Below are 120,829 nucleotides of genomic sequence, written 5' to 3' on the forward strand. Positions count from 1 at the left end.
ACTGCCAGGCCCAAAAAAGAAAGACACACCTAAGACTAACATTTCTTTGGAATTTTGCTTTGATTACGGCCGTGGCATGATTTTTATGCAATGTCACAACATTTATTTCTGTCCAGTGCCACATTAATTTCTCTTCAAGATCTTGTATTGATGATGAGAGAGTTGGACTACTGCGTAAAGTCTTATCCAGCACACCCCAAAGATTCTTAGCGGGGTTACGCTCTGGCCAATCCATGTGTGAAAATAATTCTTTTGAGCCCTGAAAGTTTTTTTCACAATTTGAGCCTGATGAATCCTGGCATCGTCATCTAGAAATATGACTGTGTCATCAGTAAAGAAAAAATTAATTGATGGAAAAACCTGGTCAGTATTACCAGGTCGTCTGGGTTGCTGCACCTGTACCTGACCAACAGAAGCTATCTCAGATCATAATACTGTCCCCACAGGCTTGCAAACAGTAGGCACTAATCATGATGGGTACATCACTTTCTCCACCTCCATGTAATTTTTTTTTTCAAGAGCTCCATAGTTCATTCTTTATGCTCCTTAGCAATGCCTTTTTTTTTCAGATTAGCCTCACTGAGGTTTTCTTAAGGCTACACAGCTGTTTAGTCCCAATCTCTTGAGTTATCTTCAAATTGTGTATATGGAAATAGTCTTACTTTCACTATTAAGTAAGTCTATAAAGAGGTCTGTTTTTATTAGGATTTAATTTCACTTAGCCTTTAAGTGATCTCTCACCAAGCCATCTTAGGATGTTTTCAGTGTAGATCTTTATGCCACATCCTCATCTTCATCTCCCTCAAGCTCACCCTCTTCTTCTGCATCCTGGTACTGCTGTTACTCAGACACAAGGTCATTCATGTTGCTCTCTGCTTCAGTGAATTCCATCTCATCCATTATTTCTCCTGTGTACCAATGCAGGAAGGTCTTTCTTCTGAACATGGCTGTGAACTGCTCAGAGATACGTTTGAACATCTCCTGGATGGCTGTGGTGTTACCAATAAATGGTGGCAGACATCTTAAGCCCTCTTGGTGGGATATCACACACAGCTGTTTTGACATTGTTGGGGATCCACTCCACAAAATAGCTGCTGTTTTTATTCTGCACATTGAGGATCTGCTCATCCACCTCTTTCATTTCCATGACAAGTGGTCACACCACTCATGGTGGCACAGACAAGATGGTTGAGATCACCAAAAGTGGGAGTTGTGAGCTTTAATGTGCGAGAACAAATGTCATAAAGTGCTTCATAATCGATGCTTCATAATGATTAAAAATCAAATTAAAAATATATACTTTCCCGCACCAAAGACAAAGTTATCTGGTCTGAACAGAAAGCACGGAGAGGCTTTTGACTTAAAATTAACTGAAGGATACTCCTTTAGTGGTAAGCCCAATGGCCAAACAAAGTCAATTAGCTTCGCCGCTAATTCAACACAAAGCTTGTGGCTTAATTGGTCAGTGTTAATTGGAGCGCACGTCTGTCATGAGCGAATCCTTGAAACTCTGCAGAGTTGTGCTATTAGAATCAGTCTGGTTAGTTAATGGATGAAACAAATGTGTGGCAGGACTTTTACTTTCTGAAGCTGGGGTGTCGAGCAAACATGGCTAAAATTAGGGAATTCTTGGGCCCGACACTGATCCCTCTTTCAGTGGTAGGGTCAAAGACGAATCTAAGCTATTGAGAGAATGAAGCATAGGAAGCATAGGAAGAGCAAATTGCTACTGATTTAAATATCAGAGGTTGGAGGACCTGGAAAAGAGTCAGTTGATGTGGTTCAGGCATCTAGGAAGAATGTCACCAAGACGCCTGCCTAGGAAGGTGTTCTTAGCACATCCAGCTGGAAGGAGGCCATGGGGCAGACCAAGAACTCTGTGGAAAGATATCTCCACACTGGCCTGGAAACTCCTCAGGAAGCCCCAGTCAGAGTTAGCTGAGGTGGCTGGGAAAACGGAAGCCTGAGGTTCCCTGCTGGAACTGCTACCCTCGCGACCTGATTTTGGATAAGCAGTTGAAGACGAATGGATGGAAGTCGATTCCACAGTCACACAATTACCCAGAGACGACAGGTGAAGGAATTCCAAACAAAGTCAAACTTCACCGCTAATCCAATGCAGAGCTTGTGGCTTACTTGGTCAGTGTTAAACAACAGGTAGAGTCATCAACATTGGAGAAACATTTGACCGCACGCCCGTCATGAGCGAATTTTTGACACTTAGCTCTGCAGAGTTGTGCTATTAAAATCAGCCTGGTTAGTTTCTGAAGCTGGAGTGTGCCACTTAAGTGAAACTTCCGTGGCAAACTTCAGTTTTTTTTTTTTACTTTTTTATGTTCTGTAAGATCTTCAGAAAGCAGAAACTGCAAATGTATTTTCTAATTTTGTCCTGGCAGATCCTGCAGGTTTTGCAGAATAAAGGACTTCATACTACAGCCATGGTCAAAAGTACTGTAGAAATGAAACAAATATTAATTAGTATTATGTCTGCTGCTTCAGATGTTACCATGCTGAAGTATAATTATTACAACTTCATAAGTTTAAAAAGCTTTTATTGACAATTAAAATAAGTTTGTGCAAAAAGTCAATTATCTTCAAATACTCTAATTAATTGGTCTAAGGATGATTTGCTGTTGGCAAGACACAGGACTGATGGTAGCACTCACCTTTTCAAAAATGGCAGGAAAGAAGCCACTTCTCTCCAAGGAAGACATCAGAGACAGACTAATATTCTCCAATAGGTACTGTACAGGGATTAGACTGCTCAGGAGTGGGGTAAAGTCATTTTCTTTGATTTATCCACTTTCATATTTTTTGGGACATCTAGAAAAAACCTTGTCTGGAGAAGCAAAGTTGAGCGCGCTTCCATCAGTCCTGCGTCATGCTAACAGAAAGCATCCTGAGACTATGTGTGGGGTTGCTTTTTTTGGATTACAAATTTATAAAATTTTAAATCTATGTTCTTACGTAATAGTATAAAACTAAAAAGTTATGTACATTAAGTTTTACATTTTGAGGTAAAGATGATGACATTCTAAGAGGATCAAGTCTGGTAGCCCAGGTGTCTGAGACATTAACCTTTTGTCTTTATGTACTTCCTGACCACTGGGTAGGGTCCCAACGTCTCCTGATGTCTGGTTCAACAAAGAAAAAAGTTTCCAACACTTTTCAGCCAAGCGAGTCGGCTAACTCACAATTTAGTCTAAAAACACAGTACAAAAATATCAAAGAGCAACTTTAGACTAACACAATAAAACCCACGGCACCCTCGACACCAGCAAAACTAACAAAGGGCAGATAAATCTACAATGTTTATTACATCATAATTGAAATTGCTGTCATGCAGATTTAACTGATTTATTAATCGCCGTCATGCGTATGGATTTAAACTAGTCAAAATAGTAGGGAAACACCTAACGCGAGATTGTCGAGCATGAACTAGGGAGAGAAAAATGCAATGTTAAGAGTCTTTTAGATGGGGAAGGAAGTACTTAACGTTTGAGTCGTGCTGAGACGAAATGTGTCAAGACGGAGTGTGTGGGAGTACCGCACAAAGCAAACAAAGAGTTCAAGACACAGAACAAGTTAAGACAAGATCATGCATCATGCATTTTGTAAGTAAGGTTGGACCAGGAAGATGAGGGAGAATGATATTAAACAACAAGGAAGAAGCAATGTTAAACATTTATTAGAATTTTTACAAAGGATAACAATATTTATAGATGCCAAAAAAACAGAAACACACAGGAATTGAGAAGTTGAACATGTGAATATGATTTATACACTGGCAGGCCAGTTTGATTATGGCCAAGGCGTAGTTTTGATAAGCTTATGCAATTTTACAATATTTATTTCTGTTCAGAGTCGCATTAATGTCTCTGCAAGATCTTCCTTGGGAAAGTCAGGCCAATGCGTAAAGCCTTCTTCTGCACATTCCAACGATTCTCAATGGAGTTAAGGTCTGGAAGCTGTGGTGGCCAATCTATCACATGTCAAAATGATGTCTCATGCGCCTTAAAACATACTCTTTTACAATTTAAGCCAATGAATCCTGGTGTCATTATGTTGGAAAATGCCCATGCCATCAGAGAAGCAATTAGAAATTTTTATTTTGGCACATAACATTGCTATCCAGTCAACCCAAGATCATAACACATACTGTATATGCCCCCCACATGCTGTTTAGTCCCAATCCCTTGAGTTTTCATCATATTGTATGTACGGAAATGCTTACGTTCACTATTAATCATAGTGCTCTGTTTTTTTGACAATTTGATTTTACTAAGCCTTTAAGTGATCTCTTGTCAAGCTCATTTAGGATGTTTTTCAATGCAACTCTTTATGCCGCATCCTCATCTTCATCTCCCTCAAGCTCACCCTCTTCTTCGGCTGTGGCATCCTGGTACTGCTGGTACTCAGACACAAGGTCATTCATGTTGCTCTCTGCTTCAGTGAATTCCATCTCATCCATTCCTTCTCCTGTGTACCAATGCAGGAAGGCCTTTCTTCTGAACATGGCTGTGAACTGCTCAGAGATACGTTTGAACATCTCTTGGATGGCTGTGGTGTTACCAATGAAGGTGGCAGACATCTTAAGCCCTCTTGGTGGGATATCACACACAGCTGTTTTGACATTGTTGGGGATCCACTCCACAAAATAGCTGCTGTTTTTATTCTGCACATTGAGGATCTGCTCATCCACCTCTTTCATTGACATGCGGCCCCGAAACACAGCAGCCACGGTCAAGTAGCGGCCATGGCGCGGGTCACATGCTGCCATCATATTCTTGGCGTCAAACATCTGTTGGATTAATTCCGGCACCGTGAGCGCACGGTACTGCTGGCTTCCTCTGCTGGTGAGAGGGGCAAAACCAGGAGTGAAGAAATGCAGACGAGGGAAGGGCACCATATTGACAGCTAGTTTGCGCAGGTCAGCATTGAGCTGTCCAGGAAAACGAAGACAAGTGGTCACACCACTCATGGTGGCACAGACAAGATGGTTGAGATCACCAAAAGTGGGAGTTGTGAGCTTTAAAGTGCGAAAACAGATGTCATAAAGTGCTTCATTGTCGATGCAGAATGTTTCATCTGTGTTCTCCACTAGTTGGTGCACAGACAGAGTGGCGTTGTAGGGCTCCACCACACTGTCTGAGACTTTAGGGGAAGGCACAATACTGAACGTGTTCATGATGCGGTCGGGATACTCCTCACGGATCTTGCTGATGAGCAGCGTGCCCATGCCGGAACCAGTGCCTCCGCCTAAGGAGTGAGTGAGCTGGAAGCCCTGTAGGCAGTCACAGCTCTCAGCCTCTTTACGTACAACATCCAGCACAGAGTCCACCAGTTCAGCACCTTCAGTATAATGGCCTTTGGCCCAGTTATTTCCAGCCCCACTCTGACCTGGGAAAAGAGAGGATAATACGGTTAATTCATGGTTTTTATGTAAATGAAACATATTACAAATAATTAAACCACTTAAAAAATCTCTGATTGGACGTTTGGAACTTTCTAGGCTTTAAGACATATTTTGGTTCTCCTAGAGAAAACATATATATATATATATATATATACACACACACACTACCGTTCAAAAGTTTAGGGTCACTTGCAAATTTCTTTGTTTTTGTTTAGTGATTTATTTACATTATACAACAATACTGGGGATTTTAAAACTATAAAATAACACATATGGAATTAGGTAATTATGTAACAACAACAAAAAAAAAACAGTTGTTATTTTAAGATTTAAGACACAGAGGTCAGCCTTTCTGTAATAGTTTTTGCAAGAACAGTATTGTTAAGTGTATTCGCAAAATCCGTCAAGCACCATAATGAAACTGGCTCTCAGAAGGACGAGACCAAAACCTACCTCTGCCGCAGACGAGAAGTTCATTTAGAGTTATCAGCCTAAAAAAACACCAATTAACAGCACCTCAGATTAGAGGCGTTATGAAGTCTTTACAGAGCAGAAGTAGCAGATACATCTTAATATCAACTGTTCAAAGCAGATTAATGCATTTTTGGACGCCTTCAGCCTTTACAATGTAGAAAGAAATAAAAATCAGAAACCATCATGAAGTTAGAAAGTGACCCCAAACTTTTGAACGGTAGTGTATGTTTTATCTAGGTATGCATTTTTTTGCATGAAACTGGACCTCTGTGCCTGCATTTATTCACACTTGACTTCCTTCATAAGAAAAGTCCCAATGTGGCCCTGTTACTAATCTAACTTTTAAAAAAACTATATGGCGAAATATTAATTTATGTTATTTTATGGCACCAATAATATTGCCACCAATAAAAAAGGATTTCTGTTCACCTTCAGGGAGAGATGAACATTTAGAGAATTTTTAAAATATTTTTAAATGTTTGTACAATTTTGATTTTTTTTGTGGTAAAGGATTTAAAGACAAAAAGTGGTTAGTACAGCTAAATAATGCATACTGAAACTACTGAAATGTGATAAAGATAAGAGGTTGGCTTTGGTTTCAGGCCATCATTACAAATTAAAATAATTAAAATGGAAAAATGTATACTTTCACGCACCAAAGACGAAGTTGTCTGGTCTGAACACTTGGCCAAAAGGACCTGATCTTACAGAGTCCATGGTCCCTGGCTCCAAGTCCACCAACACAGCCCGAGGAACATACTTGCCACCTGAGACACCAAAGTACACACTTTAATTACAGTCATTTTAATTGTTATACCATAACCTTGCTATGCTATGAATAGCTGGATTTACCAGTGGCTTCATTGTAATACACATTAATCCGCTCAAGTTGCATGTCGCTGTCACCGTGGTACGTCCCAGTCGGGTCGATTCCGTGTTCATCACTGATCACCTCCCAAAACTAAAACAGAATTTATTTATTTTTTAAAGTTTGAAGTTCTTTGTTAAAAAAGTAATTAATAACCAAGTGAGACCACATTCCTTTAAATTGTGTTGTGTTCAGACATTAAACTTACTTTTCCACCAATCTGATTCCCACACTGACCAGCTTGCAGATGAACGATTTCTCTCATTTTGTTCTAAATACAAATTGTCAATTTTAAAGTAATTCAATCACACTCGCGTCACTTTCGACACCAGCAGAACTAACAAGCAGCAACTTTCATGCAGATTTAATTTCTGATGTTTATTACATCATAATTTAAATCTTCGTTATGCAGATTGAAATTATTATGTTTATTAGGTCATAATTTAAAAAGCTGTCACACTGAATTAAACTCTGATGTTTATTACGTCATAATTTAAATGCAGATTTGAACTATGAAGTTTATTATGAGCTAATGTCATGTACTTTTATCTATATTGTTTAAATTCAATATGATTTTATTCTTTCAGCCATAACATTAAAAACTTTAACATTATGACCACTTAGGTTTTGGGTTCCACAAAAGGGGGGTCCACAACAGGGGGGGGGGTGTGCTGTGGTGGTGCCTGGCACCAGGACGTTGGCAGTGAATTCTTTGGGTGCGGTGGCTTGCGGGATATAGGCCTACTGTATATGCAGTATATATACTGCTTAAAAAATGAAGGAAAAACGTAGTAGATTGACTTGAACCATGCCTACACATATGAGAGGCCTTCAAGTCAAGCTGGCACTAAGTGTTCCCTTTATTTTTTTGAGCAGTATATATGGACTTATATATGAATTTATAATGTTTATATTTTATATAATTCTTAAATTCATATATAATTCCATTTGCAATTACATTTAGGTCGGCAGTCAACCTCATCCAGAGTGACTTTATGAAACGGTGACAGAGTGAGGTTTCCATCATTAGCTATATCCTTACACGTTGGGATGAGATGTTAACCCAAATACCTTAGAAACAGATTTTTTCACAGATTGCCAGTGACTTGGCCATATAGACATCTGGAGGAAATTTAGAAAGCATGTTTAAATGCATGTCTTCATTGATCCCTGAGAGATTGTGGAGCAGTGCTGGAGGATGGGAGGAATGTGGTGCAGTGCAGGATGTAATAAGATTAGAATGACATGCAGTCAATTATTAATATTATTTAAAGGCAGGGTCTTATTAATATTATTATCTATATAATAATAAAAGAAATGTTTTGTCTGTACATTAACTCACACTTTAAAGTATATCTTTATGTTCCATACATTGGAGGACGCGAAACCTCCAGTCTTTTTCTGTCCGAATTTGTCGAAGCATCACACAAAACTGTCTGGACAGAATTGACTGAATCTCCTGCAGTCCTTAGATCTCTGGCTGAAGTTTAATCTGCACCATCAGTGAATCTAAACGTGGAGTAAAAGTGATGTTATGAACAGTTATGTGTGGGATTTAATAATCTACTGTAAAATAATCTACTAATGCGCTACTGTCTCAATGTAAACAAACACCTGCACCAATAGATATTAATTAGAAAAGATAAAGTGAATATTTTGACTGGGATTAGTTCATATTTACACTTTGGCTGAAATAACAGCGCTGAAGTGGTATAAGTGAATTTTAACACGCTGGAGTGGTTTTAAGACAAAACTTCATCTTTATCCTTTGATCTACTTTTTCCATTTCTCATGTGTGGAAAGATCAGCGGATTATTTTTAGATTTAACCTTTTAATTATTTCTACAAACTCTTTAACCGACACCAACGCGTATTATTATTTTAAAAGAATGAATTACAGTTGAATGACCCTAAACAACGTGTATTTACTGCAAATCGCTTTGATCCCGTTCGTGGATGTTAAGCGCGCGGGTTTTATTCACCTGCTCTGATTGGATGAAGCCACTCGCCTTATTAAATTTCCACAAAACTCGTGTGCGCATGCGTGGTGTGCATCCGGCCGTGTTTTGCGTCTCTATGGCGACAGGCAGCTTGGAGAGGATTAACTTCTACTGTATACACACACACACACACACACAGGAAGTGGACTGCTAAATAGTCTACTCTAGGAGCAGAATCTCTTCTGCTCTCCATAACACACAGGACAACAGAGCAGGTGAGTTTCATTGCAGTGAGACAGAGTGTGTGTGTGTGTGTGTGTGTGTGCGCGCGCGCGCAGTGGTGCAGTGTTGAGACACATTTTGACTAAATGTAACAAAATAAAAAAATATATATTAAAGTGTTACAGACAATGTAAAACTTAACGAGTTGTGATTATAATAATAATAATAATTATTATTATTATTATTATTATTAATATATTAAATAGTATGAAATAGTGTAAACATACAGTATTATACAATCTGTATTATTTAAAAAAAACAAATTCTCAGCTGATAACACTTTGTACATGAAGAAGCTTTCCTTACACCCTAAGCATTTATTATGTATTGAATTAAATTTGTATCAAAATTATTTTGAGACATATTCATTGCACACTATATCTTTATGCCAATTTGTTGTTAAAATGAAAACATGCAGAGTCGACCTAGACGTCTTCTTACATCTGTTTAAACACTGACCTAATTCAGCTGTGATGGATTGGCACCTTGTCCAGGGAGTACCCTACCTTATGCTGGAAGTCTCCAGGGATAGGATCCAGGCCCCCCCCATGACCCTGTACAGAATAAGTATTGTAGAAGATGATGAAGATGATGATGGAGTGTTTTATCTTTTCATCCACAGCCGTGTGCCGAAAATGTGAATTTTTATATTATATTGTGGAACGTCCTCGAAACAGGTCTCTGAAATCACAGCTTGTCAAGTTGCTGAGAAAGTGAAAGATAGTGTAAACACTTCTGTCCTGAAGGCGTCAGAAAACTTTAATTTATAGCTTTACCTCCGACTATTACATAGCGCTGATACTGGAGACTCCTTCCATGCAATTTATACAGTATAAACATCTCTGTAAAAAACATATTTATGAATTCATTATTGGCTTTTATTTAGAGAGCGATGAGCGTGGCAGTGAGCAGTAACATTCAAGAGGAATATGAGGACGACTTTGAGAAAGATCTGGACTGGCTGATCAGCGAAGAAAGCAAGAACGAGGAGCAGGTAAGAGAGAGTGTGTGTGTGTGTTGAAAATGGAGACAGATACATAAAGAGGCTCCGTTTAATAATGTATTGCACTGAGACATAGTTTCTGCATTTCTGTGAAAGAGTGTTTGTGTGTGTGTGTGTGTGTGTGTGTAGGGGGGATGGATTTCATACTCTCAGTACATGCTCGTGCTTGTTTCTTATTTGTGTATTGCATACTGTACACTCGCTGTAAATTTATTGCACATGCTCTACACACGAACACACATGAAAAAAGATTCACTTTCTAACTTTAGGGGCTGTGGGAGCTGATCTTTCTGATCTCCTTTGACCTGTAACTCGACTTCTTGAATTTTTAACGCCTTAAATAAGAGTTAATAAATTAAACATGTTGGGTTTTTAAATCATTAGTGTCCATAATGAGGTCTAAGTAACTAACTAGAGCAAAAGGTTAAAAGGACGCAAAAATATGCAATTGTTAATAAAGAAAGCTGATGGCTGCTGATGCCAATAAATAAATATAAAATTTTGTATGTAGAATATACAGGAAAACAGAGGTTCATTGTTTTTCATCCAGCAACCAAAGAGGTTACAAACCTTTGCACTCACCCAAAGTGTTTTCATATAGCACTATATTTTAAATATCACAGTGTATTACATATATTCGATTACTGGAAAATACCCCACCATTTAAAATGTATGTATTCCATTCAGCACTTAGCCTCTCCTGCTTTTTCTGAAACAGGATGAAGATGACATTGAGTCCCAGATAGACCATGAGCTGAAGGAGGAGGAACTAGAAAAGGAACAGGAGGAAGAGCAGAGTAAAAGTGCCACAGATGACGATGGAGATAATGAAAGATGGCCAATGCCCATGGACCCTTTGAAGGATTTGTTAGATGTCAGCGCTGACTCTAAACATGAGCAGGATGACGAAGAGGTTAATGAAGAGAAGAAATCCATCCAGCAGAAGATTGAGCAGGCGAACAGGCAGCTGCAGGACGAGGAGGCGCCGGACGAGACGCGTCGCCGCCGTCTGCAATTTAAAGACACTCTCGTGGACCTGGTGGTCCCTGCTAGCGACCTAGAGGACAGCCCGGGAGACGTTTCGGAACACATGCTGAAGCTGAAGATCTCCTCTCAGGAGGAAAGTGATGGACACAGAGAGGGAGCAAGAGAAGGAAGAGTGCTTGTGGAGAAGGATGGAAAGTTTGACCTTGTAAGTCTAAAAGAGGTGGAGAGTCTGCTCCCGCCTCTACCTGAGACTCAACGAGAACCTGTTAAGAGTCCGTCCCCCTCCACGAAATTGTGTTTGTCATCTACCGCCGAGCCTCGCTATGCGCCCAGGCCTCCAGAACGACCGCGGGTGCGTCCTAATTCAGCAAGCAACACGCAAAAGGTTGTGTTTAGAAACGGCAGCAAGCGTAGGGTTCAGTCAGCTAGCGGGGTTTCATCACATGCCACCTTTTCCCTCTCGCCACAGCAGAAAGAGCAGCTGAACAAACAACAGCAGAGGAGAGAAAAACTTGCCAGAGAGGTGGGTCTAAAATCACTTTACATTACTTACAACAAATTTTCGTGATTTGAGATCCTGTGTTAAATGTAAAATCCAGGAGGAAGAGCGGCGGCGTGAGGAGGAAGAGCAGAAGCGTCAAGAGAACGAGATGGCGTTCAGGTCGTGGCTGATGAAGAAGAGGCAGCAGGTGCGAGAGGAGAGGAGAGTGCAGAGAGCTCAGGAGATTGAGAGGATGAATGGAAAGGTGCGCACCAGCAAAACATTCCTAACAAACAGATGTGTAACAGAAAGTTCTAGCACATTTAAACATAATAGCTATTGTATTGAATGTGCATGTGTATGTGTAAGATTGGTTTACAATGTGGCATATGTATCTGTGTCTCTGGATGTACACAGAAGGAGTGCTGCGATGCTGATGAGGCGTTTAACCTCTGGTTGCAGAGGAAAAAGCAGCAGCAGCTGAAGGAGCAACAGCTGGAGGAGATGAAGAGACTCGAGATGGAGAGCAGCAGCTATATGCACCAACCGGAGGAGAGTGCGAAAGCCTTCAGACTGTGAGTCAACAACACACATACTAACTAACACTAACACTCGTCTGATTCACTTCAGATTTTAGGATTCGGGAGTAAAATGTGTCACTATACAATTATAAATATTTATGTAGTATAATTGTTCAGGATCATCTGTAAGGAATTTAACAATCTGTCTTGAGCCCTTAGTGGAATTATAATCACCAGTGGCATGGTGGGATGAAGTGGAGTTTCTGATGCCACCCCAAAGCTATTTAGTTTATTAATAAAAGTTTCATAAATGTTCTTGATTTTGACATTTCTTGTGCTCCAAATGTAGTGCTGTCTACACATTCCTTACAGATGTCAAAATGCATTATAGGTAATCTGTGTTTAAATAGTGTTTAATCACTATTCTTCTTTGTATAAGGTACAGGTAGTAGAAAGGTGTACTGTACAGGTGTGTGTGTTTGTGCAGGTGGTTAAGGAGAAAGCGGATGGAAAAGCGGCAGGAGCAACAGGCTGCTCGCGAGCGCTCTCGCAGGCTGCTGATGGAAGAACGACGTGCTAGACGCATGAACGATCTCTGCTACCCTGTCGACGAGATCCAGTCTCTTCGATTCAATCAGCCCTACAGCTACTGCTTTTGACCTTCTCTCAGTTCCATAATCACCATCACTACTGCTTCTAAACTCCTCCCAATTCTTCAGTCACTATGACTGACACTTCTAAACTCCTCCCAATTCCATTATCACCACGAGTTACATTTCAAAACTCCTCCCAGTTCTCTAGCTACAACGGCTCCAGCTGCTAAACTCCTCCCAATCCCATTCTCACAATCTGCTAAACTTTTATCAATTCCATAATCACCAATCACAGACCTTGCAGGTCTATAACTGCTATTTCCCCTTAGGAATAATAAAGATTTATTTTATTTTTATTTTATATTATGATCACCAAGGTTGTCCTAACCAAGCTTCCACTGGTTCTGTCTCAATTTTGCAGCACTAAATGAATAAAAATTTAATCCTCTGTTAGCATTTGTGGATAGCAGTGCTTACTTTTTTTCAGTATTCCCAGTATGGTGATTGTGATGATTGTTTCCATCATTCAGCTTTACACACAAGAAAAAGTATTTGCGCCCCTTACTGATTATTTATTTATTTATTGCATATCTGTCTTACACACTTAAATGATTGAGATCCTTAAATTAATTTGAATATTACACATGGATAACTGAAGTAAATACAAAATGCTGTCCAAACCTGGTCCTAAGTGATAAACTAATTCCCCTCCTTACTAAATTATGGATGTACTGTGATTTTTTGGAAAGCTAGGTCAAATTTTACTCGCCACACAAAGCCATGATTACTGTCAGACTTGTTCAATTGAAAATCACTTCAATTGATTTTTCTGAAAAACAAAACAAAACCCTGATCTAGTACGGTGCTTGTGATGGTTTTCATCATTCAGCTTTAGACATAAAGCCCTGTAACAGTATATCTACTTACAATTTAGTCAGAATTTATGTTTTTATCATTGTACTACACATTATACTGTTAAATATTTATTATTTATGTGTGACAGATGTATTAATTATTTGTCAGATTATATTTCCTTTATAGAGTGAACTCTTTCTGGGGGCTGGAGGAAAATATATGTGTATTATTATTATTATTATTATTATTATTTTTATTGAACAAAATATTTAGCAATATTTTCGGACAAAAGCTGTTTGACTTCAGGTTTAAAGCTGAAAACTTGCTTGCACCACGCATGCCCACAAAAGATTTTTGTAGCCTCATTAGGTTTATTTTTGTGACTTTATTTGATTTATTTGTTGTGTTTATTTAACAATACAGACATTTTTACTGATTGTAGTCCTGACACGTTTTAAAAACTACACGTCCCATAAACACATTCCTCTCATCGGCTAAGTGGCTAATATACGCTAACTATTAGCCTAGTTCGAACACAGCAATTAATGGTCTGTTTTGGGGTTTTATTTGTATTTACGAAGTTATAACGTCTTATTCGTTTAATTAGACAAGACTTATTTATTTAATAAGTATATAGAGAAATAAAATGTAATAAAGCTTTTATTTAAAAAAATAATAAGAAAATAAGACTAGCTGGTTGAGCTAGCGGGTGGGCAGTCGGAAGTGCCCGGATGAGACATTTGTATGTAGTCGGAAGTGCCCGGATGAGACATTTGTATGTAGTCGGAAGTGCCCGGATGAGACATTTGTATGTGATTGGTTCAAACGTCGCCTGGCTTTAACGTCTGCGCAAATACAAAACTATCTTTTGAAGTTTGTTCTCTATTGGTTATTTTAATGTATTTTGTAAAAAAAAAAAAAAAACAGATATGCAAAAATATTTACTCTTACTCATTAATTAACTTAATAATTGAAACGTTTGTTTTGTTTTTTTAATCCAATAAAAAACATACTTCCGGTACCGGCGATGACGTAATGCCGCACCTCTGATCTCTGCGCTCTGTAACAGCATCATCAGTGCTGAAGCCGCTCCGCAGGCTCTGGGATACAAATAAATAAACAATTAAATCCTATTAAAGCACTCCTTGGACGCCGGAGTGACGGTGCTGCGACATGGACGAGCAAAAGGTGGGTGAGATAAGAGATTAAAAGCGTTTATGGTGTTTTGGAGATAACAAAGAGAGCAAGCAGAGTTGCTGCATGAGGCTCCCAGCTTTATTCTCACTGCAGCCTCCCATCAGGACAGGACACAGGGACACAGAGTAAAGTCTCTCTCTCTCTCTCTCTCTCTCTCTCTTTTAGTATATATATATATATATATATATATATATATATATATATATATATATACACACACACACAAATTCAAACTTAGAAAATGCATGTGCATTATCATTAATATTGTGGTATGAGCTCAAGCATATGCTCTGTATTAGTCTTATTAACAATTACTCTATTCTGTACTTTTTCTTTAATAATGTGCATGAACATTTTACATCATATAGTGTTTCTGCATTGATTATTAGTCTAAAGGTTCTGTATGTCAAAGCAGACCGGTGTATGGTCTCAGGATGCTCAGGGCGTGGAGGAGCATCATCATCATCCCTGCACATTTGCACCCTTATACAGGGTTTTTGTGCATGTATTTAAAAAAACAATACTTGGTGTGTATTTAAAGTATTCACATTTTTGTATTTTGTCTAACATTAAAATATGTTTGTTAAAAGGAGCACCTCGGATGATTATTGTGATAACCGGTCACTAATCAATTCAATTCAACAAGGTTTAATGGCTTGACCGTCTACAGTACAGCATGTATTGGGGACGCGAATCACCAGTCACCTCTCGATACAATAATATCAAGATATTATCTCGATGCCGATTCGATTACAATTGCGATTCTATAAGTACCGCAGTGTTATAATTATCTTGATTTAATATTACATTTTTATAATAGATCATAATAGATTGGTAATGGGGTGTCAGTGGTTTAACTGGTTCAGCAGTGTTGTATTGAGTTTAGCTGGGTAATAGTTGTTGCAAAGAAGCTGGACCTGAACCTGTTGATTCGTTTTGCTAAAGCTTTGACAAAAACGATTTTAACCCAGGTTGTGTCAAACACACACAAGATTTGCTTTGGTCAATTATAAGAAGTTTCATTCTTGTTTATATTGATACACATGGTATTATGTCTGTAAATGAGCTCTTCGTCTCTTTCATATGAAAAGATCAATTTTTAAATCAAAACTATTTTTAAAAAAGATCATTTGGGTGATTTATTTTCTATTCAGACAAAGACATCTCATTTTGTAGTTATTGATTAAATATAGCTGTATAATAGCTTATAACAGCCACAACATACTTTCACAAAAAAAGTTTAACACACCCTGCGGTCAGGTGACTTGTTGGGACCCGATTCTAACTAAACATATTTATTCATCCATCACAAGACTCTCACACACTTCTGCTTTGTGGGGACTCTGTATGAAAACTAGAAACAAACCAAGTTAAAACCAAAGGAAAGTGTTTTGGTATTTTAAGTGTCACTCGTATAAAAGTAAATTTGCTGTGAGGTTTACCGAAGATGAAATGAAACAATATTTAGTATTATTTGACACCGTTAACTGATGATAAAGATAAAATATAAACGATGCTCCAACAATCATGATGAATAAGGAGACTGGCCTGTTCAGTCATTGATGAACTGGTAGCAGTGTGATAATCTAGGACATGTGTAGACTAGTAACTGCTGCCGTTTCTCCTAAACACTATTTGGTGACACTATTATTTCTTTTTCATTATAGGAAAAGAGTTTAATATTTCACTGTTAGAAATTGAACATCTTGTCGTGACCCTGTTCTATATAAATATATCTACTCACCCATCACAAGACTCACATACAGACACCTGACTCTGTCCTGTGTCCTTACTGCATTTGACGTTTTGTAAACCTCCGTATCCTTTAATTCAGCTCTCTCACTTTTTTTCTCAGACTTAATCCAGTGCAACCAGACAGATCCCGTTTGGCCGAGTGACTGTATATGGGTTTTTATTCCATGCATGTGTGTTACAGGAGTCGCTCCAAAAGATCGTCAACACGTTGGCACTAAAGAATGAGGAGATCCAGAACTTCATCTGCTGTCTGAAGCAAAATCTACAGAATCTGGAGGTATGAGGGGGAAAAGACACCAAAATCCATGTACAAAGTCATGCCACTCACTGGGAATGTTTTTATCAGGATTGGGAGGATAATCTAATGAACTTTTAAAACTTAATTATGAAACATACTGTAATTTATGCTTTGTCAATTTGTGTTTATGCAGAAATCTTTTTTTTTAACCATAATTGCACATCCAGTTTAGTCAAATCACAAACAGGTTTTTCTCCCTTTTATAGCCATAAATAAAAATAATGTAAACATGAACACAAGCAGGAAACGCACAACAAAACACATTTACATGAAGACTTTGGAAAGGGCTTTCTGATAGGGGACTGAAATTAATAAATGCGTTTAATTATGGACATTTGGATGTTTATTCCCTATACCATATAGGGGTTAGTAAACATGATGACATAATATTAATATTATGATTAAATTGTCCTTTTTTTTATTGGCTTTGCACAAATAAATGCCTTTATACCGATCATTAAGTTACTGCAACATTCAGTTGCCTCTCTGTCTGTGGTTAATGATCTAGCTCTAAGCTGATGGGAAACTTGTGTGTGTGCAGGAGACACTGAGCAACAGCGACTAGCAAACTGTTAACATTCTTCCTCAAGGCTGTAGATCACTGAAACCTAGGCTGTTAACCATTAAGCAGGACTCGGATACTGAAAGGTTCTCTTACAGCCCGGTTAAGGATCTCGGCTATACTGGTGAGGATTAAATATGAGGGGCGTTCAAGTCAAACTGGTACTTGTGGTGATATTTTTGGATAATAAAGGAGTAAAATCGATTGACTTGACATAAAACCCAGTCCGGTAATGAGACTCTCAGCTGCAGTAAAACACCTGGACGGTGCCAACGTTTTAAAGAAGGCTGTACGTCCATGAATGGCGATCGCGGCCGCGGTGGCTCTGAGCCTAATGCAGTCCTTTACATTCAGCGAGTGGAAGCCTGATCCTTGAAAAGTATCCAAGCGCTAGTGAAATACCAGGATAAGTACGTTAGTGTAGCAGGGGATTATATAGAGAAATTAAGGGATTTTTTTTCCAGACTTTCTCCCTAATTTAGTTCTATACAATTTCTCTTTCGTCACTAGGGGGCTCCATATTAAGGCTACTACTACCACTACCACTTAGTCTGGAGGGCTAAAGACTATCACATGTTTCCTCCAATCCATATATTTTTGAACTGCTTGCTCACGCACCGATGGGGGTGGTGTAACGCACTCGGAGGGCAGCGCCATCCGCTCCTTTCGCTTGCGTGAGCTCACAGACGCCTCTGATCGGCTATAGAGCCGTAATTGATGTGTGAGCACTAAGTGCTTCTCATCCCACCCCTCTAAAAGACCTCGGCCAATCAGCTCTCTCTAGACCTTCGGCTTCGGGAGGCTACAACATCACCCGGGGATCGGACCAGCGATCTCTGGATGATAGCGCGAGCTCTTTACCACTGCGCCGCTCACTGAATACTGATTTTGTCCATTCTTATGGTTGTACTGTATGATGATAAATGTCAATCAGACATAATCACGGTAGTATGTTAACTTTTAGCCACGCCCACAAAACTTAACCATAAATGTAAAATATTTTAACACATGTTGTTTTTGCCACGATGGAAACAGTAAGTCTGCTTTATTACACCTGTCTGTTGTTGGTGATTTTCCTGTAAAAGGGTCTTTAATCTTTACACAAATCGCACTGCACAGTGTAGTACCTCTCTGATGTGATGAATGAGGTGCAGAAGCTGTCGAGTGCAGCGCTCTCACTACTGACGTTTCAGAACTAAAGACATCAGCTTGATGAACGCCAGGCACGAGCCAAAGCTCTACTCACTGGCCCTGTGTGTGTGTGTGTGTGTGTGTGTGTGTGTGTGTGTGTAGGCAAACTCCACCCGTGTTCAGGAGGATCTGGAGTCTGAGTTCAGCTCCCTGCATGCTGTTCTGGACGAGCTGAAGGAGGGGATGATGACCCGAATCAAACAGGAGCGCGCCGGTCGTACATATGAGCTGCAGGTCAGGGCTGAATTCTAATTTAAAAAAAAAACACGTTTGAAACATTTTTTTCCGCTCTGTTGAGTGTCACATTTCTCTGCTTGATGAGTCCACAAAAATGATCACGACTGCAGAAAAAGCCACTGGAGTCTCTGAACGTATCACCAGATCAATAACTCCAGACGTAATGAATACGCAACCTGGAAATGCGTCACACTCTATAAGCCCCGCCCATTTACTGTTACTGCATTTTCCTAGTTTACATAATCAGACCTAATAATGTGGTCAGCTGGGCTATTGTGTGTGGTTTCGAATGCAGATTTGACAGTCACACATTCCAGCCCTTCTTTATTGTGACTGACAGACGTAAAGGCCACACCCACTCTGTTGGGACGCGCATACTTTGAAGCAAGGATAACTGACCTTTAAGGAAAAATTGATTTGATTATCAAGCGAATATCAATTATCAACTTTAAAGAGGTCCTATTATGCTTTTTCAAATATTTTCTTTCATGCCGTGTGTCATGTAGCTGTGTGTGAACATAAACTATCTACACTATCTGTGACGCTGACAGTGCACGATAAATGGAGTTTTTGTCTATAAAAAAAAGAATCGGCTCACATTCGCCTAAACGAGTCGTTATCAAATCTGTTTTTACTCTGTTACGGATCCACGTCACTCCGTAACATATTTGCATAATGTTTGTTTGGACGAGAGAAGGAGAGATTGTTGTGGATCATTTTCTTTCGAAGACTTTTTAACCGGATTATCTTTGACTGGACATATTCCCCGGACTTCTCACCCTCCGTCATCGGCCTCCCGGACTTTATTAACCCCGGTGAGATCGAACCATACTCGGTATACTGGGATTACACACGTACAATAAACACGTGTGACTTCGGACATTTTCCACTCACTCGCGTTCACATACACACACCGTTTATTATATATAGTTTGTAAATATTGTTTATATCTTTGTTTGGTTGTTGTGCACCTTTTTCCGTTTACTTTATTTATATTTGTATAATACACGTTTGCTTCATCTACTTATTTGTGTTTGTCCTTTTTGCTCGCCGGCCTTTTAACGCAACACGACACAAAGATAAAAGACCTCTCGAGTTTTGTAGCCACAGTTAATATAAAATTAGCTGGTCGTTAAACGGTAAAACTGACGCCATCTTTTCTATGTATTGACGCGTCTCCAGAGCCGTCGTTCAGTTATGGTCATGGGCGTTTCGTTTTCCGACACACGCTGTAGCTGTAGACCAATCATAAATCACCGCGCCATCTGACCAATCACAGCAGTGAGGGCTCACGGAAAGGAGGGGTTTAGACAGACTGAATCTTCGAGCTGCTTCACACGAGTCGTTTACGAATCATTTAGATATGGGGTCAAATGAAATCTATTTTTAGAGAAAACTGAAGTGTTTTTTGACCTTACATACATGTTATCCTGTTTGAAGAGACTCATTAAGCAATATTAGCAACCTTTAAAATGGCATAACTGGACCTCATTAACCGAGTTTTGTGTGTGTGTATGTGTGTGTGTATGTGTGTGTGTATGTGTGTGTGCGCGTGCGCGTGCGTGTGCGCGTGCGTGTGCGCGTGCGTGTGCGCGTGCGTGCGTGCGCGTGCGTGCGTGTGTGCGCGTGTATGCGTGCGTGTGTGTGTGTGTGTGTATATGCATCCACCAGTGATAAAATTACAATAGCTATAAACATCACTAACACTTTACTCATACAGTTTACATTTACAGTTTTACATTTACTTTAACAGTAACACCAATGACAGGTGATGTAAACGAACCTTCAGCTTGATTGACAGCTCAATCAGCCAATCACAGCACATCACACAGCACCAAATCCAGTGCAGTGCAAGTTAGTTACTGTAGTACCTACTCCTTTGATAACAGACACATTTTTCAGTTCTGTTGATGCAGGTGTGTGTGTGTGTGTGTGTGTGTGTGTGTGTGTGTGTGTGTTTCCTTTGTGTGAGCAGCTTCAGGTTTGGAATTTTAAATGTAGTTCTGATAATGGTGGTAGCTAATGAATACGTCATGTATATGCATGAGTGTTTAGTATTCACTAGAAGAAATGCACACACCTGGAGAGTGTGTGAGACGACTGTGAGACACACACACAGTTAAGTTAACTGAACCTCAAGGATGTATGACCTGTCTCTGTATAATCCTTCTTATGACCTTCAGTCTGAGCTTCACACACAGATTAGACATTGGATTTTAGAAATAATCATCAAAAGAAATCATTTCATGTATTTGGATCCAGTTTGTTGTAAGATCATATGGAATTCATGTTGCTCTCACATGCAGCTTGTAAAATTATATTTTTAACCCCTGAAGTCTAAAAAAACACCCCTTTCAGCATTTACATGATTAAAGTCAAACGGATGCTGTTGCTAAGTAACGGAAGAAAAAAATGACACCTAGCAGAAGCGAGCTATCATGAATCTGTAAATGTTCAGCTTATTAATGTTTTTCCTCAAAAGTTGCGCAACTCTGGTTCTTGGAGCGATATGAAAATGTCCACACCACTAGGGTGCGCTGCTTGTCCAGGAACTTCCCGTGTTCCATAAGGTAGTGTATGTCAAATAAAAAACAGCTTCAGATAGTGTTTAAAAATACTGCAAAACAGTGCATTATTAAAAATTAGCTAAATTTTGAACAAAAAGGTTAATTAATTAATGTTCATTTAGATTTTACACAAAAGTAGTTTATTCGAAAAAAAAAATAATAATAAAGCTATAAATGTTACCAGAACAGCTAATCTCTGAATACTTGCAATGAGCCATTTCTGCAAAATCCTACAATTATATACATATTTGCAATCATCTTGCACCAAAGCATTTAACACTATGTTTGGTAAGTGTGTTTTTCTTCATCATGTTTCGTCAGAATCAGCTGAGCGCCTGTACAAAAGCCCTGGAGAGTTCGGAGGAGCTGCTCGAATTGGCCAATCAGACGCTCTGCTCATCTGAGACGGACGGCTTCACCCAGGTACACGCCCACTTGGAAATATTTCCTTCTGTGAATGAAGCCAGGGTCACCATCAGGGTTAGATTTCAGAGTATGCGCGGGAATTTCCCTGATTATGTACCTTCAGTGTCTACGTGCAACACGCGCACGTGAGGGAGTGAGTAAGTGAGTGAGTGCGTGCGGGAGTGCGTGAGGGAGTGAGGGAGTGAGTGCGTGAGGGAGTGAGTGCGTGAGGGAGTGAGTGCGTGAGGGAGTGAGGGAGTGAGCAGGTTGCGTTTTTTTTTGCACGTTCCCGATACAACACATAAAACTCTGATTCCACCGCGTGCATTTAAAGGCCAGATTCAGTGCTAAGTGTAGGTCATGTTTATTTGAAATAAAAGTGGGAAAACTTTTTATTTGTTTTTGTGGCACAGAAAAATGGTAAATTATGATGGATATTATGATAATAGATTATGTTCTTGTTTTGTAGCACAAAGACTTGAAATCACAAATTCATAATTTTGACCCAGTTACACACAGCCCATGCTAATTAAAATGCTAAATAATTATAGGTTATAAAATATATTTTTTATAGATTCTAAGTTGTTTTTCTTTATCATCGACATCTAGCAACTTTATTTCTATTGATTTATATCAGCGGTTCATTAGACACTAACAGCGGGGTCTAATTTACTTATCTGAGTTCTGTAAATTGGTTAATAATTTAACACCAGGTTCTGAAAGCCTTTATTTTTAGTTACTGTTTTAAAGCTTTAACCCTTTAAAAAGTCTTGTTTTGTTTTTTTCTTATTTTCTTATTAAATGGAAGAAATAATCAAATGAACATAAAGTACTCGGGTACTCAGTCCAAAAAAATGCAAATAATGTTAATTTTTACATTTAGAGTTTATTCCTATTTCATATGTAATGCATTTTTTTTTATATGACTCCATAGGAGAAATTTACATTAATGTTTAAAAATGTAGAAAATGAAAACACTTTCCTGATGAAGGACTTGCAATCCCTTTGTACCTTCTTTTTGAAATATATATTTTAATGTAACTCTCTCTCTCTCTCTCTCTCTCTCTCTCTCTCTGCTGTCGTGCCCTGCTGCAGTAACACGGCTATGACTTAAGCATGACATAATTACTGTAACAAAGTGGTGCTTGTTTCCCGTCAGCGGTCGTCTCTGCTGTCTCCGTGCTCGTAATAACTGATGTATTGTTTAATTCTTTCTCGCCCCCTGTCTCTCCACCTTTCTGTTTTTCTCTCTCCTTCTCTTTTCTCCTTTCTTCTCTGCTTTCAGGCGGCAAAAGACATAAAGGATAGGTACAGTACACCTGGAACACACCGCGTCTTTACTGAGTTGTATTCAGAGCCATGCACTATTTAGTCCTTACCCTTGTAAACTCCTAAAGGGGAACAGACATGGTTGAAATTTATCAAGGTGTTGATGAATTCTCTATAACAGCAGGACTGATAGTTGTGCAGGTTTATATTAATGCGCTCATTGCATTGTGTTATACAATGGCAACACAGGAACATTGGCAACATTTTTGCCAATTCAAAGTGTAATTTTTGAATCATGAATAATAGAAGGAGTCTCCAGTGTCAGTGCTTTGTAGCTGTAACTGTATGTTTTCAGACATCTTCAGGTCAAATTAGTTTAGGCTTTTTTGCAGTTCCTCAGTAACACAGCAAGCTTTGTATTTTTGTTTTATTAAATCCAAAAAGATAAAAATAAGAAGCTGGTGAGGAAGCGACATCTACATTATAGCTGCTGTAACGTACGTGGAACAGGAACTAACTGGTTTTATTAGAGCTACACTACATTAAATGAACCTATAAACAGATACAATGTGTCTTTTTTTAATGCATGATTGTTTTATGCAGAATAAATAAAATGTGCTGTTATAGGAAAATAATCAACTACAGCATTACAGTAACTTCACTTCATCGGTTACTTTACTGTAACAGCAGGACAGGTTTTTTTTGTTTGTTTGTTTGTTTTAATCTTAAGCCTGGTCTTGAGGCTATTTAACAGCATGACTGTTCCTCTTTCGGCTAAAAATAAACGTGTAAAACAAGGGGGGATGTAAGAACATGCCCTAAACTGCACAACAATTCACACATCATCATCATCATCATCATCATCATCCTCATCTAGCTAGCAAAGGCTTCTCGTTGTGTCTTGTTCCCTCCCTGTTTTTTTTCCCCCTCTCCCTACATCACCACTTTCTGTCTCTTCATTTATTTCCGCTCACCTTAGTATGTAGTGTAGTGGTTTTTACCTGATCATGTTGAAGCAGAGTGTATGAGAGGAGTTTAGAGCGAACACTTTAAATGTGAGACGATTTATATCTCGTAAACAGCAAAAAAAAAATCTGCATGCATATAAACTAAGACATTTATGAATTCAAATCAATCAATTCCAACATGAGTTCTGATTCGTGTGTACTGTTCATACAGTGCTGTGCAAAAGCCTTCCCATTTCTTCATATTAAATTACATTACGTACTTTAAATTAAGGAAACAGGAACAAATGTTTTACTGTGACAGGCGGCAAAGTGGGTAAAAATGAAATGTAAAAAACAGTCGTTTCTGTAGCAACCTCAGCAGCAACCTCATTTCCCCTCCTGTCTGTTCCAAACACTTTGCCTGATCATCTGTCATCATCCGCACCTGTTTCTCACTGGCTCATGCCTCATGCCGTGTTTTCTTTTAGGTTAAATGATTCATAGGTCACGGTGAGATTTAACAAACAACAAACATTCCACTGAACCTGCTCAGGTGAGATAAGAGACAAAAAATGACCTTCAGGAAGCCTGGAGAAATACAGTATCCCTCAAGACTTGCATTCAACAAAAAAAGAAAGTCGCCTGGGTCTTTAAAGGCAAAATAAGGATTAAATGGAGGGGTCAGGTCTTTTGCACAGTACTGTAACTCACAGAATTTGGACCTTTAATGAAAGACGCCATGCAGAGGTGTAGAGTTTTTCACCCTACTGTACCTCGGACAGAATACCCCACATCAAATAAACCACTTAGAGCCACTAAGAGACTTAACGTGTTGCCCAGCTGTTAAATTACTCAGGTCTTATGATCACGCCTGATCATTTGGCTGAAGTTTGATGATTATGGACTGATTACGGAAACGGATTCCGTGTTCTTCCTCTCACACACTCTGTGCTGTGAATCTTCAGGTTTTCTGTTCCTCATGATTATTTGTGCATGCTTACCAAACAAGTTCTTGAAATTCTTACTTTTTTAACTGGGTTTTCCCTGCGTGTGTGTGTGTGTGTGTGTGTGTGTGTGCACGCAGTGTTACCATGGCTCCAGCTTTTCGACTCTCTTTAAAAGCTAAAGCGAGTGACAGTATGAGTCACCTGATGGTGGACTTTACTCAAGAGCGCGAAATGCTCCAGGCCATCAAATTCCTCCCAGGTTCGTTTCACACATAACAGCCATTTTTCCAAAACACACTGACTTTTTTAGTTAAAAATGAACACACTTTTAAAAACAAACCAAAAAAACAAACAAACCAAAAAAAACGCTCAGTGCCACATATGACTTGGTTTGTGATGTCATAAAATAAGGCCTGCTACATGATCCAATCATACCATTATGCATTTTCTCATAAATAATAATACCTGGAGTTTTTTGAATAGTCAAGGCTTTTGGGATTTTTTTTTTTTCTGGGGGGGGTTAGGGTGTCAGCAGTAACACTGTTCCTTTCCGTAGTTCCTGCTACTCCAGAGATCCAGGAGTCTGAGTGTCAGGTGTGTGATAACTCTGTCACTGCGGTGTGGACGTTACCGGAACCAGACTCTAAAATCGACCACTACATTCTGGAGTACCGGCGAACCAACCACGAGGGGCCACCACGCGCTCGAGAGGAACATCCGTGGATGGTGGTGGAGGGGATTAAAGAAACAGAGTACACGCTTACAGGTCGAACCAGGGATATTATGGCACTCCCTTTTTATGTTTTTTTCACATGGTCTGTGTGTAACTCTGGTGTGTGTGTGTGTGTTTGCGCAGGCCTTCGCTTCGACACACGTTACATGACGTTCCGGGTGAAGGCGTGCAATAAAGCTGTAGCAGGAGAGTTCTCTGAGCTGGTTACTCTGGAGACCCATGGTGAGACACACACACACACACACACACACACAGCGTTAAAGATTAACGAGGCATACAGGTATTGACCGGAGCAAAACATTTAAGCTGATGTGCTGTGAACTTGCTGTACAACTAAAGACAGCAAACACACTCCCGCAACATTTCACCAACTTTTAAACCAACACTAGCTTTAGTTTTTAATCCCCCAATATCTTACCATACTCTAATGTGAAAACAATCACAATACATTTCTAACTATAAATATAATTCCTACATCCTGTACTTCTTAATTTGGTCAAAAGGGTGAACTAAAGTTTCTGTTTGAACTGTATCATCGTGAAGCATTTTTTTCTGTTTATTCACTATTTTAATGTTCATTATGTCTTTTCTCGTCTTCGCTCCAGCGTTTGTGTTTAAGCTGGACGCGGGGTCGGCCCATCAGAACCTGAAGGTGGAGGACCTGAGTGTGGAGTGGGACAGCAGTGGGGGGAAAACGCCGATCCAGGACATCCGCAAGGAAAAGAACCGAACCAGCTCTCCCATGCACTCTCCGGCCCGGTCCGTCCCATTTCTCCTGATCCAGTCACTTTTTTTTTCTGTGTGGGAGGTGTTGCACATGTGCTTTAGGCCTTTGTTTAGACTGCAGTTTCACAACTCTGATCTTTAGCACCAATTGTCTGTTATTTGAAAGTGATCAGGGCGGATTTGGCTCTGTTCAGACTGGCACCCCCCCCCACCACCACCACCCCAACCACCTTCATACATGATAGTAGACATTTCACTTAATCCCATTTTCAGGGACTATTTTTATTTTCCCTAGGGTTACGCCAGATGCTCTTCCTAAAAACACAGTTTACTGTATATACAGTAGCTGCACAGAAAATTCAAAGGCACAGCTTTTATATGCTTACAGGTAATATTGCAAATAAGTGAAAGAAGACCCTTGATGACCTCCTGAAGCATAGAGCAACTTAACTTTCTGCAAAATTCTTAACTGTTTATTTCCATCTTCAAATCGGATTCAAATTGGTCCAGCCCTCCTGATCATTTGGACCAGATCATCAGGTTGCAATTGAGACACATCTTTAAGAATTTTAATCTGATTTCAAAACCACTTCACAATTTTGTTCAGATCAGATTTGCAAAAATCAGATTCTGGTTTTTATTTATTTATTATTTAATTTATTTTTATTTACTGGTCAAGCTGATTCCAAATTAAACCGTATTCGGGCTGGCAGTCAGAAGAAGACCGTAGTTTACTCGGGGCCTTAAGACAACGTGGCATAATGTGATCTATTATATTCAAATCCTTCTGTGTTATTCAATTAAATTTTATTTTATTTATATAGATATTTATATAGGTTCAGTATAATGTGTTTAAGTTATTATGGATTCCAGTTCGTTATTGGAGGCTCAGGTAGACTGCAGGAATGTTATATGATGTGTGTTATGTTCAGTGTATTTGGTGCAGTAGGGAAATGTGTGCCTCTGTCTGTGTACACTGCTCAGTTGTGTTAATGTATGTTTGTCTCCACAGGACGGCCATGATGTCTCCAAAGAGAGCGCCGTCAGCCCGTGTGGGTCGAGACCGCTTCACGGCCGAGTCCTACACTGTTCTGGGTGAGTGCCAAGGAGAAATGATGTGGTTTAGAGAGTGTCAAGTGGCATATTTTATGATAATATGATCTTTATACGGTCTGTTCTGTTTGTATCTTTAGCCAAACTGTTTTCTTTATTTCTGTAAATATTTAGCATGACAAAAAGATGGGTGTGTGTATCTCACGGTGCTTTTTCACACACAGGTGACACCATGATCGACTCAGGACAGCACTACTGGGAAGTTCGGTTCGATAAAGAGAGCAAGACGTTTGCTGCGGGCGTGGCACTGCGCTCTCTTGGACGATTCGATCAGCTCGGGAAGACTAGCGCCTCCTGGTGCGTCCATCTGAACAACTGGCTCCAGCAGAACCTCAGTGCCAAGCACAACAACAAGGCGCGTGCGCTGGACTGCCCCATCCCTGAGCGCATGGGCATCTACTGCAACTACGATGAAGGTGAGGACACAGGTTGTAACATCTTTGACGGTATTATTATTATTATTATTATTATTATTTTTATTACTAATGTACTTCTAATATGTTGCTGGAGTACATTTTATTGAAAATTATATGGAAATAGTTTCCAGTGTCAGAGGTAGAACTCTAACTTTAAAGATTAGAATTTATGTTAAAAAGTTTAATTCACATGTCTGTTACATGTCTGTTAATGTTCTAGCTGAAATACAGCTCCGATCATGCATTTTTGGTTCCTTCTGTTTCACTCCTGTTCCAAACACGCTGGTTCAGTGTCTGTAGCTTTAACAATCTCATCTAATGTATTGTTAAAGGCAGTTATTTTTGGATCTTCGTGGATCGTGGTGCAACGGGAGCTAATAAAGCATATCTGAAAATTCCGTCTGAAGTCAGTAAAACTTTTAACTTTAAAGGATTGCTTTTTCCTCATATGCATCAGTGCATCAGTTTATATAGAAACAGTGGAAAGCCATGTGACTGTCCACAAATGGAATTTTGTTTAATAGGACATCGCATGTCAACATGACATGCCGCAGGGTGTTTTTGTGAAATTCAACAGAGGACAAGAAGGATGTGGTTGTTTTGCTTACAAAGTGCATACCTATAAACTAGTCATAAGTCATTATGTAATAATTTAATTGTAATCCTTGGCAGATTGTTGTACTAGATGTGGAACCCTTTGAGACGTGCTCTTATAGGAAAAAAGGCCAGATACAGTATGTGTACAATGGAATGTCTACCAGGAGTATTTGAAGTAGAAAATAAAAGGCATAAAATCAAAGATATACATTTAAAAGAAGAGCAGGGTGCAGGTAGAAAATGTTTGTTGTTGTAAAGGAAAGTGTTTAAAGTCTGTGTTTTGTTTATTTTTACACCCAAAAGATTACTTTATAAGTGTTAATTATACATGTTTGTATAGTATAACGACAGGTTTTATCATTTATCCTTCTGATCAGAACTCCTGCATTTAAACCAGCGTCAGGGGTAATTCCTCACATCAGTTACTGAAAATTCATTTTTTTTCTTTTTTTGTTTGTTTTTCATCCAGGAATGTTGTCTTTCTACAACGCCAAAACAAAAGCCCTCATGCATACTTTCCGGACCAAGTTTCAGCAGCCGGTTATTCCAGCTTTTATGGTAAGAGGCCATCCATCAACACTGCCTTGTAGAAAAGACATTTAAATATCCGTGTGTGACTGGCATGAAGCTCTGGGTGAAAAGTCAGGTAATGCCACGCGATGAAACTTGATGCTATAAAAAGCATAATAAGTGTGTCATGCATTGTTTATGACGGACTGAAACAAATGTTCTTGGGAAAACTGGTACAAATTCAACAAGAGATGTCACTTTAACGCAGCCAGCGGTGATTAAAAGATATGAATGCGAGCGCTCTCCTAACCTTAACATTCGTAAAATTCATTCTTTATGCTTTATTAATTAATGCTTTGTTATATAATACTTAATTAATGCTTTATTTACGAAACATCATCGTTTGCGTAAATGGAAATGAAGGAAATCAACCAACCTTCTGTCTTAAAAATTTGAAAATATATTTGTAGTTATTGTAGCAATCATAACGTCCTGTAAACTATTTCAGAAAAAAATAAATGCAAAGATTTTAGTCAACACCTATTTGTGGAAGGCAACCGAAACGTTCACACCAGCAAGAGACAATAAGACTAGTGACTATTAGTTTTTTTTTTTTTTTCTTACGTATGTAGACTGAATGATGGCAACAAGTGTCATTTAATTAAGATTTCTTTGAAAATGATTTCTGAGAATGATTCCCCTTATCATTCCTGTGGTGCTTGTGCCATTTCTTAAGTGTCTCACTCGGATCTTTAGTTCCTAGTTCTCAGAAAGTATTAAATAAACCTCTTAAACTTCATTTGAAAGAATTTGGAACCTGTGGGGTTGCATTCCAAGTAAAGCTCAGAAGGAAATAACGGGTATCCTTGGTTCCTCTCGTGAGTGTGTGCAGCAAAGCCGACTGCTCTGCTAGTCTAATTTGGGAACGTAGCTAGTATGAAGCTGTTACTTACTGTGTAATTTAATTTAACTTGCTAATGTAAGAAGCTGTATCAAATGTAAGTACTTCTGTTTCTCATTGGGAAAAATAAAACGAGAATAGTGGCCATCGCTACACTCTCAGAGACAATGTATGTGAAGTTGTTGCTTGCATGTGGTTTATAACAAGAAATTAATGTTAGCATCATATTCATACAACAAGGCAAGACCAACTTCAATCATTATGTACTGGTTCTAATAAAATCTGGAACATTTGTTCCTTAAAAGGTTTTTGAATCTCTGTGTAAATGGGTGTATATAATATTATGTAAGCCGGACATGTGATCTAATTTCTGCAACTGAATTTGCTTGAACCCATGTTTATATCTTAAAAATTTCGTAACTTGAATGTTCGTATATAGGGGACCTACTATATGTATTTAATTTTTTGTTTGTTTTTTGTTAACTTCAGAACTTTTCATGAAAGTTTCACATAACTGGAAGTCTAAATTCTAGTCTGATGCTTTTCCATTCACAGCTCATGGCACATGTGTTAAGATTGTTCCTAACCTTTTTGTAGGTGTGGAACGGGAGTTTCTCAGTTCAGACGGGTCTGCAGGTTCCTACCATAGTGCAGTGCGGCCAGAAAAGGAACAGCACCGCCAGCAGCTCCAACGCCAGTCTAACCTAGACCTCCACTCGCCCACATCCACACGTCTTCCTCCACTGCTTTGTAGAACTGACGCCTGTCACTCAGACTCTTAGCGGCAGCAGAAAGTACTCATGTATTTACCCCAAGGTGTGTGGAAATGGAGAGGGGGGGATTGAGAGAAGCACCAGCTCTCTGTGCCTTTCAGCTTTTCTCATTTCATCTATCAACATGTGCGAGTTACAGTAAGCACAGTCGAACCTGTGTGTGTGTGTAGCATGGTTTTGTCTTTTGACACAAATCGTTTGTGTAACTGATGACCGAAACGAGGTGACAATTAGGCTGTTTGAGTCGTGAAGATATTCTTACATATACATGTACAAAAAATGTGTGAGGGAAACTGGTGAAATTGAAAATGTTTGTGGGTAGATGTGAGCGTTTTGGTGTGAATGTGAAAGCACATCATAGGGGAATAGGTGTGGATGTGAGAGTATTGTGTGGGCATATGTATGGTAAAAGTGTGAGTGTTGTGCAGATTTCGTGGGTGTGCATCTCGTGAATGTGAGTGCTTTTTATAGTGTGTGTATGTGTGAGGTAAAATTCTGAATGCAAGTATTTTTGTGTGGATGTCTGATCGCATGGATGAGATAAAATTGTGAATGCAAGAGTTACATGGTACATGTTACAACCCATAGCAAAATTTTGTTGCTTAGGATAAGCTTTTTCTTGTCTCATGAGCCTGAAATGAGCTGTCTCATTACAAGCTCGACTTTGTCTTTTATTTCCCCTAAACCCCACTTAGGAGAAACAAATAGATATAACTGAGACACAAAGCAAAACAGTTTTGAGAAACATTTGAGAAATCTGAGATGTACATGAGAAACAGAACTGCATTAGAAGGAGAAGCAAATAAGCCATATATACGATCATAATGAGATGAAAATCAGATATAAATGAGATAGATGAAACAATTTAGAAATATTATAGTCATATTAAACATATCAAAAATCATCAGTTGACAGCATACAGTGTAATAAAGTTACAATTCACACAATATAACAGACACCAGCAAAATCTGACAAATCAAGATACTAATTTATACAAAATGTTATAAAACCTGACAATCTTCCAGTGGACAGAATCAGTCAAAAAGGAGATGGAAAATTGGTTGCTTGCTGTGTGTAAGGGCTACAGGAACAGGCCAATGCCGGGAAAAGTTCTCTCTCCCCAGCTACATCAGTCTTCTCTTGTAGTGGACGCCCAACAAGTTTATCCAAAGACTGCAACTCCTGGAGTTGCTTAGCATCTAATGGAACAAAAAATATATATATAAAAACATTTGAGATTTACCTAAACACCATTCAGCTACTCCATTCCCAACTTTCTGGAGGTTGAGAGGTGGGCTTGAGCTTGTTTATGGGCTGATGCTTACCTGACTGATGATGTGGCGCTGATGGAGACTCCGGAACATTCTCCTGCATTCTTGATCTCCTAAGGTGGCATGCTTCTAAAAAACAACCCAGTTAAAGTAAAATAAATATAATTACCAAGATAACCTTTCCTCAAACAAACATATCGGTCTTTATTTATAGAATGTAACTAACTGATGTCTATAAAGTTTTTTTTTTAAAACAACTTAATAATACTGAATCCAGCTGACTCGTTTTTACCATAAAAAAAAACAAAAAAATTTTAAACCACACAAATGTTAGTTACCTAGATACGCTAATCCACATGCTAAACCACCCACAGGTAGCATTTGAATTGCAGTTTAAGAACAAACATAAGCTGTGTAAATTTCAGCTAAGTTTCTTTTTTACCAAAGACTCTGTGGTTTAAACTTATTTTGACTCCCTGTCAACAATAGTTAATTTTAAATTTGGCGCCAAAAAGTAAAACCCACCTTCACCTCAGCGTTGTCTTCTTGGTCTTCTTCTTCATTTTCATCTGCGACAGGCAGATGATGGATAAAGTGTTTTTTTCCGACTTGACACCGAGGCCTGACAATGCCCTGCACATTTCTCTAACACAACTGGCCACTTAAACATTTTCAGGCTTGGAGCATGTGTGGGAGAAATTGTGGAAAATTATGTCTTTATGTACTGTAGGCTTAATTGGGGTGGCCATGAAAAAATGTTGAACATTCCAGTTTCTTTAGTGTAGATGGCACTGTTTGTCATTTTAGCCATTCTTTGCATTATGTTTTAATAAATATACTCTATATGAGTCAGGATTATGCAATATAAAGTGCCATTCTTTTAGCAGAATATATTCTTCAATATAAAGAACTCAGTTTTATTTAATTTTAACTGACTATACACGCATGACTAAGCATACATTTTAAAAAGGATCGTATCAGAACAAATCAGAAAACCCAAATGCAGTTCACAATTACTGTATACTTTATGTGTGGGAAACAAAAAAAAAAAAGGGAGTCGCACACAAGACAAATAGATTTAGAAGATTGAGAAAATGGCACAAATCTCATTTAAGTCTCAAAGATGGCTCATTTCTGCATATGTGAGTTGCACACAGGACAAATGTGAACTTTCTCTGAGATTTAAAGGTAATGAGCCACTTTTAAACCACCTTTGAAAAGATGCAGAAAACGCCTAAATCTCATTCAAGTCTCAAAGATGGCTCATTTCTGTTTGGAGACAAAGAAGAGATTAACATAAGATCTCATCTTGGAGGTTTTTTGCTATGGAAAAAATTAGGACTCTCACAATTTTCTATGTACATAAAGTATGTTTGTGGGTGTGTCTGAGGTAGAATTGTAAATGGGAGACTTTTTTCTGAATGCTGTGAGGAAAGAAATTGTAAATTTATGTTTTTGTATAAATGTGAGAGCCTTCTGTAGGTGTGTGTGTGTGTGTGTGTGTGTGTGTAAAATTGTAGATGTGAGTGTTTTTGTGTGGTAAAATTGCATATGCGAAAGCATTTTTTGGGTGTATGTGAGAGAAAATCGTTAATGTTAGATTTTCTTTTGTGTGTGGGATGTGTGTGAGGTAAATGCAAGTTCTTTTTGTGTGAATATCTGAACATGATTGTGTGGATGAGGTAAAATTGTGATGATTTTAAGAATTTATGGGGACACAATTTTATATGTACGTATGTTCGTGTGGGCAAAATTGTATATGGGAGTCTTTTTTTTTTGTGAATATGAGAGCATTTTGTTAGGTGTGTGTGTGGGGGGGGTTGTATATTTAAGTTTTTGTATAAGTGTATGAGCATTTTCTAGGTGTGTGAGGTAAAATTGTGAATGTTAGAAATTTTTTGTTTTGAGCGGGGGTAAATTTGGTGAATGCAAGTGTTCTTGTGCAACTGTGTGACAGTTGGGTTAATTGGCCAAATCCTAAGCATTTTAAGGGGACGAGTGAAGTAAAATAATTTTTGTGAAAAAGTATTTTCCTGCCATGTGCGAGGTAAACTTTTTAATTGTTTTTGTGTGAATGTGTTTTGTGGGTTTATTTGTTCTAAATTGATGAATGGAAATGCATGTGTGAGAGATAATTGTAGATGTGAGTGTTTTTTCGTGTATGTGAGAATGTGAGAACAATTTATAATTTTTTTTTTTAAATGAATGAGTACAAAAGCATTTAATTTTTAAAGAATTTTTTATGAGAGTGTGAGGGATACCACTCGACCAACAGCCTAAATGCCACCTCATAGCAAACCAAAATATACTTCTTTCCTTTTTGTCTTTCACAATTTCCAACTCTATGTAACCCATTTTAGCGGACTATCTTGTTGTATCTTGGTTTTAAAACATTTTCACACTGAATGTCTTTGATCAGAGGCGTCGCATTCTGCTTAGTGTCTCTCAATCTGCTCTGTATTCAGAACCAAATTAGCATATAGAATATATACAACATTGTTGTGCCAGCAGAAGTCCCCTCGGAGAGGTGGAAGATTACACAGGATGAAAAGTGTGTGTGTAAGAGTGAGTGTGATGGAGTACCATGGTGTATTGCTGCCTTCGAAATGGCAAAGATTTTTACGCTTTTAACGAGGTCATACTTGTTTTTGTTGCACACAGATGTGTAGGGAAAAAAATGAGAAAATTCCACTGACATCCAGAAATGTGTACAATATTTTAGCGTGTTTTTTGTTTATGTGCACAGTGACAGTGTTGCTAACTATCACATTCTAGCTGCCCGAATGGTGAGGCGTTTTATTCACTAACGCTGTACTGCAATTTGCTATATATCATTGTATATACACACCATTTAACGCTCTTATGCTGAAACTGTAGTATTACAACAGACCCAATGTAATCCTGTGTAAGATAATAAAACACTAAGAGAACCATTTGTTGCTGCAGTTTTATGTTAATAAAAACATTTAAAGATGTCATGCATGTTCCAATTTTGAGCTAGCTACAGTAGCAATCAGAGATATGTTCATCCACTGCAGTTTTGGTTTCCTTTAGGAACAGCTTAATTAATACCTTATACCTAGTGTGTTATACAGTACATATTATGGAGAACTAGTAATGAGGTATCATATTAGCTGTCTTGTTTTAGTGTTAATATTTAGCTAATACAATGACAATACATTTGTTTAATGTTAGCAGTCATTCTTTTATTTGCTTCTTTCTTCTTTTTTTTTTTCCTTTTGTGGTCATTGACAAAGTACAAAGAGTGAACTCCTCTGTCACCATCTGACCAATCACATTAAAGAATATCGTCAAAGGTTAATAAATAAGAAGAAAATTCCAACAAGTACATCTGTTAAAAAATATATATGTTTATTTATGTATGTACATTAATTCTGCTTCATTTCATAGGCATTGGTATACGAGCAAAGCCAGAAATTGTTTCAATATAAAGTATATTGTTATGCTTTATTGTGCTTAAAGCAACCAAATGATCAGTTGCTCTAATTGTTAATCACGGATAAGTAAGTAAAAGTTGAATTATTTACTCTAAAAGAATACTGTTAAAAATGAACTAGGTTATAAATACATACCAACTGCAAAGAAAAAAAATAGCAATAATGCTATACAGGAATTAATTTTGATTAGCAAAAAATGCTATACACTGATTTACTGTCAGAACAAATGTCAGAGACAGACGGTAATGTGGCAAGTACACGCTTTTACCTCCTGTTACTTCCTGATTTACACAGAGTAACTGTAAAGACCAAAGTGGAGGATCAATAAGCCATTCATCTACAAGGTACTTCGCGAGCATCCAGTCAGCTGGGCCACACACACACACACACTCACAGCTCATTATTCTCTTCCAAATGTATCTACAAGCCTGGCTGTGAATTAAAGTGTTTTTTGGGGGGCAGGTTTACACTGGAGAAGAAAAAACAGCTCACTTGTGCAGGTATTTCCACTGTTTTTAAATTCCTTCATTTCTTTGTTTGCAGACAAGCTGATCGGCCTGGGGTCAGAGGTCACTCTGCAGCAACTCTCATTTCTTTCATCTTCTGCTTCAGCTCTTTGTTAAAACCTGTGCAAAAGCAGAAACAAGGCAATTAGTAATGTTTCAATGTGCAAAACTGTGATCTTACTACATTTTCTGTTCTCAATCATTCAGCTTAAGACTTAAATAAGAGACTTTTTGAGACTTTTAAAAATTCTGTTGACTGTACACCACTGAGCCATAACATTAATACCCCCACTAGGTGAACTAAATAACATTGTCAATTATATATAATCTGATCCACAGTGGCTCAGCCCCAACCCACAGCACCAAAAGTATCCACTGCTAATGTACTGGTTCGAGACACCACAGCACAAACCCACTGGGCCCAGTAGAGCCAAGCCCCAAATCTATTTAATTTAATCTAATCTATTATAATTATAATTTTTTAAAACTTAATTTTAATGTCTTTGTAATTGTAATAAGCAAGCTTTTTCTAATCTAGTTGTTAATATTGCAAGTTTTCCATCTTGAAAAAAATGAGGTTTAAAAAAGAAGAAAAGAAAGAATACCCTAAGCTAGTTTTTAAAAAAATTAATAAATGTTTTTTTGTAGTTGCAATTCATCTGACAGACAGCAATGGGCCTTATATATACACATCCTGAACATTTTTAGTTCTTAAAGTCATGATCAGAGTTAAGCAAGTTGACCCTTACACTGAGATAAGGTTTCTCCAATAGGAACTGCTGGTATTGGCCGTCTTGGTTTTGTTTCAGCAACCACTGAGGCACTGCGTGGGCGCGAATTTGGTGGAAGCAAAGCCCCGCCTGCAACAAAGATTTCATTAACATGTGACAATTTCTTTCTCTAACTAGGATATGAATTAACTAGTAACTATAAGTACAATCTAGTTAAAACAACCCATTGGTCTGTTGCTAACTAGCTTGCAGCGTAAAGAAAATATTCTAATGCTTCATGGCTAAGCTCTGCTCGTAAGTTTACGCTTACGTCCTATTTGAAGGGACACCATTTTATTTTTCATAAATCTTTATTTATATATACAGTATAATGCAAGAATAATAAGAACAAAATAAACTAGGAGTCAGGTCACCTACCTGGACCTATCTGCAGATCAGGCACAGACGACTGATGCACCAAAGGTCGCGCTACAAACACACAACAATGATTCTCGATATCATACAGTATAAACCATTCGCTTTCCTGACACTTTTTCTGTTTTCCTTTGAATTTGTCTTAACTCGACTTTACAGAGTGTCCTGTGTGAACAAGCTAATTTCAAGCTACCTTTGTCCTTATGTTCAAGTATCCTCACAATTCCCTAATGTTAGCAACAAAAACAAGCTTAAGGTGCTATTGAAATGAGTGAAATGTTACATAACAGCATTCTTGTGATTCTTAGGTACAAAGTACAGGCTTGAGATATAATTTTGCAACCCAAACTGTTGGCTAACCAGCTACACAGCTATAAAGTTCATTTAGTTAATGTAATGTTTCCAGCAGTAAATGTTTGTAGTAGATAGTTATAAATAATCTAATTAGTAATCTAGTAGCATTGGTGAACCATAACACTGCTGCACTGCTGCACTAAACTGGTAGCTTGGTTTATAGTGAGCATTGGAATTTGACCCATTAACCAGGTTATGTAACCAGCCATCTAATTGGGCTAACCACTATGGAAATAATCACTATATATAATTCTGACAGCTACTGTACAGATACTCCCTGGACATTTCCATTTATTTCCCTTTTTTTAGTACCATTTAAATTTGCTATTTTGTCTTTTGTACTGATATTTTTTTATATTTCATAAATATTTTTTGGAAAAAGATATACATTTTGTTTAATTTTCTTATGTTTTGCTAAACTTACTCTTATTTTATTTCACTATTAATTTCTAATTATTATTATTTTTTATTATTTTAAGGTCACGAGTGGTCGTATAAGCAGTTCACTACATAACGTACTATGTATGACCGCATATGTGACAAATAAAATGTGAATTTAAATTTGCTACTTTACAAATCCCATGACTTTATTAGCAATGACTTTCTATAAGAACTATTTATTAATAATTCATAAACATTTGGTTAAAATTATTTCGTAAATAAATCTAGTAACGAGGCTTACTAGCAAGCTAGGTAACATTATACTATATAAAATATCTAACTTTAGAGTATTAAAACCTGGGTACTCGTGTTTTAGCTCAAAACAATAACTTGCCTAATATTATACAGTATATCTTTCTAGTAAACACTAACTTCCTTTAAATAGCAAAATAGCTAACATTCAAATTATATTGTGTAGAAGTTTTCTAATACTGTAAGTCCCAAGTATCTTGCTATCTAATTTTAGTTCAATTTTCTCAGTAGATTATTATTCCTATTTATGAATATTTACTTCTTTAATTTTTTTCCTATTTGATGCATTTTATTTATTTTAATTCAATTTATCTGTATGGCAATTTTAATAATGGTCACTGTCACAAAGCAGCTTTACAGAATCCAAATAAATTTGGGGAAATGAGAATGAAATGTATGAGGAAACATGTTTGAATCAAAATTAAATTTCTGCTTTTTATTACCTTGTGTTAGAATCGGTGTGCCAAGTGTACTCTCTATAAGCTAACATTTGCTTCTTGAATAGACAGAAGTGCTAAAGTAGTTTTCTTATTATTATTATTATTTTTGTATTTATTTATTACCTGGGGCCCGAGGCAAAACAGGCGGCGGAGCACATTCGTCTTCATCAACAAGGTCATTGTCCTCCTCTGGATAATACACACAGTCTTAGACTTTACACACATGAACACAATCAGATGAGAGCGAAACAATGAAGAGAGGAACTTACCGGAGGAGTTTTGGTAGATGCTCTCGTGTTGATCTCGTTTCTTTCTTGGAGCTGAAGGGTCATGGTAGCATTATGGTTATTGTTATAATGGTGGTGCATGTATTTCTGCTTTCTGTGTATTTGGAGGTTATAAGAACATTTGCAGTACCTGGTTTGGGGGCTAGGTTGGGGCGCACAGGGCTGCTGGATGCATGACGCATACTCTTCTCTCCGTTCTCCTCATCATAATCTACATACACTGAAAGAAGCAAGAGACACACTGTGGATTACACAAGATTTGAGGCATTACAGAGCATGTTCACACACATGCTTAACACACAACACAGACACACAACACACATTTAAATGGGATATCTACATGGAGATTAAGTAAGTTTGGAGAAATTATTACTGTTGAGTCAAAAGCTATTATATCATTTAATGAAGTTTACACGAGGTTGCAAGCTAGCATTTTCTGTGATATTTAGACAGCCCATGCATTACATTATATGTTAAAAATATCTAAGTACATCATTTTTTTTTTTATTGATTTACTGAGCACACATTCAAACACATCAATCACACTGATCTCTTATGTCGTAAACATATCAATCATACTGATCTCCTAAACACAGTTCTAGATAAGAGAAAAGAGATTGGTGGAACAAATGTTTATGTATGTACACATCCTATATTACGAGATTTTTTTATACAGGCTGCAAAAAAGGGTTAGCTAAAACATGTATGGGTGTGGTGTTTTGGAAGGAAAGGTGCATAGATATTCCCATAGGCTGGGAAATCGCAGTTTGCGTTTTTTTAAGGTGGTCTAGTAAAGATTAAAGAGTTGTAATAAAAAGATTACGAAATCTGTGTAGCTATAAAAGAGCGTTTGATTAAAAGCAGGATTTTTGCAGAATAACATAAAACAGTGATGAGAGTAAAACTATTTATTTCTCTATATAATCCACTGTTACACTAATGCACTGAACCTTTTTTTTCCCAAAAGCGTTTTCACTAGTGCTTTGATGCCATCAAGGTGGCATTTTTCTCAGTACGTCAGGGCCGTGATCATCTGTAACGCCCGGCCTCCCGGGAACTCCTTTAACGGCCCAAACATGTAGCCCAAAAATGGCTTGCCGTTCAAATGTTTTACTGCGACTAAGAGTCTCATCACCGTACAGCCGTCTTATCATCGTACTTCTCTAAATGTCAATCACTTTTACGTCTTCATTTTCCAGAAACTTCATCACAAGTCCCAATTTGACTTGAACACCCCTCGAAAAATGATTGCGTGAACGTTCTACAACTAAAAATAGACATGGCGGAAACATTCCTAAACATTATACAATGATGTTCCAGAACCTTTAATGTGACCCTATAACACAGGGACCTAAGCTCCGGGGTCCCTCATTTTAATTCAAATACACACTTGCTTTATATTCTTGTAATTTTATATGAGCGTCTTACCGATGTTTTCTTCATACGTGTGCTCCAGAACCAAAGGCTTATAAGTTCCTCCAGTAGTCTCAATCAGATAGTCAATCACATCATGGAGTGTTGTGCAAGGAATCTGGAACAAATAAGTGCAATGTTTAATGCTTTTCCCCCCACACTTAAACAAAAACACTGGTATTACACTGCATAAAATACTTTAGTTTATTATGTACAGAAAAATATACATGAGGTTAAAGTATAGAAAAACAATTACAGACAAATCAGAGCTCAATCTCTCTGTTACCGACTGTACATTTAGTTTGATGCCGAACTTTGCATGTTATGCAAACCCATATTATTATAAACAATAAAACAGTTGAAATCATGAGCTGTAATAAATTTTAACTGTAACAGCTTTATTAAAGCGGTAACCAGGCAATTACTCCCATACCAAACACACACACACAGGAATGCGTTATCTACATTCTTGACTGATCATTAACAACTTTATGATTTACCAGAGACACTCACACTCTAACACATTACTTCCTTGTTCTGGAAATTACCTTCCACATGAAATGTCTGGCAAACAAAAAAGATTTTAAAAAGCTGTGATAAGTTTACGGACAATACATATTGTACATAAAATGTGTACAGAGTCAATAAATCCTAGTTATGCAAGGGCACTATGTACTGTACACTACAGATCAGAGGTTTGGGACATGAGAATGATTTAAAGTGGCCATTCCTACTCACTGGATTGTCAACAGCAATGGCAAATCCTCCTTCAGGGATCCGTGTTACTCTGTAATGTCGGAAAACTGGCCTGTTAAAGGAGAGAGAAAAAGAAATGGAATGAAAGAGGTGACTCCTCAAAGTTTTTTCAAGTGTCACTCATTACACAGTAGAACAGCAATCACTCAACATGGAACACACAGGCATCCGCATGGTATTTCTGTGAAAGGATCATGTGCACGTGCATGCATCGAGGTCTAAACTGGTGGTTCTTCATTCTGATCCTGCACAGTTTAGTGCTCTCCCTGCGTGACTAAACGCTCTTTAATTCAGAAAAGGCTGTCAATCAGCTGATTATCTAAAAGGTCACATATTTTACTATGTCCTTACCAAGTTAACACAGGTCTCAGAGCTCAAAACGTTTGTGTGTATTCTCCTCTAGTGATGGGTCGTTAATGAACGATTTATTCTTTTTGAGCGAGTCTTTAACATGACCAAGAAGAACGAGTAGTCTCAGGGAGTGATTTGTTCATTTTCTACAGGGCGCGCATGTGTAAAATCATTTCAAAGCCTTCGTAGGTTATGTACAGGAACTAAATGACTCATTTTGATGAATTAGATTCAAAGAACTGAGTCACTAAAATGATTCAAACTTCCCATCACTATTCTACTCCAAATGTAAACGCGAATGAGCTAATGCTGAGCCACGCCCCTTCAGAGAACTGCAGGGCTAAGCAACAAACCACGGAAAGGGATAATCTCATATGATGTCACATTAGGGGGAAAATCTATTCAGCCATAGAAAAATGACAAAAAACAAATCAGGTTTTTTTGTTTGTAAACACAGACTGGAGACAAAAATGAAAGTCTTAAAATAATTAATAATTAAATTTGGCGTAATACGTGGCCTTTAACTCAGGTATGGTGGGAGCTGAGAAAAGCCCGTGGCCCTCCAGAACCGGGGTGGGGAAAGTGGTTTAAAAATACACAGACATGGTGTGTGTGTGTGTGTGTGTGTGTGTGTGTGGTGTGTGTGTGTGTGTGTGTGTGTGTGTGTGTGTGGTGTGTTACCCGTTAAACTCCTGCCGCGTAGTGACAGCGAAACAGGTTCCATCTCGGCTAGGTCTGAGCAGCAGGTTTCCTTTATCTTTGTGCTTTTCCAAAAGGTTTTCAGTTTCACTCCGGGCTAGTTTGCAAAAGCACCTACAGAACCACACAGTTTATATAGGAATTAAGCCAGGAATAGTTGCAAAAAACATATTAATGTCCATAGATATGTATGTGTATACTGTATGTATTGGAGTCTGCACTGATATTAACCAAGAGGTCTAAAAATTAGAATTTTAATGGTAAAGTCAGGGTGTCACTCTAAAGGCTGTAAAGGCAAGAGTCTGAACTTACACCAGCATATCATAAAATAACATCAGGAGTCGGGGTCTAGCTGTCCCATTAAATCTGTCCCCACTAGAATATTGGCCAATAAGGACGTTTTGTGTTCTGTGTGACATATGGGACTTAAGAACATGAGCCTGAGCATAAGGAAGATTATAAGGAGTCTAGACTAGTGCTGGTGTAATGACTAATACTTACAAGAGCCTCAATCTTGTCTATTGACCAGATTAGGGGATAAGGAGTCTGTACTTACGCTGGCATTTCGGACAGTACAGACATGTAATCGTTATGGTCTGGCGTAGCTGCTGCTTTAGAAGCTTGTTCAGCTGCAGCTTTTTCAGCGATCTCTTTGAGTCTCTCGTTCTCTTTCTCCACAGCTTCTCTCAGCATGTGAACCTGACCAGGCAGCAGGTTGAGGGAGGAGGGAACTTGCAGCTGTGAAGCACAAACATCTGCCATCAACTAATGAACACCAAACTGAAGTTGAAAATGCAGTTATTTTTAACATTTTTGATCTCATCTTGTTTGTCTAAAAGTTCCCCTTCTGGACCGTGGCAACAAGGTTTGCTTGTGCTTATTGTTTTAATAACAAACAAAGGGCCAGTAAATCATTTAGTTATGAAAGCAAGAACAAGACAACCAAATGTATTAAAAAGAATTAGAAGAATGAGGAAACTGGAGCAGAAGGAAGTACAAGTACAATCTACAGTCTGTCTGTACAGTTGCAGTCAAATGAAAATGAGACAGAGTTTTGGGCTTGTAAACAATTTCAAGTGGTGTTGCAATGTACAACACTGACCTGAAGAAGCATGGTGTTGGTAGTTCACACAGGAAAATGAATAATAATACAACTACTTTGTGTGCGACAGATGTGTGAATGAAAGGACTTTGTAGGAAATAGTCTGTTTAAATGGTGTTAGTGAATCTAATATGAACACCCAGTTGCAAATACTACAGTAATAATAACTAAAAACCTTTGAGAAATGTTCAGATTAAGGCTTTAAAATAAGGAAAGGTGTGCCCTTGCATGACGTCACACCAGGGGGGAATCTGATCTGCTTCTCCAGTACAAAACAGAAAAGGGAGTGTTCTTTTGTTTGTTTTTTTTCTGACGGGGGACATTTTAAGGCAGTTGCACAACAAGATAAAGTTCTATTAATAAATGAGCGTGCGACTCTTTGTGGACATTATGAAGTTACGTTCACAAATCTGTCATAAATCATGTTCCTTGATTACCGTGCCACGTGAGAGATTTGGTCTCGCTTCTAACTAGCTTTACATTAAAGTCCAAGAACACAACAGTATATAATACACTCAGGACATTATGAACCTGTGTCTGAATTCTGAAAATGTATTAGGCTGTTATTCAATAATGACCCGGCTCTGTACTTGCCTGCTACTGTATATCAGTCAGTAATATAGGAGATATGAACTCTGGAATATACTGTGGAATTAGAGGAAAAGACTGAACCCATGCTAGAATATCCCCAACAGTAGAAGAGTAGAACAAAAAACAAGCATGTAACCCTAAACCATGTGAGTGTCTATGAAAAGCCGGACTGACCTTCACCACGGACAAGATGAAGCCTTTCCATAGCTCACGGGCTTCTAGACTCGGAGCCTTAAAACATGACAATTAACAATGAAAAAAAAAGATTCATTACTAAATAGCACATGTTAACTGTGTAATCAAAAATGAACAGTGTGAGTTGGACAAGCGGGAGGAAAATCATTGTTAGATTATTATAATACAGCTTCCGTTTCAGGTTCTCAATAAATCACGGTGTCTGATTACAGCTGCTGTTTTTCAGAGAACTAAAAAATCTTCTGAACCAGATTTGTTTCAGCAGTTTATCAAAATGACGTAGAAATACAGATTTATTTTTACTTAACTGCGATAAAAATGATTAATTCCAAAGTTTAATGCAACACCCAAATCAGAGTGTTGCTTAGTATTTTTTCCCATTATTATTATTATTATTATTATTATTTTTTTTTTTTACATAATTCATTAGCTGATCTTTCTTCTGTAATGTGACATAGTGCAAAAGATCTTAGGTCCCCTGTGTTTTCAGTACAAACGTTTTTATTTAATTATTTATTTTTTATTTTTTATCAGAATGGAAGTTGCCGGGTTTTGCATGCAAAAAAGAAGCAGGTGCGACAGTCAAAGTCCTCAGAAGAACTGTGGAGGATCTGCAGGATGCTCAGTAAAACTTAGTATCTAATTTCCTTAAAAACCTGCACAAATTGTACCCAAGTCTTAAAGATCCTCAAAGATCCTCGTCACATCAAATACAGTACTAGTTAGTTATATACCTTTTTTTTGTCTTCTTTTAAAATTCTTTTTGCTCTACAGCATGTATTTGCATGTGCCTAAGGCTTTCGCAAAGTAATTTAATTGCAAGATTTTTTCCTTGTCAGATGATTATAGCTGATTTAGGCCCCACCCACTGACATGTGATCATAGCATTGCAAATATACTCTTTATTCAATTTTATACCAGACCACTGTCGATTTCCTATTGGTCAGAAGGTGTTGATTAATTCTCTGTAACAGCAGCTCATTCAGTAACACAGGTCTAATGTTATAATATTCTATAGTAGTTTTATAAGTTTTTTGTTGTTGTAAAGAGACATGTATTTAACATTCGTGAAGGGAGCTTTATCTTTTCTGTGATTTATATTAACAAATCAAGTACAGTACGAGTCCTGGAGCTATTTAAGAGGTTGAAAGTGATGTCATGTTGTCTCTATACTATACTATATGACTCTGCAAATACATTGAGATGGATCTTATTGGGATTGATATATTTTTTAGATTGTGCTACTTTGGCTTGGGGTACGATCACATATCGTCTCACCCGATCATCCAATTCACTTGGAATTCTAACTGTAATAATAACATAATAATAAAAATACATGGTTAATGATCATGGATCATATCTGAAGCTCTCACCGTGAGGTAGATATCGTCTTCCTTTAGACGCAGGTGGAGTCTAGCTGCGTCTAGTTTACGATCGAGACTGGGGTCGTCCGTCAGAGAGATGAAGTTTGACAGTTCTTGCTTTTCCACATACTAGTATCAGAAACAGACAAATGTCAATAAATCCCATTACAGTGGAAACAAAAGCTTAAGAATACAATTTTAACGAAACCAAAAACAAAAATGAACATACGTTACAGTCCTTGCTGTTGTTGTAGAAGAACAGAGCGTCCCCACACAGTGCAGCCCAGAGCTTCCGACTGGTCTGCACAAAGTAAACAGAAAAACATTAATGACCTTAACACTTGGGCATATTTAGTAGGAGCGTACAGTATGTGTGTGTGTGTGTGTGTATTTATTTATTTATTTATTTATTTATATTTAAATTATTGAAGCTCTACATAACATTCCTCTAAATAAATCACTGACACACTTTCTTTAAGGAGTAATTTTAAGCCCTAAACCTTCTCGTTGCTGTCAGTAAAGTAGGAATCAGTCTGTTTATCAAAATGATCAAACCAAAACAGTTCTCTATTTTAGTTAATTACTAATTTTAAATGTAAAGATTATGGTGATCTGGTAAAATTCTAATAATTTTTTTTTTTGCTCAAATATGCGTCACAACCGCTGATGTGCAATATTTGCGCAAATTATATAAATAATACTTTTTTTTAAAAGCTTAACCGCTGACTGCACACTAGCTAGTTTTGTCAGTACACGCGATAAAAGGAGGACTGGACACAGAAACAGGCGAATTTTTGGTTTGCTGCAGGTGGACAATTTAGGTTCAGCTTTTTATTTCATAAATACGAGGAGTGTTCATGAATGCAACACACTTTTTACACTATTTATAAGACCAGAGTTTCCACATGGCTCTTTGAGTGTTTGAGGTTGCCGACCCCCTGCCCTAGAACAAAATAACTAAATTACAACAACTAAACATTTTGAAACAGAAAATTTTGCAAAAATACAAAAAAGACAAAAAAACATGCAAATATACAAATCTAACTAAAGTTACCAAATGTGGTTCTTGACCTGATTAAGGGATCTCTGTGTGCTATAAGATAAAAAAATTGTAGAAAATGAGTTTTATTTAACATGAAGTTTGCCACTCTGCCAAGGTTCCTGAGTAAAGGGTGTGGTGTGTGTGTGAGTGTGTGTGTTGGCGAGGGGCGTCTGGTGGTTAAACCAGTTCTCATGCACCTCGTAACACGTGACGTTTTGTGCAATGGTTTCAGAGATATCATTTACTTTGGTAAGAGGAACTAAGAGACTCAAGTTTAAACAATGGCTCTAAAAAAAATTATAAGCAAGTGTGTTGCATGTTTGCTTTGTATATGGTGTGACTTAGTAGAAGCTCAGGGCACAACCCAGACATATTACATGTACCATGACCTTGTGTAGCGCAGATGTCAGGTGGAGTGGATATTGAAAGGTTTTTACTTATACAAGCTGGTTACTGTCAGGATAGTGTAGGTATGCACACCCCTTACCAAATGAGTTTTTCTTCAAAAATCAATTCAATGCTGATTGTTTTTGGGTAACAGTCTGGCAATTTTATTAAAAACCTTCAGCTCTATCTTGACTAGACCCCTAGGTCCCAGGTTTAGAGAAGCAGTGTGATGCTAAACCATGATGCTTTCACCACCATGCTTCACCCTGAGGCATGTTCTTTTTGTGATAAGCTGTCGTGGTTTTACACCAGATATCTTTGTTAGAATGATCTGAAGTTCTGCCCTGGTCTCATCAGCCAAAAATGGAGTTGAGCATGGTGGAGGCAGGGCGTCCATCTAGCCCTATTGTTGCCTTTTTCATGTGAAAAAGATTGAAGATTGAGAAACATTTCAAGGAAATCTCACGTTAAAGGTGGTGAGATCAGATGTGAATTCCTGGTTTAAATTTTTTTAATTACTTCACAAAAACAGGGATAAGAAGACATTTTATATCAACTGTGTATAACATAAGGCACAAGGAACACACAGCCTATTATGTTATTTAAAAAGTATGGTCACTTTTAGACATCTCAATGTCCAAAATGTGTGTGTACAAACAAAATACAAAAGAAAAAAAGAAAGAAAAAATAATTCCCTGCTTTTCCCTCTTTTTTCCATGTACTGTATATTTTGGGCAGATTTTCCCTATTGTGACTATGAGCCCATCTCCTGGCTAGTTTTGTTTGGATTTACACAGACACAGAAACGGCACATTTGGAGGAAGAGGAGTAAAATAAATGCAGAAAATGCATAATTTGTGGCTTATTATATAAATAAATAAAAAATACTTTAAGAGGAGAAAACACTTTAGGGGAGCTCAGACACTCGTGTTACTTGTTAAAGGGTTAATAAAATATGGGATTCTTAAGCAGGTAAACTGTGATGACAATCACAAACAAATATGTCGTCAAATTTAAATATTAAGTTCATGAAGCTGAGTTTTCAAAATGTAAATCTTTGCGAAGCTTTGAATTACAAGTTAAGAAAAAGAAATAAGGCTCGACTCCCATGAGATCTAAACTAATTCACTGGTTACCATGACCACAGTGTTAAAATCATATCACATCAGCAAGATCATAAATCCTCGTCATTGTGCTCCTGAGAGAAGAAAATAATGAGAGCAAAGTCCAGAGCAGCCACCTGATAAATACATGGAAATGGTATCATCATTATTATGAGTGTTAATGCAGGAAAATCCCTTTGTGTTTCTAATTTACAGTCACAACAAAAGATTATGCAACTGATACTAGATACTTGATGCATTTCGAAAAATTTTCCCCCTTATGACATTAAACTGTAACCCCAGTGATGAGCTTATTTTCTTTTCAAAATAAATGAATGAATTAATGATTAATAATAATAATAATAATAATAATGTTAAATCCTGAAGCTAACAGACTACTTACTTATGCATAAATAAATGTAATTTAATTAAATGAGTGTAAACAACAACTGTTCAGGAATGCTGCAAGATTATTTAAAGGTGTGCGAGTTCTAAGAACAAAACAAAGAAGCTTGAGTCTCCACTGATGATCAGGAAAACAATCCAGAGCACGAGAACGCTTTCATCGATAAAGAAACCCCGCGTGTTAGTCATGGCGAGAATATCTTTGAATTATCTAATCATCTGTCACCTGACATACCTTCTATTCTTCTTGCTTATGTAAAGAATTTTTATTCGAGAAAATGATACCAGAGTAAATGTTGCACTGTTACCTAATATACAATATGAAATATGTATCACAAATTATTTCTAAATTCATCGTTAAAGCCTAATTATGTAAACATTACAACATACTGACTGCAGCCTGCAAAAATGTGCTGATGAAATTCAGCTTTCTCTAAATCTCAGTGTTCATATATCAGACTAGAAATGTACAGCAGATCTATAGAACACTTCAATTTTATCTACTCCTCTAGACTTTTAGAAAGTTTCAGTAAAATATGGAAAAAGACAAGTATGTGGTGTGACCTACAGTAGTAGAAGCTCAGGGCACAACCCAGACATATCACGTGTACCATGACCTTGTCCACAGATGTCAGGTAGAGTGGATATTAAAAGGTTTTTACTTACGCAATCCTTACAGTAACCAGCTTGTATAAGTTTGCACACCCTTGTATAAGTATTACAAGTTTTGTTTGTAATTCAGTGCCCATTGTTTTTGGGTAACAGTCTGCCAATGAAGCAGGAGATTGAGAAACATTTCAAGGAAATCTCGCTGTATCACAATAAAGGTGGTGAAATCAGATATAAGTTCCTGGTTTAATTTTTTTAAATAACTTTACAAAAACAGGGATGAGGAGACATTTTATATCCAAAGTTTCAGTAAAATATGGAAAAAGACAGTAACAATGTAAATATGTCTTATGAGTTTTCCTTAACATACAGTTATGCATCCTTAAGTACCTGAATGGTGTTGCTTTGAAATTAGATTCTCTTAATTCTCTTTCTAATAAAAGAGTAATTAATTAAATATTCGCCTTGCACAGGGTCCGGGTTCGATTCCCGGCCAGACTCGATTCCCGCCTCTGCGTGCATGGAGTTTGCATGTTCTCCCAGTGCTGGATGGGATTCCTCCGGGTACTCCGGTTTTATCCCACAGTCCAAAGATTCGGCTATTTGGCGATTTCTCGTAAAAACATTGCTTTAGTGAAAAACTGAAATGCGTCTGTGTGTACGAGTTATTTTAATGATGTTAATTTAGTGTAAGCTAGCTAAGAGAAGCGATGGGTTAGCAGTGATTACCGTCTTAAGCTTTAACGCAGAAGGTCATGAATTCAGATTTAAAAAGTTGAGGAAAAGTCTTAACCTTTAAGTGCTCAGGTGTATTTTACTTCGACTCTGTCCTGTTTCGCCTGGAAGTGTCTTTGGATAAAAGCGTCAACCAAACTTAGTGATTTTTTTACTTCTATGAAGCTTGTAATGTTTAGATCAATTCCAAATTTTTATTGATGATGGGTATAATTATTTGTTTTTTGTTTGCTTGTTTCTAAAATATTGTGATTCTGTAGTAGCCTACATCTTGTTTATAATGTTAAACTGTTTATTATTTGTGGAAATTTTGAAAATCATGAATGCAGAAGAAAAAATGCACATTATTTCACATTGCTTGTAATTCAGAAATAAAAAAGGAACCCTTTTAATCATAATTCTTTCTTTGTTCAAATTGACCTAAAAATCATTTTTTTCTTTTCTGTCCCAATATCTTTCCTGCCAACTGCAGTTAGACTTTACAATGCACTCTGACACCAATAGGTCTGTCTTCATTGCACTATGGTCACGTCCTTATTTAAACTTGCTGGTGCACCTTATGAACAGTTTAGCTCCTGCCTGTATAGACAATCATGCACATGTACATAAAAACAGTACATTGATATTATTTGTCAGCATGTGTACCTCATTAATGCACCTTAAATTGTAAAGTGTTTTTTTTAACACTTTATCTTTTCCTCACTGCAATTCTTGCTTGTTGCTTACTTGTTGTATAAATCTGTGAACTGGCTGCTGTAATGATACAATTTCTCTTTAGCATTAATAAAGTTCTTTATCCATCTATAACATCCATCCATCAAGGATAACACGACCGTGGTAGGACACTATTGCCACACTATTGGCAAATTGGGAAGGCTAGTAAGTACCTTATCTGCATGTCTTTGGACTGTTGGAGGAAACCGGAGCACCCGGAGGAAACTCACCAATCACAGGGAGAACATGCAAACTCCATGCACACAAACCCCGAGGCGGGACTCGAACCCGATGTGTGAGAAGACAATGCTAATCGCTACGCCATTGTGCCGCTCTATTTCTGTCTACCTATACTGATGTTACAATTGAAATTGTGGCAGGTGTGTATTGTTGCACACACTGTACATGTTTTACTCAGTACACAGGAAATTAATGCACATTTTACAGTACAGGTCATGAATAGGTTATGTATCTTATATGACATATGGGTTCGTCCAGATGTCCTGGATATCAATTCAGAGATCAGTGACAAAATAAACACTAAACTGATTTAATTACAGAGTCTAAAATAAAATAAAATGATTAAATAAAGTCTAAAATGCACGAATTGTAAACTGACTAATTGCTTCCGTGTTTTAATGAGAGATGAAAAACTCACTCTATCTTTAAAAGACCTCTTTTCCAGAAATCCCTCGTAGTAGCAGGAGGGCAGCTGGGCTCGACTCCGGTGCGCGCGCCTCATCGCCGGTGTAGGTAGCGGGGCTCGCGAGAGAGGAACGTTTACCGCGCGCGCGCATACACACACGCGCAAGCACACACCTGTAGTCTCTACTGACACGTTAATACAACACACCTGCGCGGACCTGAAGGCGCGCGCTCGAAACAGAGTGCCCAGGTGTTTTCGACAGGTGAGTCCCAACAAGGAGGAGCCCATCGACGAGGCCCCGCCCCTCGGTTAATCTGATTGGCTGGTTATGATCAGGCAAAAGTCCTGGAGATATTTGGATTATTTCTGATTTCACACGAAGTTAACTCACTAGGTGAGGTACAGACCCACTTCTGCTCCAAATCTAACCAGTTTCTATGAATATACTCAGATTTACATGAAGTTTAGATTGCAGATGTTAACCTCTGGACTGCAGGGAATTTCTGAGAGCTTATACAGTCTTGTCAACTAAAGGGAGGAAAAAAAAATCTGGTAAATTTGGATGCTTGGGAGGATTCACTGATAATGGAATGAGAATAAGAGCGTTTTTATATAAGGTTTTAGGAATGGCTAAAAATAATTATAATTTAATCAAATTAATCAAACATATTAATTTAAACCGTTTTCAGGTAAAAAAAACAACAACAACAACAACAACACTTTCCTTGACATTTAAAGGTACAGAAATGTATTATATGTTGAAAATTATGTTTTAATAATAGCAAAAAAAGCTTTAGACATGATGGAAATACAAAAACTGTCCAAATATGTAGCTAAAGATTATTTAAAGAAGCAAATCTTAGACACCAAATAGATAATCAGACCATTACTGACTGCCAATCTTTCATATAAAAAAAAATTCCACCAAGTGTAAATGTTTATTATTATTATTATTATTATTAACACACACACACACACACACACACACACACACACACACACACAAATACATACATATATATTCTAACAAAAGAAGTGTATATATCCCCAATATCCCTGGATATATATTCAATTTTCTCATTACATTGCACAATAATACAACACTCCTTATTTTTTATAATTACTTTGTATACTTATGTGCTGCCTTTTTGTATATTTTATGTATGTACTGTGTATCTATGTCTGTATGTATCCACACACACACACACACACACACACACACACACACACACATATATATAAGTGGAGAAATAAGTAGAGTACTCTATTTATTTAACCTGCAATTATACTTCGCATAATGTCAATATTTATATGGAGCTACACAAGCTGCTCCTGTGCTCCCAGTGATCCAGACTCCATCTGCCCTCTGCACCTCCTGACTCATCCCTATGCTGAACTGGACTTCATGTTAATTTAAATAACTTCTCTAATATTAATCTTTCAGCTGCATAACACACATGATGTTATATAATTTCTATCCGTTATCACCCAGATGAGGATGGGTTCCCTGTTGAGTCTGGTTCCTCTCAAGGTTTCTTCCTATTGCCATCTCAGGGAGTTTTTCTTTGCCCCTGTCGCCGTCACCCTTGGCTTGCTCATCAGAGGCATTTTACTCATCATTCATTCATTTATATCATTATTATCTATACACTATTTTTTCACACATACACACTTCCATAAATTTTCTTTTCTAAAAGTTATTTTATTTTTGTGAAGCTGCTTTGAGACAATGAACATTGTTAAAAGCCCTATATAAATAAAATTGAATTGAATTTGAATATTTGCAGGGATGTATATACACTACTGTTTGTACTTGTGGTAAATGCTAAAGTGCATTTAGTTGCTGAGTACATGTACTGTGCAATAATAATAAAATTGGTCCTACTGTACATACCTAAACAAAAATGTTTCTGAAGAAAATGGCATTCTGTAGCCATCTAGTGGCTGATTAAAGGAAGGCACCCAATATCACACTCCCGTAACTCTCCTATTATCCTACATGCACAGAATAACTTATTTTATTCACATCGGTTACTAAACTTTTCACTGAAAGCCAGTTTGAGTGAACTGAAATAGATACTTTTAGGATGTACGTTACAGAGAACTTAACCTAGTCTAAATTTTTTAATTGAAATTACAGTTGTGATAAAGTTCAGCGTGACGAATTGGCAAATCCTGAACGCAAGAGTGATTTTATTTTTCTACTTAGGGGGGAAATGGCAGAGTAGAAATGGGAAGCAGGACAAAGTGGATGGGAATGTGTTTATTACAATATAAAATATTATAGTGTCTTAATACACGTTGTAAAGCACCATTATAATTATTCCTATCTCCAAATCCAGACCACTTCCGTATTAAAAAATGCTGACGCATAAATAACGCGACGGCGAAAACGGTAGCCATGGCTACGTTCCAAACCGGCTGTTCTGGTCTGCTATTTAGTAGGCTAGTGTGCGGTTTGGGACGGAGCCCGTGAGTAACCGCTTTTATACAAAAGGGCGGGAAAAATATAAAAGAAATAAAAGCGACGAATTTGGTGAAATGTGTGAGAACGGATAATAAATCATGGTGTGTGTGTGTGTGTGTGTGTGTGTTAGTCTCGGTGTTAGTCTCCAAGAGGCCGCAGGAGAACAAAGCAGGACATGATGATGAGCATCACTACAGTCAGAGCACACTGCTGCAGGAGCAAAGGCTCATTCTGTCTGGAGAAACACTATAGAAGTGCACTGTACTCAATCCAAATCAGGTTTATTTACAGTATAGAGCACTTTTAACAATGTGGCGGAGCAGCTTTACAGAATTAAAATAAAATAATGGAAATGAGTGTGAAATGTGTAAGAACGTGTATAAATTATAGTGATCAGATTGTCACTGATGAATAAAGATCTCACTGAGATGGAGAGAAACCAGACCCACCATCATCCTCATCAGTCACACTCATCCAAAATATCGTATCAGTCTCACCTAGGTATGAAAGTGATTTTTTTTTTTTTTTTTTTAGACAGAATCATATAACACAATTTTTCATAGAACTTAATGCTTTTCATCTTCTGATTCGTGCTTCATTTTTTGTAAATACGCTACACATTTATATTTTTTATTATCAGATAAAAAGAAACACATTTTCTAAATAGAATTTCATGCCCTTTTACGTCTGTAGTGTCAGTAACCTTTTTAAAAATTCAAATCTTTTAATGATCTTAACTTTCATTCAGATAAAACTTGGCCAATTTAGATTTCACATGAAAAGACATAAAACTGAAGAAGTATGTTATTCTAAAACGCAAAATTGATAGGATATCGCAACATGAATTTGACTTTAACCAACTTTTATCAACAAACCAACTTTAAGCAACAATTTTTACAGGTCATATGGTTCTAGAAGCTTACACTAATTTTAGTATCAGTAAAGAAATATGAATTATGTGCATTTGAAATGATTATAGTTTGAAGCAAGACAGTATAATTCTGAATAATGTCCATTTTTTTCCCCGCCATATATAAAATAATTTCTCCAAAACGGCTAAAGTTAGCAACTTGAAATTTTTAGGAAAGAAGAAAAAACTTTAGAAGTAGCTTCTTTGACACACACGTTTTCTGTAATATATGTATAACATAAAAACTATAAATAAATCAGCACCAGTACTGTGTTTTGGCCGAATGTGTGCTAGGAGGCTGAACGTTAAGTATAACAGATGATGTGTTATGGATTATGGAGTTAATATGGAGTCCAGTTTTGTTACTGGGGACTCGGGTACAAAACTGTAGGAAATTCCAGTCCTGAACTATGGAGCGATTGCAGTCACAAGTCCTCAGAGAACAGCTGTCTGTTACAGAAGTAGCATTAAAATCGATGCGAAATTTCACAGAGAGCCAATGCAGTGTGGATAAGATAGGTGTGATGTGTTCGACTCTCGCTGATGCATTCTGGACTAACTGAAGCTTATTTATGCACCTAGTTGAATAACCAGACAGTAAAGTGTTACAATAGTCCAACCTAGAGGTGATAAAAGCATTAACTAGTTTTTCTGCATTGTTTAGTGACAATATATTCCCTTTCTTGGCAATATTTCTGAGGTGAAAGAATTCTATTCTGGTAATATTATCTACATGAGCTTCAAATGAAAGGCTGGAATCTATAATCACACCGAGGTCTTTTACTGTTGCACTGGAACAAAAAGGCCCTTTAAAGTTACAGTGTGATCAGAAAGATCAAGCTCGCATCTGCACCTTTAACTTCAGGAAGAGTTTCCCTCGTCCTGCTCCTTATTTCATCCTCATCTCATCATCCTGAGAATCTAATTAGGTTGTTTAAGCAACAGTTAAGACAACCATGGAAAAGGGGAATGTTTTTTTTTTTCACACGCACACACACACGTACATATTAGTGACTCATCTGAATATCTAAACAAAAAAGTAGATTTTGCATAGCACATGACCTTTAATTGAGCAAGAATTCTGAAAATATTTTTACCGCGGTTCTTGTATGAACATGGCAAGCCTCAGGGTTTTAATATTTAGTTTTGGTTTTCAGGCTTAAGTGTTTGTTAGTTTCTCTGTCTAGGATTTGGAATCTCCAGTACATATTCAAGGATTCAAGGAGCCTTATTGTCATACCAGCACACCTCCATGTTCTGGTACGAAATTAAGTGACAGTGCTGACGGTTTTGCTAGCATTCCCGTGTCGCACGTGATTGGCTGACCAAGACGTCGCACCTACTGTAGAGGAGAAGGTTAGTAGACGACTTTGTATTGTGCGTATTGTCTCTGGATACACCACCGCTCGGCTGAGGACGAAATGAAAACAAATAAATGAAAGAGTTTCTCTTGACTGATAAGTGTGTATAAATGTGTGTATGAGAATATTGTCAAAAGTTAATAAATAAGAAGTACGTCTGTTAGAAATATATATATGTTTACTCATATACCAAGGCCTATGAAATGAAGCACAATTAATGTACATATATAAATAAAGCCATAAACTGTTTCAGTATAAAGTATATTGTTATGCTTTATTGAGCTTGTACGCCATGTCTTCAAAACAACCAAATGATCAGTCGCTTTAATTGTTGATTACGGATAAGTAAGTAAAAGTTGAATTATTTACTCTAAATAAAATACGGTTATAAATTAAGTAGGTTATAAACCAACTGCAAAAAATAGCAATAATGCTATACAGGAATTAATTTTGATTAGCAAAAAATGCTATACACTGATTTACTGTCAGAACAAATGTCAGAGACAGACGGTAATGTGACAAGTACACGCTTTTACCTCCTGTTACTTCCTGATTTACACAAAGTAACTGTAAAGTGCAGAATCAATAACCCATTCATCTATAAGGTGCTTCACAGACATCCAGTCAGCTGGGCCACACACACACACACACACACACACACACACACACACACACACACACACAGCTTGTTTTAAATCCCTTCATTTCTTTGTTTGCAGACAAGCCGAGGTCACTCTGCAGTAAGTCTCATTTCTTCCATCTTCTGCTTCAGCTCTTTATTAAAACCTGTGCAAAAGCAGAAACAAGGCAATTAGTAATGTTTTAATGTGCAAAACTGAGATCTTACTACATTTTCTGTTCTCAATCATTCAGCTTAAGACTTGAATAAGAGACTTTTTGAGACTTTTAAAAATTCTGTTGACTGTACACCACTGAGCCATAACATTAATACCCCCACTAGGTGAACTAAATAACATTGTCAATTATATATAATCTGATCCACAGTGGCTCAGCCCCAACCCACAGCACCAAAAGTATCCACTGCTAATGTCCTGGTGCCAGACACCACAGCACAAACCCACTGGGCCCAGTAGAGCCAAGCCCCAAATCTGTTTTCTCTCATCTATTATAATCATTTAAATTTAATAATTTTAATAAACAAGCTATTTCTAATCTACAGAAGTTGTTAATATCGCGAGTTTTCCCACTCTAAAAAAGTGAGTCGTAAAAAAGAAGGAATGAAAAAAAGAAAACCCTAAGGTAGTACTTAAAAATTCATTAAAAGCTGCTGTTTGCAGTTCAATTTTTTAAGGACCCATAAATGTCCTCTAATCTCAAAGCTACTTCAATAAACTGTGGTATTGCTAAGCAGACGCTCACACTACAGGTTTCCTTTTACAGTTTTCTGGATCTGAAGTACACTCTACTCCTAGCTAAGATGTTTATCCTAAAGAGAGTCATAGTTTCAATACAGGAGGGGAGGAGGGGGGTCTAATTGGAGGGAATGGGGGGGGGGGCTGTTAATGTTTTGTAATTGCAATTCACCTTATGTGCACCTTCTAAACATTATTAGTTCTTAAATTCATAGTCAGAGTTGAGCAAGTTGACCCTTACACTGAAATAAGGTTTCTCCAATAGGCACTGCTGGTATTGGCCGTCTTGGTCTTGCTTCAGCGACTGCTGTGGCACTGCACAGGTGCGAAATTGGTGGAAGCAAAGCCCCGCCTGCAACAAAGATTTCATTAACATGTGACAATATTTTTGGGGGCTGATATTTAAAAATTAGGAATAGAATATAACAGTTTCTTTAAACCGGTTTCTATAACTAAGATATGAATTAGTAGTTACTAGTAACAGTTCATTGATCTGTTGCTAACTAGCTTGCAGCATAAAGGAAATATTGTAATGCCTCATGGTTCTGCTCTTGAAGTCTACGCTTACATTCTGTTTTAAGGGACCATAATATTTTTCCATAAATCTTTATTTATATGTACAGTATAATGCAAGAATAATAATAATAATAAAAAAAGTAATAAAATAATTAAAGAAGTCAGGTCACCTACCTGGACCTATGGGCAGACTAGGCACAGACGACTGAGGCTTTGGAGGTCGCGCTACAAACACACAACAGTGATTCTCGGTATCATACAGTATAAACCATTCGCTTTCCTGACATTTTTTCTGTTTTCCTTTGACTTTGTCTCAACTTGACTTTACAGACCGACTTGTCTGAACAACAAGCTAAATTCAAGCTACCTTTGACCTTATGTTCAGGTATCCTTACAATTCCCTAATCTTAGCTACAAAAACAAGCTTTTTTTTTATTGCTGATACTAAACTATAAAAGCTTTGTTTTATAGTGAGCATTGTACTGTAATTTGAACCATTGGCCAGGTTATTTTACCAGCTATCTAATTGGGCTAACCACTATGGAAATACAACTACAGTATATACTGTATAGTTCTGCCAGCTACTTTACAAATTTTATTGTTAGCAATGACATCTTTGTTGGCGACTGGCCACTGCACCTGTATGGCAGGTTTGGGAGAGGTGCACTTTATGTTGTTTTTTTTTATTTGAGTTTGAAAGCGTTAAACACCAGAACCGATCCATGTAAAAGTGTATTATTTTGGAAGGAAACTGGATTTACACAAATGACTTGGCTACTGGGACACACTATAGGACCATACTCTTTAACATATAGTTCTCTTTAAGACATGTCCATAATGACATTAGATATATACTATATTATAATTAGAGGGAATAGGGGGCGGCTGGTAATGTTTTAACCTTATGTGTACCTGTTACGTTCCGTGGTTATTTTGTATAATGTTGGATGCTATGTGCTGTGGCGTGCTCTTCTCTCTCTCTTTTTGTGTGTCTGCCCTACCTGCTGCTCAACCAGGTGTGGAAGAGAGGGAGGTGATCGCTCTCACCTGCTGCTCGTTACTGGGCTGAGGTTGCAAACAAAGGTTGCTCGGCGTGCCAGCCACATTGAAGCTTGCCTTCCAGAGTGCTGTTCCCCTTGCCTGCCTTGTGTTGCTGTTTGTTGGGTCACAGACTTTGGTCTTGTCCAAAAACTACAAGTTACGGCTTATTGTAGCCCTTTTTGATCTGTTGTTTAAGTTTGTGTGTATTGGAAGCTGTAAGGAGGTGGGTGCCATTTTATTTCTGCGAAACTCTTTTCTCCTGTTTTTGGTTTAGTTAGGGAGTTAGTGTACATTTCTGTTGTTAATTTTCTTTTATGTTGTCAGTTTAGACAGTTTTTACTCCCTAACTAGTTAGAGGGTCCTTTTGTTTGTTGTTTTGGCCTTTCCCCCTCCTGAAGTCTATTTTTGCTTCCATTTTCTACTTTGTTAATCATACCCTTTGTCAATAAAAAAAACCCAGATCATTTGAAATATACTGTGTCTGTTGTGTGAGGCAGGGGACGGGTACGCACTCACCCCAACCAATTTTATTTTTACTTTTCACTGTTACGTCCCTTACCCTAGACTTTTACATCAGGGATGTAACAGTACCTTCTGAATATTATTAGTTCTTAAATTCATAGTCAGAGTTGAGCAAGTTGACACTTACACTGAAATAAGAATTCTCCAATAGGCACTGCTGGTATTGGCCGTCTTAGTCTTGCTTCAGCGACTGCTGTGGCACTGCACGGGCGCGAATTTGGTGGAAGCAAAGCCCCGCCTGCAACAAAGATTTCATTAACACGTATCTTTTCGGGCTGATATTTAAAAATAACACCTAACACTGCTGCATTGCTGATACTAAACTATAAAAGCTTTGTTTTATAGTGAGCATTGTACTGTAATTTGAACCATTAGCCAGGTTATGTAACCAGCTATCTAATTGGGATAACCACTATGGAAATACAACTACAGTATATAGTTCTGCCAGCCACTTTACAAATTCCATGACTTGTTAGCAATGACATCTTTGTTGGCAACTGGCCAATACACCTGTATGGCATGTTAGGGAGAGGTGCACTTCATGTTGGTACCCTCGTTTTGTATTTGAGTTTAAACGCTTCTAATGCATAGTTATTACATTTAATATAATAAATAAAACTAGTTGTCAGGCCTGGTAGTAAAATATCTAACTAGAGTATTTTTTCTACTGTGTGAAGCATTAAGTAAGTTTGCTAGGAATCCCGGGTACTAGTGTTATAACTTAAAACAATAACTTATAATCTTATATTAGATATCTTGCTAGTAAACACTAACATTTAGCTAGTTATTATATTGTGTAAAACAGAAGCTAAGATTTCTCATACTGTAAGCCAGCGGTTTAAGACACAAAACACACACGGGTCTCCCCTCTATCCCATCATCCTCACCGTGAATCCAAGTGCAACATATAGGCTTCATCATGTTTTCCTTTCGGCTGGCTTTTGGTTGATTAGGCTGATAGTGCTAAATCACCTGCTTTTTTGTGGTCCATGTAACAAATGTATCCATTGACGTTATTATGCTCACTACATACAGTACGCTACTGACTCGGTGTTATGCTCTACATTAAATAAATCAATAAAGAAAAGCATGAATTAGAATAGGTACTGTCCTATTATTTTCCACTAATTCCCTCCCGTTCATTGCGCCCCACCTGTCATGTCTGTATTCCCCACTAGTGGGGCGCCACACACTTAGAGAACCACGGCTGTGAGTCCTAGGTGTCTTACTCTCTAATTTTGATTACATTTTCTCAGAAAATTACTATTCTTCTTTTATTTACTTCTTTTATTTTTCTATTTGATGCACTTATTCATTTTTATTACATTTGTATGGCACTTTTAACAATGGTCACTGTTGCAAAGCAGCTTTACAGAATCCGAATAAATTTAGGGAAATGAGAATGAAATGTATGAAGAAACATGTCATAATCAAATCAAATTTCTGCTTTTTATTACATGCGTTAAAATCAGTGTGCTAAGTGTACTCTCTATAAGCTAACAGAAGTGCAAAAGCAAATAATTTTTAATTAAAAAAATTAATTATAAATGAATTAATTAATTTATTACCTGGGGCCCGAGGCAAGAGAGGTCGCGGAGCACATTCGCCTTCTTCAACAAGGTTATTGTCCTCCTCTGGATGATACACACAGATTTTAGAAACTTACACATGCATGTATTTGTGCTTTCTGTGTATGTGCACGTAATAAGAACATTTGCAGTACCTGGTTTGGGGGCTAGGTTGGGGCGAACAAGTTTGGTGCTGCTAGATGCACAGCGCATCCTCTTCTCTCCGTTCTTCTCATCATAATCTACATACACTGAAAGAAACAAGTGACACACTGTGGATTACAGGAGAAGCTGACGTATTACTGAGCATGTTCACACACATGCTCAACACAGACACACAACACACATTTAAACGGGATATCTACATGGAGATCAAGTAAGTTTGGAGAAATCATCACTGTTGAGTCAAAAGCTATTATGTTATTTAAAGCTGTTTACACAGGGTGGCAAGCAAACATTTTCTCTCTACCTTTTCTCTCCCTGTCATATTTAAACTGCCCACATATTACATTATATGTTCAAAATATCTAAGTACATCAGTGAGTTTTTTTTTTTATTACATTACTGAGCACACATTCGAATTCACACACATGTCAACCACACTGATCTTTTAAACACAGTTCTAGAAAAGAGAAAATTAATGGGTGGAACAAATGTACAGTATGTATGTCTTTTTATACAGGTTGCAAAAAGGGTGAGCTAAAACAGGTATATAGATATAGATATTGCAATAGGCTGGGAAAGCGCAGTGCGCATCAATTATAAGGTAGTATTATAAGGTAGTATTATAAGGTAGTATTATAAGGTAGTATTATAAGGTGGTATGGTCAAAACAGTAAAGAGTTGTAATAAACAATTTTGATGTATAGATTTTAGCTAGAAAAATCTGTGTAACTGTAAGAGCCGTTCGATGCAAAGTAGAAATTTTCCAATATAACAGAATACAGTGATGAGACTAAAAACTCCCTTTATATCTCTATATAATCCTCTGCTACACTAATGCATCTATCCCACTGTTTCACTACTGCTTGAATCCCATCAAGGTAGTGACTCTCAAGAATCGTTAGGGTTTAGTCCATCCGAACTTGTGTTTGGTCACACAGTTCGGGGGCCCCTAAAACTTTTTCAAGAACAGCTGATGTCAAAAACCCCACTTGCCACTAACGTGCTTAATTATGTCAGTAACTTCCGTGAACGACTACATAGTGTATGTGACTTTGCTAAAGCTCATCTAGTGCGTACTCAGTCTAAAATTAAGTCCAGATTTGAACCGCCCGTGCTTCTGAGATTTCTGCCTTTGTGACCCCTAATAACCTGCTGCAATACTCTGTAATGGCCTTCGGGATGCGCAATGCTCCCGCGACATTCCAAAGGTTGATGCAACAAGTGTTGTCGGGTATCCCTAACTGTGAAGCCTACTTGGATGATGTAGTGGTTTTTTCGCACACTTGGGAAGAGCATCTAAGTAGCCTCGATCAAGTTTTTAGGCAGCTGGCCAACGCTTCACTAACTCTTAATCTGAAGAAGTGTGAGTTTGCAAAAGCAGTGGTTACCTATTTAGGTAAAAAGGTAGGTCAAGGTCAAGTAAAGCCTGTAGAGGCCAAGGTAGAAGCTATCTTGGAGTTTCCTATACCCCGTAATAAAAGGGAATTGAGACGTTTCCTTGGAATGGTGGGGTATTATAGGAGCTTTTGTAGAAATTTTGCTTCAGTAGTCACCCCTTTGACTGACTTGCTCAGTACGGCCCGGAAGTTTGTATGGTCTCCTGAGTGTAATTTTGCCTTCAATGCTGCCAAGGATCTCTTAAGTAGTGCTCCTGTCCTTTCTGCTCCTTGTTTTACTCTCCCGTTCAGACTGCAGGTAGATGCCAGTTCCTCAGGTGCTGGAGCTGTGCTGCTGCAGGAAGATGCCGATGGTGTAGAACATCCTGTATTCTACTTTTCTAAGAAGTTCACCAACGCTCAGCAAAATTACAGTATGATTGAGAAGGAGACCTTAGCCCTGGTGTTGGCGTTACAACATTTCGAGGTTTACCTTGATGGTAGTAATCATGTCGTCACTGTCTATACAGATCATAACCCACTTGCTTTTCTGCATAGGATGCGAAACTCAAATCAGCGTCTGATGAGGTGGTCCCTCATTATTCAAGAGTACAACTTGAATATTCAGTATTGTAAGGGTTCTGAAAATACTGTAGCTGATGTCCTTTCGAGAGTATATTGTGCTGTAGAGTGAAAGAAAAGTGAGTATATGGTTTGTATAGTTTCTTTATCTTCAAGACATTGGTTGATGCTTGAAAACTTATGGGTGGGGGTGTTACGTTCCGTGGTTATTTTGTATAATGTTGGATGCTATGTGCTGTGGCGTGCTCTTCTCTCTCTCTCTTTTTGTGTGTCTGCTCTACCTGCTGCTCAACCAGGTGTGGAAGAGAGGGAGGTGATCGCTCTCACCTGCTGCTCGTTACTGGGCTGAGGTTGCAAACAAAGGTTGCTCGGCGTGCCAGCCACATTGAAGCTTGCCTTCCAGAGTGCTGTTCCCCTTGCCTGCCTTGTGTTGCTGTTTGTTGGGTCACAGACTTTGGTCTTGTCCAAAAACTACAAGTTATGGCTTATTGTAGCCCTTTTTGATCTGTTGTTTAAGTTTGTGTGTATTGGAAGCTGTAAGGAGGTGGGTGCCATTTTATTTCTGCGAAACTCTTTTCTCCTGTTTTTGGTTTAGTTAGGGAGTTAGTGTACATTTCTGTTGTTAATTTTCTTTTATGTTGTCAGTTTAGACAGTTTTTACTTCCTAACTAGTTAGAGGGTCCTTTTGTTTGTTGTTTTGGCCTTTCCCCCTCCTGAAGTCTATTTTTGCTTCCATTTTCTACTTTGTTAATCATACCCTTTGTCAATAAAAAAAACCCCAGATCATTTGAAATATACTGTGTCTGTTGTGTGAGGCAGGGGACGGGTACGCACTCACCCCAACCAATTTTATTTTTACTTTTCACTGTTACGTCCCTTACCCTAGACTTTTACATCAGGGATGTAACAGTACCTTCTGAATATTATTAGTTCTTAAATTCATAGTCAGAGTTGAGCAAGTTGACCCTTACACTGAGATAAGATTTCTCCAATAGGCACTGCTGGTATTGGCCGTCTTAGTCTTGCTTCAGCGACTGCTGTGGCACTGCACGGGCGCGAATTTGGTGGAAGCAAAGCCCCGCCTGCAACAAAGATTTCATTAACACGTACCTTTTCGGGCTGATATTTAAAAATAACACCTAACACTGCTGCATTGCTGATACTAAACTATAAAAGCTTTGTTTTATAGTGAGCATTGTACTGTAATTTGAACCATTAGCCAGGTTATGTAACCAGCTATCTAATTGGGCTAACCACTATGGAAATACAACTACAGTATATAGTTCTGCCAGCCACTTTACAAATTCCATGACTTGTTAGCAATGACATCTTTGTTGGCAACTGGCCAATGCACCTGTATGGCAGGTTTGGGAGAGGTGCACTTCATGTTGGTACCCTCGTTTTGTATTTGAGTTTAAACGCTTCTAATGCATAGTTATTACATTTAATATAATAAATAAAACTAGTTGTCAGGCCTGGTAGTAAAACATCTAACTATAGAGTTTTTTTGTACTGTGTGAAGCATTAAGTAAGTTTGCTAGGAATCCCGGGTACTAGTGTTATAACTTAAAACAATAACTTATAATCTTATATTAGATATCTTGCTAGTAAACACTAACATTTAGCTAGTTATTATATTGTGTAAAACAGAAGCTAAGATTTCTCATACTGTAAGTCAGTGGTTCTTAAACATTTTCTGTCGTTCCCCACTTAAGGCGGTTGGCGAATTTTCAAGCCCCACTTGTCAACAAAATGAGAACGAAAACGGCCAAGTTTATTATTTATTGAAATATCAATTTCTAAACCAATAAGATCAAATAACACCAAGTTGAAAACAGATAGAATACATGTGCAGCTGTTATAACAGGCTTACTTTGTCACTTATCTAGAGCTTTCTTTCAAAGAAGTCGATTGGCTTATTAACTTGACTGGGGTGTGTTGTCTCTAAGTGTCTTCCTAATTTGTTGGGTCTCATGCTGTCTGCTGCCAGCGGTTTAAGACACAAAACACACACGGGTCTCCCCTCTATCCCACCATCCTTACCGTTAATCCAAGTGCAACATAGGCTTCATCATGTTTTCCTTTCGGCTGGCTTTTGGTTGATTAGGCTGATAGTGCTACAGAAAATCACCTGCTTTTTTGTGGTCCATGTAACAAATGTATCCATTTACGTTATTATGCTCACTACACACTGTACGCTACTGACTCTGTGTTATGCTCTACATTAAATAAATCAATAAAGAAAAGCATAAATTAGAATAGGTACTGTCCTATTATTTTCCACTAATTCCCTCCCGTTCATTGCGCCCCACCTGTCATGTCTGTATTCCCCACTAGTGGGGCGCCACACACTTAGAGAACCACGGCTGTGAGTCCTAGGTGTCTTACTCTCTAATTTTGATTACATTTTCTCAGAAAATTACTGTTCTTCTTTTATTTACTTCTTTTATTTTTCTATTTAATGCACTTATTCATTTTTATTAAATTTGTATGGCACTTTTAACAATGGTCACTGTCGCAAAGCAGCTTTACAGAATCCGAATAAATTTAGGGAAATGAGAATTAAATGTATGAAACATGTCATAATCAAATCAAATTTCTGCTTTTTATTACATGCGTTAAAATCAGTGTGCTAAGTGTACTCTCTATAAGCTAACAGAAGTGCAAAAGCAAATAATTTTTTATTTAAAAAATGAATTATAAATGAATTAATTAATTTATTACCTGGGGCCCGAGGCAAGAGAGGTCGCGGAGCACATTCGCCTTCGTCAACAAGGTTATTGTCCTCCTCTGGATAATACACACAGATTTTAGAAACTTACACATGCATGTATTTGTGCTTTCTGTGTATGTGCACGTAATAAGAACATTTGCAGTACCTGGTTTGGGGCCTAGTTTGGGGCGCATAGGGCTGGCGGATGCACAGCGCATCCTCTTCTCTCCATTCTCCTCATCATAATCTACATACTCTTTAAGAAACAAGTGACACACTGTGGATTACAGGAGAAGCTGACGTATTACTGAGCATGTTCACACACATGCTCAACACTCAACACAGACACACAACACACATTTAAACGGGATATCTACATGGAGATCAAGTAAGTTTGGAGAAATCATCACTGTTGAGTCAAAAGCTATTATATTATTTAAAGCTATTTACACAGGGTGGCAAGCAAACATTTTCTCTCTACCTTTTCTCTCCCTGTCATATTTAAACTGCCCACATATTACTTTATATGTTCAAAATATCTAAGTACATCAGTGAGTTTTTTTTTTATTGCATTACTGAGCACACATTCGAATTCACACACATAAACATATCATCCACACTGATCTCTTAAACACAGTTCTAGAAAAGAGAAAATTAATGGGTGGAACAAATGTACAGTATGTATGTCTTTTTATACAGGTTGCAAAAAGGGTAAGCTAAAACAGGTATATAGATATAGATATTGCAATAGGCTGGGAAAGCGTTGTAATAAAAAATTTTGATGTATAGATTTTAGCTAGAAATATCTGTGTAACTATAAGAGGCATTCGATGAAAAGCAGAAATTTTGCAATATAACCGAACACAGTGATGAGACTAAAAACTCCCTTTATATCTCTATATAATCCTCTGCTTTCTTTAAAACATTTCCACCATTCAAATGTTTTACTGCAGCTAAGAATCTTGAAGTTTTCTGTATCAATCACTTTTATGTCAAATTTCATCACAAGTCCCGGTTTGATTTGAACACCCCATGAATGTTTGGCTTTAATGTTTCCCATTACAATGTGTCCATTTAGGATAAATTATTACATGAAAAAGGCTTGCGTGAACGTTCTACAACTAAAAATAAACATGGCAGAAAGATTTATAAACTTTGTACAATAATGTGACCCTACTGTATAACACAGGGTCGCAAGCCTGTTGTCACTCTTTTTAATTTAAATACACACTTGCTTTATATTCTTGTAATTTTATATGAGCTTCCTACCGATGTTTTCTTCATACGTGTGCTCCAGAACCAAAGGCTTATAAATTCCTCCAGTAGTTTCTATCAGATAGTCAATCACATCATGGAGTGTTGTACAAGGAATCTGGAAGAAATTCCTGATCCAGAATGCAGCAGCACATCTTGTTTTTAACCTTCCCAAGTTCTCCCACATCACACCACTCCTCCGCTTCCGTAGCTGCCCGCATCAAATTCAAAACGCTGATGCTTGCCTACAAAGCTAAAAATGGCCCAGCACCCACTTACCTCTCTGCTCTAATCACACCACGCACTGCACCACGTTCCCTCCGATCCTCCAGCACTGCTCGCCTCATCCCACCTATCTTAGTTAACCCAGTGTAAGTATGTATCCAGTGATGTAAACTTTACATCCCTTCTTGTAAGTCGCTCTGGATAAGAGCGTCTCCCAAATGCCTAAATGTAAATGTTTTAAGTTGTCCATTCCTACTCACTGGATTGTCAACAGCAATGACGAATCCTCCTTCAGGGATCCGTGTTACTCTGTAATGTTTGAAAACTGGCCTGCTGAACAAGAGAAAAAAAGAAATGGAATGAAAGAGATGATTTGCAATGTTTTTTTTTCCATTTCAGTGTTACTCATAGTACACCAAGAGCACACACTCAACAAGGAACACACAGGCATCCATATAAGGCTAGTATTTCTGTTCTGTTCTCCCTGAGTGACTGAACCCTCTTCTATTCAGAAAAGGCTGTCAATTAGCTTCAAATTTAAAGGTCTCATATTTTACTTCTTTAACAAGTTAACACAGGTCTCAGAGTTCAAAATATATGTCTTTTCTTCTCCAAATGTAAACATAAATGAGCTACTGCTGAGCCACGCCCCTTTAGAGAACTGCAGGGCTAAACAACAAACCAGGGGAGGGGATGATCTTATATGATGTCACATTAGGGAGAAAATCTGATTAGCCACAGAAAAAGGACAAAAATCAAATCATGTTTTTTTCCCCACTGTTTTTGTTTGTAAACACAGACTGGAGACCTGAATAAAAGTCTAAAAATAATTGAAAATTAAATTTTGCATAACAGGTGGCCTTTAAATCAGATATAGTGGGAGCGGAGAAAACAATAAAATGTTTAGGGCACGTGGCCCTCCAGAACCAGGGTTGGGAAAGTGGTTTAAAATACAAAGAGTGTGTGTGTGTGTGTGTGTGTGTGTGTGTGTATTTATGTTACCCGTTAAACTCCTGCCGGGTAGTGACAGCAAAACAGGTTTCATCTCGGCTAGGTCTGAGCAGCATGTTTCCTTTATCTTTGTGCTTTTCCAAAAGGTTTTCAGTTTCCGTCGGGGACAGTTTGCAAAAGCATCTACAGAACCACACACAGTTTGTATACGGGAATTTAGCCAGGAATAGTTGCAATGAACACATTCAAGTCTATGGAAGTTATATAATTATATAATATAGAATTATATATAACAGTATATATAATGTTTTCTTTGACTGGGGATCTGCGCTGATATCAGCCAAAAAAGAGTCTGAACATTAGAATTTGAATGGTAAAGTTTGGGTGTCAGCTCAGGAGTCAGGATCTATCTGTCCCACCAAATGAGAAATCTAAACTTTTGTATACTAGCTAATAATGACAAACACTGCTCTAAAGCTGTGCAGACATATTGGCAAATAAATTTAAAAAAAGAAAATAAATAAAAGTCACTGGAGTCTGAACCAATATCTGGACAATCAGCCAATCTGAACAGGGGTCTAAATATACAGTAGGATATAAGCCAATAAGGATGTGTGTGTGTGATCTGTGTGAGTCTTAATCTTGTCTATTGACCAGATTAGGCAATAAGAGAAGGAGTCTGTACTTACGCTGGCATCTCGGACAGTACAGACATGTAATCGTTATGGTCTGGCGTAGCTGCTGCTTTAGAAGCTTGTTCAGCTGCAGCTTTTTCAGCGATCTCTTTAAGTCTTTCGTTCTCTTTCTCCACAGCGTCTTTCAGCATGCAAACCTGACCAGGCAGCAGGTTGAGGGAGGTGGGAACTTGCAGCTGTGGGACACAAGCATCTGCCTAATCATTCCTAATCTAATTTCTATTCATATCTTCAGTAATGATAAACCAATAAACACCAATGGAACTTAAGCACCAAAAAACCTTTATTTATGTGCAGGGATTCTCCAAATAACAGCAGGTGGGAGTAGAAACTAACAACAAGCAGTTTGTTCAGAATTACACCTGCATGATGCAAATATTTAAAAAAAAATTGATCTCATCTTGTTTGTCATAAAGTTCTCCTTCTGGAACATGGCAGCAAGGTTTGCTTGTGCTTATTATTTTAATAACAAGCAAATGAACGAGTGAATCATTTAGTTATGAAAGCAAAAACAAGAAAACATGTTTACAATAATCTGGCACCGCCCAAAGCTTATTAAAAAGAATAAGAAGAACGAGGAAACTGGAGCACAAGGAAGTACAAGTTGCAGTCAAAAGGAAATGAGACAGAGTTTCGGGCTTGTAAACAATTTCATGTGGTGTTGCAATGTACAACACTGACCTAGAGAAGCATGGTGTTGGTAGTTCACACAGGAAAATGAATAATGCAACTGTTTATTGCTTATTAAGTAATATAACTTATTAGGACAAAAAACAAGTGCTATTAATAAATGAGCTTGTGACTCTTTGTGAACATTATGAGGTTACATTCACAAATTTGTCATGATTTTGTATCACTTCTAACTAGCTAGCTTTACATAAAGGTTTACTAATTCAAGAACAACAACAGTATTTAATTCACTCAGGACTAAACCATCATGAACCTGTGTCTGAATCCTGAAAATATATTAGATATTGTCTAATAATGACCGGACTCTGAACTTAGTCTGTCATATCAGTCAGTAAACTCTGGAATATACTAGAATATTCTCAACAGTAGAACAAGACAAGCATGTAACCCTAAACCATGTGAGTGTCTATGAAAAGCTGTACTGACCTTCACTACGGACAAGATGAAGCCTTTCCATAGCTCACGGGCTTCTAGACTCGGAGCCTTAAAACATGACAATTAACAATTTAAAAAAAATGCAATTAATTACTAAATATTAAACATTAATTGTGTAATCAGCAGCTCTGTCAGTAACACAGGTCTAATGTTATATTATATCTATAGTAGTTTTATAAGTTTTTTTTTAGTAAAGAAACAATATATAACATTTGTGGAGAGAGCTGTATCTTTTCTCTGATTTATATTAACAAATCAAGTACAGTACAGTCTCACCCGATCATCCAATTCAGTTGGAATTCTAATTGTAATAATGAAAAAATTATAAAAATGCATGGTTAATAAACATGTATCATATCTAAACCTCTCACCGTGAGGCAGATATCGTCGTCTTGTACACGCAGGTAGAGACTGGCATCTGAACTGGGGTAGTCCCTTAGAGAGATGAAGTTTGACAGTTCTTGCTTTTCCACATACTAGTATCAGTAACAGACAAATGTCAATAAATCCCATTACAGTGAATAAAAAAAAGCTTAAGAATACAATGTTGAAAAAAACTAAAACAAAAATTTACATACGTCACAGTCCTTGCTATTGTTGAAGAAGAACAGAGCGTTCCCACACAGTGCAGCCCAGAGCTTCTGATTGGTCTGCACAAAGTAAACAGAAAAACATTAATGACCATAACACTTGGGCATATTTATCCATCCATCTTAAACCATTAATCCAAAGTCGCGGGGGTAGCAGTTCCAGCAGGGAACCCCAAACTTCCCTTTCCCCAGCCACCTCAGCTAACTCTGACTGGGGAATCCCGAGGCGTTCCCAGGTCAGTGTGGAGATATTATCTCCCCATCTAGTCCTTGGTCTACCCTGTGGTCTCCTTTCAGCTGGACGTGCCAAGAACACCTCCCTAGGGAGGCGTCCTGGTGACATACTTACTAGATGCCCGAACCACCTCAACTGACTCCTTTCCACGCAAAGGAGTAGCGGCTCCATAAATTTATTTTTTTTGTAATTTTAGGTTATTAGTTTTTTAAAGGTAATTCTAAATTTGAAGATTATGGTGATCCTGTAACATAAAACATGTTTAATTTTTTGTCGCTCAAAATATGCGTCTCAACCGCCGATGTGCGACACCCAACAGAATGTATTTATATAGATAATCCTATTTACGCAGATAGCATTTTTGGTTTTCTGCAAGTGGATAATTTAAGTTAATTTAAGTAAAAAAAAATTCTGAATTTAAAATGTTTTTGTTGCATGCAGAAATACATTTTTTTTCCCTCTGTAGTAGTTCATTGATTTTCATCAAATGCAACACACTGTAGTTTTTTTATACATACTGCAGCATAAAGCTAAAAGATAATATGTGCACTGTTATCTTTACAGTGAAACCTCGAATTGTGAGTAACACATTTTGCGAGTGTTCCGCAAGACGAGCAAAGATTTGTAATAAATTTTGACTTGGAAAACGAACAAGTCTTGGTTTACGAGTACCGAATATCATGTATCACACATGCGCTTTTTGTTTTGACACAGAGCGTCACGTGATAACTGAGCCAACCATTTTTCTCTTTCTTGCGCTGTGGAATGTGGGTAATCGGCTTTCCTGCTGGGTCTTAGTGTGCGTCTCTTACTGGTATAATCAACATTCGTGCACTCGTGTACTGTTTACTTTAACACTGTGACCACATGTGTGTGTGCGTAAAACTTATTTTATTTTGTGTCTGTATGCATGTGTGTACAGCGCGTGTGTAAAGCAAAAGCAAGTCTCATTAGAGAGGTTAAATGACCAAATATTTTTTGTTAGAACGAAGCCTGAAAAGTTCTAGCTTGGATGGAGGGAGGGCGTCCATCTAGCCCTATTATTGCCATTTTGAAGATGGAGAAACATTTTAAGGAAATCTCACTATATCACATTAAAGGTGGTGAGATCAGATATTAAAGAGTTCCTGGTTTAATTTTTTAAATAAAAAAAAACGGGTATGAGGAGACATTTTATACTCACTTTGTAATTTACTGTGATTCATCCAACATAATGCCCAAAGAATTATGTTATTCAAAAATTATGCTTTGTAGTCACTTTTAGACATCCCCATGTCCACAATGTGTGTGTGCAAACAAAGAAAAAAGAAAAGAAAAAAGAATTCCCTGCTTTTCCTCTTTTTTTCCTATTTTAGTATCGGCCAGGGTTTAAACAAGCCAGATATATATTTTTCCCTATTCTGACCTCATATAAGAAGAGCCCCACCCCTTGGCTTGTTTTATTTGGATTTACATAGATACAGAAATGGCACATGTGGAGAAGGAGTAAAATAAATGGAGAATAATTAAGTGTAAACAACCACTGTTTAGAAATGCGGTCAGATTATTTGTGGTAAATTTTTGAGTTCTGAGAACAAAACAAGGAAGCTTGAGTCTCCACTGATGATCAGAATTAACAATCCTGAGTAATGAGAACGCTTTCATCAATAATTATCTTTTAAATATCCAACCATCCGTCACATGACATATCTTTTATTCTTCTTGTTTAGGTAACGAATTTTAATTGATACCAAGGAAATGATACCAGAGAAAATGTTGCACTGTTGTTTAGTGTACAATATGAAATATGTATCATAAATTTAATTAATTTCCTTGTTAACGCCTAATTATGCAAACATCACAACATACCAACTGCAGCCTGCAATCTCAGTGTTTATATCAGACTAGAAATGTACAGCAGATCTACAGAACACTTCAATATTATCGAATCTTCTGGATTTTTAGAAAGTTTAAGTGGAATATGAAAAAAGACAGTAACAATGTAAATGTCTAATAAGTGTTCCTTCATGTACAGTTATGCACCTTTAAGTATCAGAATGATGTTGCTTTTAAATCAGATTCTCTTCATTCTCTTTTTAATAAAAGACTAATGAATTAAATAAATGTGTTCTTGGTTAAAGTTAACCTATAGGAGCCCAGATGTTTTATTTGCAATCATGTCTTCACTCTGTTCTTTGCTACAGAACGTACAGTGTAAATATGTTACAGTATAAACTTAGGGCTTTTATTTTCTTCATTTTGTGTGCTTTATTTCAGCAGCTGTTTTACATAATAATAATAATTTCTCTACGTGTTCATATTAAAGTTCTAGTAAAAACTTTGCTTTAGTGAAGAACTGAAATGTGTCTGCTGGTCAAGTTATTTTAATGATATTAATTTTGTGTAAGCTAGCTAAGAGAAGCGCTGGGTTAGCATTAATTAACACTTTAAGGATTAATGCTAAAACTCATGAATTCAGATTCAATCGAGCAAGAGTCTTAACCTTCAAGTGTTTAGGAGTATTTAACCTTGACTCTGTCCTGCATCGTCTGGAAGTCTCCAGACAAATGTTATCAAATGTAGTGGTATATTTTTTTAAATTATCTGTCATTTTATCCAATTTTGGAGCTCTGTTTCCGCTATAAAGCTTTTAATGTTCAGGTCGAGTCAATGGTTGATTTTGTAGTACATTTTGTTTATAATGTTTAATGTTTTGTAGAAATTTTGCCATTTACAAATATGGAAGAAAAATATGTGCCTTGTTTTACATTGCTTGTAATCCAGAAATAAAAAAGGAACTCTTTGAATCATAATTCTTTCACTATTCAAATTAAGTTCAAAATGTTTTTTTTTTCTTTTTGTCTCAAGATCTTTTCTGCCAACTCCAGTAAGACTTTACACTAACTCTGCATGGTCACGTTCTTCATTCATTTAATTCTTTCTTTTATTACTATTTCTACTTGCTGATGCACCTTATGTGCAGTTTCATTCCTGCCTGTATACACAATCATCTTGTACATGTACATACAGTAGAAACAGTTTACCGGTATTATTTGACACTATTTTTTACCTCATTAAGGCACTGTAAATTGTAAACAGAGTTTCTTTTTTTTTTTTTTTTTTTTGCAATTCTTGCTGGTTGCTTACTTGTTGTATAGCCTGTGAACTGGCTGCTGTAATAATACAATTTCTCTTTGGGATTGATAAAGTAATACATCTATCTATCACATCCATCAAATCCAGGAACCTCTGTAGTCCAACAAGGGACCGGCCAGTCCCATTTTTACGATCATGGTAGGACCTCCAGTCAACATTCACACACTACAGGCAATTTGAGAACACAGATGTACAGTAGCTGCTGCTTTGTCTTTGGACTGTGGGAGGAAATCACAGTACCCGGAGGAAACCCACCAAGCACAGGGAGAACATGCAAACTCCATGCACACAGACCCCGAGGCAGAAATCGAACCCGAGGTGTAAGGAGACAGTTCTAACCACTACGCCCCATGCCGCTCTATATCTGTCTACCTATCTATAACGATGTTACAATTGACTCGAATTGAAATTGTGGCAGGTGTGTATTGTTACACACACTGTACATGATTTACAGAACTCTTTACACAGGAAATTAATGCATATTTTACAGTACAGGGTATGAATAGGTTATGTATCTTATATGCCATTTGAGTTCCTCCAGATGTCCTGGATATTAATTCAGAGATCAGTGACAAAATAAACTCTAAACTGAATAAATTAAGCATGAGTCTTAAATAAATGCACGTATTGTAAAATGCTTTAATAAGAGATGAAACTCACCCTATTTTTTATAGACATCTTTTCCAGAAATCCCTCGTAGTAGCAGCAGGGCAGCTGGGCTCGAATCCGCTGCGCGTGCCTCATCGCTGGTGCAGGTAGCGGGGTTCGCGCACACACACACACACACACACACAGACAGACACGGACACGCGCGCGCAAGCACACACCTGTAGTCTCTACTGCTCTACTCCTGCGCGGACCTGAAGACGCGTGCTCTAGTGCAGTGTGTCCAGGTGTTTTCAACAGGTGAGTCCTAACAAGGAGGAGCCAACCGACGAGACCCCGCCCCTCGGTTAAGCTAATTGGCTGGTTATGATAAGGCAAAGGTACTGGACATATTTGGATAATTTCTGATTTATTTTGTGTTTCACACACTCACACAAATGAGGGTGACTCCTTGGGTGTGATACAGATTTTCTTCTGCTTCAAGTCTAACCAGTTTCTATTAATATACACGGATTTAGATGGAGTTTAGATTGCAGATGTTAACCTCTGGACTGCAGGGAATTTATGAGAGCTTATACAGTCTTGTCATTTGAAGGGAGGAAAGAAATAATGGAATGAGAATAAGAGAAAGTTTTTATATAAAGGTTTTGGGAATGGCTAAAACTAACAATCAATTATATATATATATATATATATATATATATATATATATATATAAAATCAAACCAAATTAACCAAACATTCATTAAAACACTCATTTAAACTGTTTCCCGGAAAAAAACAACAACTTTTTCCTTGACATTGAAAGGTACAGAAATGTATTATATGTTAGGAATTATGTTTAAATAATACAGGAAAGCTTTACACATGATGAAAAAACAAAAACTGTCCCAACGTGGCTGAAGATCATTTAAAGAAGCAAATCTTAGACACCAAATAGATCATTTGATCATTACTGACTACTGATTATTTTTTCATATAAAAAATCTACCAAGTGTTATTATTATTATTATTATTATTGTTGTTGTTGTTGTTGTGGTTATTTAATTATTAATATTATTTTTATTTAAAGGATAGTTTTAGGGGATGAAAATTATGTACACAAAAAAAGTACAGAGTCCTACTGGAATAACTGCAATAAACAAGTGTTTAAATAGCCTAAACTGAACTCTGTACTTTTTATTCCCTATAGTACACACACACACACACACACACATAAATACATGCATATTGTAGGGTTTTTATCGCCGTAAAGGATGGTGGAGAGACGAGTGAGCTTATTTGCTGCCCAATGCAAATGGCTGGGAGTATTTTATTTAGCAATGGCACAAAATAGCACACACAAACACTTCCCACCATTACTAACACACCTAAAAACATACACACATACCCTGGCCGAAGCCACTAACCCAAACACCTTTTCCCAACAGGGTGAACACATAACAGTCCCATCCCGCAAAGCATGATGGTTCCCAAGCGAAACCCCGCCCATGCCACAATATATATTCTAACTGTAGATGTGTATATCCCCAATATCCCACAATGTTCTCTTTCGCACAATTATACAACGTTGCTTATTTTTTATAATTATTTTGTATAATTCTGTGCCTTTTTGTATATTCTATTTAATTCAATTTAATTTTATTTGTATGGCGCTTTTTAACAATTGCCATTGTCGCAAAGCAGCTTAACACAATAATAAGAATTATGAAATTTGTATGAAATGTGAATGTGTATAAATTAAATTGATAAGATTGTCCCTGATGAGCAAGCTGAGGACGACAGCGACAGTGGCAAGGAAAACCTTTGAGATGGCAATAGGAAGAAACTTTGAGATGAACCAGACTCAACAGAGAACCCATCCTCATTTGGGTAATAATGGATAGCAGGGATTGATCTGCAGTCATACTGTGTGTTAGAGAGGAGAAGAGGAGAGAGCAGAAGAGAAGGAAAGATAACAGATAGGTATGGTCACAGTCACACATGTATAAGGTTAAATGTATAATTTAGTGCACAGTGCAAGCAAAGACTCTGGCAAATCTAACTATGACAGCATGACTAAAAGGGAGAGCCAGAAGGAAACACAGACATGAGGGGGAACTGGGATGTAAAGCAACCAATCGCTGTAGTTTTCATAATATGTGGTACTGACAAGCAGCCTGCATCCTTTGATTGAAGAAGGCGTGGTGGATCGTAAGACACTAGCAGTTCACTCAGATACTGCGGTGCGAGACCATGTAATGCTTTATACCTAGTATTTTAAAATCGATGTGAAATTTCACAGAGAGCCAATGCAGTGTGGATAAGATAGGGGTGATGTGCTGGTATCTTCTGGTTCTAGTGAGGACTCTCGCTGCTGCATTCTAAACTAACGAAAGCTTATTTATGCATCTAGTTGAACAACCAGACAGTAAGGCGTTACAATAGTCCAACCTAGAAGTGATAAAAGCATGAACTAGTTTTTCTGCATCGTTTAGCGACAATATATTTCCTATTTTGGCAATATTTCTGAGGTGAAAGAATGCTATTCTGGTAATATTATCTACATAAGTGTTAAATGAAAGGCTGGAATCTATAATCACACCGAGGTCTTTCACTGTTGCACTGGAACTAAAAGGCCATCTAAAGTTACAGTTTGATCAGAAAGCTTATTTCTTACACACAAACCTTTTTTTAAGCACAAATATTTTTGTCAGTGATCTTATTCCATAGGAACGGGGAGGCGTGTATGCGAGGTGTTGGTTGTGTTGGAGAGAGAGAGAGATTTTGTGATTTTGGCGTTTTTGATATTGGATTGTATATTCTGATTTTGACTTTTTGCCTCCCTTTGACTTTCATTATCGCTTTGTCCCTTTGGTTTGAGTGCTTGTTTTTTTTTGTACATATTTTGTAAATAATTTCACTGTAATTTCACAGTTGTAGGGGTGTGACTTTGGGGAACAGGGAATTTGTTCACTGTTTTTGGTTTAGGGAGATAAAATATCTGCATTTTTGTCTGTGTTTTGTTTGCTAGGTAAACTAGCTTATAAAATACAGATACCTGTTCTGTTTATTATTTTGGCCTGGGTCCACCCTGAAGCTGATCCTGATGTTGTGTATTTTTATTTGCATGTGCTTTGTGTAAAGCAATACAAACCTCGTCTTTTTGTAAGCTGACATATCTGTCTAGTTCTTTTTGTTATATTACACCATTGTATTCCACCTTCTACATACAGTTTAAAATAGAACCTTTAACCAATCATTTGCTGTACGGCCCAACCCTAGACTGGGACGTAACAAATGACACTCGATTGAGCACAAAGAGCAGGCTGATACAGAGAGTGAAAATTGATCTTTAATCTCTCTAATAAGACTTGCTTTTGCTTTACACACACGCTGTACACACGCATACAGACACAAAATAAAATGTTTTATGCGCACAAACATGGTCACAGTGTTATAGTAAACAGTACACTTGTGCACAGATGTTGATTATACCAGTAAAATAATATTTATACCAGCAGGGGAGACGATTACCCACAATTCTGCAGTGCAAGAGAGAGAAAAACCGTTGGCTCAGTTGTGATCACGTGACATTTGGCGTCAAAACAAAAAACGCATGCGTGATACGATACTCGGTACTCGTAAACCAAGACTTGTTCATTTCCAAGTCAAAATTTATAAAAAAATCTTTGCTCATCTTGCAGAACACCCGTAAACCACGTTACTCGCAATCCGAGGTTTCACTGTACAAACTGTAAATAGTTTAAGAAAGGTTAGCTACATGTGTGTAATAATGTGTGTTTGTGTGTAAATATGTAAATGATCAGTGTAAGTTAGATATTGCATAAAGGACATGATGTGGTTTATTGAAAATGAAAAATGACATAACACTGTTTTCTATTACACACACAACTTCCTGTTGAGTTTTTCCATCCTGACACTGGTTACTTTAATAAACACTTTATAACCCACAGTGTGTGGTTTGTTTTTGCTTTTATTCCTATTCTAAGCACAAAACAAGAACATTCTATTAAAATATAGTACTTTTTATCCTAATCCTGTAATCTGAAAAAAAATCCTGAGCCTCAGTAGCTCATCCAGTGGTTCAGGAATTGATACGATTAAAGTATTACTTAAAAGCGTCAGTCACCGATGGAGCTCGCATCTGCATGTTTAACTTCAGGAAGAGTTTCCCTCGTCCTGCTCCTTACTTCATCCTCATCTCATCATCCTGAGAATCTAATTAGGTTGTTTAAGCAACAGTCAATACAACCATGGAAAAGGGGAATGTTTTTTTTTACACGCACACACACATACATATTAGTGTCTCATCTGAATATCTAAACATAACAAAAAGTAGATTTTGCATAGCACATGGCCTTTATTTCCCAAGAATTCAGAAAATATTTTTACTGCAGTTCTTGTACAAACATGGCATCCTTTAGGGTTTTAATATTTAGTTTTGGTTTTCAGGCTTAAGTGTTTGTTAGTTTATCTGTCTAGTATTTGGAATCTATAGTACGTCTTCGCTTTTCAAGTTACAAATAAATAACGCTAATAAAATTCTTACAGGTAAGATTTCCATCAGTGTTTTTAAGTTCATCAATTTTACTGGATCTGATGCAGCTAGATTTCACTTTCGTGTTCAATTCCCTCATGGTTTACACACCGTTTTGTTTTTTCCCCTCAGTTTTTTCTCCTTTCACTGTCACTTGACCACGAGCGAGGTGGTGGGCTGCCTGGGGGGCCGATGGGACACTACAACACAGCGTAATGTAAATGTAAGACTTTATCACTCATCACACTGCAGAGATGTGTGTCTTATACTGTATAACCCGTCATAAGAAAACACCTTTTCTTTCTTTCTCATCACAGTGCTGACGGTTTTGCGAGCATTCCCGTGTCGCACGTGATTGGCTGACTGAGACGCCGCACCTACTGTAGAGGAGAAGGTTAGTAGACGACTTTGTATTGTATGTATTGTCTCTGGATACACCACCGCTCGGCTGAGGACGAAATGAAAACAAATAAATGAAAGAGTTTCTCTTGACTGATAAGTGTGTATAAATGATAAGTGTGTATAAATGTGTGTATGAGAATATTGTCAAAAGTTAATAAATAAGAAGTACGTCTGTTAGAAATATATATATATATATATATATATATATATATATATATAGGGAAGATGTAATATTGGCTTCCACACACTAGAGGGAGCTGTGTTTATTTTTTGTAAGTAAATCCCCTTCTCTAAATTGTTGAGCTTGTTGTTTAGCCTCAGTTGTTTAGTTCTTATGAGAAGGTGAGATGGCATTTCTTTTTGTGCTCTTAATAATCTGTATCTTTGTGCTATCTCGGTTAACCATCCACATTATTTGAAGTAATTATCCTAACGATGGAATGTTTATTGAAAGAGATGTGGCATTATTTTTAATCATTTTGGATTTTCCTTTTTTTTAATTATACATCATAAAAAATATTGTATGTTTTAGTAGTTAATTAGTTGTTATGGGGAGATCTGTGTTGTTGGATTTGAATTAGTATTTTTAGTTGTGGCTGTAATTGTGGTATTTTGTTTTACTATTTTGTTGTACTTGCATTCTATGTTTAATTGAAAGGAAATTGCCTCAGTTGTTTTGTTCTTTTAAAAGTTTTGTTCTTATAGAAGATTGCCTGTTTGTCAACCGAGGCCTGGTGTGGGGAAGAGCAACTAAATAAAGAGAGAGAGCTGCGCTGATGTCGATCCAGTTACAAATGGTGTCCTCCCTTCTTCTTAATACACCTAACACAACGCAGAGACTCGTTTGGGAGCACATAAAGAGGGTTACATATAGATATGTTTATTTATACATGAACATTAATTGCGCTTAATTTTATAGGCCTTGGTATACGAGCAAAGCCATAGACTATTTCAGTATAAAGTATATTGTTATGCTTTATTGTGCATGTACGCCATGTCTTCATTAACTAGGTTATAAATACATACCAACTGCAATTGAAAAAAATAGCAATAATGCTATACAGGAATTAATTTTGATTAGCAAAAAAAATGCTATACACTGATTTACTGTCAGAACAAATGTCAGAGACAGACAGTAATGTGGCAAGTACACGCTTTTACCTCCTGTTACTTAACTGTAAAGACCAAAGTGCAGAATCAATAACCAATTAATCTACAAGGTGCTTCACGAGCATCCAGTCAGCTGGGCCACACACACACACACACACACACAGCTTATTTTAAATTCCTTCATTTCTTTGTTTGCAGACAAGCTGATCGTCCTGGGGTCAGAGGTCCCTCTGCAGTAAGTCTCATTTTTTTCATCCTCTGCTTTAGATCTTCGTTTAAAACTGTAAAAAAAAAAAAAAAGCAGAAACAAGACAATTAGTAATGTTTCAACTTGCAAAACTGTGATCTAACTACATTTTCTGTTCTCAATCATTCAGCTTAAGATTTAAATAAGAGACTTTTAAAAAATTCTGTTGACTGTACACCACTGAGCCATAACATTAATACCCCTACTAGGTGAACTAAATAACATTGTCAATTACAGTGAGGTCAATAAGCATTTGGTCACCCTGTGATTTTGCAAGTTCTCTTACTTACAAATCATGGAGGGATCTACAATTTTCATCATAGGTGCATTTTCACTGTGAGAGACAGAATCTAAAAGAAAAATCTGGAAACCACATTGTATGAATTTTTTTAACAATTTATTTGTGAATTTCTGTGTCAAATAACTATTTAATTCCTGTAGTTCTTCACCAGGTTTGCACACACTGTAGGAGGGATTTTGGCCCACTCCTCCATACAGATCTTCTCTAGATCTGTCAGGTTTTTTTATTGGATTTAGGTCTGGAGACTGGCTAGGCCACTCCAGGAGCTTGATATGCTTCTTACGGAGCCACTCCTTGGTTTTCCTGGCTGTGTGCTTTGGGTCATTGTCATGTTGGAAGACCCAGCCCATCTTTAATGCTCTGACTGAGGAAAGGAGGTTTTTGCCCAATATGTACATGGCCCCGTTCATCCTCTCCTTAATGCAGTGCAGTCGTCCTACCCCCTGAGCAGAAAAACACCCCCAGAGCATGATGCTTCCAGCCCCATGCTTCACTGTAGGTATGGTATTATTGAGATGATACTCATCATTCTTCTTCCTCCAAACACGGTGAATGGAGTTAAGACCAAAAAGTTCTACATATGGTCTCATCTGACCATAGGACTTTCTCCCATGACTCCTCTTAAATCATCCAGATGGTCCCGGGCAAACTTTAGACGGGCCTGGACATGGGCTGACTTAAGCAGGGTAACCTTCCGTGCAATGCAAGATTTTAAACCATGACGTTTTAGTGTATTACTGATAGTAGCCTTGGAAACGATGGTCCCAGCTCTCTTCACGGCATTGACCAGCCCCTCCCATGTAGTTCTGGACTAATTCTTCACAATTCTTAGCATCATTAATACGCCACAAGGAAAGATCTTCTGTGGGGCCCCAGTCCGAGGGACATTGACAGTCATCATTAGCCTCTTCCATTTTCTGACAATTGCTCCAACAGTTGTGCTTTTTTCACCAAGCTGCTTGGCATTTGCACCGTAGCCCTTTCCAGCTTTGTGAAGGTCTAGAATTTTGTCTCTTATGTCTTTTGACAGCTCTTTGGTTTTGCCCATGTTGCTACTTAGACTTTGGCTGATTGTGGGGTGCACAGGTGTCTTTATGATAGCTAACGACCTCAAACAGGTGCTACTAATTTAGAATCATGAGCAGAGTTGACCATGTATGAACTATTTAAAAAGCAAAATAAACAGGTCTTTGAGGGTCAGAAATCTGGCTGATAAGCAAGTAATCAAATACTTATTTGACACAGTAATTCACAAATTGTAAAAAAAAAAAAAATCATACAATGTGATTTCCGAATTTTTCTTTTTAGATTTTGTCTCTGACAGTGGAAATGCACCTATGCTGAAAATTGTAGACCCCTCCATGATTTCTAAGTAAGAGAACTTGCAAAATTACAGGGTGATCAAATACTTATTGACCTCACGGTATATACTGTATAATCTGATCCACAGTGGCTCAGCCCCGCAACCCACGGCACCAAAAGTATCCACTGCTAATGTCCTGGTGCGGGACACCACAGCACAAACCCACTGGGCCCAGTAGTGCCAAGCCCCAAATCTGTTTTCTCTCATCTATTATAATCATTTAAATTTAATAATTTTGATTTTAATAAACAAGCTATTTCTAATCTACAGAAGTTGTTAATATCGCGAGTTTTCCCACTCTAAAAAAGTGAGTCGTAAAAAAGAAGGAATGAAAGAAAACCCTAAGCTAGTACTTAAAAATTCATTAAAAGCTGCTGTTTGCAGTTAAATTTTTTTTAAAAGGTGTTTAAGGACCCATAAATGTCCTCTAATCTCAAAGCTACTTTAATAAACTGTGGTATTGCTAAGCAGACGCTCACACTACAGGTTTCTTTTTACAGTTTTCTGCATCTGAAGTACACTCTACTCCTAGCTGAGATGTTTTTCCTAAAGAGAGTCATAGTTTCAATACAGGAGGGGAGGAGGGGGGTCTAATTGGAGGGAATGGGGGGGGGGCGTTAATGTTTTGTAGTTGCAATTCACCTTATGTGTACCTTCTGAACATTATTAGTTCTTAAATTCATGGTCAGAGTTGAGCAAGTTGACCCTTACACTGAAAAAAGGTTTCTCCAATAGACACTGCTGATATTGGCCGTCTTGGTCTTGCTTCAGCGACCGCTGTATCACTGTGTCGGCGAAAATTTCGTGGAAGCAAAGCCCCGCCTGCAGCAAAGATTTCATTAACACGTGACAATATTTTTGGGGGCTGATATTTAAAAAATAAATAGAATATAACAGTTTCTTTAAACCTGTTTCTATAACTAATATATGAATTAGATATTAAATATAAGTACAATGTACAGTAGTTAAAACAGTTCATTGATCTGTTGCAGCTTGCAGCATAAAGGAAATATTCTAATGCCTCATGGTTCTGCTCTTGAAGTCCACGCTTACATTCTGTTTTAAGGGACCATGATATTTTCCATAAATCTTTATTTATATCTACAGTATAATGCAAGAATAATAATTTAAAAAGTAATAAAATAATTAAAGAAGTCAGGTCACCTACCTGGACCTATGGGCAGACTAGGCACAGACGACTGAGGCTTTGGAGGTCGCGCTACAAACACACAACAGTGGTTCTCTGTATCATACAGTATAAACCATTCGCTTTCCTGACATTTTTTCTGTTTTCCTTTGACTTTGTCTCAACTTGACTTTACAGAGCGACTTGTCTGAACAACAATCTAAATTCAAGCTACCTTTGACTTTATGTTCAGGTATCCTTACAATTCCCTAATCTTTGCTACAAAAACAAGCTTTAGGTGCTATTGAAATGACTAGAAGTATGTCACACACTATAACAGCATAGTACGGGCTTGAGATATAATTTTGCAACCCAAGCTGTTGGCTAACCACTTCACAGCTACAGAGTTCATTAAGTTGATGTAATGTTTCCAGAAATAAATGTTTGTGGTAACTAGTATTAATAACCTAATTAGTAATCTAGTAGCATTGGTAAACCATAACACTGCTGCATTGCTGATACTAAACTATAAAAGCTTTGTTTTATAGTGAGCATTGTACTGTTATTTGAACCATTAGCCCGGTTATGTAACAAGCTAATTGGGCTAACCACTATGGAAATAAAACTACAGTATATATAGTTCTGCCAACTACTTTACAAATTTCATGACTTTGTAAGCAATGACATCTTTGTTGGCGACTGGCCAGTGCACCTGTATGGCAGGTTTGGGAGAGGTGCACTTTATGTTGGTACCCTCGTATTTTTATTTGAGTTTGAATGCTTGAAACACTAGAACCGACCCAAGTAAAGGTGCATTATTTTGGAGAAAATGGGGTGCTTTTTATTCCTCTTCATTCCAAGGAAACTGGATTTACGCAAAGGACTTGGCTACTGGGACACACTATAGGACCATACTCTTTGACACATAGTTCTCTTTAAGACATCAAAAGGCTGATTCTTAAAATAACAAGGCTCTTAAAGCCTTCCCAGATCAATAGCAAAGATGCTCTGACAAGCCGGTCAACGCGTATGTAATGACGTTAAATAAAAACTATTTATTAATCAGACTCACTAACAATGTAGCTTACATTAGGTCATCGTTATTTTGTCAACAAATCTGTTAACCAGGCTTTTGAGCAAGCTAGGTAACATTATACTAACTAGACAGTTGTTCTTGTGTAAACCAGTAGCCAAGCTAGCAAACATCATTGCTGGAAATAAACATTTCTAATGGGAGCTGCACTAATTGTTTTATTTATTTATTCATTTAATCCCCCCCTCGGTTTCTAATAGTTTTTAATGCTAGGGCAATAACTGTTATATTGTGTAATGCAGTACTCATCTCTCCTAATACATTAGCTAATATTAGGCTAGCTTTAACATTAGGCAAAGTCATATTAAGCTAGTTATTACATTTAATATAATAAATAAAACTAGTTGTCAGACCTGGTAGTAAAGCATTGTATCTTTGGAGTATATTTATAAATTATAAGTATAGCTTTCACTGCACAGTTTGTTTAAAAGGCTAGGGCAGAGAGAGAAAGGGACCACTTTTGTGTGTGTGGTGTATGCGTGTGGAGGCGTGTGTATTAGTCGTGGGTCGTTCATGAACGATTCGGTCTTTTTAAAAGAATTTTAAACATGACTCAGATGAACGAGTAGTGTCGGGGAGTGATTTGTTCATTTTCTATTAGGCGCGCATGCGCAAAGCATCGCAAAACCTCTGTATGTTATATACAGGAAACAGAATTGAACGATTCTTAGCAATGAGTCTTCAAGCCTCGAGTCGTTCATTCCTTTGTCACGTGACTCCCTTAGACGCTATGCAGTGTAGTACACAGGAAACAGTATTGAACGATTCTCAGCAATGAGTCTTCAAGCCTCGAGTCGTTCATTCCTTTGTCACGTGACTCCCTTAGACTCTATGCGCTGCAATAGATTTAAAAGAACGAATGACTCAGATTGGAAGATATAAGAAGTGAGCTACTCATCCTGTTTATTATAATATGTCCTTAGTTGCATTGTAATATTTTTGTATGTAAATGTATTGGGTGTATTTTTATTGAAAATGCAACATTTTAATTTATTTCTGATCGAAAGAACGAAATGAATGAAAAGATTCATTTTGATGAATGAGATTCAAAGAACCGAGTCACTAAAATGATTCGAACTTCCCATCGCTAGTGTGTATGGGGAGACGCCTGCGTGAAAGTTTTCTGTGTGACAGAGTTAAGTCCGGTTCTGAGAGAGAGAGGCAGGACACCGTTCTGGTTTTGTTTTGTTGTTGTTTTGGTGTGGCTGTTAATAAAACTTTTTTTTTTTGAGCGCTACAACTGCTGTCAGAAGTAAAGTAAAACTTCTAGCGTAGTGTACGGAGCGCTAGCCACCTAACAAACGGCAGTGATGGAGCCGGTGGTGTACGTTAAAATAGAGGAGGAGGTGGACTATTCAGGCGTGGATGCTACTCCTGTGCCGGGCTGGGGAGGTAACACAATCGCCACGTTTGGATATCCTGAAAAATTTATAAAGAGTGAACCGACACCCACCATAAACGAGCCGTGTGTAGCTAGGACCTTTCAGGCTAGCCATATATACTTTGCCGCACGCGAGGAAAACGCCCAAGAGGGGTTGAGACTGAGAGGCTGCATGGGTAGAGGAGGTGACAAATGATCAGAGGGGCTGGCCCTACCCCCAGCCAGGCATCAGCAGACAAGATTGCAGACTCAGACTCGCCTCAGCTGGCTCGCTGCGCTGTTCTGGCCATGGCGACAGGAAACAACAAGCGGTAGACGTTACGCAACACTGACGTCCCGTTCATCACTTTCACCACCGCCACTACTTAATGGAGACAGGCAGAATACCTGTGGTAAGGGGCAGGAGGTTGTGGTGGTCGGACGGACTTCTATATCAGACTTTGCCATATACCTGTTTGCATAGGAGGGCTTCTATGTACAGCTCTGGTAGATACGGGGTCAACAGTCACAGTGGTCCGCCCGGAGGTAGTGCCAGTGGGTATGAAGCTAGAGCCCACAACAGTTCAGCTTAGGACAGTAACAGGGGAACTAGCACCAATGAAAGGGAGGGGACAGCTGACATTGACTGTTGGAGGACAGACCGTGAAGCACCCTGTTTGGGTAGAGGACGTGAAACGTCAATATGGGACCACAACGACAGTACAGGGCAGAGCAGGCAGTACTTCCTTTCAAAGACCATGTAAGACAAAACAGATAGGGGGACAGTGGGGGGGTGCCTGGTGAACCCAAGTTGTGTTCGATGACAGATATTGGAGAATCAAATGAGGGGGAACCAGCTCCAAATAGCTCCGGGGGGAAGGCCATGGGGAGCTCTGCTACTTAGAGTTGCACCACATACCTGGTTGTCACAATGAACAGCAGGGACAGAAGAATAGGCTGTCAGCGCGAGGTATGGCAGTGGAGTGTCAGTGATCTCAATAAGCAACAGCAGGGGCAATTGTTGCAGCTACTAATGGAATTTCAGGACTGTTTTTCTTGCGAAGAGGACGAGCTGGGAAAGACATTTTTGGTGCAGCACTCCATAGACACAGGAGAGGCCTAACCAATACGGCAGCGACCACAGCGCCTTTCCCTGGGCCGGCAGAAAGCAGCAAAGCAGGCACTGGTAAAAATGCAGCGGGCAGGGAATAATTAAGCGCTATGGAGCCCCTGGGCATCGCCAGTGGTTATGGTACCCAAAAAAGGGGGAGAGTAGCGTTTTTGTGTGGATTACAGGAATTTGAACGAGGTCCCTAAAAAGGAGTCATACCCCCTACCACGTGTTGAGTGCTTGGATCTGGTGGCTGGTTCTTTATGGTTCTCATCCTTGGATTTGAGGACCGGCTCCTGGCAGGTTCCACTGTCTCTAGAAGCACGACATAAGACTGCTTTTTGCACATGGAAAGGACTATGGCAGTTTAAGGTGCTCTGTTTTGGACTATGTAATGCTCTGGCCACATTCAAGCGCTTAATGGAGAGAGTGTTAGCTGGTGTTCCACGTACTGAATGCCTGGTGTTTTTGGATGACATTTTGGCACATGACAATCCATTTGATTCTGCTATTGCTGCGCAAAGTGTTAGTAAAGATCAGAGAGGCAAGGCTGTAATTTAATCTAGACAAGTGTAGGCTAATATGCAGAGAGTTGACTTTCTTGAGGCACACTATAGGCAGTGAGGAAATTGGAACTACGGAGGAGAAAGTGCTGGCATTCTAACACCCCCTGACCCGCAACTACCCGTTGTCTTGGACACTGATGCAAGTGGGGATGGGGTAGGTGTAGTCTTATCACAGGTATGGCCAGAGGGAGAGAAGGTTGTGGCTTATTACAGCAAGACCCTGAGCAAGGCTGAGAGGCGGTATTATGTGACACGCAGAGAACTTTTGGCTGTAGTCTTTGCCATTAGAAATTTCAAGTACTATCTGTGTGGCCGACCTTTCACCATATGCACGGACCATGCCTCTTTCGCTGATGAAGTTCCGGGAACCTGAGGGACAGTTAGTCCATTGGCTGGAGGAATAACAGTGTTATGAATTTACCATTACTCATCATGCAGAGAGCAACATGGTAAAGCAGACGCACTCTCTCGACGGCCTTGTAGCATACAGGGGTGCTGATATTGTGATAGGAGAGAGGCCCAAGGACACAAGCTGGTGCTCAGGGCAGACTCGGAACGCTGGGCGGAATAGTGGTAACCCCTTTGTTGCGTGAATGGTAAACCCAAACGCGGAAGCACACGAGTAGGCAGGATAATCATGCTATTTAATCTAAGGACTCTCACGAATGGGGAGCAAGGGAAAGACACAATCTAACCCGCGTCCTATAAATGCACACTCAATCAGAAAGCAAGACGAATAAAGTGAGTACTCACGATTCGACGAACGATTCCGACGAGGCATGGGCCAAACTCAATGACTGAGCAAGATGCTATAGTTTGTTTACTCCTTTTATACTTCCTGGTTCGCGACCGCTTAACTTCCGGGTCCTAGTGCCGGTAGCACACGCTTGGAGTCAACTGCAGAATGCAGGAGTCAAACAAAAGAGGAATTATGACCTTCGTGCGAAAGGACAGGATTTTTCAGCTGGGGAGTCAGTCTGGGTCTATGCCCCAACCTGGAAGAAGGGGTGATGCCCTAAGTTGGATAGCTCCTGGTTAGGCCCGTGCTTAGTCTTGGAGCGACTGGGGGAATTCGTTTACCGGGTACAGTTGCCCCCACGGGGCCACAAGGTGGTGCTGCATCATGACCGACTGGCCCCCTACAAAGGCTCTGCAACTCCACTAGGGAGAAGTGGGATAGAGGGTACGCCCCGGGGTCCCAGAGCCAATGCTCAGGAATGGGAGGAAATAACCCCGAACCCGGACGATACCGATTGTGGTGGCCATGTACTTCCATGCTTCCCAATACATCTACGGGGGGAGGGGGATCCAGTAAGAGTTATAAATTATACGTAATGCTATCATTGCACAGTTTGTGTAAAAGGGTAGAGCAGAGAGAGAAAGGGACCACTTTTGTGTGTGTGGTGTATGCGTGTGGGGTATGGGGAGACGCCTGCGTGAGAGTTCCTTGTGTGTGACAGAGTTAAGTCCGGTTCTGAGAGAGAGAGAGAGAGAGAGGCAGGACACCGTTCTGGTTCGGTTTTGTTGTTGTATAGCGGTGAGCGCTACAATATCTAACTATAGAGTTTTTTTTGTACTGTGTGAAGCATTAAGTAAGTTTGCTAGGAATCCTGGGTGTTATAACCTAAAACAATAACTTATAATCTTATATTAGATATCTTGCTAGTAAACACTAACATTTAGCTTGTTATTATATTGTGTAAAACAGAAGCTAAGATTTCTCATACTGTAGATCCTGAGTGTCTTACTGTCTAACTTTTGTAAAATTTTCTCAGAAGATTACTATTCTTCTTTCATTTACTTCTTTTATTTGTCTATTTGATGCATTTATTCTCTTTTTTTTTCAATTTATTTGTATTTCACTTTTAACAATGGTCACTGTTGCAAAGTGGCTTTACAGAATCCAAATAAATTTAGGGAAATGAGTATGAAATGTATGAAGAAACATGTTTTAGTCAAATTTCTGCTTTTATTACATGCTTTAAAATCGGTATGCTAAGTGTACTCTCTCTAAGCTAACAGGAGTGCAAAAGCAATTAATTTCTTTTAGAAAAAATAAATTATGAATTAATTTATTTATTACCTGGGGCCCGAGGAAAGAGAGGTGGCAGGGCACAGTCGTCTTCGTCAACAAAGTTATTGTCCTCCTCTGGATGATACACACAGTCTTTAGAAACTTACACTTAACACACATGAACACAATCAGATGAGAGCGAAACAATGAAGAGAGGAACTCACCAAAGGAGTTTTGGTAGATGATCTCGTGTTTCTTTCCTGGAGCTGTAATGTTATCATTATGGTTATTGTTATAATGGTGATGCATGTATTTGTGCTTTCTGTTTATGTGCACGTAATGAGAACATTTGCAGTACCTGGTTTGAGGCCTAGTTTGGGGCGCATAGGGCTGCTGGATGCACAGCACATCCTTTTCTCTCTGTTCTCCTCATCATAATCTACATTTAAGAAACAAGTGACACACTGTGAATTACAGGAGAAGCTGAGGTATTACTCAGCATGTTCACACACATGCTCAACACACAACACAGACACACAACACACATTTAAACGGGATATCTACATGGAGATCAAGTAAGTTTGGAGAAATTATTACTGTTGAGTCAAAAGCTATTGTATTTTTTTAAAGCTGTTTACACAGGGTGGCAAGCAAACATTTTCTCTCTACCTTTTCTCTCCCTGTCATATTTAAACTGCCCACATATTACATTATATGTTCAAAATATCTAAGTACATCAGTGATTTTTTTTCATTGCATTACTGAGCACACATTCGAATTCACACACATAAACATATCATCCACACTGATCTCTTAAACACAGTTCTAGAAAAGAGAAAATTAATGGGTGGAACAAATGTACAGTATTTGTCTTTTTATACAGGCTGCAAAAATGGTGAGCTAAAACAGGTATGCGTGTGGCGTTTTGGAAGAAAAAGTGCACAGATATTGCTTTAGGCTGAGAATGAGCAGTTTGCATCAATTATAAGTTAGTATGGTTAAAACAGTAAAAAGTTGTAATAAAATTTTGATGGATAGATTTTAGCTAGAAAAATCTATGCAACTATAAGATGGGTTGGATGAAAAGCAGAAATTCTGCAATATAACAAAATACAGTGATGAGAGTAAAAACTCCCTTTATATCTCTATATAATCCTCTGCTACACTAATGCATCTATCCCACTGTTTCACTACTGCTTGAATCCCATCAAGGTAAAAAGGTTTTCTCAGTACACCAGGGCCACAATCATCTGAAACGCTGGCCTCCCAGGAACTCCTTTAATAACGCTAACGTGTAAATGGCTTGGAGCGAGGTCAGGACTGTACGCGGGATGTGGTAATAACTCTCAGCCGACTACACGAACATACAACATTCTTTAAAACATTTGCACCATTCAAATGTTTTACTGTGGCTAAAAATCTTTCTTGAAGTCTTCTGTAAATGTCAATCGCTTTTATGTCTTAATTTACAAGAAATTTCATTACAAGTCCGGGTTTGACTTGAACACCCCTCGAATGTTTGGCTTTAATGTTTCCCATTACAATGTGTCCATTTAAGATAAATTATTACATGAAAAATGCTTGCGTGAACGTTCTACAACTAAAAATAAACATGGCAGAAAGATTCATAAACATTATACAATAATGTGACCCTACTGTATAACAGGGTCGCAAGCCTGTTGTCACTCTAGTGTCATGTGATGTTATATGAGCGTCTTACCGATGTTTTCGTCATACTTGTGCTCCAGAACCAGGGGCTTATAATATCCTCCAGTAGTTTCTATCAGATAGTTAATCACATCATGGAGTGTTTTGCAAGGAATCTAAAACAAATTAGTGCAGTGTTTGGTGATTTTTTTTTTTTTTTTTTTACCACATTCTCAAAAAACACACTGGTATTACACCGCATAAAATACTTTTGTTTATTATGTAAAAAAAAAATAAAAAATAGGACATGCGGTCAAAGTATAGCAAAACAATCAGAAAAATCTGAGCTCGATCTCCATCTTACCTACTGTTTTCATGTTATGCAAACCCATACTTATTAACAACAAGCACTTCACTGCATATCGTGCTGTGTATGAGAAATAAAATTTGAATTTAAACAATAAAACAGTCAAAAATCTAAGTTTGCATGGGCTGTAATAAATGTAAACTGTAACAGCTTTATAAAAGTGGTAACCAAGCAATTACTCTCATAGCAAACAATAACATACAAACACACACAGGAATGTGTTATCTAATTTCTTGGCTCTAATTACTTTCTTGTTCTGAAAAGTACCTTCCACATTTAATTCTCTAACAAACAAAGATTTTTAAATAGTTGTCTTAAGTTAAAGGACAATACATACTGACTCATGAAATGTGTACAGAGTCAAAATAATAAATCCTATTTATGCAAGGGCACTATGTACACTACAGATCAAACGTTTGGTAACACCTTTTAATTTAATGGTTATACCCGATTTTTATTTCTTGTAAAACAACACTGAAGGCCTTTATCCAAAATACACAATAATCTCCTTTAAACAGTTGATGTTGAGATGTTTCTGCTACTTCTGCTCTGTAAAGCTTCATAACGGCTCTAATCCGAGGTGCAGGTTGTTAATTGGTGATTTCTGAGGCTGGTGACTCTAAATGAAGTTTTGCTCTTGCTTTCCTGGGTTATGCAAATGCACTTGACAATACTGTTCTTACAAGAACTGTTCCAGAACAGCTGACCTTCATTTCTTAAAATAACAACTGACTGTTGTTGTTGTATTTAATTATCTTAATTACCATGTTATTTAATGGTTTTGAAAAATCGTGTTTTAGAATATAGAAAATAAATGCAAACTTGTGTCCAGACTCTTGACTGGTACTGAATATCTTAAATATCAAATGAGATTTGTATAAAAATTATTATAGCCATTTGATCTAATGAGAATGTTTTAAGTTGTCCATTCCTACTCACTGGATTGTCAACAGCAATGACGAATCCTCCATCAGGGGTCTGTGTTACTCTGTAATGTTGGAAAACTGGCCTGTTATGCAAGAGATAAAAAGAAATGGAATTAAAAAGATGGTTTTGCAATGTTTTTTTTTTTATTTCAGTGTCACTTATTACACAGTACAGCTTAACACCAATAGCACACACTCAACAGGAAACACACAGGCATCAATACAGTATTTCTGTGTGAGTACCTTATCTTGTCTGCCTTGATGTTTTTTGTCTGAATGGTTTCATTTAAAAATAAGATGTTTATTTTGTTGATCTATTTTTAACCTTTAATTTCACTGTATGTGAGTGTGTACGCTGGTTACTAGGATTGTGTACACGTGCATGCATTAAGTTTAAACTGGTGGTTCTTCATTCTGATCCAGCGCAGTTTTGTGTTCTCCCTGAGTGACTGAACCCTCTTCAATTCAGAAAAGGCTGTCAATTAGCTATAATTTAAAGGTCTCATATTTTACTATTTCTTTAACAAGTTAACACAGGTCTCAGAGTTCAAAATATTTGTGTCTTCTCCTCCAAATGTAAACATAAATAAGCTACTGCTGAGCCACGCCCCTTTAGAAAACTGCAGGGCTGAGCAACACCTGGGGGGTGGGGAGTGATCTTATATGATCTCACATTAGGGAGAAAATCTGATTAGCCACAAAAAAGGACAAAAATCTGATCATGTTCTTTCCACTGTTTTTGTTTGTAAACACAGACTGGAGACCTGAATAACTCTAAAAAATAATTAGCCACAGAATTCTTATTGACATTTAAATCAGATATAGTGGGAGCTGAGAAAACAATAAAATGTTTAGGGCATGTGGCCCTCCAGAACCAGGTTTGGGAAAGTGGTTTTAAAATACACATACATGTGTGTGTATGTATTTATGTTACCCATTAAACTCCTGCCGAGTAGTGACAGCAAAACAGGTTCCATCTCGGCTAGGTCTGAGCAGCAGGTTTCCTTTATCTTTGTGCTTTTCCAAAAGGTTTTCAGTTTCAATCCGGGCTAGTTTGCAAAAGCACCTACAGAACCACACACAGTTTATATATAGGAATTTAGCAAAGAATAGTTGCAATGAACACATTCAAGTCTATGGAAGTTATATAATTATATAATATAGAATTATATATAACAGTATATATAATGTTTTCTTTGACTGGGGATCTGCGCTGATATCAGCCAAAAAAGACCAAGAGTCTGAACATTAGAATTTGAATGGTAAAGTTTGGGTGTCAGCTCAGGAGTCAGGATCTATCTGTCCCACCAAATGAGAAATCTAAACTTTTGATGACAAACACTGCTGTAAACTTTTGCAGATATATTGTCAAATAAATAGAAAAAAAGAAAATAAATAAAAGTCACTGGAGTCTGAACCAATATCTGGACAATCAGCCAATCTGAACAGGGGTCTTAATATACAGTAGGATATAAGCCAATAAGGATGTGTGTGTGATCTGTGTGAGTCTTAATCTTGTCTATTGACCAGATTAGGCGATAAGAGAAGGAGTCTGTACTTACGCTGGCATCTCGGACAGTACAGACATGTAATCGTTATGGTCTGGCGTAGCTGCTGCTTTAGAAGCTTGTTCAGCTGCAGCTTTTTCAGCGATCTCTTTAAGTCTCTCGTTCTCTTTCTCCACAGCGTCTTTCAGCATGCGAACCTGACCAGGCAGCAGGTTGAGGGAGGTGGGAACTTGCAGCTGTGAAGCACAAACATCTGCCTAATCATTCCTAATCTAATTTCTATTCATATCTTTAGTAATGATGAACCAATAAACACCAATGGAACCAAAGCACCAAAACTCACTGGTTGTATTGTAAAAACTCAACAAAAAAAACTTTATCTCATCTTGTTTGTCAGAAAGTTTCCCTTCTGGAACATGGCAGCAAGGTTTGCTTGTGCTTATTATTTTAAAAAAAATCTAACGGCCAGTAAATCATTTAGTTATGAAAGCAAGAACAATACATGTTTATAATAATCTGGCACCAAAGTTTATTAAAACAAAAGAAGAAAAACAAGGAAACTGGAGCAGAAGGAAGTACAAGTTGCAGTCAAATGAAAATGAGACAGAGTTTTGAGCTTGTAAACAATTTCATGTGGTGTTGCAAAGTACAACACTGACCTGAAGAAGTATGGTGTGGGTAGTTTACACAGGAAAATGAATAATGCAACTATTTTTTGCTTATTAAGTAATATTAGTTATTAGGACAAAAGCAGGGAGTGTTTTTTTTCTTTTAGTTTTTTTCTGATAGGGGACACTATAAAGGCAGTTGAACAACAAAACGAAGTGCTATTAATAAATGAGCTTGTGACTCTTTACACACTATGACACTCTCTACACACTCTCTACACATATTATGAAGTTACATTCACAAACTCATGTTCCCTCATTCCTGTGCCACGTGAGAGATTTTGTATCACCTCTAACTAGCTTTAGATAAAAGTTTATTAATTCAAGAACAACAGTATATAATACACTCAGGACTAAACCATTATGAACCTGTATCTGAATTCTGAAAATATATCAGGTATTGTTCAATAATGACTGGACTCTGAACTTTGTCATATTAATCCATAAGACTCTGGAATATACTAGAATATCAACAGTGGAAGAGTAGAACAAAACTAGAGAGGTACATTTCCTGACGAAAATGTGAGTGGTAGCAATATGCTAAGCACTCTAGCATCATGTTAGCGACATTTTCATGGTGGTGCTAGCAACATGCTAATTAAGCTAGCATCATGCTATCAACATGCTAATCAGCTTAACGACATGCTAGCAACATGCTAATCATGTTAAGAGCAAAATGCTGATATAGTTAGCATGATGCTAGCAACATGCTAATCACACTAGCATCATGTTAGCAGCATTCTAAAGATGTTGCTAGAAACATGCTAATATAGTTAGCAGAACGCTAGCTACATGCTAATCAGATACACATCATGCTAGCAACATGCTAAGCACTCTACCATCATGCTAGGAACATGCTACACATGTTATTAGCAAAATGCTACTATAGTTAGCATAATGCTAGTAACAAATTAAATGAGCCCTCCCCAGAGTCTCTACTACGATGGGATCCACTGTTAAAATCTGTTTCAAAGTTCTTATGGAAGTTACGATTGTTTGTGAATTGCCCCCTGCTGGGGCAGTTTACCAGTTGCCCCTTAGAAAAGTCATGTCAAGCCTCCTATTTCTGAATAAGTTGAACGATATGACACCTCTTTCAAAGGTCTACGACAAACGGAACGGCATTAATCATGCACCAAATTCCCCATTATAAATCAATGGGGCAAATTTGGGCGCCTCTTGTCCCCCAGGAGGTAAAACCTATACCAGGGGTACTCAAATATAAATTTGAAAGGGCCACTTACCAAATTTCTATTTAGTCCAAGGTCCGTCAAAATGTCAGTCCAATTTCAAATAGAGAACTACAAAAAAGTCAAACATGGTAGTTCTTTTAGTGTGAAAGGTGACATCATCTTTGTGCCACCAGTTTTTTTAACTTGGGCATAAAAGGTGTGAGGACCAGGTGGAGGCACTGATGTTCATTGGTGAGGGTGCTGCGATATGTTTTTTACCATGCTCATAGTTGAAACAGCAGATTCACAGCAGTACGTCGAGGAAAACCTTGTGAGAATTTGAAGGGCCATTTTCCGTAGGACAGGAACACCTGCTGCAGTAACCATCTTTGGTTGGTGTCCGGAAGGTGAGAAGGTGACCACTTTTCATTGCTAGATTAAGCACATTGGTTTTCTGCCTCTCACGGGGAGCACGAATGCATATTTTTCTGTCCACTCACTCTTACATTTTTTTTTTTTAATCAACTTATATTAGGATATTAAGGACATATTTTAATAAACAGAATGAGTAGCTCACCTCTTCCAGTATATCTTCCAGTCTGAGTCGTTCGTTCTTTTGAATGATAGAGTCTATGGGAGTCACGTGACAAAGGAACGAACAACTCGGGACTTGACGATTCGTTGAGAACCGTTCAATTCTGTTTCCTGTACATAGCCTATGGAGGTTTTGCGATGATTTGCGCATGCGCGCTCAGTAGAAAATGAATGAATCACTCTCTGAGACGACTCGTTCTTCTGAGTCATGTTAAGGATTGAATCGTTCATGAACGACCCATCACTAGAAGACTCAAAGATATACCGTGAGGAAACACAGTTGCGCACTTCATTGTGAACTCATTTGGATTATGATTAAATTAGCATGTTTGTTTTGGCATCGGTCCTGATTTAACCGTATTTGGGCTTGGAAGCGGACCGGAGTCTGCCTATTGAGTACCCCGGACCTATACCCTCTTGCGGGCCTCTTCAAATGTGGTAAACTTGAGATTTCTATCAAATTCTCGCTCTACACTAGAATCTCTCAAAGTTGGTATAAATGGAAACATATGGGATTTGTTGGTAGGATTAATTTACTGCTGGCCCCTAAGAAAAGTACCCCATTCCCGAATAAGCCGCACGGTTCGACACCTATTTTATGGGTCTATGATGAACGGTACAGGAATAGTTATTCGCCAAAATCCCCATTATAAGTTAATACAGCACATTTGGGGCAAAACTTATACCCTCTTGCGGGGTATGTTCTAAAACAGCTTGCAAGCCTCTACAAATCTGGTGAATTTGTGATTTCTACAAAATTCTTACTCTGCGTTTCAATCAGTCAAAATTGGTCTCAATGTTAAGTCTATGGGATTTTTTCCCCATTATATGTCAATGGGGCAAATTTGGGGACCTCTTGTGCCCCGGGAGTAAAACTTATCCCCTTGTGCGGGGTATCTTCTGACACAGGTAAAAAACCTCTTCAAATGTGGAAGATTTTACGTTTCTAAAAATTCCCTCTCTGTGCTAGAATCCGTCAAAGTTAGTCTTAATGTTAAGTCTATGGGGCTTTTTGAGACGGTTAAGTGCCCCCTCAGGCAAAAGAAAAGACTTAGTAAAGACCCCTTAGAAAAGTCATAGCACCCCATTCCCGAATAAAGCGCACGATTTGACACCTCATTCATTGGTCTACGACAAACGGTGCGGGACTAGTTACGCGCCAAACTTTTATACAGAAGAAAAATAATAAAAAGAAGAATAATAAGCCTGTAAGATAACAATAGTAGTGCTTCGCTTCGCAAGCACCACTAACAAGCATGTAACCCTAAACCATGTGAGTGTCTATGAAAAGCCGTACTGACCTTCACCACGGACCAAATGAAGCCTTTCCATAGCTCACGGGCTTCTAGACTCGGAGCCTTAAAACATGACAATTAACAATTTTTAAAAAATGAAATGAATTACTAAATATTACACATTAACTGTGTAATTATATGCAAAATATACAGTGTGATTACATATGACAAGTGTGAATAAATCATTGTTAGATTATTAGATTACAGCTTTCTGTTTGTTTTTAATAAATCAGTGTCTAATTACAGCTGCTGTTTTTCAGAGAACGAAAATCTTCTGAACCAGTTTACTTCACAGCAGTGATTCTGTTAATATGCGCCCACGCGAGTGTCATTAGCGATGTTCCTTGCTAATTTTTTTCAGATTAAACAATCTTTTCATTAATTTGTTTGTCTGTGTGAAACTCAAATAAGAGAGGAGAAAGGTTTACTGTGTAAGATAAAAAGGGGGGAGAGGGGGGCTGATTCCTCCTCTCTGCTTACTGTGTGAAACACTTATCTGTCTGCATTTATTTTTACTTTTTTAAAAGGTAAAGTGCAGGTTAATTCGTTTTATTTTTACTTTATATTTTGTATTTTGCTTTGATTTACAAGTGTTTTAAAATACAAGCCCGCTTCCGGAATGAATTATGTTCGTAATCCAAGGCTCCACTGTATACTCTTTTATTTAATTTTATACCAGACTACTGTTGATTTCCTATTGGTCAGAAGGTGTTGATTAATCCTCTGTAACAGCAGCTCTGTCAGTAACACAGGTCTAATGTTACTGTATATTATATCTATAGTAGTTTTATAAGGTTTGTTTTTTGTAAAGAGACATGTATTTAACATTTGTGGAAAGAGCTTTATCTTTTCTCTGATTTATATTAACAAATCAAGTACAGTATGACTCCTGGAACTAATTAAAAGGTTGAAAGTGATATCATGTTGTCTCTATACTATACTATATATGACTCTGGCTTGTTGTACAGTCACATATCGCCTCACCCAATCATCAAATTCTAATTGTAATAATGAAAAAATTATAAAAATGCATGGTTAATAATCATGTATCATATCTGAACCTCTCACCGTGAGGTAGATATCGTCGTCTTGTACACGCAGGTGGAGACTGACATCTGAACTGGGGTAGTCCGTCAGAGAGATGAAGTTTGACAGTTCTTGCTTTTCTACATACTAGTATCAAAAACAGACAAATGTCAATAAATCCCATTACAGTGGATAAAAAAAGCTTACGAAAACAATGTTAAAAAAAACTAAAACAAAAATTTACATACGTCACAGTCCTTGCTATTGTTGAAGAAGAACAGAGCGTCCCCACACAGTGCAGCCCAGAGATTCTGACTGGTCTGCACAAAGTAAACAGAAAAAAATTAATGACCTTAACACTTGGGCATATTTAGTAGGAGCGTACAGTATGTGTGTATGTGGTGTAGCATTATGACTATTTATGCTTGTGCACTAGTGCTTTTTGAATTTAAGCTAACACTAGTAAACTAGTATCAGCAAGCTGGCTTCCTTCCATCCATCCATTCATCCATCCATCTTCAACCGTTAATCCGAAGTCGGGTCGCGGGGGTAGCAGCTCCAGCAGGTAACCCCAATCTTCCGTTTCCCTAGCCACCTCAGCTAACTTTGACTGGGGAACCCCGAGGCGTTCCCAGGTCAGTGTGGAGATATTATAGGAGAAGTAATCCTATTTTTAGAAGGTTGACTGCTAACTGCAGGCTCCAATACACGTGATAAAAGGATGACGGCACACGGACTCAGCAGGCATTTTTGGTTTGCTGCAGGTGAATAAGTTAGGCTTCCAGTCCGCCAAGTATTTTCATAAATACGAGGAGAACTCAAATAGACATTGAGTATTTTATTTGAAAGTAACCTTTTTTTCTGAATTGTTTTTGTTGCATGCGGAAATAAAATTCAGTTTTCTCTGTAAAAGTTAATTAATTTTCATCAAATGCAACACTGTAGTTTTTTTTATACATACTGTAGAATAAAGCTAAAAGATGAAATGTGCACTATTATCTTTACAGTGAAACCTCGGATTGCGAGTAACGTGGTTTGCGAGTGTTTCGCAAGACAGACAAAAATTTTTAATAAATTTTGACTTGGAAAACAAACGAGTCTTGGTTTACAAGCACTGAGTATCCTCTATCATGCATGCGCTTCTTGTTTTGACACAGAGCATCACTTGATCACAACTAAGCCAACGGTTTTTCTCTCTTGCGCTGTGAAATTGTGGGTAACTTTCTCCCCTGCTGTTTCATTAGAGAGGTTTTCTCTCTCTAGAAGATATAAGATAAAAGATAAAGTGCAGGTTAATTTGTTTTATTTTTTACTTTGCAGCAAATTCCGTTAGTGTGTCGCTCAATCGAGTGTCATTAGAGAAATTTCTTGTTTATGTTTCTGATAAAACAGTGTTTCCTTTGTGTGCACACGTGTGTGAAAAGAGTGGAGGAATGGTTACTTTAGATTCACACACATATACACATACGGACATACACAGCGCCTGCTCGCACAAACAGAAACACTTATCTGTGGGGATTTTATTTTTACTTCTTTTTTTAAGGTAACATGCAGGTTCATTTGTTTTATTTTTACTTTATATTTTGTGTTAATTATTTTAATGTATTTATTGTTTGGGGCTGAGTAACAAATAATTTGTGTTTTCATTAGGCCTATGTCTTATGAGAAAATTTGAGGAGTGTTTTGGAATACGAGCCCTCTTCTGGAACTAGTTATGCTCGTAATTCAAGGTTCCACTGTTAAATTTAAAACGGCTCAGAATGGCTCTTGGAGTGTTTTAGGTTGCCGACCCCTGCCCTAGAACAAAATTACAACAATTTGAACGAAAAAAAAGTATTGAAATTTTGAAATGTTACATTTGTGTATGCTAAAATATTAAAAAAGGTATTTTGGCGAATGCCCTATAAAGGGAAATGGTTCCTTGCCTGTCAACTTAAAAGACCCTTGTTTTAGCAGACTCTTTGTTTATTCTAGAATCCTCAAGCTCTATCAGACTGCAATACCCTAAGGAATCTCACTTTTAGACATTCCAATGTCCACAATTTTTGGCTACAAACAAAGCAAAAAGAAAAGAAAAAAGAATTCCCTCCTTTTCCTATTTTTTTATTTATTTTAGTATCGGCCAGGGTTTAAACAAGCCAGATATATATATTTTTCCCTATTCTGACCTCATATGAGTAGAGCCCCACCCCTTGGCTTGTTTTATTTGGATTTACATAGACACAGAAATGGCACATGTGGATGAGGAGTGATATAAATGGAGAAAAATTATGTGTTAACAACCACTGTTCAGGAATGCGGTCAGATTATTTGAGATAGTGTTCTAAGAACAAAATAAGGAAGCTTAAGTCTCCACCGATAATCAGAATTAACAATCCTGAGTAATGAGAACGCTTTCATCAATAATTATCTTTTAATTATCTAATCATCTGTCACATGACATCCTTTTATGCTTCATGCTTTGGAAATGAATTTTAATTGATACCAAGTAAATGATACCAGAGAAAATGTTGCACTGTTGCTTAATGTACAATATGAAATATGTGTCATAAATTTAATTAATTTCCTTGTTAACGCCTAATTATGTAAACATCACAACATACCAACCGCAGCCTGCAATCTCAGTGTTCATATCAGACTAGAAATGTACAGCAGTTCTACAGAACACTTTAATATTATCGAATCTTCTAGATTTTTAGAAAGTTGAAGTGAAATATGAAAAAAGTCAGTAACAATGTAAATGTCTAATAAGTGTTCCTTCATGTACAGTTATGCACCTTTAAGTATCAGAATGATGTTGCTTTTGAAACAGATTCTCTTTATTCTTTTTTAATAAAAGACTAATGAATTAAATAAATGTGTTCTTGGTTTAAGTTAATTAATATACAAGACACCGATGGGAGCTTAGACCTTTTTATTTGCAATCATGTCTTCACTCTGTTCTTTTCTACAAAACGTATAGTGTAAATATGTTACAGTATAAACTTAGGGCTTTTATTTTCTTCATTTTGTGTGCTTTATTTCAGCAGCTGTTTTACATAAATAATAATAATTTCTCTACGTGTTCATATTAAAGTTCTAGTAAAAACTTTGCTTTAGTGAAGAACTGAAATGTGTCTGCTGGTCAAGTTATTTTAATGATATTAATTTTGTGTAAGCTAGCTAAGAGAAGCGCTGGGTTAGCATTAATTAACACTTTAAGGATTAATGCTAAAACTCATGAATTCAGATTCAATCGAGCAAGAGTCTTAACCTTTAAGTGCTCAGAAGTATTTAACCTTGACTCTGTCCTGCATCGTCTGGAAGTCTCTTCGAACGAAAGCGTCAATCAAATGTAGTGATTTTTTTTTTATTATTATCGGTAATTTCCGGCAATTTTGGAGCTCTGTTTCTGCTATAAAGCTTGTAAATGTTTAGGTCAAGTCCATGGTTGATTTTGTAGTACATTTTGTTTATAATGTTTACTGTTTGTAGAAATTTTAACATTTACAAATATGGAAGAAAACAAATGTGCCTTGTAGTACATAAAAAGGTACCCTTTGAATCATAATTCTTACAGTAACTCTTCTTTCTGACACCACTATAAAGAGGTTCTAATACATTCTATCTTCATTGCACTATGGTTTATTCATTTCATTCTCTCTTTTATTACTATTTCTACTTGCTGAGGCACCTTATGTACAGTTTCATTCCTGCCTGTATACACAATCATCTTGTACGTGTATATACAGTAGAAACAGTATACTGGTATTATTTGACACTACTTTTTACCTCATTAAGGCACCGTAAATTGTAAACAGTTTCTTTTTTTTTTTTTTTGCAATTCTTGCTGGTTGCTTACTTGTTGTATATCCTGTGAACTGGCTGCTGTAATAATACAATTTCTCTTTGGGATTGATAAAGTAATACATCTATCTATCACATCCATCAAATCAAGGAACCTCTGTAGTCCAACGAGGGACCGTGGAGGCCAGTGATAACCACTGTATTCCCATTTTTACGATCATGGTAGGACCTCCAGTCAACATTCATACACACACAAATTCACACACCGCAGACAATTTGGGAACACCGATTAGCTGCATGTACAGTAGCTGCTGCTTTATCTGCATGTCTCTGGGCTGTGAGGAAACTGGAGTACCCAGAGGAAAAACACCAAGCAAAGGAAAAAACATGCAAACTCCATGCACACAGACCCCGAGGCAGGAATCGAACCCGAGGTGTAAGGAGACAGTTCTAACCACTACGCCCCGTGCCGCTCTATATCTGTCTACCTATCTATAATGATGTTACAATTGACTCGAATTGAAATTGTGGCAGGTGTGTATTGTTACACACACTGTACATGTTTTACTCTTTACACAGGAAATTAATGCATATTTTACAGTACAGGATATAAATAGGTTATGTATCTTATATGCCATTTGAGTTCCTCCAGATGTCCTGGATATCAATTCAGAGATCAGTGACAAAATAAAAATTAAACTTAATTAATTAAGCATGAGTCTAAAATAAATGCACGTATTGTAAAATAAAAAAAATAAAAAAATTATGCTTTAATAAGAGATGAAACTTACTCTATTTTTTAAAGACCTTTTTTCCAGAAATCCCTCGTAATAGCAGGAGGGCAGCTGGGCTCGTATCCGCTGCGCGCGCCTCATCGCCGGTGCAGGTAGCGGGGCTCGCGCACACACACACACCTGTAGTCTCTACTGACACGTTAATACACCACACCTGCGCGGACCTGAAGGCGCGTGCTCTAGTGCAGTGTGTCCAGGTGTGTCAAGGAGAAGCCAACCGACGAGGCCCCGCCCCTCGGTTAAGCTGATTGACTGGTTATGATAAGGCAAAGGTACTGGACATATTTGGATAATTTCTGATTTATCTCGTGTTTCACATACCCACACAAATGAGGGGACTCCCTGGGTGTGATACAGATCTCCTTCTGCTCCAAATCTTACCTGTTTCTATTAATAATCAGAGATTTACATGAGCTTTAGATTGCAGATGTTAACCTCTGGACTGCAGGGAATTTATGAGAGCTTATACAGTCCTGTCATTTGAAGGGAGAAATAAGAAATCTGGTAAATTTGGACGCTTGGCAGGATTCAAAATGGAATGAGAATAAGAGAATGTTCTTATTCTCATTCAATTATCAATGAATGACAGCGATAGTGGCAAGGAAAATCTCCCTGAGATGGGAATAGGAAGAATCCTTGAGATGAACCCGACTTAACAGGAAACCCACCCTCATTTGGGTAATAAAGGATAGCAGGGATTGTTCTGAAGTCATACTGTGTTAGGAGGCTGGACGTTCAGATAACAGGAGATGTGTTTAAGTTAACATGAAGTCCAGTTTGTTATTGGAGTCTCAGGTAGACTGTAGGAAACTCCAGTCCTGAACTATCGAGCAACTGCAGTCACGAGTCCTCCAAGAACAGCTGTCAGCATCAGTCGAGGCCAGGACCGTCTTCGTGGAAAAGTGGAATCATCCCCAGTCACCAAACACATCCCAGGCAGACCACAAGGGGCATCAATGTCACGAGATCTTCAACCAGAAGTGGGACACCAGGACGAGTCAGACAGGTCCAGAGGGCAGAGGGGATCTGGATCACTGGCAGCTCAGGAGCAGCAACATGTATAGCTCAACAGAGAGACAGGAAGAGTTAAAGAGGGAGAAAGACAGTGAGAGGAGAAGAGAGAGCAGAAGAGAAGGAGAGATAACAGTTAGGTAGGGTCACAGTCACACATGTATAAGATGAATGAATATTTAGTGCAGAGTGCAAGCTTGGAGCTTGTAGTGGAGAGAAGGATGTTACACAAACTGTTAACCATCACAGAGAACACTTCACATCCTCTCCACGACATACTGGCTAAACAGCTGAGCACTTTCAGTAGGAGAATGCTTTAGCTCCGCTGTGACAAAGAACGCTACAGGAAGCCCTTTTCTGCCAACTGCAATTAGACTTTACGGTAGCTCTGCTCTGTGTCAAGAGACGGATCTCCTTCTCTGACATCACAATAGATATGCTCATTTCAGTTGTTACACCCTCTTTTGTTATTAGTATACGCTGGTTACATACTTCATTCATTATATCCTTCTTTTTTCAATCAATTAAAATAAAAACATTTTTCTCACATAGACAGTACAATATGCAATAAAATTCTTATACGACCGCTCGTGACCTTTAAAATCTAAATTATCAATAGAAAGAAAAACTACCTATCTACCCCTAAAAAGAGGGGGGGGGGAAACCTGATAACGATCTATTAAATAGCTACGAGAGGGCTGTTCCCTTAATTCCTACTACATTTTCTAACCTGTGAAGGAGAATACTATAATCAATGGTGTCAAAAGCTGCACTGAGGTCGATTAACACAAGCATAGTGACGCAACCCTGATCAGAGGCCAATAGGAGGTCATTTACTACTTTAACAAGTGCTGTCCCTGTGAGGCCTAAATCCTGACTAATACAGTTTCTGTATGCAATTTATATGCAGATATATAGATTATGCCTTATAGGTTAAGGCATTGGACTACGGTTCGGAAGATCCCAGGTTCAAATCCCACAACCACCAAGTTGCCACTGTTGGGCCCTTGAGCAAGGCCCTTAACCCTCAACTGCTCAGATGTATAATAAGATAAAAAAAAAAAAAAAAAAATGTAAGTCGCTCTGGATAAGAGCGTCTGCCAAATGCCTAAATGTAAATGTAATATATTGGACCACTGACAGGGGTCAAGGTCGGGTTTCTTAATTAGTAGTTTAATAACTGCTAATTTAATAGATTTTGGAACATACCCAATGCTAAGTAAAGAGTTGATTATTACTTTGCATAATGCCAATATTAGCACGGAATTATATACACTACTATTTGCACTTTAGTTGCTAAGTACATGTACTGTGCATTGATAATAAAATTGTACCGACATACAGTACCTAAACAAAGATGTTTCTAACGTTGATACAGGAAACGTAATTCTGTCGCCATCTAGTGGCTGATTAAAGGAGAGCAAACAATATCACACTACCGTAACTCTCCTATTATCCTACACGCGCAGAATAGCTTATTTTATTCACATCGGATAGTAACATATTCCCTGAAAGTCAGCTGGAAAAATCGTACACTACAAGGATATACTTTACAGTAACCATAAGTTAGTATAAAAATTTAAGATTAGAGTTACAGTTGAGATGAAATTCCAGCTATCACAGTGTGACGAATCGACAAACCCTATACGCATGAGTGAATTTATGGCGGAATAGGAAAGGGAAGCGGGATAAAAATGGATGGGAATGTGTTTATTAAAATAGTAAATTTTATAGCGTCTTTAAACACGTTGTAAAGCACCATTATAATTATTCCTATCTTCAAATCCAGACCACTTCCGTATTAAAAAATGCTGACGCATAAATAACGCGACGGCGAAAACGGTAGCCATGGCTACGTTCCAAACCGCGCACTACCGTATTAAAGTGCATGGGATAATGATGAAGCGGCTTTATGGGTGACGCGGCTGTTCTGGTCTGCTATTTAGTAGGCTAGTGTGCGGTTTGGGACGGAGCCCGTGAGTAACCGCTTTCATACAAAAGGGGGAAAAAAAACAAGCGTATGAATTAATAGGAGAAATAAAAGCGACGAATTTGGTGAAATGGGTGAGAACCGATATTAAATAATTATATATATATATTGTGTGTGTGTGTGTGTGGGTAGAATGTGATCGGTGTTAGACTCCAGGAGGCCGCAGGAGAACAAAGCAGGACATGATGATGAGCATCACTACAGTCAGAGCACACTGCTGCAGGAGCAAAGGCTCATTCTGTCTGGAGAAACACTATAGAAGTGCACTGTACTCAATCCAAATCAGGTTTATTTACAGTATAGAGCACTTTTAACAATGTGGCGAAGCAGCTTTACAGAATTAAAATAAAATAATGGAAATGAGTGTGAAATGTGTAAGAACGTGTATAAATTATAGTGATCAGATTGTCACTGATGAGTAAAGATCTCACTGAGATGGAGAGAAACCAGACCCACCATCATCCTCATCGGTCACACTCATCCAAAATATCGTATCAGTCTCACCTAGGTATGAAAGTGATATTTTTTTTCAGACAGGATCATATAACACAATTTTACATAAAACTTAATGCTTTTCATCCCCTGATCCGTGCTTCATTTTTTGTAAATACGCTACACATTTATATTTTTTATTATCAGATAAAAAGAAACACATTTTCTAAATAGAATTTCATGCCCTTTTATGTCTGTAGTGTCAGTAACCTTTTTAAAAATTCAAATCTTTTAATGATCTTAACTGTCATTCAGTTAAAACTTGGCCAATTTAGATTTCACATGAAAAGACATAAAACTGAAGAAGTATGTTATTCTAAAAGACAAAATTGATAGGATATTGCAACATGAATTTGACTTGGTTACGGACACTACAGGGTTTGTTTATTTATTTGCTTTTACCAACAAACAAATTTTAAGCAACAGTTTTTACAGGTCATATGCTTTTAGAAGCTTACACCAATTTTAGTATCAGTAAAGAAATATGAATAATGTGCATTTGAAATGATTATAGTTTAAAGCAAGACAGTATAATGCTAAATAATATAAATTTTTTCCCGGCCATATATAAAATAATTTCTCCAAAACGGCTGAAATTAGCAACTTGAAATTTTTAGAAAAGAAGAAAAAACTTCAGAAGTAGCTTCTTTGACACACACGTTTTCTGTATTATATGTATAACATAAAAACAATAAATAAATCAGCACCAGTACTGTGTTTTGGCCGAATGTGTGCTAGGAGGCTGAACGTTAAGTATAACAGATGATGTATTATGGATTATGGAGTTAATATGGAGTCCATAATCCATAACACGTTATAGAAATTCCAGTCCTGAACTATGGAGCGATTGCAGTCACAAGTCCTCAGAGAACAGCTGTCTGCTCCTTTACCTGAGGCACATCGATTCACAAACATGCTTGGCTAAACAAGTAGGTTTTTAGCCTAGACGTAAACACTGCGACTGTGTCTGAGTCCCGAACACTATTTGGAAGGTGGATCGTAACACATTTAATGCTTTATACGTTAAAAGTAGTATTTTAAAATCGATGCGAAATTTCACAGAGAGCCAATGCAGTGTGGATAAGATAGGGGTGATGTGCTGGTATCTTCTGGTTCTAGTGAGGACTCTCGCTGATGCATTCTGGATTAACTGAATCTTATTTCTGCACCTAGTTGAATAACCAGACAGTAAGGTGTTACAATAATCCAACCTAGAGGTGATAAAAGCATGAACTAGTTTTTCTGCATTGTTTAGTGACAATATATTCCCTTTCTTGGCAATATTTCTGAGATGAAAGAATGCTATTCTGGTAATATTATCTACATGTAATTCAAATGAAAAGCTGGAATCTATAATCACACCGAGGTCTTTCACTGTTGCACTGGAACTAAAGGCCATTTAAAGTTACAGTGTGATCAGAAAGCTTATTTCTATCTGCATGTGGTGCTATGACTAGAACTTTTGTCTTATCAGGATTAAGCAGGATTACTGTATAAACTGTGTGTGTGTGTGTGTGATGTAAATGACCAGTGTAACATTAGATATTGCATAAAGGACATGATGTGGTTTATTGAAAATAAAACTGACATAACACTTCCTGTTACACACACGACTTCCTGTTGAGTTTTTACATCCTGACACTGGTTTCTAAACCTGAGGCTTTAATAAGCACTTTATAACACACTGATCGTTCTTTGATTTCATTCCAATTCTCAGCTTAACACAGAAACATTTTTATTAAAATGTAGTACTTTTAATCCTAATCCTGTAATCTGAGTCAAAATCCTAAACCTCAGAAGCTCAGAGTCGGTGATCTGGCTCACATCTGATCTACTTCAGGAAACTTTAACCTTAGGAAAGGTTTCCCTTGTCTAGCTCCTCATCCTGCTCCTTATCTCCTCAAGGTGTTGTGTACTTGTGCGTCTCCTCACTCAGGTTCCGAGCCACCGTCCTCGCCTCAGCTGGTGGACGAAGGAGTGGACGAGGATGACGAGGAGCTGAGCGGGGGAGAAGAAGCCGAGCTCCGGGTGTCTTCAGGACGAGGCTCGGTGCTGACTCGGAGAGGAATCACACTACGCGTGCTGCTTAAAGACGGCCTGGTGGAGCCGGGAGACGCCGTCCTGTCCATACACTACCTGGTACTGAGGGTTGATGAGTTTCAAATTCCAGCATGTAAACAGATAACTAACTCAGTCAGGGTGAAGGGCGACACTTGTGCAACATCTCAGGGAAGATGAAAACGATATCCAGTCTTTTGTGCGTGCATGAGCTCTCAGAAACACACACCGTGATTGACAGGGGGAGGCGTTTGGAGGTCCCGTTTGATAGAAACGCCTCTTGGTTTTGGTCATACCACGTGTGAATATCTTCATGCTTTCTCTTCTGCGCAGGGAAAGAACTTTGTGGGCGACCTGCTGACCGACGGGAAGATCCGCTGGGTGGAAACGGGGCAGATCTTTAACTCGCCGAGCGCCTGGGCCACACACTGCAAGCGCCTGGTGAATCCTGCCAAGAAGTCGGGATGCGGCTGGGCGTCGGTTCGTTACCGCGGGCAGAAACTGGCCCAGTATAAAACCAGCTGGCTGCATAAATACCAGCCCAGTGCTGACATGGTGAGCGGAAACGCCTCAACAGCAGGGTTTATCAGCCAGGATCTTCAGCATTACCGTATTTTCTGGACTATAACAGCTGCTCAGGTGTAGCTGCAGCTGATCTGTCCGTTCTGTGTCTCCAGAGCCTCGCCAGTGAAGGAGAGGACGACGAGATGGGAGACGAGGAAGAGGACGAGGGCAAGGCCACTATCGCGACAGACGAAAGAAACCGGAAATCCAAGCTAGAGTACCACGGTGAGCAAAACGTCATCCACGTACATGTGTGTGTGTGTGTGTGTGTGTGTGTGTGTGTGTGTGTGTGTGTTGGGTATCACAACTAAAGGATTAAATTAGCCTGATCAAAATAAATGAAGCGTTTGATAATCTGTGATTTATTTTTAAATGAGTTGAGTCAGGAATCTTACACACACAGTGTGGAGACATTTCTCAGGACAGCCTGTCCTGGAGAGGTGTGTTTTATTCCTCTTGTGCCACAGCAGTTTAACCCCAGTTGCATTTGATTACGTATTTATAAGAACAACTTGTACTATTTTTAATATATTGTTTATGAAACTAGAGTAGTTCCTGTTCTCACTTACGTAAACTTTATAACTGTAATATATAAAAAAGAGTTGGACTTCCTCTTACCGAAAAAAAGAAATGTAAATAATTATATATAGTACAAAATATTTACATACTGTACATTTAAAACATGCACAGAATGATCTGGCTCTTTTCTAAGGTAAAGAGTTTCTGTTATTGGAGGAAACTCGGACAATGCAATGTTTGAGATTATAACGTGCGAGTGTGTGTGTGTGTGTGTGTGTGTGTTACAGATGTCAGTGTGGTTCACAGGAGAGGAGACCGAGAGAGAATCCCTGTCAGATACTGCACACTGGGAACCCGAGACATCGCCAGGTAGTGAAGCTGTAATGTGACAGATGTTATTATACAGCATAATGTATAGAGTCGCACAGCAAAACTGTCTACCATGATGGTGTCCAAGCACCAGTTAAACACTGGGATACGTGCATTAGTATAGCAGGGGATTATATAGAGAAATAAAGGGAGTTTTTTTCCTTTTAGAACTGCGTTCTGTTATTCTGCACAATCCAGAGTCCCGGTTTGACTCGAACACCCCTCATGTATTATTACATTGTAATCTCATAATGATATAAATGGTAGCTAAATGTAACAATATGCATGATGTTATTGTTTATTGTGATGTTGGTAAACGTTGCGTGTCCTCAGAGATCCTCACACGCTGGTGGAGCTGTCCGCCTTCTCCGCCATCAACCGCTTCCAGCCGTTTAACGTCGCCGTCTCCAGCAACGTTCTGCTGCTCATGGTAAACACTGCGTAATGAATAAATACACACACACACACAGACAAACAAAATACAATACACAAACAAAATGTGCAAAATATAGCCAAGAATCATATCCTGTTTTTTCATCAAATTTACATCTTTTTGTTTCATTTGAATGTGAATGTATCCTCCATTTATCCATTTCTCAATTTAAAGGTCACATAGTTTACTATTTATTAAAAAAGTTAACACAGGTCTTAGAGTGGAGAATGTGCTTTTCTATTCATCAAACAGAACAATTCCTCCAAATGTGCTGTTTCAGTGCTTGGGTACATGAGCTACCCCTGAGCCACGCCCCTGCCCCGCCCCGCCCCCAAGCAAAAGGCAGATTAAAGCATCAACCTGGGGGAGGGGCTAGTCTTATGATGTCACACCAGGAAGAGAATCTAATGAAATTTTTAAGCTACAGCAACACAACCATGCAAAAGACGAATGTTTTTTTTTTTTTGTTTGTTCACACACACACACACACACACACATAAGAGACTCATCTGAATATCTAAACATGAAAGTAGAAAAAAGGTAGATTTTTCATAACACATGGCCTTTAATTTGGCAAGAATTCTTGAATATTTTTACCGCAGTTTTTGTACGTATAAGCTGACACGTGTAGCGTCTTAATAAGTGTTTTAATTTCTGTAATACTTCAGTGTTTGTCCATTAGTTTCTCTGTCTTGTATTTAGAATCTACAAGAATGTGTAGTCTTCGCTTCGCAAGTTACAAATAAATAACGATAATGAAATTCTTTACGGGTGTGATTTCCATCAGTGTTTCTAAGTTCATCAGTTTTATTGGATCTGATTTCACTCTCGTGTGCTCCTTCCTAGTTTAATTCAGTTTTCAATTTTATTTTTATTTGTACAGCGCTTTTAACACAATCATAGAATTATTTAAGATTCGTTATATTAGTTTTTTTTTTCCCCCTCAGGACTTTCACTGTCACTTGACCACGAGCGAGGTGGTGGGCTACCTGGGGGGCCGATGGGACACTACAACACAGCGTAAGGCTTCATCACTCATCACACTGCAGAGATGTGTGTATTATACTGTATAACCCGTCGTAAGGAAACACCTTTTCTCTCTTCCTCATGACAGTGCTGACGGTTTTGCGAGCGTTCCCGTGCCGCACGCGGTTGGCTGACCGAGACGCCGCGCCTGCTGTAGAGGAGGAGGTTAGTAGCGGATTTCATGTTGTACTACCACGGCATAAAATATTAGCCGGCGGTACAGCAGATAGAACTGCTGAGCTCAGATGTTTGTTTTTGTTCCTCATGGTTTCCTTTGGGTTCTGTGGTTACCTCACACATAACAGCGGATAAGCTGGAAACTCTAAAATGCCCGCAGTGTGTGAATAAGTTATATTTTTGGCCGTATGGTGTGATAGACTGGTATTTAAACCTGTGCGTATTTTCCCGCCTCACTCTCGGGATCTTCTCTGGATACACCACCGCTCTGCTGAGGATGAGAGGAAAACAAATAAATGAAAGAGTTTCTCTTGACTGATAAGTGTGTGTGTGTGTGTGTGCACAGATTTGTCAGAACCTGTTCATGAGAGGGCTCTCGTTGGTGGGCTGGTACCATAGTCACCCTCGAGGCCCCGCCCTCCCGTCACTGCAGGACATCGATTCGCAGATGGACCACCAGCTCCGCCTCCAGGGCAGCAGCAACGGCTTCCAGCCCTGCCTGGGCATCATCTGTGGTGAGAAATAAACATCAACTGGCAAATCATTTGCTTTACAAATAAAACTGAATTGCATTGACTTGAATAAGTAATAGATATTAGGCAATTGAGTAACACATACACACACACACACACACACACACATTGATGTAGTGGCGTAGAAGTTGGATTTGGCCGTGTGTATGTTGTAATTAGACCTCGTCTGTTATTTTACAGGACCTTATTACCATGGCAACCAGGGTGTGGCGTCGACCATCACGCCGTTCTGGGTGGTTCCTCCTCCGGAAGTAAGTGCAGCTCATGTGAGCAAAAGTGAACGTGAGAACGTTTTTCACTCACCAGGGTCACATGACTGATTAATATAGTGATGCCATAATATTGCTATAGTGATAAATTAGATCACAGGATACTTTACTGAGATATCGTGGTATTGTGGTGTCTCTCTCTCTCTCTCGCTCTCTCTCACTCTTTCTCAGCAAAGGCCGAATGATTACGGTATCCCAGTGGCAGTGGAAGTCACATACGTGCAGGACAACTTCCTCACCACAGACGTCCTCAATGAAATGGTACGAACGTGTGACTTGTAGGACAGACGTATGTGTGATTTGGTGGAATAGACCTGAAGGGACTCATCATCATCATTATCCTCCTCCTCCTTGCTTTTTGTGCTTTGATATAAACACTTAAACGCTTGTGTGCAGATGATGCTGGTGGAGTTTTATCGAGCAGCTCCTGACCTGGTCAATTTTAATCAGATGTGGTGTTCCGATACGTCGATACTGGAGAAAATGAAGGTTTGTTTCAGTTATAGTGTTCCTCACATGCTCCTCACGTCCATTACGACCCCATAACTGGACTAAACGTGTTATCTTACCGTCTGTACACGTTCTCTTCCTCAGGCATCCCTGAGTGGCCACGCCCCCAAAGACCAGGCCTACTCTCAGATCCTAGAGCACGTCTACAACCAACTGCGCAACATGCAGTGATGGAAAGTTCTCTCTCTGTTCTGCTGTGTGGGATCAGAGGAGATCCCCCTTTGATCTGATACATACACATACAGGACAGAATAGAAACACTGAGGAGCTGAGTGCTGAGTCCTGTATGATCATGACTGCCTCATTAAACACACACACACACACACACACACACACACACACACACACACATACACACACACACACACACACACACACACACACACACACACACACACACACATACACACACACACACACACACACACACTCCGTGAACATGTTTTCTGTTTCCATAGGCAGAATTGTGTAGAATGTGTAGAATAGAAAAAAAGTGTAGTCTTTCAGATTTATCCAGATAGTGTCGTGTCTCTCTCTCTCGCTCTCTCTTTCTCACACACACACACTCACACCCTCGTGCACCAGGAGCAATCTTACATCTCAACAATGTCACATGCAGCCAGTTTCCTGACTTGTTAAATGCTGCACGAAGACGTTTTTGCAAATTGTAAATTTAAGATACCTCATTCTCCTTCGTATTGAGTGAGTTGTTAAATTCCTCCCCAGGTGGGGGCGCTGTGTTACACCACTTATGTGTTTAAATCACACATCACTCTCGACAGAGAAATGAAATATTTCCGATGATGTTCCAACACCTTCAGGAGCGATGTGATGTCGTTGAGAAGTAAACTGCACCCTGTGCTTGCTGGGTAACTGGTATTTATGTCTGGTTTTGTATGAGGAGGACTGGAGAAAGCTGGTCTACTGAATATGTTCAAATATACACTGGAACCTCTTAGAATTACCTGTCTGTCTGTTGTCCTTCCTAAACAATCACATTCATTAACTTTAATTAAGGAAATTCCAGCTCATGTGACTCAGTAATAAGAGTCGACTCTTTTGGCTCACAATTTTACTCTGAATCAGATAAATCAACTACAGAGCGCAGACGAAGTAATTACAAGTGGATAAAGTACACAAATCCTGTATTTGAGTAAAAGTAGATTCCACTGTGCAAATATTACTTAAGTAAAAGTAGAAGTACTTCATTTACATGTGTACTTGGGTAAAAGTACAGTATAACTCACCATTAAATTTCCTTAAGTATCAAAAATACAGGGCTTACATTAGCTCACAGTAACATTTTTCATAGTACAACTCACTCCCCCCTCCCCCCTCTCCCTCCCTCTCTCTCTCTCTCTCTCTCTCCTTCCCGATTGTGAATGTCCTCATTTCATTGCTGTTTACACCCGTCTGATTTTAAACACCTGTGACTTAAAACAAAGAGCCGACTCCTCTACAAACGACTTATTGCTATATATATTGGAAAATATTCCCATAAATAATAAACACTTGTAAAGCCCGTGTGATGTGAAATAAATATCTGGATCCATTCAGACATCAACAGTGTTAAGATTTAGCGAACCTGTATTGAATAAATATTGAAGCTGGGGCGAACTTTTAACCATACATTACTTTTAAGAGAAATTTTACACACGACAATAACGGGAGTTTAGATGTAAATGCAACAGTTAGCTGTTATGTAATTTGTTTACTTCCATAATTAGGAGGAAGTGTGTTTGAAAATCTCATACATACTCTTAAGAAATGAGGGTACCCAAATGTTTCTTTTTATGTTACATTAAATTAGGATATTACCACAACAGGAAAATTGCTGTTAAGTGCATGATCAACCATAGCATTAAAACCACCAACCATCATAGAATGGCACCGGGACACCCACTGCACGATAATGTGCCGCAGATGGGGCCCAGATCTCAATCCAATTGAGTGTCCATGGGACGTGCCAGACAAACATGTCCGATCCATGGAGGCCCAACTCCACAACCCAGAGCACCCAAAATATCTGCTGCCAACATCCTGGTGCCAGACACCACAGCACACCTTCAGGGGTCTAGTGGAGCCAGAGCTGCCCTTGATGGCGAAACATGACCCTAAACCTAGTTGATTTGAATGTTAATGGTTTTAATGTTACATTTCATCTGTGTATTTTCTGAGACAGTGCGCTCTTTATAATCTTTAATGTCATTAATGACTCCATAATAAAATTTGGGCTGAAGCAGATACCATGAGGCCTTTTTTTCGGATGAAGAAACATGTGGAGCAAATTTGTTAAACCTGTTAAAATACACCTGCACACATAAATTGATTTGTATGTCCTAAACCTTTGAGTTTCTACTATAATCTTTCTACTGTAAGTACATTCTTTCCTATACAAATTTTTTCTCACATAAAATCTTTTTTAAGTTTACAGATCCAGAGTTATTTTTATCTACTTTGTTAATACCTTAATAATACCTTAGATATAAACTGGAAGACCAATAAATCTGCTTCACTGTTAAACTTTCAGCTTTCCGCTTTGCAGTGGTGGTATTGGAGGTTAAGCAGGTATTAGAGAACACTAATGAGCATCACATCACACACACACACATACACACATACATACACACACCAAGGCCCTGTTATAAAAAGTGGGTTTAATTAATGAAGTCTCAGTTGGTTGAGTAAGAGTTGAAATTCGCTTAACTCTGAATCAGTTTCTATGGCAACTTCATGAAGCTCACCAGCAGGTTTACTTAAACAGACCCATTTTCTTTACCGCATCCGTGATTCTAAACAAGTTTCCATGGCAACCGTCTGTCCCAAGTCACGGTCTCACAAGTCTTATGAAAAAAGAATAATCATTCTAAGAAATAATTAAATTACTATAAAGCACTAAACAGGTAACCCTCTTTTCCTCCTGTCGATACTGTAAATGTATTTGCTGACCCTGTACCCTGATTCTGAACCTGGCCTGCAGAACCTTATTGTGGACTGCTTGACATGAGCCAGGGTATAGATGAGAGTTATGATGCTCAACACTAGATTCCAGCACCGTCACGGGCTAAGGGTCATGTGCAGTGAGGTGAAAGGTCACTGAGTAAATTCACTTTGTTACTGCATTTAGGTACATGTTTCGTATATATCTGGACTATTGCAGTTTTATTAGAAGATACTCTTTACTTTGACTCGACTACATCCTACAACAAATGTCTGTACTTTTATTTCACTACACTTCTGCATGGTATTGCGTATCATCCTCACACTGGTGTGTGTGTTATTTGAAACAGGAATTTAAAGCCACCTGCTGACAATAATGTGTAATCTAATTTCCCTTGCGGCGCACTAAATCAGGTTCCAGGTGTTTAAAATCAAAAGCGGACCTAGTTGAAGACTGGCAAAAACACGACGTTAAGAAGGAGGGAGAGAGAATTTTTTTTACTATGAAAAAAGCTACTGTGATCTAATACACTTGAGTACTTGAGTAAATTTGAAGGCAAGTAATTTTAATCAAGTTGACCAAGTAAATCGAGGAGTTTTACAGGGGTGCTTTTTAACCTTGGGTACCTTTGCCCAACTCTGGTAATGTGTGAGGTTAATGTGGCATGCTATGGAGAATCACACATTTCTACAGTTGGAACAATATCTTAATTAACCAGCAAATGACTCTGATTTGGATCCCGAGGCCCCTGTTGGTGCATGAGACGAAAGAGCAATCAGAGACACAGTACACTGTGAAGATCATTTCTGATTGAGCCGCCACTTTCCAAAGGTGCGTTCACCGGATGGTCACCGGAAGTGGGAATGAAAAATGTCCCGTCAGTCATTGCACCTCATTGGAGCGTGAAAAAAAAAATGGAACTTGAAATGGGATATATATATATTTAGTATCATCATATTAACGGAACACAATACTTTTAATTTAATTTAAAAAATACTTAGTATTATATATATAAGCTAGTAATCTGTAAAATACTGTAATGATAATTCTCCATAAAACTTGTAGATTACTTAATAATTGTTTTAAAAGTATATGTTTTAAATTGGAATCAGTTTTTGTTTCAATAAATACTTATATTACAATATTTTATTATATTGTAAATTAAATACAATATTTAATTTCTTTAGTGTAAAATTTCTGAAGTGCTCATGTTACCGTGGTAACGCACAGTGGACGTGACGTCTGCGCTGGTGATGTTGCAGGCTGTTCGGAATGGTTCAGTTTTGTCGAGTGGCGTTCCCATAATTGCGTTACAATTGTTTTGTCGAACCAAATCCACCTGCTCGGGCACGCCAGCAATCTTTACCCGATGTTCAACAGCATTTCTACTTTTGTCTTCCACGTTCTCAGCCTTATGCGGTCCATTTCTAAATGAGAATGTATGTGAGAAAGTGGAAGTGTGGTTCTGGTTCAACACCATCATCAACTGTTTGAGGTTATTTTAGGGCACTCACTGCAACAGGCTGATACGTCGTAGTTCGACGGGGGGGCGCTGATTCAGACGATCATGGCTCCGGCATACTAAGGAAACTTTCTACCTTAATGGTGTCCAAGCACTAGTGAGACACTGGGATAAGTTTATTAGTGTAGCATGAGATTATATAGAGAAATAAAGAGTTTTTACTCTCAGAACTGCATCTCTGTATCCATGAGGCCTTTTTCTCCAGTTGTCATGGCGACTCGTGTTATTTGTGTTCCCTTGACGAGGTGTTTGTGCACGCTCCTGCACTCAGAGTTAACTGAACTAATTATCACATATTCAGAATTTTTACTTTCCTTCGATTTTAGCATGTAGTCGAATCAGACTGTGGGTAACGTAGGACACTTAACCAAATTTAAATGAAAACAGCGCAACATGTCTTTTAAAGATGTTTAAATTCATCAGCCAATAAACAATTAAGTCACAAAGAAATTTCTAAAACCCTGGTGCAAACACAGAGATTTTCCCTTAATTACCACTCCGGGAAACTATCACCTTCTAAACAGGGCTAAGATCCAAAACAACACACACACTCTACTCGCACACACATGCATTTCATCATCTCAAGATCAGACGCTGAGGTTTTTACACATTTATTTCTGTAAAAGATGGGGAGAAAGCAAGTACAAATATTCAGGTTTACAGGATATTTAGGAATACTACAGTATAATACAGTATAATAATAATACAGTATAACAGGATACTGTAGTTAGTTTTTTTTTCTTCCTTCAAGACAAACCAGATTTTTTTTTGTTTTTACAAACTAAAACATACATTAGCAAGCTATCGTATAGAGCTGACATGCAAATAATTAATAAAAAAAAACAGATGTGTACATAGAAAAATAATATACTAAAGAAGACTACCAGAATCCTTTTTCTTTTTTAACATTTTAGAAATTATTCTGGCACTCTGCTGGATTAGACGGGAAAAAATATCTCCTTTATTTATTTATTTTTCAAAGTCTGTAGTGTTGCAGCGAAGGCACATCTGTACTCATGCTTGTACACAGCTCATGCCGAAGCCAGATACACACCGAGCCCTTTTTTTAATATACGGTACGAGGGAACGGAAAGAAACACGGTGTTTGTTTGGTGTCCTAGCTTTCTCGTACCTTTCTCAAGGCACGCAAACCACTTCCTTTTATGTTGAAAAGAAATCACACGCACACTCGCGCACTACCACACACACACACACACACACACTGTAAACAAGACAAGTGAAAATGTTAACAGATTACCAGGGCAAGCGATTTTAAAAACACAGGACTAGCATGCAAGACGCGGCGCTGAGGTTGAGGCTCCGTCTACATCATAAAGCAATACACGTCACATCACGTCATCATACGCACGTCAACAAAACACTTCAGATCCTTTACATCATTAAATAAAGGATAATCTAACCTCTCTTGTGTAAATGCAGAAGCCCTGATCTTGAAGTTCCATGTCACTGTTTTTGACTCGAAATCTCAATATTATTTTTAACGGCGACTTATTTTAACATCTTGCTGGGTTTGTGCGATTATATATTTTTTCTGTTTGGATTTATTGTTCAGAATGTAAAACAAGCATTTCCTCCATCCAGGCTTACGGAGAGCAGTAACAATAGCAGCTGAGTGTTAGCTCGTGATAAAAAAAAAAAAAGGGCATTTTTTCGTATGACAACACTCCTTCTCACTCTGTCTCTCGACCATCTTTGGTCAAAATTGTTCCTCTCATATAACAGACGTCTTATATGTAGACGACAAAATTCTAAATTTCATACATTTCATTCAGACCCAAGAATCAAACACCACTCGACTTTTTTCTTTGCACCAAAGGAGGAAATCATCTCTGCATGGAACATCATCAGTTCTAATAGATTAAGACATGTTCAATGTTGTTGTGTTCAAGTGCCGCCGAGTCACGCTGTCAACTTGCTCTAATTTATACGTTTAAACACATTTCCTCACGTGGATACAGACTTTTGTGCCACCCCACCCTGTGTACACCTCGAAATATTCATCGTTTACCGCGTCAGAAAGTGAAGGTGACGCAGCATGAGCAGTACGAGATAAGAAACAAGACGAGGTGAAAAGGGGCGGGGCTTCCAGACAACATCTCTCTATTTCTCTCCATATCAAATCAATTTTTAAAACACATGATTTATGCTTATGCATCAAGTCTATAAAACTATAGCGTTGGAGTTAGAGATAATAGATGTTGAATCGCAGTTACTTTTGCTGAAACTACTGCATCGTAGGAATGAGAAGAGACCGGAGTAGACGGTCAGTACGACCTTCGAATCAATCCAAAAACAGAAGCGTACAAGAAGTGAGAAATCTGATGCTACCAAGCAGACCAATCACAGCGGTTGCGGACTGCATTGCCGTGACGTGTAGTTACATTCCTGGGAAGGCGCATGTCAAGCTACGCCACAGGGTACGGCGTGAGGTACAGTGCACGGCTAGACCAGACCTACTGCGTAGACTTGACGTAGAAGCATAAACCAGACCATGAGCCATCACAGACTTGTGCTTCATTGTCATCAGAGGGAAAAGAAAACATGACACTTTAAAGGTCTATTTTTGAGTGATCTGATCTAAAGAAAAGTATCAGCGGCTAAATCATTACATCGCACAATCCTCCTCCTTTTGCTTGAATCGATGGAGTCAGTTTTACCTTCTGAATTTAGTGAATTATCAAAACATCAATGTTACGTAAATCAATCTGAATAACGAGTTAAAAGAAATACGCAGCCTTCAAAAAAAAGGTGTTGTTGTTTCAGGGCTTCCTTTTGTGTGTGTGTGTGTGTGTGTCGGGGGACAGCAGGACACTGCCAGCAGTATCACCTACAGAGATTACAGAAGCTAAAATCAGGCAACGCGTTAAAGCCGAACATGGTGCACGTTGCGGTAGCACAGAGCGGTTTGGCTGCTTTCCTGCATGTACACGGTCACATGACCTCTCGACTCATTGTAGTGACTTGTGATAATGAAAAAAAAATTCTACTCATGATGAGGTGTGTGTAGTGTTTCTAACTGTTCAGATAGTGTTCACTGAAAATATTCTACAGAAGATCTGTAAAAATCTTTTTTTTTTTTGTAATCCCTTGCTGTAAGGCAGAGATGATTTAATCTGCACGCTTTAGTGTTTTTTCCCC

At 38.2% G+C, this 120,829-nt stretch overlaps 6 protein-coding genes across 7 annotated transcripts; 3 read left to right on the plus strand and 3 right to left on the minus strand.

Annotated features, from left to right (window-relative positions):
• Positions 1–4,116: 4,116 nt before the first annotated feature.
• Positions 4,117–8,811, minus strand: LOC128530441 (tubulin beta-4B chain-like). The gene is made up of 5 exons (XM_053504394.1): positions 8,741–8,811; positions 6,967–7,029; positions 6,743–6,851; positions 6,547–6,657; positions 4,117–5,400 (listed from the first exon to the last, which is right to left on the minus strand). Exons 1-5 carry the CDS (start codon positions 8,798–8,800, stop codon positions 4,340–4,342), a joined length of 1,404 nt encoding a protein of 467 aa, XP_053360369.1. The 5' UTR covers positions 8,801–8,811; the 3' UTR covers positions 4,117–4,339.
• Positions 8,812–8,844: 33 nt separating this feature from the next.
• ccdc181 (coiled-coil domain containing 181) lies at positions 8,845–13,175 on the plus strand. 2 transcript variants are annotated; one of them, XM_053504396.1, is made up of 7 exons: positions 8,845–8,973; positions 9,867–9,974; positions 10,702–11,322; positions 11,443–11,493; positions 11,570–11,716; positions 11,869–12,026; positions 12,460–13,175. In XM_053504396.1, the coding sequence occupies exons 2-7, from the start codon at positions 9,873–9,875 to the stop codon at positions 12,629–12,631; spliced, it is 1,251 nt and encodes a 416-aa protein (XP_053360371.1). In that variant the 5' UTR covers positions 8,845–8,973; positions 9,867–9,872; the 3' UTR covers positions 12,632–13,175. The 2 variants fall into 2 exon arrangements, with proteins under 2 accessions (XP_053360371.1, XP_053360370.1); XM_053504395.1 differs by having other exon boundaries at positions 8,846–8,973; positions 10,702–11,493; positions 12,460–13,173.
• Positions 13,176–14,487: 1,312 nt separating this feature from the next.
• fsd1 (fibronectin type III and SPRY domain containing 1) lies at positions 14,488–32,623 on the plus strand. The gene is made up of 13 exons (XM_053504393.1): positions 14,488–14,608; positions 16,554–16,649; positions 18,526–18,657; positions 21,549–21,650; positions 22,918–22,940; positions 24,933–25,054; positions 25,352–25,561; positions 25,652–25,750; positions 26,134–26,287; positions 27,267–27,349; positions 27,532–27,783; positions 28,850–28,938; positions 30,389–32,623. Exons 1-13 carry the CDS (start codon positions 14,594–14,596, stop codon positions 30,497–30,499), a joined length of 1,488 nt encoding a protein of 495 aa, XP_053360368.1. The 5' UTR covers positions 14,488–14,593; the 3' UTR covers positions 30,500–32,623.
• Positions 32,624–35,186: 2,563 nt separating this feature from the next.
• LOC128530601 (signal-transducing adaptor protein 1-like) lies at positions 35,187–51,052 on the minus strand. Its single transcript, XM_053504634.1, has 14 exons — positions 50,843–51,052; positions 45,419–45,490; positions 45,199–45,318; positions 43,805–43,861; positions 42,494–42,675; positions 41,920–42,051; positions 40,870–40,939; positions 40,147–40,249; positions 38,849–38,938; positions 38,701–38,751; positions 38,555–38,620; positions 36,948–36,998; positions 36,549–36,659; positions 35,187–35,919 (listed from the first exon to the last, which is right to left on the minus strand). Exons 1-14 carry the CDS (start codon positions 50,924–50,926, stop codon positions 35,864–35,866), a joined length of 1,245 nt encoding a protein of 414 aa, XP_053360609.1. The 5' UTR covers positions 50,927–51,052; the 3' UTR covers positions 35,187–35,863.
• A 5,246-nt stretch (positions 51,053–56,298) lies between these two features.
• Positions 56,299–103,625, minus strand: LOC128530600 (signal-transducing adaptor protein 1-like). The gene is made up of 16 exons (XM_053504633.1): positions 103,254–103,625; positions 98,925–98,996; positions 98,719–98,823; positions 97,657–97,713; positions 93,976–94,157; positions 93,348–93,479; positions 92,427–92,496; positions 91,194–91,296; positions 89,832–89,912; positions 89,698–89,739; positions 89,543–89,608; positions 83,372–83,422; positions 82,915–83,025; positions 57,632–57,682; positions 57,183–57,293; positions 56,299–56,354 (listed from the first exon to the last, which is right to left on the minus strand). The coding sequence occupies exons 1-16, from the start codon at positions 103,335–103,337 to the stop codon at positions 56,299–56,301; spliced, it is 1,374 nt and encodes a 457-aa protein (XP_053360608.1). The 5' UTR covers positions 103,338–103,625.
• Positions 103,626–106,052: 2,427 nt separating this feature from the next.
• Positions 106,053–113,531, plus strand: mpnd (MPN domain containing). The gene is made up of 13 exons (XM_053503147.1): positions 106,053–106,331; positions 108,686–108,888; positions 109,141–109,362; positions 109,485–109,596; positions 110,178–110,259; positions 110,593–110,689; positions 111,640–111,712; positions 111,807–111,883; positions 112,242–112,410; positions 112,609–112,679; positions 112,869–112,958; positions 113,094–113,186; positions 113,292–113,531. The coding sequence occupies exons 1-13, from the start codon at positions 106,328–106,330 to the stop codon at positions 113,376–113,378; spliced, it is 1,380 nt and encodes a 459-aa protein (XP_053359122.1). The 5' UTR covers positions 106,053–106,327; the 3' UTR covers positions 113,379–113,531.
• Positions 113,532–120,829: the final 7,298 nt, after the last annotated feature.

This window comes from Clarias gariepinus, chromosome 9 (assembly GCF_024256425.1).
Source record: "Clarias gariepinus isolate MV-2021 ecotype Netherlands chromosome 9, CGAR_prim_01v2, whole genome shotgun sequence".
Lineage (NCBI taxonomy): Eukaryota > Metazoa > Chordata > Actinopteri > Siluriformes > Clariidae > Clarias > Clarias gariepinus.

What these genes read in the sequence shown, in the direction of transcription:
- LOC128530441 (XM_053504394.1), bottom strand. Translation starts at nt 8,800, where the DNA reads ATGCGCACACGAGTTTTGTGGAAATTTAATAAGGCGAGTGGCTTCATC. An exon ending in GCTTCATCCAATCAGAGCAG is followed by an intron (nt 7,030 to 8,740) that starts GTGAATAAAACC and finishes ATTTGTATTTAG; the next exon opens with AACAAAATGAGAGAAATCGT. An exon ending in GTATTACAATGAAGCCACTG is followed by an intron (nt 6,658 to 6,742) that starts GTAAATCCAGCT and finishes TTGGTGTCTCAG; the next exon opens with GTGGCAAGTATGTTCCTCGG.
- ccdc181 (XM_053504395.1), top strand. Translation starts at nt 9,873, where the DNA reads ATGAGCGTGGCAGTGAGCAGTAACATTCAAGAGGAATATGAGGACGAC. An exon ending in GAGAAAAACTTGCCAGAGAG is followed by an intron (nt 11,494 to 11,569) that starts GTGGGTCTAAAA and finishes TGTAAAATCCAG; the next exon opens with GAGGAAGAGCGGCGGCGTGA. An exon ending in AGTGCGAAAGCCTTCAGACT is followed by an intron (nt 12,027 to 12,459) that starts GTGAGTCAACAA and finishes GTGTTTGTGCAG; the next exon opens with GTGGTTAAGGAGAAAGCGGA.
- fsd1 (XM_053504393.1), top strand. An exon ending in AGACGGACGGCTTCACCCAG is followed by an intron (nt 21,651 to 22,917) that starts GTACACGCCCAC and finishes CTCTGCTTTCAG; the next exon opens with GCGGCAAAAGACATAAAGGA. An exon ending in GGCCATCAAATTCCTCCCAG is followed by an intron (nt 25,055 to 25,351) that starts GTTCGTTTCACA and finishes TCCTTTCCGTAG; the next exon opens with TTCCTGCTACTCCAGAGATC.
- LOC128530601 (XM_053504634.1), bottom strand. Translation starts at nt 50,926, where the DNA reads ATGAGGCGCGCGCACCGGAGTCGAGCCCAGCTGCCCTCCTGCTACTAC. An exon ending in ACGCGGCAGGAGTTTAACGG is followed by an intron (nt 40,940 to 41,919) that starts GTAACACACCAC and finishes CTCCTTTAACAG; the next exon opens with GCCAGTTTTCCGACATTACA. An exon ending in CAACCTAGCCCCCAAACCAG is followed by an intron (nt 38,752 to 38,848) that starts GTACTGCAAATG and finishes ATGACCCTTCAG; the next exon opens with CTCCAAGAAAGAAACGAGAT.
- LOC128530600 (XM_053504633.1), bottom strand. Translation starts at nt 103,337, where the DNA reads ATGAGGCGCGCGCAGCGGATACGAGCCCAGCTGCCCTCCTGCTATTAC. An exon ending in CAAGTATGACGAAAACATCG is followed by an intron (nt 89,913 to 91,193) that starts GTAAGACGCTCA and finishes TCTTAAATGTAG; the next exon opens with ATTATGATGAGGAGAACAGA. An exon ending in TGGAGAAACCTTATTTCAGT is followed by an intron (nt 56,355 to 57,182) that starts GTAAGGGTCAAC and finishes GCTTTTGCACAG; the next exon opens with GTTTTAATAAAGAGCTGAAG.
- mpnd (XM_053503147.1), top strand. An exon ending in TCCTGTCCATACACTACCTG is followed by an intron (nt 108,889 to 109,140) that starts GTACTGAGGGTT and finishes TCTTCTGCGCAG; the next exon opens with GGAAAGAACTTTGTGGGCGA. An exon ending in ATCCAAGCTAGAGTACCACG is followed by an intron (nt 109,597 to 110,177) that starts GTGAGCAAAACG and finishes TGTGTGTTACAG; the next exon opens with ATGTCAGTGTGGTTCACAGG.